Here is a 142241-nt window from a genome sequence, read left to right as displayed (position 1 = left end):
CTGAAAAGTGTGTTGAGGACTAGGAAACTCAGATCTCAGGTCAGACAGCCAGAACACTGGAGTAACTGCTTCAGGTTTCCTTTGTGCAAGTTATGGCACATTTTTTTCAGCAATGCATTTTCTTGACTAGGTTAAAGTCAAGTTAACAGTCAGACACCTGCTGTGTTCCCCAGACCTGTATGGCCAGAGCCCCGGCCCCGCTGGAGCCGAGGATGGCTCCACTTTTACTGATGTCAATGATGATGGAGTTAATGGAGGCAGCTGTACATTCAAGTCCAGCCTAGCGGGGTTTCAGGTCCCCTGAGTATGAATTCAGAGCATCCATTCATTCAACAAATACTCTGTGCCAGGTACTGGGTACATAGCAATGGACCACCCAGACAAAATCATAGAGATGTCATTCCAGTCAGTGAAGAGACAGAGAACAAGATGGCTACAAATTCACATATGAACACACATGAGTGCATGCATGTACGCATGCACACACACACACACACACACACACACACACACACACACACACACACTAGTTTGCTAGTGATTGACACTCAGTAGACAAGTTAATAAGAGGGCAGGAGGAAGTGTTGAAATCTGAGAGTGGCAGAGACAATACTGACTAAAGTCAGTGAGGAGGCAGTGTGGAAATATCTGGATGCAGGACAGAAGCAGCAGTTGCAAAGATCCTGTGGCAGCCATGGGCCCAGGGCATTCAAGAAGCAGCAAGAAGACAAGATCAGAAGAGGGAGAAAGACAAGGACTTTTTGAAGCCTTGACTTTCACTCTGAGCAAGATGAGCCACTTGAAGGAGTGATGAGGAGACTGGGGAAATGGGAAAGGTAGGGGGAAGGGAAGAAGTGTTTGCAGAAGGTTGTCTGAGAAGCAGGCATGAGGAGACAACGCTAAACCCCTGGTGCTTGCATTTCTCTTATGGATGCACCTCCCGCTCTTCTGTATCTTCTCCTGGTCAAATAGACACCTCAGGGAGTCTAAGAAGACATCATTCCATCTGCCTATGGTGGCAACATACATTCCTGCCCAAGCAAGACCTGGCTATACCTAGAGTTGAACTCGGCCAGTGTCACAGTGGCCCTCACTGGCCTTGATCCAAATGTTGTGCGTGAGATACCAGGGAGGCTGTCACTCTATACCAGCCTCTTATTAGAACCTTTTCCAAGCTCCAGTCTGAGTAACCAGAGGCCAGCAATCCCTTCTCACCTATAAAGAAAGAGAGGACCTGAGATCAGCAAAGGTGTCCACTACTCACCTTCCTCACCAGAAGAGGAGGATGACCTGGCCCTTGGACAATGACCCACAGATGCTGAGCCCTCATATCCAGGACCAGCCATAGATCTAATGTCTCCCAGAACAAAAGGCAGAAAACCGGGACCCTCACTCACCAGGGTCAGCATATCTAACTGGCCAGAGCTAGACAAGAACTGCTGTAATGTGGATGAACCTCAAAGCCATCTCGCTGAGTAAAGAAGCCCAACACAAAAGTCACCTATTCCGTGATTCTGATTGCAGGCAATGTCCAGAACAGGAAGATGCATGGACCAACAGAGAACTGCTGCTGTGGCCTGGAATGAGACTGGAGGATAACTGCTTTTTGAGCACAGGCTTTTTCCAGGAGCTGAGAGAAATGCTTTGAAACTAGATGTAGCTGATGGTTGCTACTCTGCAATCCCAGGTCATAGAGAGAGACACGGTGCGTCGCTGAGAGCAGCCATGGTGCGTGCTTGGTCTGTACTCCCAGACACAAGGAGCGAGGCTGTGTCCTTTGGGCAATAAGAGGTCCTCGCCATAGATTCCAGTTGCAGAGACTGTGCCCTTCTAGAAGTCAACTCTCGAGGCCTGATTAAACTGCCCTCTCTAGACCACTGACCAGCACCCCCATGGAGCCACCGAGTGCCTCAGATGAAGGCTACAGTTTACCTGGCAGAAATGCTTAGGCCAGAGTCGGCTCCACTGCAGAGCAAGGATGAGGTAGCAGGAACACAGAAGGATCTATGAGCTTTCCTCTAAGATGAAAGACCAAAATAATGGTGACATTTTAGTCAAACAAGGGGACAGTCCCTGGAGATCCTAGGTGATTTCTATAGCCATCGAAACAACAGAGAGAAACTAGGTTTATTCTACAGACAATAGAATTAGGAAAAAATGAGTGGAAACTTAAAAGAAGAGGTTTTAGCCATTACCAAGGAAATATTCTAGGAATTTAAGACAATGTGAGCAGGAAGGCAGGTGTCCTTGTGGAAAACAGAGTTGGATGCTCTGTAGTGACGTAATGTCCAAAAGAGCCATGTTCTGCTGGTGAAACCTTGAGCTGGTGTCAGGCTACATGAACGAAGCCCAGGCCTGTATAGGCCATGGCACACAAGCTGAGTGGGCATGCCCAGGAATGCCATGGCTCAGGGTTTGCCACTTACAGCAGCTTTATATATAAAATAAAGCTTTACTGGCTTATACTAATACCAGAAATCCTTTGATGCACACGTTTGCCGGTTGAGTAGGGCTCAGCAGGGGTGCCTTGTCTCTGTTGCATGCAGTCTGGAGAATGTGGACTGGAAACATCTGGATACTCACTCTCTCATGTTACTGGGGCATGATGCTGCCTGTTGGCTTAGGCCCAAACTGGTGCATCTGCAGGTCATTTCTGTGCGACTTGCGCTTCCTTACCACATGACAGCAGTGTTCAAAGTCGGCTGGCATCTCTCCTGCCGAAAGTAATTCACTGAGGCAGTCTCGAGGAGCCAGCACACAAATGCCACCTCTATCCAGGGGAAGTGGCCGGGTTCCGGAAGCCAAAGTGAGACCGGAAATGGTTCTAAGGTCTTAGAAATATTTGGAAAGCACAGTGCGTCATCCAGAAGGAGAAAATCTGTCAGGGGCCAAAGTGCACATACACCTCACAAAGGCATATCTCTGAGAGGTCCATACTCCCAAGATGTCACTTTCTCCAATAGGACAGATTGTAGGGGCCAGAATCCCACTAAGGTCTTCTGTATCGAGGACCTCTTCTGTGCTGTGGAGAGTGGATGCTGATCTTCTAGCGATCCCTTGACATATGTTCTGCTTCTAACTTGGAAGAATGAGCCCTTTGCAGACATTGTAGACACATCCCACTACTTCCAAGCTTTTCCAAAATCGTGGGCTTTAGAGTTAGTCCAGCAGAGCTTAGAATCCAGTCCTGTTGTCTTTGGAAAAGCTGCCTGATGACTCCATGCCTCCATTTCCATAGCCTGCACATGTGGGTAATACAGAACCATATGCATGTATCGTGTCTTGCTTGCACAAAGCCCTAAGGAGGCCAAATATGGCCCCAAGGAATGGACTCAGCTAGGACTTGACAACAGCAAGTCTAGTACCAACTGAGCTTCAGACCCGAGACCTTGTAGCCAGCAGGGATGTGGAGACTAACAGGACTCAGTCAGTGAGGTCAAGGCCAGGACACTTGCCTGGTCCTGGAACAGCTGCTGTGTCTGGCTGCTGATTACGATGCAGCTCTGCAGAATTCAGCTCTTCCCATATAACTGAATTTCCTCCCAGGGCCAGTGAAGACATGGAGAGATTAAATGCCTGTCCCCAGATCACATAGCCAATCAGACTGCCCTCTGCACCCTTCGGAGACAGCAACACTTTACCAGAAGCTACTTCTACCAGCTGCTAGTGGCCCGGTAGCCGCCTGATCAATAATCACAGCTGAAACACCACTCTTTTCCCCCACATCCACCCTGGGCCACCCAAGGGAGAGGCCTTTGGGGGTTCCAGGAAGAATCCTGGAAGTTGGGGAGGGAGGGTCTCAGCCTTCGATATTTTTAACCAGATGTTTTTTGTTGTTGTGAGGAACTATATCATACATTATAGAATATTTTGCAACATCTTGGTCTTAAGTTTTTAACTTAAGATGCCAGTTAAAAACACACCTTCCTCCCCACTGATAGTTGCCCAGTATTTCTTAGAGAGCAAAATCAGCAGCAGCTGAGACCACCATGCTGGGGTGTGTATGTGTGTGTGTGTGTGTGTGTGTGTGTGTGTAGATGCACATATATGCACCTGTGCATGGAAGTGAAGCAAAGAAGTGTGCCCCTCCCACCCACCCCCCAGTGAGAATTCACTCCACACACTCAGGAAAAATGAGGAAAAAAGCTCTTTAATAATAGTGATGATGATGATGATGATGATGATGATGATGATAATGAGATGATGATGATGATGATGATAAATGCCTGATGAAGAACCAGCAGCAAAAGAATTTTTTACTGTCTTATCCAGACAGATTACTGGCTTATACTTTTCACATACGCTGTCATTCTTAAATCTCTTTCAGATCTCACCTAGAACAGTTTAAGGTCAGACTGTAAGTCTGGCCACTCAGGCAGATGGGAGATTTACACAACAAAGATATCACCAGAGCTGTCCCTAAGCACACCAGGATTGTGCTTTTCAGACAGTTCTTACCCAGAATCCTCTTGCCCACCTGGTAGAACTATGCTTTTCTTAAAAATCCCGGGGGCTTTATGGCAAGCTTAGCAATGGTGGTCACCCTGCACTGCCCCCTTGGTTGAATTTTATACCAACTTTATACCAAAAGAAATTTATGCCAAAAAAAAAATCACAAAGATAACCAAAATATATCACCATCTGATACCCACCGTGTTCCCTTCTGCATGGTTCCTCCTACAGGCCGCACAGGGCTGGCCTTCATCTCTGACCTGTTCAATGGGTAGAGCTATTATTTTCAGCACTAGTGATGGGCATTTACAAGATGGTATATTGGTGTCAATGTGAAGTATTTGAGGGGTCACTTAAGTCCAGCTGAAAATGTTCTCTTGGGAACTGAGGTAAAATAGCATGCTGATATCTCATACACTCTGAGGACACACAGCTCTGAATTAGGGCAGAGATGAGACTGCCTTCACTGTCCAATCACCTCTCCTGCCTCCTGGTATAAATTTATCTGTTTATTATGGGAGGTCCATGGTGTTATAACTGAAAGAGGTGCAACATTAAGGGATTTTATTTATGTGCTTATCTATCTATCTATTTATCTATCTATCTATCTATCTATCTATCTATCTACTTATCTATTTATTTTTGAGACAGTCTTATTATACAGTCCAGGCCAGCCTTGAACTCACAGCCCTTCCCCTGCCTCAGACATGAGTGCTGGGATGATGAAAGAGGACCCCCACATCTAGCTGTCACTGTTGTTTTGAGATAGGGCTCTCCCTATGTAGCCCAAGGTAGCCTCGAATTTATGACCTCCCAGCGTTCTCTTCTCAAGTTTTAGAACTGCAGATGTATGTCGCCATGTCCAGTTAGAAAGGGTATGGTCCATGTGAAACTCTCAGATCTCTCTCTCTCTCTCTCTCTCTCTCTCTCTCTCTCTCTCTCTCTCTCTCTCTCTCTCTCTCTCGCTGCATTGGAGGCCACTTTATCTGTCAGCCATCAAGAGGGCAATGGAAAGGGTTTCCAAATCCATCTAACCCCTGACCTTCCCATTCCAGCAATACCATAACTACTGGCATATGTGTTCTACTGGGAGTTAGGGGATTTCAGGGCTAGGATCAGGCATCCAGGACAGAGCTGTCCAATAGCAGCCCCAGAGAGCATTAGCGTGCTGTGTACCTGCACAGTGCAATATTGTAGCCAGCAGCTATGGCTAGGGAGTATTGAAATGGGGGTCAGGGGACCAGTGGATTTCATCTTCTTCAATTTTAACTAACTGGTATTTAAATATTCACGTGTAGCTTGTGATGGCCTTATTGGGGAGCTCATCATTATGGGTAAGGTCACAGGCACTTGGTCTAGGTTGCCTAGGTCTGAATCACAGCTGTTCTCCCACTTACTCTGAATGTTTGACAACACCAGGCCTCAGTTTCCATAAGCTATGAAATGGCCGTACTCTTAGCGCTGAGCTCTTTGGGAGGATTACATGACTTGTTGCGTGCACTGTGCTCACCGCAGTTGAAGAGATCTCTGCTGCTGGGCGGGGTTTTCCCACTTCTCCCTCTTCATTCATTCTGCTCTCTTCTCTGCCCCGACCTGCTCTAGGAGATTGGCCTTGATAAGCCCGGTCAGTGGATCTGTCTCTCAGGTTTCCAGTTGGGTGTTGCCCATGAGAGGTACAGACAGAACACAGACGGCTGGAGGGGAGAGAAGTCAGGCTACATCTCCTCTGCTCTCCTCCGTACCTGGCAGTCATACTATCCCTCTCCCTTGCCTCTTAAGTTTCAGCTCCATCTTCTCGCTGCCTGGTCTAGAGTTGAGAGGGATTGGCTCCTGGCACGTTAGTCATGGCTTCTTGTCCCCCTGCTCCCCTGGGTTGGACAGTACCTTTCCTGGGCCTCCTCCGTGGCTCCACCTTCTGGTGCTTTCCCACCAGCCACTCACAGGGAGTTACTGATACATTGTTGGCATCCCACCATCTGCATCCATGACTTGATACATTGTTGGCATCCCACCATCTGCATCCATGACTTGATACATTGTTGGCATCCTACCATCCGCATCCGCGCCAGTATCCAAATGAGAACTGCTACCTGCACTGGCTGTTGCTTCCTGATGTCTCAAGTCTTATCGACTGGACCTAGCTGGTTGACTCAGGGCTTGTAGGAATGGGAAGATGATTGGCAATGGGGATAAACCTGTCTCTTCCACAAGAATCCCTGCCCTCTGGAAACAAGCTCATTCACTTCCTTAGCAAGCCTGCACCAGAGAACTCCTTTGCTATGCCTTGCACCATCACACTAAACCCTGAATCCACCTTTCCTGCTCCAGCAGGAGCAGCACTCCCCGCCCCCACCCACCTACCCCTGCTGACCCTGGAGTCAGCTAGGGATTGACTGTCTCTCCCTAGGAAATGAACACCAGCTGTGTCTCTGCCAATATTAGGTCTCCCTGGTGAAAATGATGGCCAAGATCAACGGCTTGTCGCTGGGTGCTTGGGATGGAGGCAAGGGTGGATTTAAAGATAATTAAGTGAAAGCCAGAAGAGACGATTTGGGTCATAGAGTGAACGATCTTCTGTGTCAGCAAATATTTGCTCTGCAAAGTGCTTTTGTGAGGGTTTGTACTTGCAAGTGGCAAAGGAGTCAATGTTGGTAGATTTAAGGAGAAAGTAATTAATTCAAACTGTATTTAGTGGGTCCCCTAATGACCACAAACACTGGGGAGCCAGTTTCCGAACACAGAAAGCAAACGGGGAAGCTAAGCTAAATTGCACAATGATCTTGCCAGTACACCCAGGGGTCCCCAATCATTCTGCTCAGTGGTCTGCAGATGTCACTGTGACTGAACCCTCATCTCCTCTGCTTCTCATCACCAGCTCCTGATTCAAAATCCCAGCTGTGTGAGCCATGTGGCTGACACTGTACCACATTACTGATTTCTCTGTGCCAGGGAAATAGAAAAGCAGTACCTAGATCTCTGGACCTTTGGGCATCTCTGGATAATGGACAACGTTTCCATGAAGATGCAGGATGGGGCCAGTAAGATGGTCTTGCAGGAAAGGCAGTTGTCACCACTGAGTTCTGACAACCTGAGCTCAAGCCCTAGGACCCACATGGCGGATGGAGAGCACTAACTCCCTCAAGTTGTCCTCTGGGCTCCACCCATGAACCATGGCACTCATCCTCATCATCCTCATCCTCATCCTCATCCTCATCCTCATCCTCATCCTCATCCTCATCCTCATACACACACACACACACACACACACACACACACACACACACACACACACACACACACTGCTGGTTTTTGTCAACTTGGCACAAAGTAGGGAACCTCAGTTGAGGAATTACCTCCACCAGATGGGCCAATGGGCATACCTGTGGAGCATTTTCTTGATTGCCAATTGACAAAGGAGGGCTCACCCCAGGGCAGGTGGTCCTAGGTTTTACAAGAAAGTAGCTTAATGTGATCCTGGAAGTAAGCCAGTAAGCAGCTCTCCTTCCCCATCACTTTCTACCTCCAGGTTCCTACCCTGACCGCCCTCAGTGATGGTTTATGACCTGAAGTTGTAAGAGGATCCTTTGCTCCCCAAGTTGATTTTGGTCAGTGTTTTATCCCAGTTACAGAAATCAAACTAGGGCACACACACATACAAAAAAAATAAGTAAGTATAATTTTAAAAATTGTTTTAAGTTGCATGACAAAGCTCCCAAGCATACCAATAGGAAACAAAATCAGCATTCTGCAGAGAAAGTTGTACATCCATGTTTATTGTGGCATTATCTACAATAGCCAAGGGATGGAATCAGCCTCTGTGTTCATCAACAGGTGAAGGAATAAGGGAAAATGTAATATATATGTACACACACACACACACACACACACACACACACACACACACACACACAAGCTTTGTTCAGCTCTAAAGAACAAAATCATGTAATTTGCAGAAAAGTGTGTATAACTGGAGACCATCACATTATTAAAATAACCCAGGAAGACAAAAATCACGTATTCCCCCTTACATATGGAATCCAGATTTTTAAAAAGAGAGACATGAAACCACAACAGGTTCTAATTTTCACAGGGAGGGGAAGTCCAGTGGGATTTGGATGGGGACTAGGGAAGGTAATGGGGGCGGAGTGGAAAAGATCAGAGTATATTGCCTACATGTGAGAAAACGATATAATGATTTCTGTTCTTTTTACACAAATATTTTTACAGGGAAAAAAAAACACAGTCCTAGAGGCCACTGAGAATGACCCTCCCCACGATGGTCACTTCGGGCCAGGTAACACTAGGCAGGTAACTCTGCCACTCCTTAGGATTGAAATCGCCATGTAAAAAGTGAAGGTGTCTGTGCTCTGTGGAAGTCCATTAAGAAGAAGCTACTTCCTCCTGGTCAAAAACTAGAATCTAAGTTCTATCTTGGGCCCTGGATGAACAGTTGGCATTCTAAGCTACCCAGAATATTACCGTTATTTCCTCCTTTATTTTAACTCTTTTTTTTTTGTTTTGTTTTGTTTGAGATAGGGTTTCTCTGTGTAGCTTTGCGCCTTTCCTGGAACTCACTCTGTAGACCAGGCTGGCCTCGAACTCACAGAGATCCGCCTGCCTCTGCCTCCCGAGTGCTGGGGTTAAAGGTGTGTGCCACCACCGCCCGGCTATTTTAACTCTTTATTTAGTTCAAGACCAGCCTGGTCTACAGAGTGAGATCCAGGAAAGGCGCAAAGCTACACAGAGAAACCCTGTCTCGAAAAACAAAAAACAAAAAACAAAAAAAAAAAGTTAATCCAACTTGTCAATCTCTCTGCTCCATGCCCCAGGAAAGCTAGTTCACCTGAAGATGGGCTAAGAAGAAAGGACCATTATCCGATGACTGAGCTAGTGTACACATCGTTGCAGAAGCCCCTTCCCTGAGGCAGACACTCGCAGTGTTCCCATGAGGTAGCACGGCAAGGACTGTCCATTTTTATGTCCAGTAAGTCTTCAGTGCTAATGTTTGTGCACATGAGAGTCAATTGGGGTCATGAAGTAAAACCACACCACTTCAAAAGGTTGGTTTCATAGGTTCTTACAGCGCTGGGAATATCCATGAATCCATGTCTCCACATTATAGATACCTAAGCAGACCCCAGCACCCCACACAGGGTACCCCAATGGCATCAAGATGCTGTAACCTATGCCAAGGAGGTGAGACAAGACTTGAAGGAAGTGAGGCAGAGGGAAAGGGAATGAGGTGAGAAAACTCACACGGTGAGACCTAGAATGGGCAGTAAACAGAGGAGCCAAAGAAATGGATTGACAAGAAACCAAAACAGCCAGGCAGTGGTGGTGCATGCCTTTAATCCCAGCACTCAGGAGGCAGAGCCAGGCGAATCTCTGTGAGTTCAAGGCCAGCCTGGGCTACAGAGCAAGATCCAGGACAGACACCAAAACTACACAGAGAAACCCTGTCTTGAAAAACAAACCAAAAAAAAAAAAAAAAGAAAAGAAAAGAAAGAAAGAAAGAAAGAAAGAAAGAAAGAAAGAAAGAAAGAAAGAGAAAAACACACTGGAAACAGGTGAGTACGGGAGGTAGACAAGATCTTCTCCATCATTCCAAAGGAATTCAATTTGATTCCTTGAGTCAATATTTTCCAAACAGATGACTCACTAGCAGACAGTGAAATCAATTTAGTGGATTCTGGCAGGCAGTTCTCAAACGTGATTTAGACTAGAAATGCAGGTAAGTATTGATTCATGTAAGTTTTGCTTCCTTTATGTAAATAATTGCATTAGAAAAGTCAACTGCAATCTTTGAAAAGAGTTTTACAGTAGGTTAAAGTCACAGGAAGTTGAGAGCCGTGTCACAGGCAGCACAGAGCTGTCTGAAGCTTTTCAAGACTCATTTGTACAAGGGTATGATGGAATTTGTGACATACAATCCTCACTCTTCTGCTGACTGTGGTAAAATATTTTAATTTGTTTATGTTGCATTTGTTTATCTCTGTGAAGTTGTGTTACTGTGCCTGGGTAAAACACCTGATGGTTTAATAAAGAACTGGCCAAAAGCAAGGCAAGAGAAAGGATAGGTGGGGCTGGCAGGCAGAGAGAATATATAGAGGGAGAAATTTGGAAAGGGAGATCTAAAGGAGCCAGAGAAGGGGAGGATATCAGGGGCCAGCCACCCAGCTACACAACCAGCAAGCCACAGAGTAAGAGTAAGATTTATAGAAGTAAGAGAATGGGGAAAGCCCAGAGGCAAAAGGTAGATGGAATAATTTAAGATAAGGAAAGCTGGCTAGAAACTAAGCCAAGCTAAGGCTGGGCATTCATAATTAAGAATAAGCCTCTGAGTGTGATTTATTGGGGAGCTGGGTAGCAGGCCCCCCAAAAAGAGTAATAAAACAACAACAATAACTGACTAGGTAGACAGTCCAAGGGGCACAAAGTGGTTGGCTGAACTCCACTGATGCACGTATTAATAGAGAGGGGTGGGGAGCTAGAAACCAAATGTATAAAAGGGGTACAACTTCACTGAAGACTCAGAGGAAAAGGACAAAGAGGAAAAGACTCTGTTCCCAATGTGGCCAGGAGGGTGAAGTTTCTTGACCTGAGCTGGGTCCTGGAAGACATGTGTATTCGCCTGTGGAGGAAATGGAGCTGGTAGAAGTAAGAGCAGACATGGTACCCAAGAACATCTCCAGGGCTCTGTCCATTGGACATATACACCTGCCCTAAGCCAAGTTCATCCGGTACTATCCACCAGGATGGATCCTTGAGCAGAGAGACCCAGGACCAACCAACCCTGTCTAGTGGCCCTGGAAAGTTGTGTCCCTTGTCTGGGACCCAAGAGCTGGTTCTTAGAACCCCAACAGATCTGTGAGTCTCCCTTGGTCTTTCCTCACAAATCCTTTTGATTAATTTCCATTTCCTTACTCCCACAAAGCAAAAGTCATTTTCTCAGCATCCAAGCACACCCAACTGATAAATAGCACTCACCCTGTTGGCCTCATAAAGCTCATGTGGTGTGATTCATGAGGTAGTTATCAAACTGCTTTGCAAACTATTAAGCACTGGACAGGTGTGAATAATAGGAGCTTGGCAACAGCACCACCCTCACCCTGAGGCCCTTAAGCTATTCGTCCATGTTCTTCTTATTAAATACAGGACCTGGTGCTAAAGGCAGCTGCCTGCGGAACAGTGCACCATAACCTATGATCCCCAAAAACATGACGAGGGAGCATGTGAAAAGACTTAGGCAGAGTGGTGGGGTTTATATTGAGTTCCCCTGGAAGACAGAAGGATGCTGACCATGCTGAGGGACTGGCATGAGCCATGTCCCAGAAGCAGCTGCTATACTGGGCTACATGGTCACCACAAACAGCCTAGCATGTTTAATGGATTGTAGAAAAGAAATGGGGATGACTGAGGCCTTTCCTTGGTGACTAGGGTCTCAACCACCGGGGGCGGGGTATGTGAAAATCCAGGCACAGACTTGAATGATGGAGAGCTGACAGATATGGATCTAGGGGACTTCCAGGCTGCCCAGCTAGAGCAAGAGGAAGGGGACTTGAAGTTCACACATGAGCACCAAGTGTCCTCTCTCAAAGCCCTTCTGGCCTCTAACAAGACTGAGGGGTAGGTCATTCCTGCATGTTCCCATCCTCCTGTACTTCTCCAGGGAACTCATCCCTCTCCTGCCTTTCTCCCCAAACCCTATCAAATCGGAAAGGGTAAGGAAATATCTTGCTGCCTTTGTTCTTCATATAGTGACCAGAACTCATTTGGGTCTCTGTAAATGCCAAAAGAATGAACGATCCTTCCTCCTTCCAATCAGTCCATTGGCCCTTCCTTTCCCCTACTGGTAGACCAGACTCAGATGCTCTGTACCCTCTCTGCCATACTCCTGAGCCCAGTTCCTCCCTGGGCTCTGTATAGGGCATGTGTTTACCCTAGAGATAACCTAGAGATTACTGTAGAGCCTAGAGCTGGTCAAAGGGAGCTGGGCACGATTTGGCCAGGAACTAGACAGCAGTGGAAAATTCCAGCCTGGCACCAAACCTGCTTGGCCACAGTGCCCAGCTGGCACATGCAGGAAGCTACTGAGATGGGGAGAGAAGAAAACCTACCCTTTCCTTTCAAGGGGTCTGTGTCTTCTCACCCTAGCCCGGCCCAGCTGACCCCTTTGAAAACTAAAGAGAAGACCCTGAACTTTGCCTGTAGAGCCCTACATAGTAACCACTTCAGACCTCAAAAACCAGATGGTCTCCGTCATAGCCACTCAGCTCTGTCCCTTGTAACAGAAATGTAATGGATAAAACACGTCAGTACACGGGCTGTGTGTTCCAACTAACTCAATTAGGCTCCAAGGTTGTGTACTTTAGAATGTAGTTAGTAGACCTGCCTAGTCTCTGGGCACTGTCCACCCTAAGCCCAACTTCCACCTAAGATCTACAGCAATGGTTCTCAACCACAGTGGTTTTGCCACCCCCATAGGAGACATTTGGCAATGTCTGGGGATTTTTCTAGTCATCACACGTCATGGACGGCTATTACTGGCATCTGGCAGGTAGAGTCTGTTACTGAAGGTTTTATGGTACAAGTCTGGTCTGTGGCAGTCTTAACAAGATAGGTTCATTCACTCATCCTCGATATATACCAATTGAAGAGCCAAGTAACAGTAAATGGGAGGGAGGGAGATTGGTTTGATGTGGTTACATTGGGAAGAAGAGTCAACAAAGAGGCCCAGTGCCGCCGGTGCTGATGGGAGGCGACCCGGTGCCGCCAGTGCTGCCGGGAGGCTTGCATTTGAATGGAGCTGTGCGTAGCTAAGCAGTCCTAGTCAAGGTGTGTCCCTGCCCATCACTGACCCTTCACTGTCTGAATCTCAGCCTGTCCTGCAACGTCGTCTGAGAAGTTGTCAGAACTATGAAACTGCTTCTTGGAGACAAGTTCCTCCTGGCTGGACCAGGCTTTAACCTTTCCCTTTTCCTAGCATGAGATTCCTGGAGACAGTACTGTTTCTCGGCATCCATCACCCCACTTGTCAGGAGAGCCAGAGAGGCACTGTGTCTCTCTTTAGACTATCATCTCTCCTCTTAAAAGGCCAGTGAAGTTATGAGACAACCCCTAATGTACAGGACTGTCCTCATAACAAGCCCGTACCATGCCCGGGTGTCAGTAGTCTAACTTGAACAGGTTTGCTTCAGAGTGACATGCCGGCATCAGCATCCCCTGGGCAGTTATCAGAATTGATAATTACCCACCACTCCCACCATGAATCAGAGCTCTGTTCTGCCCAGCAACCTTCATTTTAACAAGCCTTCCTTCTGATTGATTGTGGTACTCACTATAGCTAGAAAAGTACTGGTAAAAGCAGGTCCAGAGGGTTGAGGGGATGGAGCCATGAAGAACAGGCTGGAACAAACCAGTTACCAGCTTTGAGCTTCAGGGGCTCTGACCATAGTGAGAGAGCAAAGAGTCCTAGAAATGGCTGTTCAGATGGGAGAAAGCGCTAGACAAGGACATGGAGAGCCCAATAAGGAAGATTAAAATGCTCCTCTCTTACATGACTCTGAGGCATACTTCTAGTGGTTATTCAGAGAACCTTCAAGGATTTACACGTGACAATATCCAGGTTCAGAGAAGCCATGCGCCTGCATCCTGGAGTCTTCTGGGAGAAAGACCTGGAAGCAGGCATGAAACCCAGCAGAGCTTTGTGTAGCTGTCATGGAACTCTAGTGACATTTTGGCCTTGAACTTAGGGAGCTGAGAGAGGAAGGGACAAGAGGATCTTGATTTCCATCTATCCAGGCCTGAGCCTGTACAAGGATGAGCCCCTCTCTTAAATAAGACAAACCGGACCATGCATTCACTCCCTCCCGTGCCCTGTCCTCTCTCTGCAGCCTGGACTTGGGCACAGGGCACCTCTCGGTAAGGATTCTTGCTGTGGCATGTGCAGTCCTAGGTGAGGACACTAGGGATGGCTAAGAGAGTTTGAGAGTTTTCAGATCATTTCCGCTGGGCCTTAAGAGGTTTCTAGGATCATGACTGTGCTGAGAACGGGGTGATATGCTTTGCATCCTTCCACAGTTGAGGCACAGGGTGTAGAGTTGACACTGAGAGCCACTGATAGGCTACCACATCAGAAGAGGGGCTCGGATAGTTCAGAAGTGGAGCCACCGTATGCACATACAGTATCAGAAAGCTGCCAGGAAGAGGGACTGTGAAAGTGGGAGAAGCGTCTCCAGATGAAAAGAAGGAAGGAGACACGGGGCAGTCTTCGTTCTCGGCTCTCCCTGGCAGTGATTGGGCTGACTGCTGCCTCCACTTAACGGATGAGGAAACTGAAGCTCAGACTGATTAGGTAACTTCTGCAAAGGCCTACAGCAAAGTTTCGATTCCGAATCATCTGAAACAAGGGGACCCATGCCCCTTGCGGAAGCACGGAAGCATCTAGAAATCAGGAGAGACCTCAGAGATGTCTTTCATCTGCAGGAGAAAAGCAGCCAGAGAGCCATTCCTAGCAGTGACCACCGTGTCTCCAGCAGCCCTGCATTTGGTGGCCTCTCTGACCTTCTCCTTTCTCCATTATTGTTTCTCTTTGAGATTATCCGACTGAGAAAAACCATTGCCCCAGGTTGCAGAGGTGTATAGCCCCTGGAGGTGGGGCTTTCTTTACAAGTCTTTGCTTTTGGAAGGCTGTAGCCAGAAATCAGACAACCCCACCCCTCCCGACTCCTCCCTGCCCACCCGTGTTCCTTCTCCAGACTAGAAAATACTCCTCCCTTAAGCATTCGTCCTCTGTAAACAAAACTCCCGGCCGGTCCTGCTTTCTCAAGACTGTTATTGTCATGACTCCATCAAAATGTGTTTGCTGGCTGATTAATACAGAGGGCTTATCCCCAGTCACAGTTTTCCCAAGGATCCCCTTCACATCCCACTGCTCTGCCCTACCAGGAAGCAAGTACCCACTACCAGAAAGAAGTCCCCCTCCCACTGCCTGAATGATGATGGCATCCTGTCTTGGGACTCATTTAACAAGAAAAGAAACAAGGCTGTATTGGATTAACAAGGAACAAGGCTGTATTGGATTAACAAGGAACAAGGCTGTATTGGATTAACAAGGAACAAGGCTGTATTGGATTAACAAGGAACAAGGCTGTATTGGATTAACAAGGAACAAAGCTGTATCGGATGCAGGTTGCCTGAATATCCTTTGCTTTCTGGGTGGGAGGAAATTGCCTCAGCAGATGCTGGTTTTCTTAATGGGTAGCTTTTTGCTCAAAGGAGAATTAAATGCCAAGTGTGTGCAGTCCATTGCTCAGGCAGTCCCAACCTGGCCAGCCATTCGGGGGAAGAAAAAAAAAATCACACATTCTTAGACAGAGTGATTGGTACAATTGCTGGGGACAGAGAGGGTCTGAAAATAGTGCTGGTCCATGTCCTGAGCAAGTTCTTTCTAGTTTTGTTTTGTTTTTCCCTAAGAAGACTCATACACCTTCCCCCAGCCCTGCCCAGCCCCACCCAGCCCCACCTAGCCCCACCTCAGGAGGTCAGCCTGCAAGTGTTAGGAAGAGACCGCACATTCAGACTGGCCTGAGTGAGTCCATCAGCCCCAAGTTTAAGTGCAGTTCTGACTCCAAACCTTGGTACTGGGACCTATAACTGTGAGCAGAGACCATTTGTAGCCAGCCAGAGAGCAGGGGGCACAGAAGGAAAACAAATCCTCAGTTCGCCAAAGCCTCCTTTGCCTTCAGCAGCGGAAATACATACTTCTCCTGTGTAGATGGGACAATTAAAGATGCTAAATGCTTCCCACACATGGGCACGTGATACAGGCCCTGCCTCTTGTATCCCAGCCTACATAGAAGGTGGCCTTGTAATTTCCTATGCAATTTCTTAAAGAACCACAAGCTTCCCTTTGAGTGTGTGGTTTTCACAGTCAGGCTAAAAAGACTCTTTGGAGTCAAGGCCTATCTTTTAAAATCCTCCCAGGAGGTGGCAGGGACGGAAGAGCTAGCAAGATGGCTCACTGGTCAAGAACACATTCTTCCAGAGGGCCTGAGTTAGTTCTTAGCTCCATAATGGTGCTTCACAACTACCTGTAACTCCAGCACCAGGGCAAGCCAATGCTTCAGGTCTTCATGGGCACCTGTACTCACACGGACATACCCACACACAATTCAGATACGTACACGTAATTAAAAATAAAATAAATCCTTTTAAAAATGCATAAATAAATAAAATTAAACCCTCACTGTTGCACACAAGCTTCAGCCATCTCAGTATTTTTAGAAACGCACACACTACACACACACACACACACACACACACACACACACACACAGTGGCCTAATAAACACAGAACCAATGCACAGAATTTATCTGCTGAATGAGTGATTGGGTAAATGAATAAATGAATTAATTGAGTCTACATGGACCTTGTGTTGGAAAGGAGATCTAGGACAAACCCTCCCTGGGTCCTTTCTCAGGGTTGCTGTCCTGAGTTCAGACTGATGTTCTGTGAGAGGCATAAAGGCCAGGGTGACCAGGGGGCAAGAATGGGGCCAGGATCCTGATCATGAGTGCAAACACTTTCTACAAAGCCCGCAAAGAGCAGGGCACAACTCTTTGTTTCCTCTGCTCTTTGTCTACGGTTTGTTCTCCCTGGGGTTGCTCTGGGCCTGTGCTGTTGCTAGGCAACCCTGAGCATTACCAGGAGGAGTGCAGTCTGAACATACTTCCGCTCCCTGCTGCTGAGAACACCTGGAAGGATGATGACGGGGACAAGATGCACCTCACCTGGGTGGTCTCTTATACTAACGAGGGGTTCCTTCTGCTCCCTGTCAAGCAGATGACCTTAGATGCCCAGCTTCTCCAGGAAAGAAACGGCGGTGCTCCGTCTTTCCCAGATTAAGATGGGGGAGCAGTGGGTAAGAGTTAGGAAGACAGGGGAGATGGTGACATATTGAGAGGTTTTGGTTTGGGGTTTGTATGTGTGTGTGTTCCATACTGTGTTCTCCCGAAGGAGGTTGGGGAATACTTTCTGTCTTCTTCCAAACCACTGACACCAGCGCTTCTAAACTGGAGCTGACTTTGACTCCCTCATTTTCCGGGGACATCTGAAGATGGTTTTGATTAGCATGAGTTGGGGACAGGGGTTCTTACTGACATTTGATGACTAGAGATACTGTCTAACCAACCTACCACATGCAGAACAACAACAATAACAACAGCAACAAAAAGCAAAGAGTTACCTAGCCCAAATGTCATCAATGCTGAGACACCTGGTCTGAGAGTGACCAAGGCTTACCAGCATCATAGAGCTACATCAGAGTAGAGTACTCTCAAACATCCATCGCTAAGTCTCTCTGAAGACATAACACACACTTATCACCACAGTAGATCCAAGACAGGGATAGGAAGAAATAAGAGAGAACAATCATTGAGCACCTACTATGTACCACATGTCCTACTAGAATGGATACACTGCAGTCATTCACTACTAAAGAACAGATAATAAAACTGCCCTGGGTCCCTCTACACTCCCCCTTTTCCTTTGCCATCAAAGGAAGGTATGAACTGGTGAAACAGCAGAAATTCAAGAATCTGGAAACCTGCTCCTATTAGGTAAGGTAAGAAAAATTCAACCTCAGCCAGCATGACGGCTTTTGTTGTGTTCACACAAAAATCCATGGAGGGAGGAAGATAACAGGGCTAGGGGAAAAGGGCGTAGTCTCAGGCCCTGGTGTTCATCTGTCCACAAGTCTAACTAACCCCCCCCCACCCCTCTTCCACCCACTCCCCCACCCCTCCCAACCCTACCAGTCTGGCTGCCAATCAAGATCCTCCAGCCAAGCTCATCAGTGAGCCTTCAGGGAATGTACTAGGATGGGTTCCCCATTGCTCTTGAGCTCCATAGGCACTAATGGCCACCTCCTCCACCTGGGCTGAGTAAAGAGGGACAGAGAGAAAGTACTCACTCAAAACTAAGACCTCCAAGAACCCATCAGACTTAAGGAAAAGGAATCCAGTCTGGCTCTTCCTCATCACAAGGTTCTATATCCCAGATAAAACATGGATGTGGTCTCCAGGGCATTGGGAAAAGTCTATTTTCATTCCTGAGTGCAAACCTTATTATAGCTGAGAGGTGAAGCTACTCAGTGCCTTGACCACATGTTTTTCTGATGTCAGCACTAAGGACGTATACAGCACACATAGATGTCTTTTGTTCTTTTCCCATTGTGTATGGTGTGTGCGTGTGCATATATGCTTGTATGTGGGCACACATGTGCATTGGGTGTGCATGCATGTGGATGCCAGAGGTTGATAAGATGAATCATCTTTAATCACTCTTCTACCTTATTCAATGAGACTGGAAACCTCAATCCAAACCAAAGCCACCTACACAGTTTGCTCTGGGGAATCCCCGTCTCTACCTTCTGAGGTTGGATTAACAATCAAGCCACTAAACATTTACATGGTGTGCTGGCTAGTTTTATGTCAAGTTTATACAAGCTAGAGTCATCAGAGAGGAGGGAACCTCAATTGAGAAAATGTCTCCATAAGATTAGGCCATAGACAAGTCTGTAGGGCATTTTCTTAATTAGTGATTGATGGGGAAGGCCTCTGTCCATTGTGGGTCAGGCTACCCCTGGGCTGGTGGTCCTTGGTACTCCAAGAAAGCAGGCTGAACAAGCCAGGAGGAGCAAGCTAATAAGCAGCACCCCTCCATGGCCTCTGCATCAGCTTCTGCCTCCAGGTTCCTGCCCTGCCCTGTTTGAAGTCCTGTCCTTACTTCCTTCAATGATGAACAGTAATGTAGAAGCATTAGCCAAATAAACTCTCTCCTCTTCAGCTTGCTTTGGTTATGGTATTTCATCACAGCAATAGTAACGCTAACTAAGACACATGGGTTCTGGAGATCCAAGTACAGTAAGTAATGACTTAACCATTGAACTGTTTGCCCAGCCCACAAATAAATGTCTTCCTACATCACCGTGACACCAAGGATGAGTGCTTCCAATTCTCACAACCTAAGGCATGGGCTTTAATATTCTCTTTTTGCAAATCAGGAAGCCCAGACTTAAACATTTAGAGGGATTTGCTAAAGGCCACAGTGGCAGGTTGACATCCTAGGGAGGCAAACATGAGCAAAGTGTGTGGTGTGGAGCTGTTAGGTGAAGAAAAGGGAAGCCACAGTGTACTTGAAATGAAGAGCTCCATCAGTGCTGTGGGGGCCGCTCCAAGATGGAAAGAAGGAACCATGTTTTTATAACCTGACTCTGCTTCATCACTGTCATGGGCTGCCCCTTATGGGAGACGTGACCTCAGGCTAGGCACTTTAAGGCTGACTGCTGAGAGCCACCTGTGATTCTACAAGGCAAATAACTTCTGCATCCCTGGAGAGGAATTGAGGCACAGGCTGTAGCATTTGGCAGTCACTCACTAATGAAGAACAGAGCTGGAAATGCTCTCCCCACACCGCCACTCCAGTGCTTCAGCATAGCCCTTCCCTCCGTCATCAAGCCTCAACCTTCATGCTGATTGGAAGAAGTGATCCCATGATTGGGGTTCCAAGACATCCAGGGTAACCTAGCAAACAGCAAGGGTAAGGAAGGAATGGGGGAAAAAAAGGCCCCACCATAGTGTACAGGCTTGCCCTGCAAGGCCTGCAAGAGAACAGAACTCACCCCTCATCATAGGGTGGGCCACCCTTCCCTTTACACCTCAACCTAGTAGTCTAACTTGACTTCACTTCATCCTCTGCCCAACTAGTCCCAACCCAGAGCCTAGAAGTCATATCACAGATGCATCTTTCCTTTACAGCCAATCGCTGAAATCCTCGAGAGATGAGCAGGATCTTCAAGAGTTACCCCTCAGGGACTTAGCTGTTCCTTCCCAGAATCCTTAGCTAACCAGGAGATAGATAATTCATAGGGGCCTAATCCACCCAGGCCTGGTGGCACTTTGTCTCTGAGCCTTGGCACTCCAGTCACACTTTCTCTTGCACTTAGTGGGGCAGCCACATTTGCTGCAGGTCAGCTTCTGAAGGTGATAGGCTCTAGAGCCACAGCGTAGCACAATGTGTGTGTGTGTGTTTGTCCTCTCAGCCCTGAGACGAGAGAAGATCCCCTGAAGAGAGACACTTGTGTCCTCCCCATAGCAATCAGACTATTGGAACAATGCCCCCCCCCCCAAAAAAAAGGTGCACTGTCCCCAGGAAGTTCATGCTGGAGGAAGAAAAAAGCTAAAGCCCTGGTTCCAACAGGGGAGGGGGCAATGTCTTCTGAGAAAAGATGCCACACAGTCCTGGCAGCTCATCAGACCACTTGCAGGAGAGACTGGAGCCAAGGAAATGATGAGTCAGTGATGGGCCAAGGGACCACACCTTGACCAGGATTGCTAGTGACACATTCTTGCTCCCACAAAAAACTAAACTTCAGGTCAGTACTCCCAAAGTGAGTTTGAGGGGGAGGGTCACTGGACGTCTTTACTGGTTCCTCTTTCCAGTGTGGCCACATTGAATAAATCTCCTTTCTCTGCTTTTTACTGCTTCCTGTTTACTTGGTATATTGAGGCTGGGTGGCCAAACGTTGCTTATTGAGATTGCCAAGGCCCAGCACTCAAGCTCAAAACTGCAGTAACATCAGGAACCCCTGTATTATGTGTAGCACATGTGACTATCATAGTTAAATCTGTAACTGCTTGTTCAGTGTCTTTCTTGCTGGAATACGAGCTCCATGATAGAGGGACCAGAGCTGTCTTAGTGACCAGTGTATCCCCCAGAAGGAAACAGGTAGCCAAGAGTGCATTCTGTGTGGCTGTCCTGGTCAGCTTTTGTCAATTTAACACAAGCTAGAGTTATCTGGGAAGAGGAACCTTAGTTGAGAAAGTCCCTCTGTCAGATTGACCTATAGGCAAGGCTGTGGGGCATATTCTTGATTAACGATTGGTGTGAGCAGGTCCAGCCCACTGTGAGTGATGTCATCACCTCTGGGAAGTTGGTCCTGGGTTGTATAACAAAGCAGGCTGGGAAAGCTATGGGAGCAAGCAAGTAAGTTCCTGCCTCCAGGTTCCTGCCCTGCTTGAGTTCCTGCCTTGGCTTTCCTCACTGATGGATTATGATCAGAATGTGTAAGCCAAATATACCCTTTTCTCCCCAAGTTGCTTTGGCCAGTGCTTTATCACAGCAACAGAAAGCAAACTAAGCCAGTGTGCTAACCCTCCAACCCTCTTATCTCTTGGTCACAATTATCTGAATTTGTAGAATAATACCAGCAGTCCCAAGGGCACTCCAGATTTAATGAGTCTCTTGGAGTCACCCCCGCCAACACACACACACACACACAAACACACACACACACACACACACACACACACACACACACACACACACACACACACACCTAGTCCAGTGCAGAGGCAATAATCAATGGTAGTGTGATGGCTGTGCTTCCTAAGTCTCCAGAACACCTGCCCTGACAGAGGGAACTTGGGAGTTTTGAGCTTCTGCCAAGATGAAAGGAGGGCAGGGACCCAAGACAGTTCTGGCCTGTGCCCCAGGCACTGGGGAGGAAAGGAGCTCAAATCACATTAGCATGGTACTCAGCTGCTGAATTAGAGGTTGCAGCCTGCTCAGCGGCTCTTCTTAATAGGGACATTAATGTTCATTCTGAGCAATTACTGTATTTGCAACGGTTTCTTAATGTTTGGCTTCTGGAGCCTCAGAGCAAAGGGCTTTGTGTTTCCAGTAACCTGCTCGCCACTAAGCTGGAGAAACGAGCTTCAGAAATGCTCTGCCCTGCTGGATCTGGGGAAAGTTAAGTACCTGGCAGACTCTTCACCTGGCTTCCCTGACCCCCTCGCACCCTATGGCCTTTCAAGAGAGTGTAGGCAGAGGCAGGTGGGTCTCCCAGTATTAAAAGAACCTCAGGAGCCTTCTCCACAGCTGCTTCCTGCATAGTCATACAAGGGCCCAGAGATAATGCCTGCTAAGTGCTCCTAACAGCATCCAATCCTCTCTAGCATCCCACTATGGTGCTTATCATTTTTATTTTAATAGCATTTTCCCTCTTGATCATTAAAGTAATTAAGGTTCATTGCAAAAATGGAGTGCAGTGTAGAATTGAGCAGATCATTTTACCTCTACACCCACAGGTCACAGCCCCCCAACACCATACATGAAGATACGTAAACACCAGTATTAAAAACACAGAGGGCAGTGTTTCAACAGCCTTATGATGGTAGGGTGGCCGTGGTACATTGCCATTGTATTTATAGCTCTTTTCCCAGTGAGATGTAGCCTCAAGATCAGGGTATACAACCAAGCTCACTACTGATCTGGGCCAAGGCACCTGGCACAGAGCGGCACCTGGCACAAAGCACTTACCCATTACCTGTTGGCTGGCTGGCTGCTGTCTCAGAATTCCTTGAGTTGTGAGTGACGTAACTGGGTGCCCAGTGAAAACTGGCTAACAAATGGTGATCTCTAAAAATCTTAGGGGATCAGAAATAGTTCTGATGGCAAGTGAAACTGACCCAACTCCCTAATCCAGCGCTCGCTCTCTCTCTCTCTCTCTCTCTCTCTCTCTCTCTCTCTCTCTCTCTCTCTCTCTCTCTCTCTCACACACACACACACACACACACACACACACACACACACACACACACACACACACCTTATCTACTGTTAAGAGCCATCCTTAGGCTCCTCTAGGTAGAAGAGATGTCTTTCTCACATGCCATATAGTTAAGAAAGGGGAGCCAGCCCTCTCTCACTAGCTAAATTAATCCATCCCTGCATCCAAAGTTGGAATGTCTAGAACTTGGGGTGGTGCCAGCTTGGATCTGGAATGTCCTCTAAAGGTCCTGTTAAAGGTCCCCCTAGTTGGGTAGTGCTGGGAGGTGATGAAACTTTGAGTGGTGGGACCTAATGAGAGGTCTTTTTTTTTTTTTTTTTTTGGTTTTTTCCAAAAAGGCTTTGCGCCTTTCCTGGGACTCACTTGGTAGCCCGGGCTGGCCTCAAACTCACAGAGATCCGCCTGGCTCTGCCTCCCGAGTGCTGGGATTAAAGGCATGCGCCACCACCGCCCGGCTAATGAGAGGTCTTGAAACTAGGGATGTGGCCTTGAAGAAGATGGCAGGACCCCAACTTTCTATCTCTCTTTTTTTGTTCCTGGCCACTAGGATGAAGGCTTTGCTACCCCCATGTACTCATCTATGGTGTGCTGTCACAGGAACAATCAGTCATGGACTGAAAAAAAAAAAACCCATGAGCCTAAATCCCCCTTCTCTCTTTAAAGTGCACTGTCTGTCATTTACCACAGCAATGGAAAGCTGCCTCCCACAGGTGGGCCTGTCACCACCAAGCCTAAAGACAGAATGGAGAATGAGAAGGGAAATCCACACCCGCTAGAAACAAATGATGGGAAAATGAATGGATCATAGGCAGGTGGATGAAATAACCCACTGCTGAGGAGACTAGAACAGCTCTATGCCCTGTGTCTGGAACTTGGTTGTGATGCTCATGTTATATATTGAGGACAGCAGAAGATTCAGGGAGAAGCTGGATGGGAAGGAGGGAGGAAGAGAGAGAGAGAGAGAGAGAGAGAGAGAGAGAGAGAGAGAGAGAGAGAGAGAGAGAGAGGGAGGGAGGAAGAAAGAGAGAGGAGGAGGGAGGGAAAGAAGACAGAGATCAGTCAGGCACAGGAGAACAAGCAGAAGATAACCTGTGAAGTAGCTGGGGGACATTGGCAATGGGCCATCACAACGAAAGTCTAGCAGGTCCTGCCTAGAGAGCCTGGAAGCCTTCAGCGACACTCTCCTGAGTCCAGGCCTAAGGAAGCACACCACACTGGTGCTGTATTCAAGAACCTGGCCTGGTCTTCTGAGATGTGTGTCCATCTCTCCGCCTGTGGTATTCCTACCTAACCACCCCCATCCCACCCTGGAATTTGGTAATCTGGACCAAAGGAGAGAAGGAGGCGGGGCTTCTGCACTACAAATTTCTGGGGGAACTCCATTCACTCTGTGATCTGGTGTCCCCTCAGCTGACACATTTCAGCTGTAACTCACAAGGGACCTGACTCCCTCTATACATCCCAGTTGCTCCTTGTGGGTTGGACCAGGCTGGTGATAAAATGATCTCTGGCCCAGAAAGGCTAGAAGCTATAGAAAGAAAAGGGGAAGGAAGGAAGGAAGGAAGGGAGGGAGGGAGGGAGGGAGGGAGGGAGGGAGGGAGAAACCTTACTCTGCCCCCAGCTCACCAACTGGATGCAAAAGCAAACTGCAGAGAGACTACATCTGTCTGTTATGGGCTTAAAACTCTCACTGAAGTGTGGGGTATTGCTAGGATTCTCTTCTTCAATTTCTCTCTCTCTCTCTCTCTCTCTCTCTCTCTCTCTCTCTCTCTCTCTCTCTCTCTCTCTCTCCTTACCTCCCTCTCCCACTCCCTCCTTTCTTTCCTCTCTACCTCCCTCTCCCTTCCTCTCTCTCCTTTTCCTCCTGCCCCCCTCTGAATTCCCATCTCTATCCCTCTCTTTTCCTATCTTTATCCCCCCTCCTCTCTCCCTTTCCTTTTATCATCTTCTGCTTCCTCTGTGTCTCTTTCCCTTTTCTCCCTCTCCTTCCTCTCCCTTCTTTACTGTCTTCCCACCCCGTTCCTCTTCCCTCTTCTTTTCTCTCTTTCTCTGTTCCCTTTTTCTGTGTCTCCCCTGTTTTCTTTCTCTTTTTACCCCCTCCTTACCCCTCTCCCTCTGTAGATCTCTGCCTCATCTCCTCCCCCTCCCCACCTCCAGCTTTCATGTCTCCATTTCTTCAGCATTTCTTAGCTTCCTGTCTGTCTTCCTTCATCCCATCATGTATTTAAATTTTACCAAATGCAGTCACTCTAGTATCAGCCAAGTACACACCGGAAGCTGTATTACTTCCAGAAGTACAATCTCCCTCTGATAAGGGAATCCTGCTTCTTTCTATCGACCACAGCATCTTAAGAATACACTTACACCGAATGTAATTTGATTTTTTTTTTAAAGGAGCATAAAGCACGTGTCCACCGGAGATGAAAGGCCCCACTTCCTGCCAGTGGTACACAGGGCCGCATCTGTTTGTCTGCAGCAACAAGAGGAACCAGCATCTCAGCAGAACTGACTTCAAAGCATGCCCGGTAGACAGCGCTAACAAATGTCTTTCAATAGCCTTTGCTGAACTCCGAAGCGCTGCCTGGAAACCAGCAGAAGCTGTGTGCTGGGCATGCAATCTCTGACTAGGGGAACCTTCAGGGTCTTTTAAAAGAAACTCGTCCTAGGCAGTGACAGGGGGCATCAAAGAGGTTTTGGTTAGGAGAACAGAACTTAGTAGTTCCCAGACCATGGGACACTTCAGCTTCCAAATCCGAAGGTAACCTGTAAATAAACTGCCTAGGGATTGCTTTTTCTTCTAAGATCAAGCCTTGAGTCAGGACTCCAGTGGCCTCTCCAATGCCGCCCATTTTCTCCTCAAATGAATGTGAGCATGGCTCCTGTCATCAGCTGTCCGGGGCATTTCCCAGCCCCTGCACAGAGCTGGGCAGAGCCTTCTCCCTCGTTCACCTGCCCTCCAACCCTTTACAAGAATGAATTTACATCAAGCAACAGGGGCCCCAGAAAGAAAATGATGACAAAGTCAGGAGACAGAGTGTACCTTCCTGGAGTCAGGGAGATGTCCTTCCTTTGAGGCACAATTTGACCAGAAACCTAAGGAAGTGAGACTCAGCCAGGCTCACACCGAAAAGAAGTCAGGGCTAGGGAAATGGCTCATTGTTGAAGTGTGTGCTTAGCATGCTCCACACCCTGGTCTTGATCCTCAGCCCCACCCAAACAAAATAGCAATCAATCAATCAATTATAGTTTAATCAGAGGGCATGGGGTAGGAAAGGCCTTGCGGGGTGTGGAGGCACATACCTTTAAGCTTTAATCCTAGAATTCAGGAAGCAGAGGCAAGGGAATCTGTGTGAGTCTGAGGCCAGTCTGGTCTACACCATTGAGTTTCCAGCCAACCACAGTTACAGGATTAGATCATCTCAAAAGCAAAGCAAAACAAAACAACCCAAACCATTAGAAGTTTTGGGCCCCACAGAAATCCTCAGGATGTGAGGGAGCTTTGTTTTCTAGTCTAATAAGCACTGGGGCTTGAACCTAGGGTCCTGTGCATGCTGGGCAATGAACTGAAACACCAGTCCTCCTCCTCCTCCTCCTCCTCTTTCCCTTTCTCTTTCTCCGATGTAGCATGAATCTTAGAGAGTCTTATTAATTAAATCAAACCCAAGGCCAGTTATTGGGGTCAATGCTGGTAGATCAGAGAGACAGAACAAGCCACAACTATCTTACCTTGCCAGTTCCTCAGCTGGTCCTGTTTCTTCAGACTGGAAGCCTCTGAGTCCTCATCCAGAATGAATCTCAGCTGAACTGTGTTGCTCCAAAGCCTGAAAGCTTAACCAGCCAAATGCTTAACCAGGCCAAATGCTTAACCAGCCAAATGCCTAACCAGGCCAAATGCCTCTAGTTTCTGGTCCTCAACGCCTTATAAACCTTTCTACTTTCTACCACCACTCCCTGGGATTAAAGGCTGCTTTCTGGGATTAAAGGCATGTGTCATGCCTGGCTGTTTCCAATGCGGCCTTGAACTCACAGAGATCCAGAGGGATTTCTGTCTCTGGAATGCTAGGATTAAAGGCGTGTGCTAACATCTTCTAGCCTAAGTATCTTGTGGCTTTTCTGTTCTCTGACCCCAGATAAGTTTATTAAGGTACACAATATTTTGGGGAACACAATACCACCACATTTCCTCTCTTTTTATCTAAAATTTAAAAAGGCTTATAACTAATACAAGGAAACTATCCAATAAGTATATACAATATACACAGCCAAAAATTACATTAATGATGTCTAGTCCATTAACCTTTGACAGATTCAGATAAAAACTCCATTATATATATTAACAATGTCCAGTCCAGTAACATCTGATAAACTCAGACCAAAAAATTTTCATTACTTATCTTATTTAAAACAAGTAGCTCGCCGGGCGGTGGTGGCGCACGCCTTTAATCCCAGCACTCGGGAGGCAGAGCCAGGCGGATCTCTGTGAGTTCGAGGCCAGCCTGGTCTCCAAAGCGAGTTCCAGGAAAGGCGCAAAGCTACACAGAGAAACCCTGTCTCGAAAAAAACCAAAAAAAAAAAAAAAAACAAGTAGCTCCTTTTTAAAAGTAGATTCCATAATCTCCCTTTTTATCTTATCATAACCATATTCTCTTTTCTTTTCATAATATATTCAGTAGTCTACCTTTTGTCATTTTTATATCTTCCCCCTTTTTCTTCAGTGTAGATTCAGTGATCTACCTATTTATCCTATTATTTCTTTATCTTTTTTCTCAGAGTAGATTCAATGATCTATTTCATATCTTATTCTCTTTTTCCTTTTGCTTTCTCGGGGTGAAGATATCTTTAGGGAATCTTGAAAAGAAAATTTTTGGGTTAATTGTCAAGTCCTGTATCATTTGTCCAGTCTCTGCATAAAAGGAAAGTTCAGGGCTTGTCACAAGTCCTTGCTCGAGTAGTCTGTCAGGCTGGATCATCTCAGCTAGTCATCTCAAAATTGTCCTGACCAGTTTGTAGTCCAAAGTCGATTTTTCCATGGTGTTAATCGGCTTAATGGCTTTACCATAGTCCATGTAGAATCATCTTTGTGGAGTCCCATCTTCTTTTTGAAGATTTTAAAGTTGCTGTTCGGCGTGGTCATGGTTCACTGCAGACTTTTTTTTTTCCTCCTCTGTGGTTTGGAGCAATCACAGTCTGATGTCTGTCTGTCTCTCGGAACCATGAACATTCTTCCCTAGAAGAGAATATTGTCACAGCAATTTCTCCCCACCATTTGTCTTGCCAAACTTTTCCAAACTGACCTTTGCTGATGCTTTCTTGTAACACGATGGTCCTGGCAATTCTTCTCTGAACAAGCAGTAGTAAACCCTTTGTCCCAGGTAGCAGCATCACCACAGTCACCAACACGATGAGAAGTAGCTGGCAACGTGGAGTAGTAGCCACTGCTTCCATGGTCCCACCACTGTTTGTGGCTCAGTCCGGGCCGAAGCTTCTCCCAAGCCTCCTAGGCCGGCCTCAAACTCGGAATTCTCCTGCCTCTGTCTCCTTCAGCAAATCCTACCGGCGCGCGCCACCACAACCGGCTGAGTGTAGATCGGGCCTGAGCTGGGGCTCACAAGCACCTTTTTCATGAATTCGTACCACGAACGTTGGGCGCCCTTTCTCTTTCTTCTCCTTCTCCTTCTCCTTCTCCTTCTTCTTCTTTTTAGAGGGGGCAGGTCACTTTAAAAAATTTTTTTTGCCACAGGGTCTCACTAAATTGCTCATGCTGGCCTTGAATCCAGGCCTGTCTTAAACTTGAGATCCACTTGCCTCTGTCTCCCCAGGGGCTGGGATCACTGCCCTGCATCACCAGGCCTGGCTAGGAGATGGGTTTTTTTGTTATGAAACTATTAAAGAGCTTTGAGATGAAGAGAGTCATGAGTTGTTTCAGTTTTTTTTTTTTTACCTTTATTTACTTATTTACTAGGGGGATGGCATGGATTGTATGTGAGGTCAAAGGACAAATTGCGGTAGTCTGGTCCCTCCCTCCTCCATGTGGGTCCTGGGGATCACACTCAGGTTGTCAGGTTTGGCAGCAAGTGCTTTTACACACTGAACCTTTTTTCTTTTTTTTTTCTGACCTCATGTGAGTTTTGTTGTTGTTGTTTGTTTTTGTTTGGAACAATTGTGGCCACTGTGGGGGGGGGGGGTGAGGGTGAAATTAGAATCTCACAAGAGTGGAAGCTAGGAGACTAATTAGATGGGAAGTGACTACTGTAGCCTAGGCCGGAAGGGCTGGAGGGTCTGATTAGGCTATCGACCCTGAGGGTAGAGAGGAGATACCCAAGTGGGAATATATTTTTGAAGCAACAAGATGTATTAGGTTCAGAAGAGAAAACTAGGTCAGGAATTTGGGCCTGAGCATCTGGTGAAGATGGCGGGTACCGGTTACAAACTGAGGAGGACTTGGCGGGGAAGCCAGTGCCTGGTAGAGAGAGGGCTGGAGAATCTGACTTTGGATATATTAAAGTAAAAATTACATGGGAGGAGGGGCGAGGAGTGTGGGGAGAAGGCAGAAGATGCACTAGGGTGGCCCGGTGGGAGGTGGGAACCAGGGGGAGGTGGGAACCAGGGGGAGGTGGGAACCTGGGGGAGGTGGGAACCTGAGGGAGGTGGGAACCGAGGGGAGGTGGGAACGGGGGTGGGGGGGATGGGAACGGGGGTGGGGGGCGGGGAGGTTTGAACCAAAGGAGTATTCGGCAAAGCAGGCTGTGACTCAAGAGAAAGCCAGTCCCTGTGATCAAGGAAAGCACACGTGGTATCCCTCCGTATCCATGAGGGATGGCTCTGGGTCCCACCACAGACACCTAGGTCCTTGGATGTGTAAGTTCCTTACATAAAATGTCATAGAAAAAATAATAAAATTTTTAAGTTAAAAAATGTTGACAGGATTAGGGAGATGACTCTGTGGGTAACCTGCTTGCTGTACAAGCACCAGAGGCTAAGCTCAGATTCCCAGCCCTATGTAAAGGCCAGGCATGGTGGCACACGCCTGTCACCCCAGTGCTGAAAGGGAAGAGACAAGAGGAGCCTGGAACTTGCCCTTTTGGCTAGAGTAGCTGGCCAGTGAGTTCCCAATGAGAGACCCTGTCTCAAGAAATAGAGTGGGGATAGATAGAGGAAGACCCCTTCCATCAACCTGTAAGCCTCTGCATGCAGAAGCACAGGTAAGCATACCCCCACTATGTGTATGTGTGCACACATATACAAATAACAAATAAAAACAATAAAAGGCATAGTGTTCGCATGAATATACACAAGTCCTCCTGTGTGCCTTAAAAATCTTACTGATCACTCTGGTACAACATAAAATCCACTGTATCATTTAGGTCGTAAACAAGTCTGAACGTGATCAAGACAGATGCAATTTTTCCAGATATTTTTATATACGCTTGGTTCATTCAACCACTGCAGAAGCTGAGGATGGAGGCTGAGTATATTACAAGGTAGAGGGCCTGTGTCCAAGGCCATTGATACTTAGAACCATGGGAGCCTGAGGCAAACCTTGGATCTGACAACTCTGCCAGCCAAACACCTCTGTCTCCATTTTAACTGATAGTGCCAGGGCCACACACCTATGAGTGTTGGGAGAATGATTAGATTGTAGCTGTCTGAGGCACCATCTCCCATCAAACCACCACACCTCAGTCGTGGAGGCACGCCATTCACCCAGCCACTGAGCGTATAAGCTTATAGCTACTATCAAGTAGGAAATATCAGCCTGCAGTCCTCGAAAGAGCACCATCCGGCTCAAAACAGGAGTTGGCATTTCTCTCACCGACTTTACTTCTGATGTTATGAGACTTGGAATCATAACCATGTCAGGTCCAGGCACTCATCGTTAATCAGCCGATTTAAAAAGCCAAATTAAAAGTGGAAAGCAAAAAGGAAGGTTTATTCAATGTGGCCACAGTGGGGAGAAGGACAAAGGGACCCAGTGAAGCCCCTCCAGTCAATCTTAGGGGTTCAGAAGTAAGAGCAAAGTTTAAACAGAGACCTAAAGATATGCACATCTAAGCAGTTCCAGTCAAGGTGTGGCCCACCATTGACCCATCCGTATCTGGGTTTTAGTCTCACCCTGTAAAGTGGCCTGCCAAGTTCTTAGAAATGTATGAAATCCCTTTTAGGAAGACACACTCCCTTTCTGAATGGTCTGGTGTCCTTTACTCTCAGGCCATGAGATTCCTGGGGAAATTCCCATTTATTTGTGGGTCCATTGTTTCAACCACTTAATAGTCAACTGAGAGACACATTTCTCTTTAGAATATCTGTTCCGGGCAGGTCACATTACACTATCACTTGGTAGATTTTGACGTCTATATAGAGAAACAAGTTTGGAGAGCCAATTTCACTAACCAGGAACACCAAGGAGCAGGCAGCTGCCTTCCCTTGCAGGACTCCTCTATGCTGAAGAGGACCCACCCTCTACCTCCTCCCCCAAATCCTGCCAAGACTCCTGACCTCTGCCCCACCCCCACCGCTCAGCATCCTCTCAGCCCATCATCCCCCTCCACCCTCAGCAATCTCCTTAACGGCTTTCACTCCCCAGAGTTTTAGTCACCCATGATGAGCAGCATTCTGGAAAGATTAATATGCCTTCTGACCAAATTCATGTAGTTCTCAGCACAGTGTATTGTTGTGCATGCTGTATTTTATTATTAGTTGTTATTCTCTGTGCCAATTTATAACTCAGACTCGATCACAGATGTGTATGTAGAGAGAAAGCATGGAGTACATATAGATAGGGTTTGGAACTATTCATGGTGTCAGGCATCTGCTGAGCGACTTGGGACACACTCCCTGTGATAAGGGGAGCCACTGTAATATAAAGAACAAGTGGCCTGAATTCCCAGCACTTGAAAGAAGAAGTGGAACCGCTGGGATAGAGGGCAAGTTCTAGGCTAGCCTGGGCTACATAGGGAACCACTGAATCGGAAATAAATAAAACAAAACAACTGAAAAAAAAAAAAGAGTCACCTTCTACCTACATATCTCTGTGTTGTCTTAGGATGACAGTGAATTTTAGCTACTTTTGAAACACTTCTTTCAGTTGACTGTGCTGCTTTTTTTTTCAAGATTTTATTATGAAAATGTACAAAAACAGGGCAAAGTTGGAGAGCACTGTGCGGGGAGCCACTCTCCATCCAACGCCTCTAGTTTATAGGGACAGCTGACTCTGCCTTGTCCCACAGCTATCCATCCATTCCTCCATCTGCCACCATCCATCCATCTTTTCTTTAAGCCACTGTACAGTTCACCCCTAAACACTCCAGTTACGTATCTCATTAACCCCGGTCCAGTATTTGCTCAAAGGTATCATTTTGGTGACACAGTTTGCAAACAGAGAAATTAGCAACTCTGACGTGTGCAGACACTAACGTGTTGACAATACACACACACAGATAACGACTGCTCCTTGAAGATACTCAGCCTTATAGTCACTGGCATGTGAAAAAGCTCCCTCAGGAGCTCTCCGAGTCAGTCCCCACCCATCCCAGAGGAACTGCTGATGCGATGCAGGCTTTGCCTGGTAAGGACCATCTCATAAACAGCCTCCCCTCTGTGTTTCCCTCCTTCCCAGCATGGCTCCCTACCAAGGATGCTAGGGGGTTCTTTTCCTTTTATTTATATTAATAATCCATTATGTGACTATATCGCAGTATGACTGTACTCCTCCTGACCGCAACAGTTATATAATGAAGAAAATTATTATTCGTTAGCAAATTTCCTCTTAATGGTTCTGCTGAAGGTCGGAGAGACAGCTCAGCTGGAAAAAGCTCTTGCTCTGCAAACCTGACACCTGAGTTTGATTCCCAGAACTCACAGAGGAAGAAAGGAACTAATGCCTGAAATTTGTCCTCCGACCTCTACCTGTGTGCTGTGGCATTCTCAAACACACATGTAATAATAAGTAATGTTTGAGTTGAAAAATAATTCTGTTAGAATTCTCTCATCATCCTAAACAAGCAGGAGACTGGCAAGATAGCTGAGCAGGGAAAAGCACTTGCCTCCAAGCCTGAGGACCTGAGTTCAATCCCAGGCCCCACAAGGTGGAAACAGAAAACTGACACTCAAAAGTTATCCTCTGACCTCCATGTATGCATGCACATACCCACACCCACATGCATGTACACACACTCATACACATGCACACACAAGTGCAAATAAAAAATAACAAAATATAAAGCTAGCACATCCATCACCTGGGAATAAAACATGTAAAAGCTGCTGTGCAGCAACTGAGATGTAGGGCATGAGGGCAGGCCTGGGCTATTGTCTGTTAGTATGATGCCTTAGTTTGCTCCAGTATTTTGCTCTGGTCTTGGTAATTTATATGTAACCAAGCCTTCTATTCTTTGTCACAAAGAGTGTTTTTTCTAGGTAACTGTTTTGGTGAGTGCCAAGAACTCACTTTGACTTCATGTACACTGTAGATGTGTATCAGAATGGTTCCTTAATTCTGCGGCTCATTCCTGCCACAATAGCTAACGAGCACCAGCTATGTTCTAAGTGTGCTTTAGCCTGGGCAAGCAGCAGGAAGAATATATATATATATATGATAGATGCAGATATTGTCCTCATAGGGCTTGCAGTCTGGTGAGCTACACAAACACCAAGCAACTGATGGTTTCATTGCCAGTGTGATCGATACTACCAGAGCAAAAAGCAGATGCTGAGGGCGTGACTGGGTTGTTCCAGGAGACTGAGTGCCAACAGGATTGAGAGTTAAATCGGCAAAGGGAAGGAACCATGCAGAGCCCATGTCGGCAGCAAAGAGAGCTGCATAATCAGAGGCCCGTGTAACCAAAGGTCTAGGAGCATGTGTATGTGAAACGGTAGGGAAGAGAGCTCATCAGGCAGCAAGCTCAGCCTGCCAGCTCCAGCTTCGCAGGGTTTCACAGACTGTTCAAACCATAGGTCCTTGACCGTGGAGTTTGCCATGGGAGCATTCGGTGAGGTTGTCTCTTCTGAGTGAGCACTCTAAATCTCTGGCGCCCAGAGCAGTGCCCGGCATCAATCTGAAGAAGGAGCAAAGCGAGGAAGGAAGAAAGGATGAAGAAGGCGGAGAAGGAGGGAGGGGTGGTTTTAGGCAGAAGTTTTGAGATGTGTGTCTTGTGGAGAACACTGGTTGCAATGTGGGTGGGTGGGAGCAAGCTCAGAACATGGGATCTTCTTGGGCTTGGCTGCCCTCACGGGTACTGCATGGGGTGGGGCGGCTTAAACAACAGACAGTTACTGTCTTGTGTTGCTGGAAGCCGGAGGTTCTCAATGCCATCAGGGTTGATGGCTAGAGAGTGCTTCCCTCCTGGGTTGTAGACAGCCTCCTGCTCACAGTTCCTCCCGTGGCTTTCTCTAGGCACTCTCAGGAGGGGAGGGAGATGTGTAGATATTTATACTGAATCCTCTTACCATAAAAACACCAGTCCTATCAGGTTAGGGGCCCGCTCTAGTGACCTCACTTAACTATCTCCTTAAAAGCCCTGTCTCCACATAGTCAACATATGGGGGAACTCCGTCCCCAGTAGGAGAGAAACCATCCAGGAGGTCACTGGGGCTCAGAGAGCACATCAGCAGCTTGTTTGGGGTGTAGCAGTAAAGACGGGGTGACACTGCAAATAGGTCTACCAGGATCACAGGGGGGCTGCCTGAGGAGGGACGTGGAAGGAAGAGACTGATGGGTTTCTACAGTTAACATGCTGGGCGGTAGCTCCCCAAAGATATGTCCAGGACTCGAGAAGTCTGTGCACATGACCTTATTTGAAGAAAGAAAATTGAAAATGTAATTAACTTGGTAATCAGAGATGAGATCAGTCTGGATTATCCAGGTGGGTCTTAAATCCCATTAGTCTCCCTGTAGACAGAGAGGAGAGGACAGCAGGATGGCTCAGTGAGTAAAGGTGCTTGCTGCTGCCTGATGTGACCTGAGTGTAATCCCTGAGGCCACCACTGCCAGGTAGTGGAGAGAGCTGACTCCAGCAAGCGGTCCTCTGACTTCCACATGCTCACCTTAGCATGTACACACACACACACACACACACACACACACACACACACACACACACCACTTTAAGAAAGATGAAGACAGAGAGAAGGTCCCTACACAGAGAAGACTAAGCAAAGACAGAGTCTACAGGAGAGAGCTGGCCAGAAGGAGCCTCCAAAACCTGGAAAGAACAAGAGGTTTCCCCTAAGCGTTTTCGGGAGAATGTGGTCCTGCTGACATCTTCAGTTTGGACTTCCAGACTCTGGAACTATGAGACAATCATTTCTCTCCTTTCATGGTAATTTGCTAAGGTACCCTTACACCACTAACAGAAAGAGCAACCGTGTATGTGATCATGGCTACGTCATCGGTGAAGAGAAGGGGTACTGAAGAAGCTCGGGTCTTCTAGTTTAGATTTACAAATGCGGACTCTGAGGTGGTGTTAAGATGCCCAAAGCTACTTTGGTCTTTCATAAAGACTCAGCAACTGACAGCTATTACCATTATTGTTTGCTAAGGGATCATGTCTTATAAATTGATCAGGTTTTCCTGGAATCTCAGGCTGGCAGATAGGTTTAAGTTCTGCCAATAGCACAGGAACGCTTAGCTCGCGGCAACTCTGCTTGAACGTAAAAGGTCCTGGTACAAAATCCTATTTGTATTTCTTCACCTCGGGCCGATTTCAAATTCATATGCACTCTGAAAGTCTACATCAGATTTCTCCTGGAAGGTCCAAGGGAAGGTCCAACCCTCCCCACCTCCCCGCTCCCCAGGACTCGGTTCGCAGAGGAAGTCCGCCATCTTGTGGACACTCACGGGTCTAACAGCCTAACTCTTAAGCTCCAAAATGAAGATGAGTAGAGATTGGTTTTAATCGCCTACCACTCCCCCCCCCCCCCCCCACACACACACACACGCTCCTTTATCTTGTTAAAAAGGACAAGACCATGGATGGAAAATCCTCCTAGTCTTCAAAACATCTAAGAGGTGATCAATGAGACCACACCTACAGATGACCCCTTAAGCCTTCCCAGGTCATGGAGACAGGGAAAGCAGTGTTTCCTGAAAATCTTTACTATGTGTCTCAAAACCCTGTAGGACAGTGGTTCTCAACCTGTGGGTTGGGACCCCTTCAGGGTTGAACGACCCTTTCACAGGAGTAGCCTAGGACCATCAGAAGACACAGATATTTACATTATGGTTCATAACAGTAGCAAAATTACAGTTATGAAGCAGCAGTGGAAATAGTTTTTATGGTTGGGGGTCACCACAGCATGAGGAACTGGGTGAAGGGGTCACAGCATCAGGAAGTTTGAGAACCACCGCTCCAGAGAAACCCCTTATTTCAGGAATGTCATCTGCTGCGTCCCACAGGTCGAGAAACCCTGGTCTAAAGAATGAAACAGAAGGGAAAACCCTTCTGAGCAGTTTAAAGAAATTTAGTTACAAGGAAAGGGGGACAGTCAAGGACCCAAGTGCAGGATCTGAGGTGACAAAGACTCTTTAGAATAAAAAATGATGAGGCAGATGGTTGTGTAAATGAACCCAGAGAGGAGCTGTTGGAGCGGTAGCTTACACAACAGAAAAAGGCTGAAGTGGTAAACACTTTAATGCCTTTCGTTCTAAGAAGTGCATGAGCAAATGCGTGTTGGAAATGTTGGTTTTGCTGGTGGGAGAGAAATGTAAATATGTATAATACGTAAATACTTTTTACGGTAAGAGGGCATGATGAGAAAGGAGGCTAGCTGCTGAAAAGCTGTGTGTAGTCACTCACTTCAGAAATTGTCACAATGTTTTCCTGGCTCTGAACGTATAGGAGCTTTGGAAAGAAGCACATAAATACTAACCCGATAGGCCAGGCCTAGTGGTGCATGCCTTTAATCCCAGCACTGGAAAAAGGCAGTTCAAGGCCAGTCTGTTTTACATAGTGAGTTCCAGGACAGCCAGGAGTATGTAGAGAGACCCTGTCTCAAAAAACAAAAGAAAAACATTTAAGAAAGAGAGAGAGAGAGAGAGAGAGAGAGAGAGAGAGAGAGAGAGAGAGAGAGAGAGAGAGAGATGCAGTTAGGTTCTCTCTCTCTCTCTCTCACACACACCCACACCCACACCCACACACACACACACACACACACTCACACACACACACACACACACACACTTCTTTTTTCCTTTCCTTTCTTTCTATTCTTTACTTCCATTTCAGGTTTATGCTTGTTTTGTTTTTTTCTCATTTGCTTTTTTAGTATGAGAAAGCACAGCCTTAGACTAGGGGAAACAGGCTTTGGAGCTACACCTCTCTACAAGAGTTCAAACCCGATTTTCTTCCATCCCTCCACCATCTGGAAGACCTTAGCAAGTCACTTAGACCCACTAGGAGTCACTTTCCCATCAGTCAAATGGGGACAGCGTCAACCCTGCCTCCAGGGCACCCCAAAGAAAAAAGACAACACAGCAAGGCCGATGTCACACTCCTCCACTAGTGGGCATCGCGAGACCGTCCTAGGACTGAGGATGGAGGGGAGGCTCGCCCCCGCCGTCTGAATCCTGGCCCCGCTAGCTCGGCCCCTGCCTGCTGCGCCCCGCCCTTCCTTCCGGGTCCTGCCCCGCTAGCCCCGCCCCCGCCCGCTGAGCCCCGCCCCTCCTTCTGGGTCCTGCCCCACCAGCCGGGCCTCGCCCTCTGGCCACGCCTCTCTGGCCACTGGCCGGGCCCTCCAGCTTCCAGGCCATGGCGACTGCAGCGGCTCCCTGGGCTCCCGGCTTGTGGCGGGCCTGCAACGCGCTCATGGCAGCCTTCTTCGGCCTGGCCGCCGTAGTGCAGGTCAGGCGGACTGAGAAGGGCGGGTATCGGGACCGCGGAGACGCCCGAGCAGCCAGTTCGCAGGGTGGAGCAGAATTGGGGTTTACATTTCCCGAACCTGCTGAGCCCTCTCAATCAGAACACGGATAAGTTTGTGTGATTAAGCAACATTCTGAGAGCCTGACCTGGCGGCCCCGCGTGCACGGGCACGCAGCTGATCACTCAGAAAATGGACCCAGAACCGCAGCTCTGGCACTTACCGAACCTTCAGCTCCCGTGAGACTGAATGGCTTTCTGTGCCTGGGAGGAAGGGGAAAACAGAACTGACACCATCTTTACCCTTCCCAGACCGCTTCCCACCCATCCTCAGGATAACCCCACTCGTTTCTTGAGATCTAGGGTCTTAAAACACCCGTGTGGTTCATAGGAAATCCCAAGCAGTTCTTTTCAAAGGATGTGTGGCTGTGTATTAGAGTTACCTGTTGTATTCAACTGGGAGTCCCTTCAGCCGTCCTGATGTGCAAACAGCTAGACAGTTCAAAGGTATTCAGTAGTACCCTTAGCTCACTGCAGCGCCTGGCAATGAATAGTAAACATAAAGTCAGACCAGGCATAGGACATGTCAGGTCTAATGTCAGCTAACATCTTAATGTTTTGACCATTCTAGGTGAACGATCCAGATGCAGAGTTCTGGGTGGTGAGTATGAGCTACTATATCCCTTCATTTGACACAACTGTACATCTGATCCCAGTGGCATTTGCCTAAAACCTGAAAAATCAACACTTTTGTGAGCTTGTTTTCCTAATTTTTCTCCTTGAAGGGAGAAATCACTGTGATAATATAACTTGCTGGAGGGTGTGAATTCGGGACTTTCTGGAGACATGGAAGTCTTTCCACAGAAAGAGCCTATCCCAGTAACTCTTTTCCCCTTGACAGTCATGTCACCAGTCATGACAATTCGAGTTCCTGTCATTTATTAAGGACCTACAACTTGCTAGTCACTTGACATGCATTATGCTGACCTTTATGACGGCCATCACAAGGATGTGCATTGGTTATATCCAGCCATGTGTTTTGTTTTGTTTTTGTTTTTAACCTCAGACCACAAAAGACAGTCTTGGAGGGAAACTGTATAATATCACTGAAGAAGGAACTCATTCTTGGGTTTGAGGACAGTGTTCACAAATGACAACACCAGGAATTACAGAGCAAAGTTCTAGTATGGTTTTGGTGTTTGCCCAGTAGAACCATAGTATGAAACTGCTTGTTATCCAGAGTCTCTAGTCCCCAAATCAAATGACCTTCTTTTCAGCACTTTGGTCCATAGCCTGAATTCCAACTGTATTTCTCTTCGGGAAGCTTCATGTTGCATCTCCAAAAGACTACAGCAAATAGCCATCTGTGCCACCATGCTATTCCTTAAAACATGCCCAAGATCCCACCCAAGCCCTTTCCTTCCCAAGCCCACTCCTCCTGTTGACCCGGCCATTTCTGTTCTCAGCACAACTACCCAGGCAGCTTTACTCAAAACCTATCATCTTTAACATCACTGCCTTGAGATGCCATCAGAAGTAAAAGTGAAAAGGAATTCAACAAAACCCATTCTAGGTATAGTTATGTGCACAGTGCCTGAGCATTCCACCACACTTGTATACGGATAATGGAAAACAGGTCACACGCTCTGATGGGTGGCCTCTCTCACTCCCGTTCAGTCCTCCATCACTTCTCACAAACAGCCTTATAAACTCTTGTGTCTGCCTCCTGTCTCCTGGAAGGCTACCTGTATGCCACTGTCTGTGTCTAAATATTGTGATTCCCCAAGCTAAGTTAGAGATCCTCTTTTTAGTCTTTAGGCTTATCATAGCATGGCCCCACCCACATTTCCAGCATGGCCTTTGAAGTCTAATCCAGAAACATTGGCTACAGTGCCTCGCCCCTACAGTGCTGCTGTCTGCCCAGGCTTCTGGAACAGTCTCAGATGCTGTCTCATCCCCCAAAAATGGTTACTCTGCCTCTCCCAGAGGATCTGACCATCTTTCCTTTGAACCCTTATTATAGCAACAGTGCGTTTGGCTTGTATTCTGTGCAGCCAGCTTCCAGGAGGAAAAGGACACATTCTCCCTCTTCTTAGGAGCCTTTACAAAAGCTTCCTCATAAAAATCCTCCCGAGTAAAGTGCAGAATGGATGGATGCACAGATAAACAATACTATGTTACTTTCTAGGCTCTGGGGACTAGGATCTCACCCAGCTCATTTCCACAGTCCCTGCTTCACCTTGTTCATGGAGGCCATTTGCATAGGATGCTCACAGAGGCAAATAGTGGAATGTGGATTATAACAAGGGGTTAGAAAAATACAGAACACATCACTTGGGAAACTCAAAGGGTCGCTTGGTGGTCAGTAGTGACACAGAGGGCCTGAGCTTTCTCTTCTCAGCCATCCTCATGTTCTCAGAACAGCTGCTGCGGCTCCAGCCCTCGAATCCCCAGAGAAGTGTATCTAACATAAGAAGAATCAAAGCAGGAACAAGACAGGTTTTCCTCCTGTGTTTTCTTCCCTTAAGTTGCCGAGAAAATGTTTGCTGAGAAGCCCCTTGAGCGGGTGCTGTTTGGTTTACACAGATCAGCATCCCACGTTGTTGGGGTCCCAACCTGATTCCGAAGCAACCATGCTATGTATGTCATCAACTTGGAACCTGGAACACCTTCCATTATATTTCTGGACATGGACCATTTCCTGCAGTCAAAGAGGTTGAAAAAACAGTTTTGCAGTGAACAAGAATTAGAAATGAGTCCAGGGTACATTTTTTTTTTTTTTTGAGCTGAGGATCGAACTCAGGGCCTTGCGCTTGCTAGGCAAGCGTTCTACCACTGAGCTAAATCCCCAACCCCATCCAGGGTACATTATGACACCATTGAATTAAATTCTGTTAATTTATGTGAGTGCTATGATACCTTTAGTTTTTCCATAGTTAAAAAAAAAAAATCAACAAAGGACTGGCAAGATGGCTCAGTGGGTAGAATTGCCCGTCCCAAGGCCTGACAAACTGATTTTGGCCCTGGTGACCTACATGAAAGTAGAATGAGAGAACCAACCCCACAAAGTTGTCCTCTGACCACCAGACACATACACTGCACACACATAGATACATACATACATACACATACAGGCACACACTCATTCACTCATAAGATAATAAACTAATTAAATTTATTAAATCCCAACAGTAACAGAAAAGAACATAAGTGCATTGCACTGGGTTCATATTTTTGCTGAGCATTGTTTTAGCTTGTATACTAGAAACAATTCTTTTCAGTCTCTCTGTCCCCAGTTTTTTTCATCTTCTTCTATTATAGTTAGGGGAAAGCATTTTAATAAGGATTATTACATCACAGTTGCTCTGAGAGACTTACTTAGTTTAAAGGATAAATTTGTTCCTATGTGTATAATATACTGTAACAAGGCTGTGTAATCTGTTAAGTCAGATATCTAGGCATTTGAATGCACATTTTAAAAATCTATGCCGGACATTTCTCACAGAGCACAATTAAATATTGTATGATGTATGCTTGCTTATTGTCTTCTGTCTCTAATTCTCTCTATCTCTGTCTGTCTCACTCCTGGGTAGCCGAGTCACAGTTTTCCATTTGGAATGGGACTGATCCCTGACTTCTCCAGTGTGTTCTTAGAAGAGCAGCAGTGGCCCCTCCAGGGACTTGTCAGAATGCTGAGACCTACTGTCGACCTCCCCAATCAGCACCTGCATTTAAATAAGACCCCAGGTGATCCTTACATGCTAAAGACTTGGAAGTGTAGGGCTATCCCCAAGGAGTGTGACTGCCCAACTGTCAGGGACAACCTGACATACAGATACCAATTCTCTGACATTCCAGTCACCAACTAGAATGGAACAGGAAGGACAGATTCAAATGCCAGCTCTGTGATCTAAATGCATGCTCTGCTCAAGGTGAAAACGGTCACTTAAAACAGACAGCTCTGATAACTTCCGAAGAGACTAAAGGTTCCTGTTCTAAACACTGCAATTGTGAAGTGGCTTTCTCTCTTGGAAAGTCTCCAGGTTTTATGAACCTATTCTCTCTTCTTGCCTTCAACTGCACACACACACACACACACACACACACACACACACACACACACACACACTCATGCTTTGCAGCCAGAGTTTGTTATGATGAGGCTTGGGAATGGGACTTCTTCAGGGCCAATCTTCCAACTCCCTTTCCAAAAGGAAGAGCCTGGTCTCAGTACTGGGCACATCAGGCCCACACATTATTTGGATGCTTTCCTGTGACCTCACTTGCAGAGGTGGAATACTGAATCACATCACTTGCAGGAATCATGTGGTCCATGGGGTCCAGCCCAGCAGGGCCATCTGGCCATTCCCAGCTGGTCTGAGACAGGGTTTCTCTGTGTAGCTTTGGCACCTTTCCTGGAACTCACTCTGTAGCCCAGGCTGGCCTTGAACTCACAGAGATCTGTCTGCCTCTGCCTCCAGAGTGCTGGGATTAAAGGCATGCGCCACCACCGCCCACATTCCCACTCTGTTTTTAAGAGAATGTTGTTTTATGCAAGCAAGGAAGGTCACTGGGTGTGGAAGTTGCTTGGGAGAGACTGGGAGGCCAGCATTGACTAAAAAATCTGCTCATACCTACAGCTTGGGGATGCAAAGCATTTCCTGGAAGCGCTGACCAAGGGAGGTAAAAATTACAACCTGATGTGGTGATGAGGTCACAGTAGAGTAGCAGAAGTTATCACATCCTCAGTGACTACTAAAGCAGGAAAATTGTACAGCGTGGGGACCACCGATCACACTTTTATTTGCTAGATCCTCTGAATGTAGCACATGTTGATCGTACTCCCATTTTCAGTGCTGGGAATGAGGACACTCTATTACTGGGCTGAACTCCCAGGTTTGGGCACACTTCCTAACCCTCCCATGTCCTTTTTGCTAACAGGTGGTGTACACGATCCCTGCAGTACTTACCCTGCTTGTTGGGGTTAATCCTCTCGTCACAGGTATGAACAGTGGATTCTCCGTGGAGGTTCAGTGAATCAGAGTTCTTAGAATGGTGAGAATCTACCTGGCCAACTCCCAAGAGAAAACCAGGATTCCAGGCATTTCCTCTCCTTTCTCATAATGAGGGGCTCCTTTTCACCTAGACTATCCTAGGAAGACTTCCCAAGGTCTTGGCGTACTGGCCATTATCAACAGAGACTCAAGACTTCTTGGGCTGATCGTTTTTATGAGATTTAGCTCAGAAGGGAGATGGGTTTGGTCACTGCACTCCAGCTAGTGTCAAATGGGCATCAATCACAGAGATAATCTTGTCTTCTCAAACTCAGGGGCAACCATTGCTACTTACGTATTTTTTTTCTTTCTAATCCAGATCAACTCCTTTACACATTCTTAGAACAACACCACTCCTGTTGACTACTTTCTTATTCGGGATTTATTCAAAGTCTATGTATACAAACTGCCGCTTGTGTATAGAAAGTGCTTATCATGTCTGTAACACACCACTACGTTTTTCATTGGTATATGTTGCTCCTTCCAATCTCTGTAAGTACATAATACTTACAGCAACAGCAACGTATGGCATGCTTTTATGTGTCTCCCTATTAGGTGCAAGCTCCTTACAAGCAAGACCATGCTTTATGCCTCCTTACATAAGCTTACATGTACTATTCCACTAGGCTAAGCAACAGAAAGTCTGAGGCCAGGTGCTGGTGATGGGCAAGTGGTGTGGGAAGTGTGGCTCTCCCAAGAAAGTGAGTGAATTCCCATAAAGCAAGTAAAAGAGAACACTTGCTTCTGGATTCAACCTGATTCAACAGCTGCAGGATATGCACTTGTAGGCAATTTCATCTGGAAGAGTGTGTCTACGATACATGTGCTGTTCTGTGTGCTGTGGGCTGGAGGCTTGGCATACCACTTCTTGCTTCATGCACAGCAGAACATCCTAAACGAGGAAGAAGGCAGGTGAGCAGTGACTTTTGCTCTTTGGAGGGGTGGGGCAGACCTGAGTAATCCTTTACAACAGCAACTCACCTGTGCACAATGATGATTTAACTCCCCTAAATGTATCAAGAGGAGCAGAGGCAGTAACAAAGACATTATAGGATGAAGAAAGTGTGGAAATGGGGGAGCCAGGATTCAAACCCAGGATCGCCTCTTGGATTCCACTATCACAGTTCTCATAGCTATTACCAATTCCACAACTAGTAAGGGCATAGTACAGTAACATTCCAGTCTGATAAGCTGGTGACATCCTGAGTCACTCTTAGGTCAAAGTCTTATGTGTAAGTGCAACCAGCCACCTCAGGAATCATTACTTTGAGTCAACCTCTACCAGCTTTGTTTGGTGTATCACATATTACCTCCCTTGGTCAGAACCATATATTCTGATCTTCCTTTGTTTGGATCCCAGCCTTACTAAGAGACCTTTACTTTCTTTCTTCCCTGCTGCTGGTCTGCTGACAGCATGCTCCAGAGACTTGTATGTTTGGTGTCACTGACAGGGTGTGGTTTGCTCTGGACCCTAGCCTATATGTTTTGGGTCACTATCTGGACACTCCTTGGGGGAGGGGGTGAGAAGGCATGGTGTCAATGACACAGACACAGGGAGTCAGGTGAGAAGCAAGCAGTGGACTCGTTTATTGTGGATATGGGGCAAACCTATATACCCCCTCCCAATTTCCCATTGGCAGCTGAAGATTCTCTTAGCTGTGTTTTCTCTTTCTCATGGCCCCTAGCATTCTGATGGTTGTGGGTCACCAATCACCAAGTGCAGCAGCAGACTTCAAGTTGGCTCAGTGGGAAGTAGCCAGCACACATGCCTATGCACACTACCTGGAACAGGGCAGCTTAGGTTTTATCAGGCTAGCTGGCTGCCCTCCTCCTATACCTATGTAAACTGGAGAGAAGGCCAGGCTGGGTCTGCAGATGGTGATATACACTAAATGGGTTAGCTTGAAGCCTAAGATTCAGGGTGGACTTGAAGTGGGGCCTCCAGTGTCAGTGACAATTTGCTTATTCTTCAGCCAGTGTAAGAGGCACACATATCTGACACACAACTCCATGAGTACATTCCCCTCAACACTATTAGTCTGATTAATATTACAAGCTCTTATTCTCCCTGCAATCTCCCCCAGCTCTCTCAGTGTGTGTTTAGATTTTTTTATTGGTTCAAGCTCCTGCAAAGCACTGACACCTTTTAAAAACATGAAACCAATGACAGATGAGCCCCCTGGCTGTCTTTGGGGCTGTACCACTCCTAGTGGCATGCAGGGGGAGAGCGGCAGCCACTTCATAATGGGAAACATGGTGTCTTCCAGGGAGCTGTCTGGCCTGGTGATCATCACAGCATGGATGGCACTGTGTCACAGTTCAGCAAAGTAAGTTCCACTCATCAGTTAAAAATCAAGGGCTCCGGGGCTGGAGAGACATCTCAGTAGTGAAGAGCACTGGCTGCTTTTCCAGAGGACCTGAGTTCAATTTCCAGCATCCACAGATTGGCTCATAGCTGGCTATCTGTGAGCTCTAGTCCCAGGGGAGTTAATGCCCTCTTCTGGCCTCCACAGGTACCAGGCATACAAGTGGTGCACAGATTACATGTAGGCAAAACACTCAACACATAATTTTTTTTTGCCCAAATGTATTTGAAAGTAAATGTCCTAATGTCCAAATATACATGGTTTCTATGTCAATTACACTATGTTCAGAGAATATGCTTTGTAGGATATAAGTTCTTTGAAATATGTAGGGAGTATTTTATGCCTGAGCTTATAGTATTTTTGAAATAATGTGTAAGTGAAAAGAAAGTGGATTCTGCCAGGTGTGTGTGTGTGTGTGTGTGTGTGTGTGTGTGTGTGTGTGTGCACATGCATGAGCACACACACATATCTGTTTGTAACAGGGTCTCATGTAGCCTAGGCTGGCCCCAAACTCACTATGTAGCAGAGGATGACCTTGAACTCTTGATCTTCCTGTTTTATCTCTTAAATACTGGGATTATAGGCATGTGCCACTACATCCTGGCTGGTAAGACACTTGTTAATGGCCAAATGTTCAGTTCATCAAGAAGATATAGCCATTCTAAATGTGTATGTCCCCAATAACATTGCCTCCAAATAGATATAATAATTGTTGCCAGTTAAAAACAAAAATTCACAATTATTTTGTGAGATATTAACACACTTCTCCTGTTCATTAATACAAACAAAAGGCAGCGTGGATTCATACGATATTACTTACACAATAAGACACTAGACCTCATGAACACTCTAGGACATGTGATTAGGGATTAAAGAATCTGGTGCTGGGAGAAGATGGTTTGGCTGATAAAGCACTTGCAGGGAAAGCCTGAGGACCTGAGTTCAGGTTCCCAGCACCAAGTAGATCTGTGCACTCATGTAACCCCAGTACTTAAGTGACTGGAGACTGATGGGTTCTAGGTGCTTGTTGGCCAGCCCATCTAGCCAATCTGTGAGCTCTGGGTTCTGTGAGAGGCCCTGCCTTCAAAAAAGGTGGACCTGAGGCTGGTGAGATGCCTCAGCAGTTAGGAGCACCTGCTGTTCTTGAAGAAGACCTGAGTTCAGTTTCCAGCACCTACATGGTATCTCACAACAGTCTATAGTTCTAGTCCTGGGGGATCCAATGCCCTTTTGGCCTCCAGGGGTACCAGGTAGGTACACATGTGGTGCTCTTACATACATGCAGGCAAACACTTATACACACAAAATAAAAATAAATCTTAAAACAACTGTAGACAGTGATAAGACAGTCAATGTCAACCTCTGGCCTACACACACACACCTGGCAGAATCCACTTTCTTTTCCCTTGCACATGATTTCAAAAACACTATAGGCTCAGACATAAAATACTCCCTACATATTTCAAAGAACTTATATCCTACAAAGTATATTCTCTGAACATAGTATAATTAACATAGAGACCATTAACAACAATAAAGTTAGACAATTGCTGTATATTTGGAAATTAGGAAATTTGCTTTCAAGTACATTTGGGCCAAGAAAGAAAGCACAGTAGAAATCAGAAACATCTGAAACTGAAAGGGGTAATGCTAACATGTATGAAATGTGGCTTAAAACCACGCTCAGACATCAATTCTGAACTTCAGCATGTATTTGATATGAGGGGTGAAGAGGCCGGGATGAATGAGCTAGGCTTCACGCTGAGAAGAACATCAAATTAACCCCCCAATAAGAAAATAAGCATTAGTAAACCAAATAAATGAAAAATTGACATACAAACATAAGAGAAACATAAGGCCAAATATGGATTCTCTAAAATTATCACATTAATAAGCCCTGGTAAGACCTAAAATTAAAAAATATATACATATAAGAGCAAGATCCTGAGGAGGCATAAATAAAAGAGACATTAGGCATAAACAAGAACACACAGCACAACTAATGGATTAAGTCCTTGGATAGCACTGCAAACAACTTTGTGCACTGTACTTAAAATCCTAGACTAAGTCAACAAGTTCATCAAACAGTCAGTTGACTTAGAGTTATCGTCAACGCTGGAAGGCATTTTAGTGAATTCCTATTCTGGACTTGATATATAAAATGTATTCATTTATTGTTGAAGTGCTGGAGACTAAATATAGGGCTTGTATATGCTAAGGCATTTGTTCAACCAGTGAGCTATATCCCCAGATTTCTTTACTTTTTGAGGCAAGATCTCAGTTGCCCAGTCTGGCCTTGAACTCACTTTCTACCAGGCTGGTCATGTATCTTCAATCCTCCTGCCTCAGGCTCCTGAGTAGTTGGGATTACAGGCCTGCATCACCAGATCTGTGGCCACCCTCTGGAGCATGGTCAACCTGCCAGGGACCACACCCTTAAAGAAAGCTGGCTCTCCCTCACTCCCGGTTTGTTGTGGGGTAGGGGACCAAGAGTCCCTCCTCACTCAGCTGGATCTTCCTAACTTCTTGGAAGTTTAGTTCATCACTTTTCAGTCTTTTTGGTAAGTAGGACTTCAATTTTTTCTAAATTTTTCCTAAAATACAACTCTAGACATAGATGGCATGGTTGAAGAAATCAAACAGGAAGGAAGAACCGTGCTGACCATTAGCAAATACCTCTGGAACAGGAAGGAAGGACTGTGCTGACCATTAGCAAATACCTCTGGAACAGGAAGGAAGGACTGTTTTCCAACTCACATGGTGAGGGCAGGACAACTCTATAACAAAATTTACCAAAACATTAAAAAAATAAAATTATAGTAACTTCACTCATAAGCACAAATGGCAAAACCTTTAAGGATTTTATTGTTATGAAAAAAAAAACTGTAAAAATCACTTAAAATTACCAAACAACAAACATTTCTAGAGAAAGCAATAGTAACAAGACCTTGGGAAAAGTTGAGCAGGGTGGTACATCTTCTTATCCCAACACTCAGGGGGTGAGGCGGGAGGATTGCTACAAGTTCAAGGCCAGCCTGAGCTACGTAACAAATGTAAGGCCAGCAAGGGCTACACAGCAAAACCCTGCCTCAAACATGGGAGGGAAAGATTTCTTATGAGGGGGCAAAAAAATAGGGAAAGATCAATTGTAGTATAATCTAATTAATCAATACTCCTCAGAACAGTGTTTGGAAAAGGCAATTGCAACATCTATCAAGATTAAGTATATAAAGATTTTATGCAAAATATTAAGTTCAATAAAGGGAAACTATTAAGATGCAATGTTTTACCAATTCAAACTGCATGCATATTTCCAAAGTGATTTGTTTTCTTGGACTTCCTAATCCTTTTTATTTTTCTAGGAATCCAGTTGGTGGAAGAACGCACTTGGCTATTGCCATTGTGATCACTCTTTTCCCACTCATTTCATGGGTCTATGTATACATAAACAAGGAGATGCGCTCCTCCTGGCCAACTCACTGCAAGACAGTCATTTAGATGAATTCAATGTTTAAATTAGTATTTTAATATTTTATGCACACTAATGTATAAATAAGCCAGGAAAGAGGACAGTTTCCTGGTTTACTTCAAGAAATCTGAGTGAATATTAGAGATGATTTAAGATCTTGAGAATTTAACAAGGTACCTACAGCATGCTGGAAGATTGAACAGGATAGATAAGAAGTGGGGTCTGATTCTTCAGAGGCCTCTTCTTGGACAGCAGGGGAACAAGCACTGAGCAGAAATCTGAGTTTGAATTCAGCTTTCGCACTATGTAACGGAGGCTGAACCATAATGTCCTGGTGGATATTTCCTTCTAATAAAGTAGGATATCAGAGCTCCTTGGTCACCGCAACCAAACTGATGTGAAGGCACTCTGAGACAAAACAGGATTACAAAGGGTTGTATGTGATTGGAGTGAGAGAGAGGCAGAGGTTGGGTAATATGCTGACACAGAGGTAACTCAAGACTGCAATTCCAAACTAATCCCAGTATACTTACCTGGTTCAGTGACATGAACCAAGGAAAGCTCTAGAACAGGTGAGCCAAATGATAGATAGGCTTGTCTTGCAATGAAAGTAGAAAAACAGTAGAAATTAAAGAAAGTATAGAAAAGAGGAATTTGGAATATAGAAAAGACGAATAGGGAATATTAATAATAATTTCTTACACTCAGTGAAAAATAAGATGGAAATCTATACATTTGTTTAATGAATATTGATATGACCACACTGAGAGCACTAGAGGGCAACACCATCCAACAGAACATCCAACATGTTGTTATGGAGCACTTGACTTGTGGGCAGGGTAACCAAAGAAGTAAATTCTTAACTTTTGTACTTTCAGAAGCAGATGCTCAATTGCCAGAAAAAGTTAAATGTGCTGGGAATGACACGTGTGTGTGTGATCTACAGGTGAAGTATTTGTAAGAGTTTAGTGTCAGGTGAATGCACTTCTGAACAAAACACAATAGAGTTTAGAGACATAAACACAGAATGTGTTTTATACTGATTGTATACTGAAAAAATATTTTGAAATAAATTAGGCTAAATAAAATATATTGTATTTACTTTTTAAAGTGTGACTGCTTGAGAGTGTTAGATTATTTAATTAGCTCACATGGCCTGTCAGGTATCTGGATGGGAAGTTTATCTAGGCTGGAATGAAACTCTGTAACCAGATGACTGGTTTGGATGAGAATGGCCCCCACATGCCTGAATGGTCCCCAAGTGATAGCACTGTTTGGGTAGGCTAGAATGTGTGGCCTTGCTGGAGGGAGTAGTCACTGGGAATGAGATTTGAGGTTTCAAAAGACTCAGGCCATTCCCAGTGTCTCTCCCTGCCTCCTCCTTTCATCACAAGATATAAGCTCTCAGCTGTTCCTGCCACCGTGCCTTCGTTCGCCATCACGGACTCTAACCATCTCAAAGTTTTCAACCTGTGGGCTGCAACCCCTTTGGGCGTCGAAGGACCCTTTCACAGGGGTCACCTGAAACCATCTGCATGTCAGATATTTATATTTCATAACAGTTGCAAAATTAGTTATGAAGCAGCAACGAAAATAATTTTATGGCTGGTGGTGACCACACCATGAGGAACTGTATTAAAAGGTCGCAGCATTAGGAAGGTTGAGAACCACTGCTCTGGAACAGCAAGTCCCAAATTAAACGCTTTCTTTGATGAGTTGCCTTGGTCATGGTGTTTTGTCTCAGAAATAGAAAAGTAAGGTAAGATGTCATTCAGGAGACTTAAGAAATGCTTAAGTAGAATTAGTACCTATCATGCCAAAAGAGTGGGAATGAGTCTGATATTCTATTCTATACCCTATAATGCAGCAGTACTCTGTAAATACTAAAGGGATATTTATTTTTGATATCAAGGAAAAATAAAATTTATATTAAAGCAAGTACAGTGCAGTTGGAGTCAATAAAATATATGTCAAAGATTTTGAGTTTCCCAGTGTCCCTTTAGCCTACATGCTCTTTATAACTTTCATATCTTCTTTAGAACTAGTTGTAATAAACCCAATCCATTTGGAAATTCAACATAGGCACTATTGATCCTCCAAATAGGCTTGATTTCTGTGTAAATGACTCATATGTTCAAAACATATATTAGTTCCCTCTATCAGACTAGTATGGCTGTAAATATACATAGTACCTTTTGCACCCTCAGAGAAGCATGGAAGACACTAACTTTTTGTCTGTACTTGTCTTTGGCCCTTACCAATGGAATAATTTTTATTTATTTTTTTAGGCAGGGTCTACATAGTTCAGGCTAGCCAACATGCCAGGCTAAACTCTCTCTTCTTTCAGCACTTATGGTTTTATTTCAGTATAAAAAAGATGTACATGTGAACTGTCAATTCATTTTCTTTGCTGTGCAGCCCAATGTTGGGTTTGGTGACTTTGCTGGCCAGCTATGGCTGCTCTCTGCATGAGGATCTGTGGTTCTTGGACGCAAGACTAAATGATCTCAGCACAGTGAGACTTGCTGTTTGTCAGGGGCACTTCCAGACCAGGGACTTCCCAAAGTCACTAGGCAGTGCTGTTTTCTTGTCCTTCCCATAATCAATACTGAGCATCAGGCTTTGGCCTGGAATCTTCTCCGCACCTCAATATTGCTGGATTTCTGCTAGTTATACTTAGTTTTGGCCTACTGGTCTGATGGTACAGAATGAACTCCTTGGCCTTCACCAGAAGGAAAAGGGCAGCCATGACACTGAGATGGCAGACACTGGCACATGCAGTGCTCTGGAGGGGTGAAGACCACACTCTATTTTTCTATTGGATTTAAGAATCAATAGCAGATTTAACACTGCAGTTCTCAGAATGTCTTCTCCCGTTTCCTATGCCTGCCCATCAGTTTGCTCTCTAGACACACATCCACAGCTCAGAAACCAAGAGTTCCTCTTATGCTTCAACTCTTCACCCCTCGCTCATTGATCTTCCCCACTCATCTAGACCATTCTTCTTTTCTTTTTTTAAAAGATTGATTTATTATGTATACAATGTTCTGCCTGCATGTATCCCTGAAGGCCAGAAGAGGGTACCAAATCTCATTACAGATGGTTGTGAGCTACCATGTGCTTGTTGGGAATTGAACTCAGGACCTTTGGAAGAGCAGCCAGTGCTCTTAACCTCTGAGCCATCTCTCCAGCCCTCCTCTTCTTTTTTCATGTCATCCTAAATCTCTTCAAATGAAATTCAAGTTTCTCTTCCACACTCTTTGTCCTTTTATATGTGGTGGGCAATTTCTCACATTTGTACTTGTGTTTTGTCCCTTTCCATCCTGGTGACATCAGGGTACACAGGAACACATGACAGTCGTGCCATGGCCAGCTGGGTAGTCACAATCCCTGTTACCTTACACTGTGAGATGAATTTTGCACATGAGATCAAGAGTCCTGACATGGACAGGTGCTTGGACTATCCAGAGGGCCAAGCAAATGCCCACATGCATCTTGAGAGGCTGCAAGAGACAAGAAAGAGGATTCTGTCCAGAGTTTCCCACTGGACTGTGGCCACACCCACTTTGTTTTCAGCCTGGTGAAATGATTTCACAATCCTGACCTTTAGAACAAGCAGAGAACAAACACATGTAGGGAGTGGCCACATACTCAAGAATTCACTGGAGCAGTCACAGGAAATGAACATGCCTGTTTTCTGGTAGGCACTTCACAGGTACTTATGGTGACCAGTATTTCAGTCTTTCAGCCCTGACTCAAACTCTACTCTTCAATGGTCTGTTTGCTGTTGAGACTCTCTGCAGATAAGCCTTGACACAAACAGCAGTGGGGTTAAATGGGCTCCATGTGTCTAGAGAGGAAATCAAAAATAAATCATGTTCTACACCATGGCCCCCCAGAGTACTAGGCATTTCAGACAGACCAGACGAGCCAGCACCCAGCACTTGGTCCTGGTGTCACTTGGCACGTCCCTGCAGGCCCTTCTGAGATGGAAGGAAGCACCACGTTTTCACCTGACTTAATCTCTCAGTTTTTCTTCACAGACCAGGCATGGCACCTTTATCTAAGTACAGGTGCTCTGAACCAAAATGGGGGAAGCCTGCTCACACGTCGGTAAGCAGGACAGACTTGCCTGGGCTTCCATGTATTAAGCTCTAGAGTTAACACAAGAGCACATTCTCCTTATAAAAGAAGAAGAAATTCAAATTAGGATAAATACAGTCCCTTACTAGACTACATGCCCACGAGTCTCCTTCCTGGTTTACTTTACTTTCCAGCTGCCAGTACTTGGATATATTATCCAAAAATAGCACTTCTGAATTTTATCTTCGCTTACACATACTGAAGCCACAAAGCCACTTTGTATACAAGCAGAATACTTAACAACGGGATTGAGAATTCAACTTTTTTCCCCCCCCAAGACAGGGTTTCTCTGTGTAATAGCCCTGGCTGTCCTGGAACTCACTTTGTAGACCAGGCTGGCCTCGAACTCAGAGATTTGCCTGTCTCTGCCTCCCAAGTGCTGAGATTAAAGGCAGGAGCCACCACGCCCAGTGAGAATTCAACTTATATATGCAATGGAGTAAAACACAAAACAATATCATTCTTTTTCTACAAAGACAGACAAGATAATGAGACTAAAAACACAAAGCTTGTTCCCTTTTGTAATTCATAATTCTGTCTGGAACTCTGCCTCTCCCTTTCAGTATCATTTTGTCAGGGTAGACATGAACTGTGCCGAAGGCCTGGCTATCCGGAGCTGTTTCAATAACTCCTTCAAGGTTGACATGATGTATACCAAAAGGATCCTCAGAGTAGCCACCATCATGTGTGTGACCAGCAAGGAAACACACCACACACTCGTGAGACCATATGACTGACAGGGCATCCATGTAGTTCCAAGCCAAGCACACGCTGTCAGAGGCCTCTGGGTAAATGGGAAGATGGCCTGTTAAAGAAAAATTAGGAGCCAATGAAATCATTTTCCATCAATAAAAGACTGAAAGCTACTATTCAGGAAAACCAAACTTAAGTATAATGCTTCTTCATCCACATGAAGACCAAGGTGACAATGTGCTCTGTAATTTTAGCACTTGGGAAGCTGCAGGAGGATTATGAGTTCAAAGTCAGACTGAGCTACTGAGCGGGCAATCTATAGCCTCATCTCTGGCACACAGAACGGACAGACAAGCAGCTGGTTCAGATATAAGGTGGAAGACATATTGATATAGGAAAATGATGTCCGAGGTCTTCAGAATCCCAAGGACATTCTGTGCCGGGCATCTATAAAGGCAGCCAGAAGTCAGCCAGATTCTGCACTGAAATCTAATCTCACTGATTTCCATAAATAAGAATGTTACATATAACGAATGATGTAGCTAAAAAACAGCTTAGGAGCTGCCCAGGGGTTTTGTTATATATATATATAAAAAAAAATGTCACTGAACAGAAACAGTTCAGAAGACTTTAAAGAACCTCTGGAGATCAAGGCTGCCAGATCCAATTTGCAGCTGAGAAAACTGATTAAAGCTGGGAAAGTTGACCTGGGGCCCAGAGGAAATCCACAGGCACAAGGGACTTCCAATCTGCAGAGCCAACACATTGGTTAGTCCGAGAGCATGCATCAGGCCAGAGTTTCACTCTGAAGGGAGGGAACACAGCTCACCAATCCCGGCTTCTTCCCAGTCACTTAGCTTTGTTCTGCTCCTGTTCATGTGTATTCTTACATTTAAACAAGTTCCGTTTTCTACCTACCTGTTTATAAGCAAGTGAGAAAGGGAGTGGGTAAGAGATGCCTAAAGCAGGAGGAAATATATGTTTGTGTCCTTCCCTTCTTCCTCCCTGACCCGAGCAGCTATAATAAGGCTAAGAGAGGCTAAAAGGACAGTCAAATGGCAGCAGTCATGCTCCTGTTCCATCCACTTTACAGACCGAAACACATTTATATTATCAACCACCTGAACAGCCTATCCTTTTCAAAGGATTTTCATTAATGATTTCACGTGTTACAAAGCTGAGAAAATTGTAGTTGACAGGTCTTGTTTGTCAACGCTTACAATGTTCATACCACCAAGAGGCAGCCGGCATCCCACCATCATGTGCATGCAGGCACACCTTCTAAATTGCCTACTGTCTCAGATGGCAGTGTCTCCCAAAACTGGTTCTAAATGAAAATAACAGGGAACTAATGCCTCTGCAACTGTGGTATTAACAGAGAACTTCAAGAGCGTGCCTGTCACATCTCATACTAATTCTGCTTCAGCTGGGTAACAGTTACCCAATGGTGGTGATTTCACTGCCAGCCAAGGCTCCTAAGGCTAAGACTTGGTGGGGCCTGAAAAGAATTCCTCAGTTAAAATTAGTACATAATTTGATCCCAGTTGGAAAAGGTCCACTTTGAAACCTACAAGGGAAACTCAGAGACACTAGCAGATGGCAAAATGTTTTTGTTATTTTACAATTCTTTTCCGATTCCTTCTTAAATGTTAAGACTTACGTTATATTTCAGTGAAAACTATTAAGTAGGACTGGAGGGATGGCTCAGCAGTTTAGAGCACTGGCTGCTCTTCCAGAGGACCTGGATTCAATGTCCAGCACCCACATGTCAGCTCACAACTGTCTGTAATTCCAGAAGAGATATGACACCCTCTTCTGGCCTTCTTGGGTACTGCAAACACACGGTACACAAAGATACATCCAGGCATACATTCATACATTAAATAAAATTATTTTAAAATCTCAAAAAAAAAATGCAGTTAAAGTATCTGTTTTACAGAAAGAGGATATCAAAATACAAATATTACTATTCTTTCATGGATAACTTCCCAATTTCTAAAATGTCAGTGTAACCAAAGAAACAATTTACATACTTACTCACAATCACCACCTTTTCCTGGTTCAGGTCTGAGAATGTAAGAACTTCATTCAACCAGTTCAGCTGTTCTTGGCTGAATCCTCCATTAAACTGGACATACTGGGGCTCAGAAAGTCCTGAATGAATTCAGCAAATTAGACCCGTGGCATGTCATTTTCTCCCGCATTTGGACATTCAAATTTAACTAACATAAAGAACATGCTCTTTAGGGATATCTGATCACCATCTTAAGAATGTAGAGCAATATATAAACACAGCGATGTGATTTCTAGTCTTGGTCTTCTCTGCTTACTACACTGGCTTCCCACTACACTGAAAATAGAACCCCCTTATTATGTCCTCTGAGCCCTACTACACAGCCTTATACCTGTCACCTTCACCCCAGTGACGCCTGTGCTACTTAATAATGCCAAAGTCTTATGCAACTTAGTGCCCTTGCACTTGTGTCTCCCTGTGCCTGCCAGCTCTCCACCCCACTCTGAGTGTTAATCCAGTCATCTAGACAACAGCTTAAATACTTGAGTCCATGGAACATCTATTCACCTAATCTAAAACAGCATCCCTAGTTCTTCACTGTAACACACTCTGTTTTTTCAGCACAGTTATCACTGAGAAGATAATCTTGCTTTTGTTTCATCTCTGAAATGTTCAATAAGGCTCATGTGTTGAAGACTTGGTCACCAACTGAGGTGTTAGCATCTTTTAGAGGTAGGAGCTAGTGAGGGAAGTCAAGTCACAAGGGAGACTACAAGCTCAGGCCCCCTTTCCCGACTTTGCTTCCTGGCTATGAGTAAGCAGCTTGCTCTAGTATGTATTCCCTGTCATAACATGCTGCTTCATCACAGGCCCAAATGCAACCAGGCCAAGGGACTACGAACTAAACCACCTCCCCCGCACCCTCCACCCAAAACCATAAGCCAAGAGACCTTTCTCCTCGCAAGTTGATTATTTTAGGAACTGATCAGTGATGGAAAGGTAACAAATATATTTATTATCTGCTCTACCTACCTACTGCTGTGGTTCTCTCCATATATATGTGCAGTGATTATGATGGGTACTCAATCTGTTAAATGTCTGAAGTTTAAATTACTTATAACCAATTTATGTGACATCAAGCGTGTAAGAATCCTGACCCTAAACAACAGTGACAATAAATTTTACCTTAATCATCCATCTTCCTGCTGAATAAAAGGTAGCTGAAGAATTTAAAGACAATGTATTAGATTCTCAGCTCAAAGCAATAATTCACCTTGGGGACTATTTAACTCCACATTTGGGTTGTGCTCCCTCAGCATCTTCATACACTGCTCATATTTTGAAGAAGATTGATCTATGCCCAAGACACTCAGGTCATAAGCATCAAGTAAAACGAACCGGAATTTAGGAAATGGTACAAAGTGATAAGCATAATAGTTCTCTGATGGCGTGGTCTCAGGATGCTGTACAATTCGGTCTTCTAGAAACTTGCTATTAAGTTTTGAGTTTGCTAAGAAGTCTCTATTGAAGTTATAGAATTCATGGTTTCCCCATGTGTGGTGAACTGGGGCTTTAAGCATTTTGAATGTTTGCAAGACAAGTTCTAGAGACTTTTCTGATACTTTATACTGTGCGTTGTAGCCATCGATGATGTCTCCAAGCTGGAGGACACAACAGGGCGTGCTGCGTTCTTTATTCCAGTCTTCAATGGCACCCTGTAAGTGAACAAGACTGTGCCGGTAATACCTCCGCCTGCTTCTTTGATAATTGAATCCATCTTCTAAATCAGCATACTGAATATCTGCTATAACTCCAAAGGAAAAAAGTGGCTCTGAACCATCAGCCAGGGCATCGGGGTCCAGCTGATCAGCCATTACCTCCAAGCAGGCTTCTAAATAAGCTAACGAGAGGGAAAAGATACCCAAGTTAAAATACTGCAGCTTTCCAATGGGTAGAAGAAAATGACAAAACGGGTAATTGACTAGACAGCAAGACAGAAGGACAAGTGTGTGGGCTCTAGAGGTCAATGTCTTAGCTCTAAAATGCTTCAGTTCTCATCCATAAAAAAGGTGATAAACTCTGTCACTCAGAAGACTAACAATTTCCAAAAGGGTACTATCACATTAACCATCAGTAATTCCAACTACAACAGCCAAATTGAAATCTGGAATCATTTCTCACTTTCCACCCATTTAAAACATGATGATATTGTTGTAGAATATTATTTTAAGGTGTATTACTTTTGTTTATGTTGCATTTGTTTAACTCTGTGAAGCTGTGTTACCGTGCCTGTCTAAAACACCTGCCTGGTCTAATAAAGAACTGAATGGCTAATAGCAAGGTAGGAGAAAGGATGGGGGGGCTGGCAGGCAGAGAGAATAAATAGAAGGAGAAATCTGGGAGGAGAAAGAAGAAAGAAGTAGCCAGAGAAGGAGGAGGACTCCAGGGTCCAGCCCCCCAGCTACACAGCAAGCCATGGAGTAAGATTTACAGAAGTAAGAGAACGGAAAGGCCCAGAGGCAAAAGGTAGATGGGATAATTTAAGTTAAAGAAAACTGGCAAGAAACAAGCCAAGTTAAGGTTGGGCATTCATAAGTAATAATAAGACCCTGTGTATGATTTATTTCGGAGATGGGTGGTGGGCCCCCCAAAAAGTGAAAAACAAACAACATGATAGTACACCCTCTCCTGAGTCAAACAATTACACCAGAACCTCACCCGTCACACTGTACCATCACACTCACACTCATCCACTCTACTTTCCATAGCAGACCTCCACTCTGGGGTACTCAAGCAGACCCAGTCTTTTCTCTTTGTTGATGAGCAGCCTGCAGAAATCAGTCTGTTCCTTTTTTGTATCTGAAGTATTAAGGAAAGACAGGATATGAAAAGAGGAGATAGTTTAATGAGGAATGTCCCTGGAGGCTCAGGAATTTGGTGTCCCAACCCCAGTTGGAGGCATTATGGGGAAGTGCAGCCTTGCTGGAATAAGTAAGCCACTGAGGGTGGACTTTTAGAGTTTAAAGCCCTTCCCCACTTCCAGTTAACTCTCTGGTTCATGTTGCTATTAAACATGTGATCTCTTAGCTTTCTGCTGGCCCACCATGCCTGCCTGCTACTACATACTCAAAGGGTGGGGGAAAGGGGTGTTAGAGATAGGGTCTCTATGTAGCCCTGGCTATCCTGGAACTCCTTGTGTAGATCAGGCTGGCCTAGAACTCATACAGATCTGTCTGCCTTTGTCTTCTGGGACTAAAGGCATGTGCTACCTCACCCAGATACAAAAGATTCTTATACCTCTGAACTATAAGCCAAAATAAATTCTTCCTTAAGATATTTTTTGACAATTTTTTTTAAAAAATCACAACAGAAAAGTAACTAATACCACGAAGAATAATTTTAAATTTAAAAAAGCCAGTGCAGGGGCTGGAGAGATACCCAGTGGTTTATAGAACGTCTTCCAGGGTACCAGAATTCCTAGCACCCATGTCAGAAAGCTCACACTACCTGTAACTCCAGCTACAAGGGATCCAATATCTTCTTCTGATCTCCCAGGGCTCTCATATATATGTGTGCATAATCACACAGAAATAAATAAATAAAAATACAAACACTATGACATCAATGTCAGCATTGTCCTTTCCATGAGCAGTAGGTGTTGTAGAATATTATTTTAAGATGTGTTACATTTCTTTATGCTGTGGAACATTTAATGACGCAAAGATGTGTTGCATTCTTTTATGTTGTATTTGTTTAACTCTGTGAAGCTGTGTTACTTTGCCTGTCTAAAATAGCTGATCGTCTAATAAAGAGCTGAATAGCCAACAGCAAGGCAGGAGAAAGGATAGGAGGGGCTGGCAGGCAGAGAGAATAAATAGAAGGAGAAGGGGAATGAGAAAAGGAGGAGGAGGACATCAGGGGCCAGCCACCCAGCTACACAGTAAGCCATGGAGTAAGAAATAATGAAAGGTATATAGAAATAGAGAAAGGTAAAAGGTAGATGGGCTGATTTAAGTTAAGAAAAGCTGGCAAGAAACAAGCCAAGCTAAGGCTAAGTATTAATAAGTAATAATAAGCCTCTGTGTGTTTGGGAGCTGGGTGGCAGGCCCCTAAAGGAGTAAAGAGTAAAAAAACAACTAACTACAAGCAGGTCATGCTTCAACAGCTGAATTCTAATTTGAACTAGTTTTCCTAATCTTAGAATCAACCCCTGTCCTTGAACCAGAACAGAAAACAAATCTTTTCATTCCACACATAATCTCTATTAAACTTGGGAGAAGAATCTCATTAGGTTATTTATAAACAGAATTTGTAACTCTAAAAGAAGCAAGAATACTAAGGATTATGACAAACATAAAAGGCCGAGGTGTTAAATTATCAACTCTTCTTATTATGGGGGGAAAAATCCCCACTGGAGTTCTATGTGAACTGATTAAAATCTTCTAAAAACTCCTCTGACTTTCTATAACCCTTCTGACTCCTGCTGTCTAGCTCCAGAGCTCTAATCCCAGTTCGAGTGTACTCCTAGCAGAGGCTCCAGCTCCATACTCAGCACAGGTGTCAGACCTCAGCTGGACGTGAGGATGAGGGGCTCTCCTCATTCTGAAGCCATTGTCACCGGATGGCTCACTCGGTAAAGGTGCTTGCTACCTGCCAAGACTAATGAACTGAGTTCAATTCCTAAGACCCACATGGTGTGTAGAATGAACCCCAGTCGCCAAGTTGTCCTTTGACCTTCCAACGTGTACTGTGGCACACATGTAACCACAAACATATGTCCACAAAAATATTTTCTTTCTTCTTTAATTTTTTAAAGAGTGTCTTTGTTAGAGCATTTTTAAAATTTGTTCTCTTCTCCCATAGTCTCCACTTGAAAACCCTACTAGACATCAAGTCTAAATATGTGTGATGGGGCAATAGTTTCTTAACCCTCCTGTAAGCTAAAGACACTCTTACTGGAAAGCTGGAAAACTCAAATAAAATTGCAAGAGACTTGAATTTCATCTAACTTAGCTGAAAATCTCTGATCTAATTAGTTTTAGGTATTTGTGATTCCAAGTACAGCTGAATAGGATTACAGCAAAGGCCATGCAGCAACAAGTCTGTCCCATGAACATCATGCCCAAAGCTCAAGACAAAACTGACCCGAGAATGCCCTTCTGGCTGTGCCAGATGAAGCCATTTGTTGTGATATTTAAACTCGTAAACTTGAGATGACAGTAAGTTCTGTGGATCTCTTAAAGAAGATTTAGTCCCAATTGTAGTAGAACATTCTTTGGACACTGCAAATATATATTACGCTCATTGTTAATAAAAAAGCTGATTGGCTGATGGCTAGGCAGGATTTTGTGGGCAGAGAGAATGCTGGGAAGAAGGGTGGAGTCAGAAGAGTTGTCAAATAGACAGAAAGGAAGCAGGACATGGAGGAGAGGTAAAAGACACAACGAGCCTTGGGGCTGCATATAGATTAATAGAAATGGGTTAATTTAAGTTGTAAGAACTAGTTAGTAATAAGCCTGAGCTATCAGTTGAGCATTTATAATTAATACCTCTCTGAGCAGTTATTTGGGAAGTAGCTGGTGAAACAGAGCTGATCTTGGAAAACTCAGCCTATACCCAAAGATCTGATCTTCTCTCCAGGAAGCAGATGTTATTTTTGCTCACTTAACTGTCATTTCCTGTTGTTTGTGTAACTACATCCCCATTTCCTTTCATGCCAATTTCCCTTCAGCGGTCGTATTTTGTGACCTCCCAGTTTGGGCTGACCACCTAGGGGTAGGTGCGCACCCCAAGCTGGGTCAATGAACTTCAGCTTAGTAACATCTGCCAGGAGCTTGAGCACAGCTGTTGCAGTCACTTTCACTAAGCTGAAAACTACAAATGAAAGGACTAAGGTAACACTGTCTTGTCCTGACTCCATTTTGTATCTGTTTAGGCACTCTTCAACCCAACCCCCCTCAACAGACACATCTATCTTGGCAACACATTTGGGGTTTCCCATGGCCCTGACCATGGCCCAGATGTATTGACTCTTCAGCCCAACCCCCTCAACAGGCACATCTATCTTGGCAACATATTTGGGATTTTCCATGACCCTGACCATGGTCCAGATGTATTTACCAAAATAATTAATGTTTATACAAACTAAAGATATGCTTCAATAACTGATAAAGGTATAAATCAAAATTAATTGTCATGCTGTGACTGAAACAACTATTATGTTTTGCTGGCACGGATGTTGCAAGGTTACCTTGACCCTTATCTAAGATTGATGTACTTGTGGTCAGTGTGGTCTTTTGTCTTTAAAAATGCTGTCGCTGGGCGGTGGTGGCGCACACCTTTAATCCCAGCACTCAGGAGGCAGAGCCAGGTGGATCTCTGTGAGTTTGAGGCCAGCCTGGTCTCCAAAGCAAGTTCCAGGAAAGGCACAAAGCTACACAGAGAAACCCTGTCTCAAAAAACCAAATAAAATAAAATAAAATAAAATAAAATAAAAATGCTGTAATTCCGGGGCTTTGTGTCCTTGAGGTGCTAACCCACTCTTGGTCAAGGCCAAAAGTAAAGGACTCCAATTTGGCCTTCTATGCGTGGTGGTCTGTAACTTTCTCATTCATACTATAACACAACTTGAGTTTTGGGGGAAATTAGCAGACAAAATCTAACATAGAAGGGAGCAAATCTGAACGAGGAAAGAAAGAGTCCTAGAAACTACTGAATACCTGAACCCACTGGTCCCTGCTAGAACTACCTTTGTCACTCACTGTACCACTGTCACTTAACAGGTTCCCCTGACGCCAAAGGGCAAGCCTAATTACTTCCTGTCAGCTACCTGTCACTTTCTACTTTACACTGTCAGTATGGAGAAACAAGGGACTAGGTTAAGGTTTGACAACTTTCCAAAGAAAAGTGGGGGACAACCACATAAGGAGCGCACACTTCCGGTCTGTTCTGGGTAGAAATCAAAACTGCATACATATGGCCTTTAAAACGAATGTCAAGGCTGGGCGCCATGGTACATGCCTGCAATCCCTGGATTCTGGAGGCCAAGGCAGGAGGATCATGATTTCAAGGCCAGCCTTGGGCAAAATATACCTGAGCTCATTACAAAAATTAAGGTCAATGAAAGGGGGGGCAATATATAGTGCTATTAACTAAATCATCTTGAATAAACAGAAAACATAAAATTAGGCTGGTTATACTGGACACAAGGGATCCTTGGTCTCAATGATAAGAGAAGTTAATTAGGGGGTGAGAGATGGGAGGGTGTCCAGGCAAAAGATTTAACTGAAAGGAAAAAGGATGGAGGACCAAGCCAACATACAAAACAAGCATTTTACTGGGCTGCTTGAGAGGTGCTGGGTCTGGCAATTCTTCCTACTCATGATGTACTGGGCCTGAAACTTAGGATTCAGGAAATACTTAACAGAGAGAGCTCATCTTCCCTTTTGCTCTGCCTCGATGTGTAATGTAAGCAGAGCAAGAGATTACTTCCGCTCATCTTCTACAGACCCACCTCCTCTCACCAGCTACCCTGAGTTCTAAGGGCATTTCTAAGAGCAGCCTCTCTCCTCAACTAATGTGAGCTGACTGGCAGAAAAACAGAGCCTCCGAAGAGACAAAGCAGGTGCCAATTCCCAGCAAGTCTTGGGTCAGCTCTGACTTTCAAAGAAAAAGACTGCCCACGGGGGATAATTACATCATCTCAGTGTAACTACTTATACCTCTTAAAAGCCTCCACACCTAACTGTCTGCCCTCTCACCCCTCATATAAGTCAATTTCCTTCTACCAATTTCTGTCTCCTGGTTTTACTAGTAGATCTGAAGCCAACAGAAACTTCAGATTTCAGTGACAATGATGATGGAATTTGCAATATGCCTTCAGAGATCTTTTTCTTGTATAAGATCAATGGCCATTTCATCTCTAGAGACATCATAGTATCACCTAGCACCTGCTAGTGTTTTTTAACTTGTGACTTGTGGGAAGAAGAGATTAAGGAGGTATGCGGGGGGGGGGGGGGGGGGGGGGGGGGGGGGGGGGGGGGGGGGGGGGGGGATCATGGTCCACACACCACTAACACGATCAAGACTACTTTCGCTGGGTAACTAGTAATGAGTGAAGGCCTGAGAACCTGTCTCTTATCCTCATGAGGATCTCTGCAACACCTCACTGTGACCTGTTAGGGAAAAATAAGAGTCCCAGGGAAGGACCAGGCTATATTCAGGGACAGACAGTTAGGAACACAATGAGTAACGGTGGGCAAAGAGATCCAAGCATGCAGAGAAATTACTCTTTGCTAGTTCTGGGCTGTGCTTTATGGTTCGGGGAAATAGATGCAGGGGGGCTTGAGAGACTGGCCCTTGTGGACAGAGACCAGAAACTCAAATCCATCTCCCGTGGGGAAATGGAGACTAAGCAGTCAACTGACAGGAATACCCGTCTCCACAAAATACCCCCCACATACACTCAGAGAAAAGTATTTCACAATGTTAGTTCAATAAGAGGAAGTGCGAGGCAGGGCATGCTTGTGATTAGGCACAAGAGTCTGGACCTATGATGAGGCAGGCATGTTAACAGTGTCAGGAAGTTCGAAAACTTCCAGTTTAGCCCATCCCACTTAAAGCAGCCTAAAGTCACATAATTTAAGTAGTCTCATCAACTAATGATAAAATAAGCATCAAATTGTACTATGTATTTCCTGTCTCTCTCAAGAGAAGTTCCTAAACTGTAAACAAACCCATTGACACCTTGGTTGTTTCTTTTAACAATAAAAGTTCCAGATTTACACTACACAACATGCTACCTTTGCCAAGGCTCTATGGAGTCTGGCTTAGAGGTATTACCAGTGACTCAACAGTTGGTTAAATTAAAATACGGTATCTTATCCAATAGATAAAGACACTTTGGTAAACAAATAAATTGGAGAGTATAGGCAGAAGTAAAATTCCTGGCTAATAGAATTTAATGGATGGGTTGAAATCAACATCAAACACAACGTTAATTTGTATGTGAGTTTGATCACATACCCTACAACTGAGTATAGAGCTGAGACTTCACCCTGGGCAAAAACATGTGGATACAGAAGGGGATTCCAAACCTTTCACTGAGTCATCTTCAGGAAGAAAAAATGAGTTCTGACTGACAATGACCCCACATGCTGAGGAGAAACTGAAGAACTCTACTAGCTACTCTCTTAAGAAGCCCATTCCCATGCTCTGTGGCTCTCCTTCTTCTAAGCACCTCTTTCCTGTTAGCTCTCATGCTTAAATCTCTAAAATCTCGTAATACAGCTCCAAATATGCATCGTTCTGATTCATCCCGAAACTCCTCTGCAGCCGAGAACCCTAGCTTCACCAGAGCAGGTACTCTGAAGAGAGGGCCTGAGACTGCCACAGGAAGCAGCAGTAGCTGAGCTTCCTGCTCCTGCCTCATTGAGGCTGCCGTCTTTCCTGGCAGCCACAAAGGGACAGTCCCTAATGTACTGTTGCTTCAAGAGCACCCCACGCTAAGATCTCTTGTACCTGCAAACCATGAGAAGACCTGAAAACTCTTTTCAGACAAGAGAGAAAAGTCCTTACCTTCTTAAAAACAAAGCTAAGCCTCGTTTTAAAGACCTATCAGTAACTGGAACCTTACTGACTTTCTGTTGTGTCTTCTTCACTGTTTTTCTTTTAGGTGCTGTAGGTATAATACATACTCAATGGCTACAACCTTACATCATTGCCTTTTTTAAAAAAAAAAAGCTACTTAATCATTAAAATCTTTCTTGGGGACTGGAGAGACGGCTCAGTAGTTAAGTGTGTTTGCTGCTCGTTCCTGAGAGACAAGAGTTCAGACCCCAGCATCCATACTGGATGGCTCACGACTAGCTGCAACTCTGCCTCAAAGGATCCAAAGCCCTCTTCTGGTATCTAAGGGCACCGCACATACAGGCACATCCATGTAAAATAAATCTTAAAAAAAAAAAAAAAAAAAAAAAAATCCACAGGCTGGTGCAATTGCTCAAAACTCAAGAGGGCAGACTGTTCTTGCAGAGGATCGGAGTTCAGTTCCCAGCACCCACGTCAGGTGGCTCACAACCACCTGTAGCTCAAACTCCAGGGGACCTGTCACTTCTGGCCTCCTTGGGCACCTGCACTCATGTGTACACACATGATTTGAAATCTTATTTAAAAATAAACCAGCAATTCTTCTTAGAGTTGTTCTTTGTATTTTTCCATACTCTCAGTATATAATCAGGTGTATACTTCTTTCAATCCTAAACCCAAAGTTCAGATAAGGACAGTCGCACTGATGTCCCCTGACAGTCTGTCAATAGCACAAGGAGAACCTGTGCCACCATTAAAGTGCTGGGTATATACACCTGACAACCGGGATCTGTATCCTCAGTCCTCCAAGATTTACACACCACAATTAAATCACTGTAGAGTTCTGTGGTAAATTTTAATGATTCATTAACATCACAGGTCTCAGCTACCATGTGATTAAAAGGCCTGGTTACTTTGGTACTAATCTTAGGACCAGGTGGAACAATCTATTGTATGCTTTATTGTTTTATGTGGTTTGCTGTGGTAAGTAATGGCATCCTCTCACCTACATTCCCATGGAATGATGATCTTGTGATCTCCATGTTCAGATTCTCTCACATCCCATATTGATCCAGCTTGACAGTTAATGGCTGGATAGGCAGGGTATATATCCCTGTTCAGCAAATAAATTATAGGAAACATATCTACAACCACCATCAACACTTAAAATTAAGGGATCAAAGTCTCAGAGGGGAAGTGAGTTAGGAGACATGAAAAGGAATCTGGATGGAGTCTCTTGCCAGCTGAGAGTCAAGCTTTTCCCACAATTAATAATGTTTGCTGTGAAGTTGCCTACAAAGAAAAGGTATTCCCTTTACATAGAGATTTCAAATAAGAATGTTAAAACAGCAATGAACTATGCTTAAAGCCTAAGCACATATCACCTTGGAGTATGGTCCTGCTCCTTTCCCAGATATAAAGCTACAGGTTTCTGGAAATTTTATAAACAAGACTATAAACTTTATTTGCACTAAACATGTCCCAAGGCCCCTGTGTAATCCTATCTAGTGCACTCCAGGAGCCAGTCTATAATCTCATTTCCCAGAAAAATGAAAATAAAAGGAAAAAGCTGTTTGACAATCTCTTGAGATATACCTTCAGAAGCCATCCAAATCATATAATGACAATTAAGTGTGACTCTCCTGAGAGGCCCACATCATGCTTTTGGGTGTATACTCTCTTCCTTTCTATTAACCCCTGTTCTTAAAATGTGTGTTAAAATCTCTTCATAAATTCAACAATGCTTTATTTAAAAAAAAAATTCTACTTACTTTGAGCATAAATTTCAGAGTTTCCAAATCAATTTGAGAGGAAACAAACACCATTAAACTACAACAGTAATTACTGTGTTAGAGAGTAACACAATAGGTCAGACGGTCCAAACACTGAGAAAACAGTATCATGCTCCAGTGCAACAATCACTGAAGCAATGCTGGGATCCCCTTGTGTGTGTGTGGGGTGGGGGGAGGGATGGATGGGATGGATTGCTTTTCTTAAAGGGTACGGGGTGTTTTACAAACTGACACACCACCACAGAGGCAGGGTGGGGAGGGCGGGGTAAAGGTTGCTGACACTGAGACATAAGCAAGAGCAGGTAACAAGCTGGGGATCATTTGCCCAGCAGGTGCACAGCAAATAAGCAAATGAACAGAATACGAGTTTAAAATTCTCAAGGAACAAAAAATAAGTGTATGGCTGTAGTCAACTAACCAAGCAGTCCCAGACGAGGTAACTTGTTTGTTTTTGCTCTTTATTCTTTGCTCTTTGGAGGCCCACCATCCAGCTCCCAAATAAATCACACACACAGGGCTTATTCTTACTTATAAATGCCTGACCTTAGCTTAGCTTGTTTCTTGCCAGTTTTTCTTAACTTAAATATTCCTTCTACTTTTTGCCTCTGGGCTTTTTCCTTTTCTTACTTCTGTAATTTTATTTTCACTCTTACTCCGTGGCTGGCTGTGTAGCTGGGGGGCTGGCCCCTGATGTCTTCCTCCTTCTCTGGCTACTTCCACTCTTGCCAGATTTCTTCTTCTATACATTCTCTGCCTGCCAGCCCCGCCTATCCTTTCTCCTGCCTTGCTATTGGCTGTTCAGCTCTTATTAAACCATCAGGTACTTTAGCCATGAAAAGTAACACAGCTTCACAGAGTTAAACAAATGCAACATAAACAAAAGTAATAACCTTAAAACAATATTCTACAACAGAAACCTTCAACAAACTTTAAAATCAGGGGTGGGTGGCTGTGAGACTTTTTTTTTTTTTTTTTTAAAGAAACGAGCCACTGGAGACTAAATGAAGGATGGGTATGACGCAGCATACACTTTTGCAGTGCCTTGCTCTCAGGCGGCTTGTAGTTAGAAGCGCCGGCACTTTGGTCTTAAGTCTTCTTCTCACCCTAGAGACTCAAAAGTCATATTAGTATTTTTTCTAGGTCGTGGATTATTTCAAACGTCATGCGACGACTTCTATTTTAGGGTCCGAGACCTCGCAGCTCTACCTGGACGGTTTTTAGATTGTGCAGGAGGAGGGGATCCCCAGTCTCCTGCAACTGGAAGGAGCGAACCCCGCTAGCCAACCCGGGGCCACCTAGTCCCATCGTCCTACCCGCCGCGATGTTCGTTTGTTCCAGCCGCCGCCAGGCCCAGCCCAGAACCCCAAGGCGGGGACCTACAGCCCGCACCACCCGTTTCCATCCCGGAGAACCACCTACCGCTTGCAGCCGCACAACCCTGGACTCCTTGACAACCCGCGGGTAAACCGCACCACCACCGAGACCTGAGGCTAGAGCGGCCTCGCCCGGCTTCCGGCGGAAGCGGAAGCTCCTGCGGAAATGGAGGGGCGGCCCCAAAGCGGCCCGGTCTCCTAAACTCATGGCGGCATTGGTGCGGGCGCCTTGTTCGGGGATGCGGCCGCAGTGTCGCCAGCTCTGGCTTCTGTTCTCCCACGGCCATGGGCTTTGGGGTACGGCAGGGATTCCGCGGCCGGGAGAGGCGCGTTGCTGCCTGGGGATCCGAGTCTTCAGCTCCGTGCCGCCACCGCCGGGAGCCAACGGACCCGAGCCCAAGGGCGGCCAAGCCGGGTCGCGCCGCTCGAAGCCCGGGGTGAGTGGAGCCTTTGGGGCTTGGCTCTCTCTGCAGCCTGGTATCTCCACATCCCGCTAGGTCACAACCTCAGGAACTTCCTGGAGTGCCCTGAAAGGGTTATGGAGTCACTTCCTTGCTTCCTGGTCAGCCTGTAGCCCTAGCCTTGACAGAACTATTTCCTGGTCAGCCCGTAGTCCCAGCCTCAATAGAACTTGAGAACCTACTCCCTCTCCGCGGAGTTACCCAACTCGGGCTTTTGCTCCAGAAAAAAAATAATAATAATAAATTCTGGGTCTTAAAAATCTCAACTTTATCATGATTCGAAAGTCAGGGCACTTTTATAATCTCACTGAATCCCCCAGTTCAGTGTATAAGTTGAAATTGAAACAAAAATGTGGACCTCTGTTGCGTTTGGGTATCCCCTACCCCTTCTTTCTTTTCTCCCTTCCTCCCCTGTTCCTTTTTATCTTCCTCTGGTTCTAGTTCGGTCTCACATTCAGAGCCTCCACCTTGCTTGTGTTAGTTTGGGGAGCGGGGGAAATCTTAGGCACAAGTAGCAAACAGTTTACGTCTTAAAGAGTACAGTATTAGCATAAGCCAGTGATCAATTACAGGCTTTGTGCTGTTTGTTGAGAGCAGGCCTATTATATCTCAGGTTGGCCTAGAACTTGATATGTAACCGAGAATGACTTTGAGCTTGATCCTCCTGCCTTCCCCTCCCAGAGTGCTAAGATTACATACAGGTGTGCTTCGCCACACCCGGTTTTATGCAGTGCTTGGCATGGAACCCAGGGGTTTGGGACATGCCAAGCAAGCACTCTACCAATTGAGCCCCATCTTCAACCTTTAATTTGTTTTTAAATGAACTTGGGTAACTTTCCCCTGGAAACGAGTGCTTTTGTAGTAGATATAACTGTATTCACAGAAACTTTCAGGATTTATCCCACAGTAACCTGAAACATTCAATGTATGTAACAATGGTTTGTGTGTATATACTTGCTATGAAAACATGTAATAAATACAGCATGCTTAAATGTTTGTGTCTTACTTGTTTTATTGTTGAAATCTCTGCCCCAGTAGCCTGTGTCTTGGAAGTCTTTAGCATTGACTTTTGCCATTGGAGGATCTTTATTGGCTGGAATGAAGTACTTCAAGAACGAAAAGATAGAAAGTAAGTGGTTACTCTGTGACCATCTTTTTTGTTTTTAAACTTTTTTACTTATTTATTTTTAACTGTGTGTATGTGAGTGCAGGTGCATGAATGTCCTGGTGGGAGCCAGAAGACCCCTTTGAGGAGTTGGTTCTAGTGTATTCTTTCCTTACGTGGTGGGTTCCTGGAATTGAGCCTCAGTCCTCAGGCTTTTAGAGCCAGCACTTTTATCTACTGAGCGGTTGGCCTGCCCGGTTTTTAAACTTTTTCTTTAAAAATAATTTTACATTTACTAGTTTAGAAGAGTTGTGAAGATGGCAAAGTCTCCATATACCTTTCATCCAACCCCTCTCTCAGTGTTGACATCTTAGAAGGTCATGGCACAACTAAGAAATTAAAATTGATGTAATTAACTGGATTACAGCATTTAATTGGGTTTTGCACATTTTCTCAGTGTCTTTAACTTTTCAGGGATGGAATCCAAAATGACTCAGCTTAATAGTTTTAAAAGACAGCTGTAAATATGTTGAATGTGGGCTGTTAGGAGTCCCGAGGGTGGGAACAAAGATGACTAAGATGTCCAACTGGTTGTCTCTTTAGTTTCTGAAGATTGTAAGGTTCTTAGGCTTTCCCTGACTTACATGACCTTGACAACTTTCAGAATTGTTCGTCAGTCTCTACTGGTCTCATCTTTCCTGGTGATTCAGTTCAGGCCTTGCAGCCTTTGACAGGGTTCTCACAGAAGTGATACTACACCAGTCATTGCATCCATCAAGTACATTATGATTTCTCCTTGTCTTGTCATTGATGTTGGATCATCTAAGACAATATTAGCCTTGTATAAATTATGTGTTTTATGATACGTGTCTGTGTGTGCTATTCTCATCACTCTGAATTTATTCATTTATTTTTGTCAGTATAGACTAATTATTTGCTACATATTCAGTGGGTTGTGAGCTATTCTCTTTCTTTTAATACTCAAAGTAACTCATAGAGCTTATGCTTAGTTGTTTTGTTTGGTTGTTGGTTTTCATTGTCAACTTGACACAACCTGGAATCACTTGGGAAGAGTCCATAAGGGGTCATCTAGATCAGGTTGGCCTGTAGACATACATGACCTTGGGGATTGTCTTGCCCTAATTGACTTGGAAACACCCAGTCTGAAAGTGGAAGGTAGCCCCATTTCCTGGTTTGGGGCCCTGTACTTTATAAGAATAGAGGAAGCTAGCTAAATACTATGCATACATAGTTTATTTCTCTCTCGTCTGGGCTGGGTGTGATATGACTAGCTGCTGCAAGCTCCTCACACTAGGACTTTCCCACTATTTCCAGGAATTGTTAGATAAAATAAACCCTTTCTCATCTGAGTTTCTTATTTGTTTGGTTTTTTGTTTTGTTTTTGAGACAGGGTCTCACTATGTAGCTCTGGCTGTCCTGGAACTTGCTTTATAGACCAGGCTGGCCTCAAACTCACAGAGATCCGCCTGCCTCTGCCTCCTGGGTGCTGGAATTAAAAGTGGGTTCCACCACTGCCTGGCCCTGAGTTTCTTTTTGACAAGATGTTTTATCCCAGCATCAGAAATGAAACAGGAACAGAGCTTGTTGTTCACACAGGATCCTGTTTTCAGGAGTCTTTGGGTTTTACCTTCTGTCACTGGCTCTTCTTGTACTTAATTTTTTCAGCTTACTTCAGCATTTCTCAACTTTCCTTTAGTTGGAGAATGCCTATGTAGTGAAACCATAAACTCACTTCAGTGCCTGATTGTCTTCATATTACAGAGATCATTCCAGTTTTCCATCCATAGTTCTGGTGTCCTTCCCATTAGTAACACTCTTATCCCTGTTTGTTTGGTTTGTTTATTTAATTAATCTCCTGTATAAAACTAAGGTCCCATCACCACTGCCTTTCCCATGAAGCTGTCTCTAGCACACCCAGCCTCTAAGCTCCTTCACCCCCACTCTGAACAGTTTAGGACTGGCTTGTTCTAGGAGAACACATTTTACCACTTCATTGCGGTGCTTGCCATGTGTTAACAGCATTTAATTTTCTTATTTTATGCTTATTTTTCTGAAAACATTTTTGTTAGTGTCTTGAAAACTGATATTTCTTGTGTATTTTATACCTCCTACTCCGCCTACATACTGTTACTAGTATTATGCTAACTCTGTCAGATATTTCAGTGACTTTTTTGTTTGGTACATCTCTTTAAGAGCTGGAGCAGCAACGACACCGCACCATTGGAAAGCCTTTACTAGGGGGACCATTTTCCCTCACCACTCATGATGGAGAGCCCAAAACTGACAAGGACTACCTGGGCCACTGGGTATTGATTTATTTTGGCTTCACGCATTGCCCTGATATCTGTCCAGAAGAACTAGACAAAATGATTCAAGTTGTAGATGAAATAGGTAAGAAAGCAGTTGCTAACTGCACTATTTAACGGTACTGTTTCTCACTGTGTTAGACAGGATGTTGTCATTATTTGGCCTGTAAGAACATAAAGTTTCCATGTTCAACTTGATGCTTTGATTGCAGGACCCTACTCTATACCGAAGGAGTCGTGTTTGGGTGCCAAATGTTAGATCACTTAGAAATGTCAGCATGCCTCTATCTCCTATTACTGAAGCATTCTCATTGTGTTTCCCTGGTGATGTTGATGGTTGGATTAGGAAATCTGGAGTGATAAGTGATATTTTATTAGTGTGAATTAAAAGGAATTAGAAGGATTCGTACCTCTTTAAATTGTTTTGGTATATTCATTCTTTATTGATAGCTTACCTTGTCCTTGAGATAGGGTAGGAAAAACTACAGGAGTTGGATTGCATTAGGAAATAAGATGGCTACGAGAAGTGATCTGGGGTAACAGCATTTATGTATCAGGAGAGGTGCTTGATGGGATGTCTGGCTCCACCACAGACAGAAACTATTCCTCTACTCCAGATAGTCTCATCTGTCCTCTGTTCTCCTGACTTTTTGCTATAGCAACACTTTCTCCGAGTGTTGTGTCTTTTCCCTATGATGACTATTGACTAATTGGAACTTTTTTTCAGACAGTATTCCATCCCTGCCAAATTTAACTCCACTTTTCATCACCATTGACCCAGAAAGGGACACACAAGAAGCCATCTCAACTTACGTGAAAGGTGTGTTTTACTGATAATTGCACATACTTACTTAACAGTTTGCAGTAGCAAAGCAAAATAGACAGCTGGTATTATTAACAGTTTTCAGGTAAATAAAAGGTCAGAGTTACAGCTTGCTTTAGTTGACACATGAGAAGCAGTTTTGCCCATCCTTGGTGCTGTGCTCTTCTGTCACAGGAAGGGTTGGAGCTTGAACTTCAGGTATACCTGAGTTAAGTGGGGATGAGAGTGCATTGCTCCTAGCTTTGTGTTTCACTGTTCTTTTGTTAAAATGTAGAGACGTGCCTCAGGAGTGTGTTCAGTGGGAGATTGTGTGAATATATATATTTATTTATTTAGACTGGGTTTAATTATACCTTTGACTGCCCTGGAAATCACCATAGACTAGGCTACCTTGAACTCATGGAAACCCACCTGCCTCTGCCTCTGGAGTGCTGGGATTAAAAGTGTGTGCCACCATTCCCTGCTTAATTCAATTGTTTGAAGAGGCTCCCAAGATTACATAAATTCTAAAAAACATAATAGTACGTACATTCTATGCCTGATTTACCCATAGCCATGAGTTTTGGTTTTGTATGAATTTTCTTATTGGCTGTCTTTTGTTGTTGTTCTTAATTTATTTTCCCACTAGGCATGGTGGTGCACACCTTTAATTTCAGCACTGGGGAGCTAAGAGTTAGAGGCTGGCCTTGTGTACACAGTTCTAAGATAGCCAGAACTACATAGAGAGGCCCTGTCTCAAAATTCTCAAAAAAAGAAAAAAAGTTTTTTTCATACAGTCTGTTTTGATTATATTCTCCCCCCAACTACAAGGTCTTGCCTACCCATTCAACTTCATGTTCTTCCTCCCACCTCAAAAAAATAAATTTAAAAAAATCAAAATAGACCAAAAAAGAAAAAAAGAAAAAAAAACCCAAGAAGACAAAAATGCCCAAACAAAAGTTCACAAAAAGAACATGGAGTCCATTTTGTGTTGGCCGACGACGACTCCTCAGCATGGGGCCTCTTGAACTAAGTTTCTTCTCATATGATGCATTGAAAAACCTGAGGTACTTCAGGAATCCTCAGCTGCATATGGTTATAGCTAAATTAACATAATTAAGTAACTAGAATATATTTCTCCCAGATCTTTATCATATTATAATCATTAAAAGATCCAACATATATCATGGGAGAATTTTCATTTCTTCTCTGAGTTTATTTTTCTTTAAATCATGCAGAAATGTTTGAAGACTCAGGAACAAAGTGGCACCAAAGCTGCTTCATAGTGTTTTTTATTTATTGGGGTTTTTATTTGTGCATGTTTTCTGTTATTTTGGTTTTATTATAAGTAAAGATGGTTATGTTTCTTGTCTTTCATTTTCACTGTGTTCTCGTTTTTATATTTAGAATTTTCTCCCAAATTGGTTGGTTTGACTGGGACAAAAGAAGACATTGATAGAGTGGCCAGAGCATACAGGGTCTATTACAGCCCTGGCCCTAAGGATGAAGACGAGGACTACATAGTAAGTGACCTGGCCTCGGGTCCCGGGTTCTCAAACTTTACATGCCTGACTGGCTTCTGAGATAAAGGAAAACCTGAGAGGCTGAAGAGATGGCTCAGCGATTAAAAGCACTTGTTGCTCTTCCAGAGAACCTGGTTTCAGTTCCCAGCACCCACACTGAGGCTCACAGTTGAATGTAAATCTAGTTCCAGGGGATCCAATGTCCTCTTCTGGATTCCACAGCACTAGGCACACACATTGAACACATACATACATGTAGGCAAGTACTCAAATACATAAACCAAAAATCTCTTTTAAAAAGAAAACTGAGGGTATTATAAATTTCTCAAGAATTTAGGGTAACTTGAAAATCACATATTTTTGAGAGGTGGGTGTTCATTTCCTAGTTTATATTCATCTCATAGTTTGTCTGACTCCCTAGTTGCATACAATTACAAAAGCAAATACTCAGGTACCATGTTGGATTCGGAGGAGCACCACATTGAATCCATGCTACTACAGTTTTAGTTCATCAGCATTGTGCTGGTTCTCCCTGTGTCCCTGATGAAGTAGAGGAAAAAATGCTCCTTTTAGAAGTAGTTGTAAGCCTCGGGGAATCAATTATTTCATTGAAAAGTAAGAGAAAAAATAAGAGTCTTCAAATAACAGATTATCTACAGGTTTTAGTGGCTCTGACAGTTCCCTTCAACTTGGGGTTCAGTAATGAGAGATGGGACATCTGCCCAGTTTACCTTTGTGGGTCCTTCATTAAGGATCTGTTTCCTTGTTAGTGTTGTCTGTGAAGTCCTGAGCAACTAAACCCACTTCTGATTTGTGTTTCGTGGTGTGCAAAGGGCTGACTTTTCTTCTCAACCAGGTTCTTATTTCCCAGCACAGAGTTGACATGCTGCTATAGTATTGTTAACAGATTATTTTTTTCAGTTGTCATACTGTGGGTTTTCTATAATGTTAGTTGAGTGAAGTGATTATCATAAATTTTCATTTTATCTGCAAAATGTCTGAATCACTGATTTACCAGTTTCCTGAGGCTGTCCTTATAGTGATGTTTGTCTCTACTGCCCACTGTAGTTTGTAGTTTGTATCTCTCTCTCTCTCTCTCTCTCTCTCTCTCTCTCTCTCTCTCTCTCTCTGTGTGTGTGTGTGTGTGTGTGTGTGTGTGTGTGTGTGTGTGTGTGTGTGTGTATTTACACGTGCTGACTAGGATGGCTGATAAACGAGCTCCCAGAATCTGCCTGTCTCCGCTCCCCTGTACTGCACATGCAGGCATCTGTGGCCATGCTCAGCTTCTACCTGGATGCAGGTGATTTGAACTCTTGCTTTCACCCTGAGCACCAGCACTGGCCCACTAGACCAGTCCTTCAGCCCCTCGCTGGCACTTTTGAGCCTGTAGCCTGTTGTTTATTGCTGTGTATTTACTAAATCAGCCAACAGGGGGAGACACTTTCAGCTTCTTAGAGTTTTTCGTTAGTGTGACTCCTTATGTCTTGAGGCAAAATATGTTAGGATTAAGGACCAGTACGGGGCAGTGCTTAGAGGTAAACCTTGAGATGTAATGGGATGCTATTTTCACAATCTCAGACAATGGTGATAAAAGTAGAATCTTTACACAGTGAATATAAATTGAGCATACTAAACAGAATTAACCACAAAGCTAAATTTGTACATTATTATATATGTACTTATTATACACATAATACGACTTTATTATATATATATATATATATATATATATATATATATATATATATAAATGTTAGTTAGAAAATAGTTCAGGAAGAATATAAGTGGCTTTTTACATTTAAGCTAAGACAAATTCATAACAAGATTATTTAGTGGTATATCTTTTTAAAAACCTGTCAGTTTAGCTGTGATTGGAAAGTTTGAAAATCTTTTGTTAGAATTGGAAAAATAAGAAATGGGTTGTTGGAGTGAACTTCAGACACCAGGTGTTTCCATGCACTGTTGTTAGGAATGAATCTGGTAAGCCCTCTTCAGAGGGTCCTGTGGAAGTATGTGAAACTGCTGTTACCGACACGGGTGCTACTTGGAAATTAGCTCACAGGTGACTCTTACAGCACTGTTGGTAACGATTGAGACCTGAAACCCAAGCAGTCATGTGTGAAGAGTTACTTCTTTATCTGTCCTGATGGAGAACAGCGCTTTCTGGGTTGCCTGACAAGAGACTGTCATGAAGTGTCAGTTGTGTGACGGTGGTAGATGGAGCTGGGTACAGACATAGTAAATGAAGAGAATTTCTCTGAGAATACAGCAGTAACTAGTGACAGTGGTTCCCTGCTAGAAGAACCGAAGGACGTTGGGAGTCCAGAGTGGAAGATTAGTGTGCATGCACTACTTTTTTAGGCAGTTAAAATGTGTACTAAAAGCCATGAGTTACCAGCTCTGCAGCTGAATTGGAAGTCGTGGTGACATAGTGGTAAGAAAAGGATGTGGACTTTGAAATAGAGGATGCCTGTCTCCGGTTGAAATGACAAGTGACGGGTGGGGAGATGGCTCAGTGGGGAACAATGCCTGTTGTACAAACACAAGAACCTGAGTTCACATCCCTAGCAACCACATAAAAAGCCAGGCTTGGCCATGCGCTCCTGAGACTCCAGCACTATTAGGGGTGGTAACCTAGCTCTGGGTTTACTGAGAGACCTTGTTTCCAGGGAATCCAGCTGAGGGTGACAAAGGAGGCCACCCAACATCATCTTCTGACCTCTGGGGGGGGGGGGGGGGCGCGGCGGGAGTGCATACTCACACACACACAAGGAAGAAAGGGTGTGTAGTTGTTTGTTTTGTTTTTCTATACTACAAACTACCAAAATTTGACAAATTCTCTATCAGAGCAAGTGTTGATTTGCCCCAACAATAATGGAAAAGTGACCACTGACAAGTTTGACAAGAATAGAAGAATGTATTTTACTGTATACTAGTTGCTAATTTATATTAACCCACAAAAATAAGTCCAGCATACTTCAGTTCTGGTCTTTTAAGAAGGAAAGTGAAGCCGGGCGGTGGTGGCGCACGCCTTTAATCCCAGCACTCGGGAGGCAGAGGCAGGCGGATCTCTGTGAGTTCGAGGCCAGCCTGGTCTCCAAAGCGAGTACCAGGAAAGGCGCAAAGCTACACAGAGAAACCCTGTCTCGAAAAACCAAAAAAAAAAAAACAAAAAAAAAAAAAAAAAAAAAAAAAGAAGGAAAGTGAATAGAGAAAAAGGTAAAGTGTATGTGGAGGAGGGCGGTGGATATTATATGTGTATATGAAATTGTCAAAAAATTCTCTAAAGGAAATGGTGAAGGAAAAAGGGGTATAAGCTGCAGAGGCTTGAGGGGAGAACCAGAGTCTTAATACTGAGTCAAATGTGAGGAGAGATTCCTGGTCCTGCCTGGTTCCTGCAGTCAGTTCTCCACATGAAGTCACCAGCTGTCTGAGCTCTTGGTGGCATTCTTTCCTGATGGAGGCAAGTGGCTCTTTCCATTTGCTATCTCCTTATGAATGTGTGTGTATAAAAAGCCAATAGCCTCACGGCCAGATAATGTGGGCTGGGGTATATTCTGGGGAGTTTCCAGTTGGTGTGTGTGATGGCATTCCTATCTTCTCCTGTCTTGCCAAACAAGCCTGCAGCAAAGTCCAAGGACTTAGGATGCCAGGTCTACTCTTAACTATTGTGGAAATGAATATCTAAAAAGAGTGATGACCAGCCGATACTTAAACTGGAACTGAGACACTTTCAGAGCATAGTCAAGGAAATTGAAGAGCCTCCTAGAGAGCAGCATTTGTGGCCAGTAGGGTTTCCAAGCAGTCTGCTTCAGATAAGAAGGTCAGACTAGCAAATGCAAATTTCCCAAGGGAGAAAAACATCTTCAGTTTTTGTTTGAATCACTAGTATCTGGACTAAATCACTTAGGATTTGTAAATTACATGCTTCAGCTAGTGGTTGGTTTTTTGGCTTCTCATAAAGCATGGCAAGCAGAGTTTAAGCAGTTCTTCCTTAAATATGAGGATGCACACCAGGCACTCGCTGAGTTCTGAACTACTCAAAGTAGTTCTTACCACTGCTCTGACTCCCATGTGATAGCTCTGTATGAATGCAGAAGGGGTCAGATGAGATACACCCAGTAAGAAGTACAAGGTGTTTCATAACAGCGCTGCTGTTCCACAGCGTAGCGTATTTATGAAGGCTGATAGATAGAAGGTGAATGTACTGGTGAGTATATGAAGAATTGTACCAAAGGATCCTAAGCTGACCCACAGCAACAACCATGGCAGATTTCAGGAACCTAAGGTTTCAGATGACCCCTGACTGGGAGTGTGTTGCAGTCGACAGGCCCATTCGGTAGATAGTGTCTCCCTGAGAGGATGCTGCAGTGGTTATTTAAGCACTGATGTTAATTTAATGTCTCTTACCTGCAGCATATTTCTCTTCAGTAACATAAGTTTGGTAATCCTTTTTCACATATGCTTCTCCCCCTCTTTACAGGTTGATCATACAATAATAATGTACTTGATTGGACCTGATGGAGAGTTCCTCGATTACTTTGGCCAAAACAAGAAGGCAGCAGAAATAGCTGGTTCAATTGCTGCACATATGAGATCACACATGAAGAAGAGGTAGCCAGAGTTGTGTCACCAGACACAGGATTGTCTTGTTGAAGAGGAAGGAGGCTTTGTCTCCCCAAGGAGCCTCTATATAATGTAATGTACAGCATGGCCTTCATACCCTGAGATCATTTTTCTACATGAGATGTTGCCCTGGGCTCAGCCAACCCAGTCTGCCACGTAGCTACTACCATGAGTCCAAAGGGCCAGGGTAAGCAGAGCTGGTGGAGAACAGGCCTCCCAGAGCCATCAGAGGGAGGCACATGAGCACCTTTCCATAGGAATGGCACTTGGAGCAGCACCAATGCCCCGACAGCGTCTGGGACCTTGCTCAGGCAAATTGTGGGGCCGGATTCAACAGCAGAGTGTCATTTCCATAGTGCTCTTGCTTTTTCAACTTGTGTGCTTGTTTGCTGATAGTCAAGACAGGCATCTGCGTTTGTCTTTATACTTGAGGGTAGAGGTCAGTCTTTGTAGAAAAGGAGTGTCACTGTCAGGCTTGCATTCCGTTCCCTCAGCACGTGCTGCTTGGATGACTGGAGGAGAAAGCGTATTGTTCCAACCTAACTGTTAATTCAGTTCCTGATTTTTTATTTTTTTAATAGCTAAATGGTTTGGCTGGTTTTCAGTGATCGACCAAATGGAAATGAAGATATTAATTATGACTGATAAAGGTTTTGTTTTTCATGTACCAGATTACACAGTATATAAAATAAAGATGTAATCAGTTTAGCAACTTGGACAAGTATGACTTCGATTCTGTGAAGAGTGGATGCCTAGGGCATTGTGGTCAGGACAGAGGCCACAGACTGAAATGGGTGGGTAGATAGATGCTTGTTAAAATGCAGGCCTGGAGCTCACCTCTCTTGTCTGGGTGACATGCAGAGACCTGGGTTTCCCCGGGGACAGGTGACTGACATATGATGATGGGAGTCCACAGGTGGATCTGGTGTCTCACGGAGAAACGTTAAGTATAACCGGCCTTTGGAGGAGTTGTCAGCAGCTGTTCCAGAAAATGCTGCTGTGGCCTGGGCATGGTGCCATACACCTTTAGTCCCAGCACTCGGGCAGAGGCAGGTGGTTCTCTGAGTTTGGGGCCAGCCAGGCTACCTAGTAAGCCCCTCTCAAAAAAAAAGAAAAGAAAGAAAATACTGGTTGAATAATAGATCTTGGCTTTGTTTCTGAATTAAACTGCCCTAATACCTGGGTTTGGCTGTTGTTTTTTTTTTTTTTTTTTTTTTTTTTTTTTTGGTTTTTCGAGACAGGGTTTCTCTGTAGCTTTGTGCCTTTCCTGGATCTCGCTCTGTAGACCAGGCTGGCCTCGAACTCACAGAGATCCACCTGGCTCTGCCTCCTGAGTGCTGGGATCAAAGGCGTGTGCCACCACCGCCGGGCCCACCTTTTCAACTTGAACCTTTCCAGTAAATCCAAAAATGCTACAAATAAAGCATGAGTCCAAAGGGCCAGGGTAAGCAGGGCTGGTTAGCTTTTATATGCATATAATGCAGGCTTATCTTCTGGCATTTAATTTCTCAGTATATACATTAAGCTTAATGAGTACTTAGGTCACTGTGGAAGAACACCCTGTATATGTTACAGGCCAAGTCATGTCATTCACAAAAATATGGCCACATCCCAGAATCAGTCACTTCAGAAGGTGACTGTATTTGGACATTAAGTCTTTAAGGAAGTAATGTTAGGATCCTAGTCTCACTCTCCTGGGTCTAACGTCTTACATCATCGGGGGGCACCGGAACTGCTACCTCCTCGTGGTCACGCAGTCTCCGCCTTAAAAAGTTTAAAAAGCGGAACACAGACCCCCACCCTCTTTTCCGCCTACCTACCAGTGCCGTTTCATCCTTTCAGGTAATTTAGTTGAAATGAGGCCATTTGGTTAGGCCCTCCCTAAAGCAGTATTATTGGCATCCTTAATAGTGTAGGAGATCAGGACACAGGAAAACAGGTGGGAACACAGGTGTCCATCCACTAGCCTGTGTAGAAGGAAACAACTCCTAACACCTCCATTGTAGACTGCCAATCTCCAATTTAAGAAAATAGATGTCTCCTGTTTAAACCACTCAGTCAGCTGTAGCAAACCAGTACAAGTACAGTCCATTCCTTGATAAGCAGCTGGAAGATTTAGTTCCCCTCCCAAGTACTTGGTTTGGAATGCTTTTCTTGGGAACTTCCTAAAGTCTGATCTTAAAACAAGAAAGGTACTGAGCATCAGAAATAGCAAACATTTTAGTACAGAACACTTGTATGGCCGAGTGTGTGGCATGCTTGCTCATTCTCAGCTGTTGCAGGTTAGCCCTTCTGTGATGCCCCAGAAAGGAAAACTTGCAAGTTGTTATCCCTCCTGTGATGCTCCAGAAAGAAGAGCTTTTACAGAAACTTTTCATTTGCTCTTCATCCAGTGTCAAGTTTACAGACTTAGAGCTTAGCAGGATAGATGCAGAGAACGGGACCTCAGAGATGATCTCCCTTTGTGTGTGTGTGTGTGTGTGTGTGTGTGTGTGTGTGTGTACACGTACGTACATACGTACATACATACACATTCTTGTGGATGCACGTGTGTTTGGAAGCCAGAAGTCAACCTTGGGTGCCATCAGCTGTCCACCATGTTTTCAGAGAAGGTCTCTCATTGGCCTAGAATTCCCCTAGCAGGCTGGCTAGGCAAGAAGCCCACTAGAGATCTTCCTGTTTCTGCCTCCCAGTGCTGGGGTTACAAGCATGTGCTGCCAAACCTGGGTTTTAGGGTTTTGTTTTGTTTTTTTAAATACATCAGTTCTGGTAACACAGGGACCCGGGAAGCTAGCTGGTTTCTAAGCATTTCTGAGATTATAAAGGATGATAGTTCTCTGAGAGATTTGTTACTAGCTTTGTTTTGTTGGGGTATTTTGTTTGTTTGTTTGTTTGTTTGTTTGTTTATAGACAAAGTTTCTCTGTAGCCCTGACTGCTGTCCTGGAACTCTTATCTGTAGACCAGACTGGCCTCAAACTCACAGAGATCCTCCTGTCTCTGCCTTCTGAGTGCTGGGATTAAAGGTGTGCACCACTGTACCCTATGTACCCCTAGGCTGGTGTTGAACTTGGCAGTTCTCTTCAATGTAATTCATCAGTACAATAAATAGTTGGAACAGCTGCTGGCTTTGACAATTGCTCCGTCAGGTTGCGACCATTCCTATCAAGCATTTCTGGCTCTAGGTATGAAGTGTCACTTCCACTATGAGATAAGAAAGAGTTCATACACTCTCTTTCCCAAGATTTCCTGGGGCCTAGCTTCTGTCCTGGTATAGTTGATTTAATCCTCTGTCTCAGTCTATACACATAGCTTTCTTCAAAGGCTTTGAGAGTGGGGTCCTCGTGAGCAGGTTTCCTTCTCCAATTGCAGGAGAGTTAACAGGGGTGAGCTTTGCTCAGAGGCTGACACATGTAGGTATTCTGTAAATACCTACATGCATGTACTACATGGCAGTCACTGTCCTCGGCGTTAGGGATTTAGGAGTGAGCAAACTCTCTGGGAACTTATTTTTACAGGTAGACTCTAAGTAGATCACCACACTGAGTGCTGTCATAATAATTAGAAACTCAGAGAAGGTAAGAGTGAAGAAAGATGGGGAAGATGGATGTGTATGGAAGGAGGGATGATTTGAATGTGGTTGGTCCCTCTGAAGCCCTTGTTGGAATTTAATCCTCTAAAATAGTAATGTGGGACTTTAAGAGATGAAGGATTAGGTTTCTGCCCCCTTGGATGGAACAACCTACTCATGAGATAAATGAATTATTGGTAAATGTTTAATGGACTATTTAAGAATAAATGCAACAGAAGCCAGTTTGCTTTGGACTCTTGCATGAACCTTGCTTTACCATTCAGTGTCCTGCACAGCCTCAGGACTACCAGTAAGAAGGCCATCACCAGATGCAACCCCCCCAAATCCTGAACCCAAACTGTTAGCTGAAAAACCTCTTATTGTTAATAACTTAATGTGTGATATTTTTATTTTCTATCAAAAATACACAAAAGTCAGAGGTTTCCTTCTCGTGGTAACTACTGGGGAAAATGAGAGTGAGCCTTGTATCTAGGAGAACCTTCTTAGCAGAAGCCATAGCAAGCCTATGGTGCCAACACCAGGGCTCACTCCACATGTGAGGACCAGGGACCTAGTGAGCCATGCAGACCTGCAGGAATGAGGCCAGGGAATAGCAGAGAGCCTGGACTGTAAAGCGTGGGTTCAAGTAAGGGACTTTGATTCTGTTGTAAGGGTGAGATGTGGGGTAGGGGAAGCCCTAGAAGGACAGAGCCAGAGCCTGACCTGACCATCTCAAGGGACCCTCGGAAATCACTGCCTTGACCTAGGAGTCAAGGACATGAATATCACCCTTGTAAGGATACATAAAAAGTGACTCGGGCTTGGGGAGTTAGCTCAGTGGTAGAAGGCCCTGGGTTCAGTCCTCAGCTCCAGAAAAAAAAAAAAAAAAGTGACTCAATCTGTTCCCTGTGTTGTATTTCATTAGAACATTTATGTCACCTTTAAATTGACTTTTTAATTGTGGAAATTTTTGATCATACTCAAAGAATAGAATAATCTAGTGAACTTCATGCATCCATCACCAAAGTTCAGTTCTTGGCAGCAGAGGGACTAATTGTGTTCTGTATACACCTCCTCCTGCTCAACCAGAGCACAGTCCTAGTATATATCTGTGAAAGCGTCAAGCAACATATTCTCGTTTGTCATGCCCAAAACACTTTTTGAGGTTTAGGGGCATAGGGAGATTGTTTATGTTAGTTTCCTGTCATGACATAATAACCGGGGGCAGGAGGACTTAGAAAAAGAAAATTTTATTTTGGCAATGTAAGGTTTTACAAGTTTGAAGTCCACGGTGGCTTGACTCTGTTTTTTCAGGGGATAGAGTGAACATCATGACAGGGTATGCATGGTTCAATCCAGCTGCTCACCTCAACGTGACCAGGCAGCTAAGAAGCAGAGACCAAGGCTCTGATGTCATCTTTGTCATAGTTTATCAATTTGACACACCTGGGAAGAGGGCCCCTCAACTGAAGAGTTACCTCCATCAGCTTGACTTAAGTGCATATCTGTGTGCTATTTTCTTAATTGGTAATTGATGTAGAAGGGCCCAGCCCACTGTGGGTGATACATCCCTGGGCTGGTAGGCCTGGGTTGTATTAAAATAACTAACTGAGCAAGCCAGTAAATAAGCAGCATTCCTCCATGGTTTCTGCTTCAGTTCCTACCTCTAGAACAGTGGTTTTCTGCCTTCCTAATGCTGTGACCCTTTAATACCATTCCTCATGTTGTGGGGACCCCCAACCATAAGAGTATTTTGTTGCTACTCCGTAACTGTAATTTTGCTACTGTTAGGAATCATAATGTAAGTATCTAATAGGCGACCCCTGTTAAAAGGTAGTTCAACACCCTCCCTCCCAAAGGTGTTGTAACCCGCAGGTTGAGAATGGCTGCTGTAAGCTCTTGCCTTCTTTTCCTTTGATGATGATGATTGTAACCTGTATGACATAAAAACCCTTCCCTCCCCAAGTTGCTTTTCCTTAGAGTGTTTCTTCATAGCAATGGAGAAGCAAATACATCCTTCAAGGGTGGTACCATATCCCAGAGGTACTGAGGCTGGCGACAAAGCATTTAATACATGGGCCCTTGGAAGACATTTAAGATTCAATGACCACTTAATGTCATCCAGTATCCAGTTAATGATAACTCAGGGTTGTACTTCGGTCCTCTGATTCTCAGAAGCCATGAACCTCCATATCATATTGTAGTTGTGTATGTATTGCACTGAGGTCAAGGAGGATGCAAGTATAATAGTGTGCAGGATGTACCAGAACAAAAACAGCAACCTACTTGTTAGCATTTTCATTTATAAAACCAGGATCATGTTAGGATGACATCAGATGCCAGGAGCACAAGCCAGAATGGTGCTCAGCTCCAGCAGGGCTTGGAATGGTTGGTTGTAGTTGAAGCAGACACAAGGCCTCTTCCAGAGTGATGGAAGTGTTCTGTGGCTTAAACTGTGTGATGGCTTACATATCTAGAAGTTTAAGATTTATCCATGGCGCTCTACAATCTGTACCTTCAAAAAACAGAGGAAGAATTCCCGTGAATGGCCTTGAAAGAATGCATGTCTGGGACATGAGGAAGGTTTCAACTCTCAGCAACTTGCTCTAGCTTAGCAGAATAGCATTGACTAATGCAAAGGCAGGCTACCCCAGGTGAGAGAGGGACAAAGAGACTACACAGAAAGCAGACCTCATCACAGTTGAACAAACCCAGAGAGAGGGAAATGGTCAGACAGGGCTGGGGGCCCATAGGCAGGGTCTTCCCATTCCCATTTCATGGCACAGAAAATGGACTCCAGAGCTCTCCCACTCCACCCTATACAGGAGGACAGCATCTAAAGCTGGCATGGCACTGAGAGGCAGTGGGTTTGCTCAGAGGCCTTTGGGGAGCCTCAGGGAAGAATGTGGGGAAGGGTGCTGAAGAGAACAGCAGCTGGTCAGTGTTCCACTCCCATGATCCTTTTTATGGAATGAGCCGGAGATGCTACCCTTACAGTCCAGCCATCTGAAGTATTCCTGGGTGGGTCTGCAGTTGGCAGCCCATTATCCATTTTCCATCCAAGGATGATACAAAGGTAAGAGCCCAGGCTGAGTGAGAAAGGCAGCCTTACCCTTGCATCTGCTGGGCACTGAGATCTTGTGATGGCCTTGAAGCCTGATAATTGCCATCACAGTATCAGGTTCGTCATTGTGGTGGTGTAGGAAGGAAAGACTTGGGTCCCTCTGAGTTTTTTGAAAAGCTAATAAAACTTTGGTGGATATTGCAAATCCAAACTGTAACACAGTATCAGTTTATTATTTTATAGATGGAATGTACATACTTTTGCATTGTCTTACATATGTTCACTCTTTCTGTCTATAAAAATTTAAATGTATAGACAGCCTAATGTTTTTCTCCCATATTGTGCTGTGATCCTGACTTTGAGAGCCAAGGCTCTGGAGTTCTTAAGCATCTAGTCTTAGATCCAATCTACACAATGCTTTTGGTTCCCCCCCTTCTTGCTCCTTCTCTAGAGCTTCTGGGTGAGTCTTTTTTCTTATAACCATAAAACCCAGAAATGCAGCTATGACATGACAGCAAAGGCAGAGTGCATAAAGTAGATCACCACTAGATTTGATCAAAAACACATAAATAATTACTAACCCCAAGAGATAAGAAGTTTTTAAGGGTCTATAGAGAAATTGCATATGAGTAACTTCAGAAAAAGCCAGGCAAAGGACATAAATAATAGTTCCCAAAAGAGGAATAAGAGATAAATGATAGATGAAAAGTGTGGCATTACTAGTGATCAATAATGAAAGTTAAAACAGTGGAATTTTGTTTCAGGTTCATGAGACACTAAAAAGTATGATACCCATTAATAATGACTCCTACATGGAACTGGTAGAGAAACCATGGCAACCATTCTGGATAGTGAGTTCACAGCAGATAATAAACCTGCTTTACTTTGTCCACAGAAATAACTGGAGTGAGTGCAAACATCTGCTTCCTGCAACATTTTCGTATTAAGTGATGTAAATTGGTGTGGAATGCAGAACTACCTATGTGCTGAACTACAGCAGATAAACAGTGGTACATTCATAAATGGAAAACCATAGGATCATTAAAATGGAGCTGTAGGGTTGTGAGTATAACTCAGTTATAGAGTTGCCTAGTATATGTGAGGCCCTGGTTTTGATCCCCAGGACCAGATAATAACTACATTTAAGTAAGTTTAAAAGAGGAGCTGTTGATTGATATTTAAGGGTATGAGAAGATATTCAGTGCATAATTTGACTAGGTAAGCCACAGAAGTTTGATCTCTTTTTTTTTTTTGCATAAACACAAAAATTACACACCAAAATGTTAACAGTTGTTCAAAATGGAAGTACATTCATGATTTTTTTTATTATTTTTGATGATCTGTTTTCTTAGCCTTTTCAAATGAATATACATTTTGTTTATAAGAATGATAATATTATATAAAAAATGAGTCATTGGGGCTGAAGAAATGGCTGCATGGGTGGGAACACTTACTGTAATGAATTCAAAGCCCCAGGGCCCACATAAAACAAAGCCAGGCATGAGGACAGCTGGGGCTTGCTGTGTGCCAGCCTTAATCTAGATTCAGGGAAAGACTTTGTCTCAAGAGAATAAGGCAGAAAGAGACAGCAGGACATCAGTGTCTTCCACTCGTCTTTACATCTGTACATGGGGGATATGCATCTGCACACACGTGCAAAATGAAAAGATGCATTTTTTAATTAAAAAAATCATTTTTTATATTTTATGTATGAGTGCTCTGCATGTTTACCTGCATGCCAGAAGAGGGCATCAGATCCTGTTATGGATGGTTGCAAACCACCGTATGGTTGCTGGGAATTGAACTCAGGACCTCTAGAAGAGCAGCCAGTGCTCTTAACCACTGAGCCATGTCTGCAGCCTGTTGGTTATGCCGTGGCGCTGCCCCTCGTGGCTGGTCGCCGCCCACGGCGGCCATGCCGGCGGAGGAGCATGCTGATTAAAAGAATCATAGCCATGGTTACCTTTTTAGAACTTTATGGGGGGGCACAGAGAGAGAGAGAGAGAGAGAGAGGTGGGGGGGAGGGAGAGAGGGGGACTGACGGGGGGAAGGAGCGGAAAGGAGAGGGGACAGAGAGCCCACAGAGGGCCCACCCGCTTTTTAGGCTGGGAAGCCAGCGAAGGCTGATGACGTAATTAAGGACGTAAATAAGGACCAAATCCTTACACAGCCCAGTGCAATTTTTTATAAAAGAGTTGTTATTAGGAAAAGTGGTCAAGGTTAAGGAAGAGAAATAGTTTATCTCTGTGTTGATTTCAATCACATTTTGTCGCTTCCAACATTATGGTGCTAAGAGGGATTATGATGTTAAGAGCAGGATCAGATATTATGTGCTGTGATCCACTAGTAATGTCTGCAGGGGTTGTAGGAAGCAGTAGTAGCCATCTTGATCTAATTCCCACCGGCCATGAAAGTGAGGTGCTAGGTTTACTGTTGCCCTGTGTGCTTGGTTGCTTTTGACTGGAGAAAGGCATAGCACGACTTGGGCTTTTTATGCACAGTCTCATGCAAACCCCAGGGAGAAATGCCTCTAGTGATAGGCTGTCAAGTCACCCCAGAGAATGTCACATATTATGACAGACCACCCTTTGCCTCAACACACATACAGACTTGTGTCTCTCTTGTAAGGATAATGCAATTTTCCCAAGTTCCTGCCCTGAGAAAATTCCTCCCAGAGTCCTGGGAAAGACACAACATATGGTGAGGGGTACCTGAGGGAAAAGAATCTACTTACACTATGTTCTTTTGTCTGTTAACTTTATTCCTTTATGACAAAACTCTATCTATACAGCTTTAGTTCTGTCCTGAGTCTCAGTTTCTCTTTGTACCTACTTTTCCTGTCCCCTCATAGCCCTGGTAATAACTAAGTCCTTATGCTTTTGGTCTCATCTTCGTCCTCTGTTCCTTCATCCTTCATCTATCCTTCCTGGCTCCTTACCCCTGGCCCTGATAAACTCTACCAGAGATCTGCTTTACCCTCTACAGAATCTCTCTGTCTTCCTCTCCTCTCTCTGGCCATGCAATTCTATGTCTGCCTCTGGAATTCCCTTCAGTCCATACTGCACCTGGTTATGCAAAAAGCCCTATTGTCCTCAGTCAATCTCTCTGCCATGCCCCTAGGTTTGAAGGAAGGGGATGGTCTGAGCTTCATTTGCACAAGAAGCAAAGCTATACATGGACAGCCTGCTTGTCTCCTAGGCTCAGCAGGGGAGTTAGTTACCTAGGGGTTAAGCAGAACTGTTTGCCAAATGGTCTGGGAGTATTTGGGTATGCAAGAATTTCATAGCAGAAGACAGCTGAAATATTAAGGCTGTATAACACCAAATATTTTATGATAAATGGCTTCCCATTTGATGGCCCCTTGGCTGGTCAAAGTATAGCTTTAATACGCAGCTGATATATTCTATAATATAGTCTTGCAGCCCGCAAGACTCTTGTACCTTAAGTGACAGTCAGAAGGTACTAGATATGAGGATTTATGATTATTTAGTTTCTCTCCCCCCATCTTTTTTATTTTATGTAGAAAGAAACTAAGCTCAAGACATTTAGCAAGTTTAAACTTTACAGGGGAAATCTGTTTCTTCCATAATTCAAGAATATTCTATCAGTGTTGAGGCACTGAGGTAGCTACATGCTCAGAGCAAGGACCAGCACCTCCCACAGCCCCATCCATCCCCTGTGCTAGAAACACGCCCTGCTGAGTCATAGCTTCCCCACCAATTAAGTGGGGATATGGCCACCTGCTCTGCCTATTCCCTGGGATTGTGGCAAGGCTCAAAAAAGATCAGAGACAAATGAGGAAAGCATTGGCAACACACACAAGATTACTAAAACCTTTGACATATGAAAGTTCCTAAAATAGAAAAAAAAAAAATACGTGAGAAAGGACAAGGGGTATGAAGATGAGAACTGTGAGTGGCCAGAAAGACGTCCAACTTCACAGGGAAGCCACAGCCATGACACCTCAACAATACAGTTGCCCAAACGAAACCTGAACAATGACAGTGAACATGCTGACTCGGAAGGGGGACATCTCACAGTGTCCCACCCCTAGACAGAGAATTACAGGCAACTAATGAGTGACATTGAAAGTGGGAGAATTAGTCTCTCCCAGAGCTGAGCCCCTTAGTTGGCTATTGAATGCAAAGTGGCTAGCCTTGGAAACATATGCACACAAGCAACACCAAATGGACTTAGTGGGTTGTGTATATGTACTTATATATGTAACAATAATGAAGAAAAAGACGCCATCAGTTTGAGATAGAGGTAGACGTGGGAGGGGTTGATGGAGGAAAGGAAAGTGGGGAAAGTGATATCATTGGATTTTAATTAAAATTTAAACTTTTAAATAATAAAATCTTGAAAAAAGAAAAGATGCAAATAAAATTTGAGAGATTTTGCCACTTCACAGAGACCTAGTTGCTGCCAGATTTTTTTTCGGTGTGGTTGGATAATCTTGGATTCTGTCTTTTCCTCCTCATACCCCTCAATCCTGCTCTGAACTCCGGCTGGGAGACCCCTTAGGTTCCATCTTGGGAGAATGGAAGAAAGAATCTGTCTCCAGTTGGCTCCTGTGTATGATGGCCTCTGCCAGGTAGCCTGTCTCTACCGACTGACACTTTCTACTGACATCCGTGCCCTGGGGCCCCCAGATTCTTGGAACTACTGTGTAAATCCCTGCCCCCACCCTGTGCTCATGCTTACACCAGACAGAGGGAACCAGGAAGTGAATGTGACAGATGTTAATTATAAATTGTGTAATTCAATACTTTTGTGATCTGTGCAAAGGAAAATGGAATTGGGCATAGTTCCGGGAGGCCTTCCTACCCCTGGCCCATCAGTGCCACTGTTGCCCATGTGTCTCTTGACACAAATGCAAAACTGAAGTCCATCACTACTTTCTGTTAGAAACCCTGGTGCATAGTTGCCTCTTATTAAAGATGGGGGTGGTGGTGCGGGGGCCAGGGCAACCTTAATGCAGGAGAGGAGCTTGGTCCTGCCTCAACTTGATGTGCCATGCTGTGTTGATTCCCATGGGAGGCCTGCCCCTTTCTGATTGGAGATAAAGGAGCAGATAGGGGTGGGGTTAGGAGTGAGGTGGGGGAGGGAGAGGGAGGAGAGGAGGGAGGGGAAACTGGATGGTACATAAAATAAATGAAAAAAATTAATTAAAAGAAGTTGGGGGCCAGGGGAAGAGATATCACCTTCTCTTCTCCTTCTCCTTCTCCTCCTCCTCATTCTCCTTCTTCTTCTTTTTGAGTTCTATTCTCCCTGACACTAGGAAGTGCAAATTCCCTTCCGTTGGTATCTCAGTATCCCAAGCCTGCATGCAGACCTAGCCTAGCCTGGATCTAAGGCATTTTCTTACAACTCTAAGACAGACTCACATTAGATCCATCCCCAACCAAAACTATTGTCACACTCAACCTGTCTGGTCACTTGAGGTAGACTCAAAAACGACATTGCCTTTTTCTCTGGCAGCAAATGGCACTGGGGTCTATAGGCTGCCATTTGTCCCTTGCTGTGACCATTTTTTTGCCATATTACCTGTCACTTTGCCCACAACCTTCCCAGTTGCTATGCACCCATTTTCATATTCTCAATAGCATCAAATACCAACTGTGATCATTTCCTATGATCTGATACTATAATAGGTACCTTTTGAGAACATTCCCCCAAAGACTCATGTTCTAAAAACTTGGTCCCTGGTGGAGTTATGTTAGGAGATAATTAAACCTTTAAGAGATAGGGCTTAGTGGAAGATAAATAGATTTGAGGGATTAATGTAGTGCTTACAAGTCCCCACTCAGTTCCCATAAGGATAAATTATAAAAGAAAAGCCTGGCTTGTGTGAAATCGTTTCTAACACAGCCTGGCATTACAGCCAAAAGAACCACTTAGCAAACATCCCAATTTCTTTAATTCTTTTTTATGTTTTGTTGAGGCAGCAGCTCACTGTATAGCCAAGACTGACTTTAAATGTAAGATCCTTGGCCTCCCAAGTGCCGGGGTTATAGGCCATTCTACCATGCCCAGGTATTTAACCTTATTTTTGAATGTATAAAACAGGTACAATTCCTATTACCCACACATATACATTTATAAAGCACACAAAAGACGTCATTCCCATTGCTCTCTGTAGGTAGCTGTTGACATTAATTTCTGGGTTAGCTTTCTGTGGTTGTTTGAATGAGAATGGCCCCCATAGACCCATATGTTTGAGTATTTGGTCCCCAGACGATAAAACTATTTGGGAAGGATTAAGAAGTGTGACCTTGTGGGAGGAAGTAGTCACTGGGGTCGGGCTTTAAGGTTTTGAAAGGCTCAGGTCATTCCCAGTGTCTAAACTGCCTCCAACTTTCAGGTCAACAGATGTGAGCTCCCAACTGTTCCTGCCACCAAGCCTTTGCTCTGCCATCATGGATTCTGATCCTCTAAAGCCATAAGCCTCAAATTAAATGCTTTCTTTTATAAGTTGCATAGGACATGGCATTTTATTACAGCAATACTAAAATAACTAAAATACCTTCTTTTGGGGTAAAAAGGAGCAAGTAGAAATAGATACTTTGTTTCTCCTTTCTTGCACCAAAATCTGCACTTTTATGCACTGTTCTGGACTTCTCTCTTTTTTACTTTTTCATTGCCGAGAAATTGTGGAGATTAATTCACATCAGCTCATAGAGATATTTCTAATTCCATTATGGAACCATCATAAATTATGGCACAAATCATCTAATCAGTTGTGTATTAATGAGCATTTGTGCTGCTTCCAATCTTTTATTGTGGAAATGGTGTCCCAGTAAGCAGCCTGGCCACTCTGGAGTCATGGCTCAGCAGTCAAGAGCCCTGACTGCTCTTCCAGAGGAAGTTCAGTTCCCAGACCCACATGTCAGCTAACCATCATCTGTAACTCCAGTTCCAGGGGATCTGAAGTCCTTTTCTGGCCTCTGGGAACTGCACAGATGTGGTATGCAGACATATTCAGGCAAAACACACACATACACACACACACACACACACACACACACACACACACACACACACACACACACACACACACACATATATATATATAATAAAAGTAAAAAAAATCTCAAAACAAACAAACAAAAATAAAAAACCCCAAATATACAAGTAGCTTATGCTGAGTTAGTTAGTTAGTTTGCTTTGTATTTGTGGAGATGTATCTTTGGAATAGTTCCAAAGTGATTTTTCTGGGCCAACAGGATACCACATACCTACTTTTATTTCTTTGGCTGGTTTAATATTTTCCCAGATTCTCCTCCATACTGTTTTTCACCAACCAGAAACCTGTGTCTATTCTCTGCTTGCCAACAAATTAAATTGGTAGTGTTCAGATTTTCTTTTGTCTAATTGGGCATGATTTAATATGACTTTCTTTTTTTAAGAAGATAAACATTTTTCATGTTTAAAGGCCACATGCATGTATATATATCTTTTGTATAAATCCTTCTGTTTGTTGACTTACCATTTGCTTCTAGTTAAAAGGGTTTTTGTCTCTTTTTTCTTAATTTCTAAGAACTATCTATATATTAAGGACACAGTGTCTGCTACATCATCTGTCATCTTGTTCATGATTGATTACTATGCACCTGAATTCATACCCCCAGTAATATCAAATACCATTGCCTATGATCTAAATATGCCTTTATGAGGTATATTAAAATATTTTATTATATTTTGCCATTTGTTGTTTGATTGTGCCAATTTTGTTTGCCATAGATCTTTGAAAATTGTCATGATGATAAATTCAACATATTTTTTTTGCTTCCCTCACCCTGCAGGGGGAGCATTTGAGGTCATAGGATCCCTAGACCTTTCAATCATACCCCCAGCCCCACCCAGGTAAACCTGAGCATAGGGGTCCCCAAGCTCTACCTCCTCCTTCTTCTTTTTCAGGAACCCTCTCTAGGGGATTTGCTGCCTCAACCCACACTGGGTCAGAACTGGGGGAGGGTGTTCCAGCCCTAACCCTGGACCTGTCTTTTGGAGTAAAATGTATGGTTGTTTTTTTGGTTTTGTTTTTGTTTCTTTTAGGATGTTTTGAGACAATCTCTTTACATAGCCCTGACTATTCTAGAACTCACTATGTAGACCAGGCTGGCCTAGAACTCACAGAGATCTGCTTGCCTCTGCCTCCTGAGTGTTAGGATTAAAGATGTGAACCACCATGCTTGGCCTTGCTCTCAACACCCAAGGTAACTGTTAACACATGCAGGAGGGAAGGGGCTGAGTTAGAGACAGAATCTAAGGATTTATTGGGGTCTTCCATGGGAGGTCACATGAGCAGATGATTTAAAAAGAAGTAGCTTTCCCCCTAGATTTTTATCTGGGTCCCCCCACCTTCTCTCCTCACCATCATGAGATTGCCTGAGCCCTAAGGACCCTGCAGACTGGACGAAGGCATATGGGAAATCACGTTTCCAGTCTCTACCCAAGGTCTGGCTCTTAAACCTCAACATTTGGCTCCTGCCCCAGATGACTGGAGGGGAGGGAGAAGTGGGAGAGAGGGGAGAAGGTAGTAGCTTGAGCTAGCCCCAGGAACCCAGGGAAGGTCTTAGCACGGATTGAGTTTGCCTCCTTCCCTGCTCTGATTCAGGACAGACAGGTGAGGCACTGAGACTGCTCCCCAGGACACTACAGTAGCCCTGTCAGAACACATGTATCCTGAATCTTTCTGCTCGGAATGTCGAGACAGCAGGCAGGGATCATAAAAGAATCACCCAGGTTTCCCTTAGTGCTTGTTTCTGTCTTTACATTTGGACCTGACACATAGTTCATTCTGATGTGTGGTGTGAGGTCCGCTTCTGGACTGTTCTCTTTTTCCGGATGGCCGTAGGGTGTCCGAGCACTGCTTATTAGAGTCCATCCTGGTCCTGAGATGCTTCTGTCTTCACTCTCAGCTTTCCACAGACATCTCCAGAGGTCGGTCTAGATTTTCTTTCATGTCCCTTTGTCTGTGTTCATGCCCAGTATGACTCTATTGTGTGTGGACTGTGGCATGTTTTGTTTGCTTCATTTTTATTTTTGCTATTTATTGATTATTTACAGAATCTCACTGTGTTGACCTGATGGCTTGGAACTCACGACTCAGTAGGAAGAACAGGTTGGCCTCAGACTCAGAGACAGGGATCCTACCTCTGCCTCTTGAGTGCTGGGATTAAAGGTGCTGCCACACCGGGCTGTGGATTGTGTTCTAGTCATTGCAATGGCATCCTGTGACTTCTCTCTCCTTTGTTTTGTTGTTGTTGTTGTTGTTTATCATTCATGTCTGAAATTTGGGATTGACTTTCAAGCTCCAGGGGAAAAGAGTTGGAATTTTCTTGGAATCTTGTCATATTAGCCTGGAGATGGCTGGTATTTATGGTGTGGAGTCATTCCCTCCTGTAGCAACACTTGTACATAGGTTTTTGCACACACCAAAACACACATCAGTTTTTCTTTAAGTTTTTGGGTTTTTTTGGCCCCTATACCCATTGCTGTGGGTCTCCTGTCGTCAAACTGCTCATTCAGACTTTGTCCTCTCAACTTCTTGGGTGCTTCTAAGATCTGAGCAGATGGAAAGATTTCTCTAAGTGAAACCTATGTTATCCTCCAAATTAAAGGCTGCCTTAGTTAGGATTGCTATAGCTGTGATGAAACACCATGACCAAGGCAACTGATAAGAAAAAGCATGAATTTGGGGCTTGTTTATAGTTTCAGAAGGTGAGTCCGTGATCATCATGGTGGGAAGCAGGCAGCAGGCAGGCGTGTATGGTGCTGGGTCAGTAGCTGAGAGCTTACATCCTGATCCACAGGCAGGAGGCAGAGCGAGAGTGAGAGACTGGCTGTGGGGTAGGCTTTTGAAACCTCAAAGTCCACCCCCAGTGACACACCTCCTCCAACAAGGCCACACCTTCTAATCCTTCTCAAATAGTGCCACTACCTGGGGACTGAGCATTCTAACATATGAGCCAACGGGGGCCATTTTCATTCAAAGCACCACCAGAGGTATGATTGAAACCTTAACTGCCCCCTTCTCCACTGACTATCTTTCTTCCCGAGTCCTGCTGTCACAGTGCCATTTGTTTTCCATCGTGGCATTGGTAACCTGGTGACACCTTTGATCTCTTTCCTCCATGCCTGCCTATTGCCAATGGGCTGCCATCTTCTCCCTTCTGTACGGCACTGCCTGTACCTTTTATTGTTACTGCCGAATCTCCTGGCAGGGCCTTACCTCTATGCAAGCAGCTTTTCTTAGAATCTCTTTTCTCCTGTCCTGGGAGAGCATTCTCATCCACTTCCATCAGGGCACTGCACGCTCCCAACCACACGAGCCCCATCAATCTTTTCAGTCCAGCAGACTTGTGATGGTAGCTGTCATCTCCTCTGAGCCCGCTGAATGTCACAGACCCAACAAACGCCTTCCCCTCCAGTCTTGTCCTTCTATTTTACCGGTGTGTGTGACATCATAGCCTTATGGGGGTCACTTTTCAGCACCAGCTCTGTCTCTGACAGATTAAGAGTTGACATTTTCTAGAAGCTTCTCCTGATCCGTTTTGCAGGTAGTCCAGCTTGTGTCATGATCTCCGAATCACCTGTCTCCGCTCTCTTCCCACTGAGTTAATGAGGTATTTTATAGCCTGGCTTTGACATTCTAATTCCAAGCTGGTTGCTTGCTGGCTGCATACCCCAAGCTGGTATCTTTTCCTTCCCTGTGTTCCAGCTTCCTTTGCAATCCTCAACAGGCATGCCAGTACCTCCCGCATAGTATTTATATAATTTGGCTTGCCAAATCTTCAGAGCAGTGCCCCAAAGAGACTGAAAGTGCCAGTCGGTTTTACTCTTGCATTCATAGTTAGTACTTAGAATAAGTTATATGATGGAAGGCAGATGAACTTTTATTACATTGGCAGAATAGGGAGACTTTAAAAACTATGTTTTGGATGTATTAATTTTTGGAATAGGGCAGTAGAAAAGTTGTAAAAAGGCAAATCATGCCGGGCGGTGGTGGCGCACGCCTTTAATCCCAGCACTCGGGAGGCAGAGGCCGGCGGATCTCTGTGAGTTCGAGGCCAGCCTGGGCTACCAAGTGAGTCCCAGGAAAAGCGCAAAGCTACACAGAGAAACCCTGTCTCGAAAAACCAAAAAAAAAAAAAGGCAAATCATATCCCTCCTCCATCTCTTCAGCCATGTGCTTCTCCTTCCAAAGGAAGGGAGAATTCCGAGGCTTCAGTAGCTGTTTATTGCCGAGTGATGATTTCCCCCGGACTACAGCTCTCTAGGGTCTGCTTATTTCTCATTCCCTGAAAGTTTCCTCTTTCTTGTCTTTTTTGGCCTTGCTCTTCCCCTCAATAGAACACATTCCCCCAAACATCCTCTTCATTAATTCTATCCCTACCACTCACATATGCATGCGGGATAGGTTCTAAGACCCTAGGGGGTGCCTGAAGCCACAGGAGGTGCCTAACCTGACAGGAAGTACACTTTCCACTATCTGTACACATCTGTGATCAGTGGAACCCATAACCTGGTACAAGCAGACATCAACAGCAGTACAAATAAAGTCAGTTTATTACACTAAACGGTAATAATGAATTGTGTGCATGTGGTCTCCGTCTTCTGAAAATCCAGACAAGATCAGGTGTGATGGTACAGGCCTCAATCACAGGAGGCAGAGGCAGTAGGGGTGGCTCGGTGCAAAGCAGTTCTCCTTACATAGAGAGGTCCTGTTTTAAAAGGAAAAAGATCCCAGCCGAACACTATAGTAAAACTTTCAGACAGCGGTCCCCCTAGAGTAACAGGAAGCATGGGGAATAATGGGGTCAGGGGAGCTTCTGTACCTACCCTGCTCCAGGTCTGAGTGTGCTTCTTCACCAAATAACCTTTCACTGCCTTCTTGGTACCTGTTTTGTCCAGCTAGAAGTCGCTGCTATCACACTTGAGTTCATAGTCACAAGTGCCTTTTGATGCCACTCACCATCTTGTCTGACACAATTAGGGTTAATATCTTATCCTCTTCCCACCCCAAGAGACAGAGACCTCCTTGAAGACAGAGACACTTCTCTCCATAGGTCCTCCACCTTGCACTCTTTGGTTCTATGCCATGTATGTAAAACATGCTCAGTGTATGTTTCCATCACTCAAAGATGCAATCAAAAATCAGATGGAAGAGTGTTCTATAAAACCGAAGAGGTATAGCCACAAAGTACCCCAAAGAAGATTCATTTCTAATGTCAGGGAGAAGAGATCTACAATGGGGTGAATTTATGGGCTGTGAGAGTGGAAAATATGGACTAAAAGAAATGATACAGGAATTATCGTTCATTTTATTAGGTGGAAATTGCCCTTATCTTTAGGAGATGATAATAAAAAGTGAAGGTTCCCATCTGCTGCTACTTATTTGCAGATACACAGCAAAATGAGAGAAAGGGAGAAAAAGAAGATGAAGAGAAGAAGGGAAAGGGGAGGAGGAAAAAGAGGAGAAAGAGAAAGAAGAGGAGGAGAGAGAGGAAGAGGGAGAGGAGTGGGTAGGCAGAGGAGGAAAATGGGCAGAAGAACAGAGCAAACTGGCCAAGCATCCACTGTGTGGCCCTTGCCCATGCGAAATCATTTGTGATGCCTCGAACTTACCTGTACACTGAAAAATGTTTCAATAATAGCAACAAAACAAAACAGAGAAAGCATATACTGTCAACTTGAACTGAAGGAAGAGCTTTGGCCTCTCTTTGCTTGAATTCCTTCCTGGCTCAGGGCCTCTACCTTTCACCTCAGAACCAGGGAATGGTTTTGGACTAGAATAATGAAGTTCCTCATTTCCAGTGACACCTAATCCCCCTCACAGTGGGACGTGGAGAAGGCACTTGATCCAGGAGCCATGTGCTCACTGAAGCTGACTTCATGCTCTGGCACACAGTGGTCCCGGGAATGCTGCTGCATGGCCCGGAGCCCCAGCATCCACTGTGGGTTCAGACATCAAACAGGAGGCAGAAAGCCAGGGAGGAAGCAGCTAGGCATCCCAGGGCCGGTGGCGAGCACCTGACCTCCTGAGCCTGCCTGCATTCCTGAGACACACTTCATTTTTTCCCAGCTTCTAAGGGATAAATGAAGCCCTGGGCTCCGGCTGTGGGGATTAGCTCTGCCTGTGTGACGGCTCAAAGAACAAGGGTTTCTCTGTTCCCAAGAGATGGCTAATAATATACTATATGTCATCTGTCCCCTGTTTATCAGAGGAAGAATTCCATGCCAAGAGAGTGTCCAGTTTGCCCCAGAAAGCTGCCTCTTCTGGTGGCAAAAATATTCTTATCTCTAAGACTTTCTCTTTATATAGACACCTTAAAATATATTGTCTGATATCATTCCCTCTCTGCAGCTCAGTAAACACATATTCAGAATAATCCACTCAAGCTTACCACTTAGAAAGGCAGTCATCTCATACCGTAATGCATTCAAGCAGAGAAGACAGCTTACATCTGACAAACATTGGTGTGCCAAATACTCGAATGGCCTACGGGATGCACCTAATAGTCCGTGAGATGCGCATATCACTCTCATTTCACAGGTGAGAGAACAGGTCCCGGAAGCACAGTGTCCTATCCTATGGTTTGGGTGCGGGTGACTGGGGTATGCCTAATTGTCAGCTCCATGTTCTTCTGTAGTAAGCCATGCCCACCACCTGAGAATTTCTGCCTCTTGGTTCCTTCCACACACTCTTTTTTTTTTTTAAAGATTTATTTATTTATTATGTACACAGAAGAGGGCGCCAGATCTCATTACAGATGGTTGTGAGCCACCATGTGGGTGCTGGGAATTGAACTCAGGATCTCTGGAAGAACAGTCGGTGCTCTTAACCTCTGAGCTATCTCTCCAGCCCTCCTTCCACACACTCTTTAAGCTGCTTTCTGGGCCATGGTGACTGTTGTCATCCACGTTCCTCACAACTTCTGGAGAAGCAGCCTGATGCTGCTCTCTTCACGGCCCCTGGAACCTCCCCCTCTCTCCTGCCTCCGATTCCTTACGTGTAAGGAAGGGTGCTTAGCAAGTGACTTCGTGGATCTCTCAGTGGGGCATGTTTGACTCCGTCATGCTTCCTGCTAGGCTCAGGATCTACTTGACGGCGTCAAATGAGTCTGAGGGCAAGAAGAAAGGATAACTGACTTTAGAAAAGCAGTCAGTGGAAGCAGCCTGTGCAGAGTACTTCTCTTCTGAGTTCTGGAGATGTGACTGGCTCCAGTTATGTAGGTAACTGATGGCTATACAGGGCAAGTCCCTCCCAACGGGGACTGCAGATGATGAGGAAGAACCTGGAGGCACCTATCTCTCCTCCCGTGTCGACCAATGTCTGAGATGTAGCCCCAGCCTCCTGTATTGTCTTTGGGAGCCTGCTAACTAACATCTGTTCCCTAAGTGATGCCTTACTGTCCCATGTCTGTCTTACCCGTCTCTTCCCAGGACCTGGACAAGAGATAGCATGGAAGCTTGGGACAGTGTGTCACTGGGCAGGAAATTCAGAGCCAGGAGCCCATGCTCTTTCAGATAATGGATGGACACTTCAAGAATGACGCTTCAAGAATGACGCTCCAGTTTGGACATTTCAGTCCAAACTGGAGCTAGAGGAGCAATGAGAAGATGTGACTCCACAGTGGCCTGGGAGGCAGCACAAGGGGTTATTAGTGAGCCTCAGCATGCTCTCCAGTCACTTCCCTTGCCTGGCCTCACTGAACATATAAATGTGTGCTGCTCTGATCTGAAATTGCCCTAAAACTTGGAAACAAATCTCTGAGGTCTCTGTGACTCATTGTCCATAATGTGACTTAGGTTAGGGAAAGTCTATCTTCTGATTCCAGTGTATCATCTTGAAGCATCCTAGATAGGGAAGAGCATACAGAGGGTGTTTAATAAATGCTCCTCATGAAAACTTTTGCATTGTTTTCTCCCTTCCTCAACTGGCTTCCATTTCTGAGCTGCGTGTGGGTAGGCTGGGAGGGGACGGTCCTCGTTCTCAAGTGGGATATATTGGCACGCAGTTCTCTATTAAGTAAACTGCGGAGTGCCCATTCAGCCACACACCCCAAAGAGTGGGTTAAGAAAGGAACAGCAGAATGGAAATGGAAAAAAAAAATTAAAATATACCTTAATTCTCTTCTTCATTTTCCAGTCCTGATTTAGAAATGACTACATCTGTTAGACAATACCCACCCTCCCTTTCTCTGCAGGCCACCACCATTCCCCTCACCCCCCATCCCGGCTGGCAGCTGGTCTTTCCTAATTGGTAATATGTCTTGATAACCACAGGCCCTAAGCAGCTGTCACTGTGAATTTGGGCTGGTGGCATAGCTCCCTGTCATTAACTTGCTTGTTGGTCCTACTGGTGCTTAAGAAAGGATTAAGTTAATAATGATAGTGATGGGACAGAAAGCAAAGAGAGGAAAGAGAGGGAAAAGGAGAGAAAAAACACCCTCTAATTCCATGGCACAGGTTTTACAGTTGAACTACCCTGACACAACCTTGAGTCGGGATGAGTCTGGCTCATAATCCCAAGCAGATTTCAACAGGTTCAATCCTTTTTTTTTTTTTTATTCATTGTCTCATGGGATAATATTTCTAAGTAAATAGCACAACGGAGTATCCCCTGTTCCCAAGTGGTAGCAGCTCCCACTGATTTCCAGGGTGGGAAGGCCTGCAGGATGGAGTCAGGCGGGGCTTCTAAAGCAAAGACTATCCCGTTGTATCAGGTGAAGAAACACCACCCCTGAGTCCAGAGCAAGGCATCTCAAATTCCCAGCGTTCTACCGTTGGAAAGATGGTTTCGGACCCTGCTCATGTCTATATATACTTTTCCCTTGGCAATGACAAAAAAAATACGTGTGGAAGGGGCCAGTCCTCAGCTTGTGGTGTCACTCATTCTCTTTCCAAATATAGAGAAAGAATGAGCCCGGGGGGTTAGTGGTGGCCTATAAAAGCCCAGGGGGGTGGCTGCTCCTCTGTGGCTCACTCTGTCGTGCTCAGAGGTAAGTGGCAGTACTTTCCTTGTACCTCTTTTGACCTTTGCTGCTTCCACACCAGGTTCAGCCACTGCTCTGGGCTGTGGCCCTGCCTGGCTTTGTCACATAAGGTGGCCCTCATTTCTCTTCTCAAGGTGTTCTCAAAGAACATGTGTGGAGTGAGATGTGAGGCTCAGTCCCCAGCTGCCTGCTGCCTCGAGCAGGTCATCATCACTGGGGTCCTACTCTCTCCTCTCACTCTCTCTTTCTTCTGCTTGGGAAGGAACCTGTTGGACACATGTGGGCCTGTCCGCCATGGCTTGACGGTCTCCTGCTGCCTCTCTGATCCACGGAGTGGGCAGAGGACTCTGCGCTTCCTATCTGGACTCTATACCTGTTGGGTGTTTAGTTGCCTCAAGACCACATGCTGGGGTCACCAAGTTTAAATTAGCCAATCTCAGCATTGTCTCTGATCACAGACAATGAGGAGGCCTGACCTCACCTGGTAACAGAAGCTTTTATTGGCAGGGCCTCAGTCCATGTAGAATCCTTGTCCTATTCATGTTGGATGATCTTGCAGTTTGAAGAAACTGTCAGAGTGGGCTGGGAGAGCCAGCCTGCCAGGGAGTTGGCAGCTCTACCTAGCTAGAGGCCATGACCTGTCTGCTCCTCCAGCTTGTCTCAGGGTTAAAGGCTCTTTATAACGGTCTAGGCCTTTGTGTGTGTAAATTGAGTCTCATCAAGATCTGGTTCAACACAGAAGCAGACATCACGCATCTCTAAACTTTTCTGTGTGCATGCTGTTGCAGACATCACAACTCTCAAAGTTTCTCTGTGTGCGTGCTGTTGCAGGTCCTGTAGCTCCACAGCTGCTGCTGTTTTCTGCTGTCCTGTGAGTGTGACTCAGGTGAGAATCAGGCCCCATCCCTGGGCTTCAGGAAGTCTTCGGGTAAACCCAGATCACCCAGCGCTCTCTCAGACTAGGCTTCAGGGAGGGAGAGAAAGGTCTTTCCTCCCCAGGGCTGCAGCCGGAGGATCCCATCTATTTTTTGTGGGTTTCTTTGTTTGTTTGCTTGCTTGATTTTTTTTTTTTTAAAGAAAGGATCTCATTATGTAGCCCTGATGGTTCAGAACTCACTAGGTAGACCAGGATGATTTCAAACTCACAGAAATCCACCTGCCTCTGCCTCCTGAGTGCTGGGGTTAAAGGCGTGCACCACCATGCTTGGCCTTTATTCTATTCTGAGTGCGAGAGGAAGAAGCCATCTCAACTCAGAACACTTCAAAACTGCCCCTTCCATTTGCTGTTCAGCATGCTCTCTTTGAGGGATGTCTTATCTATCTATCTATCTATCTATCTATCTATCTATCTATCTATCATCTATCTATTTACTTTTCATGGTATTTATTTTTGAATGTTCTGTCGTCGGCCATATGCACATCTCAGAAGAGGAAAATGAAGTGTCAGGAGTGGGATTTCAAAAGCCCAGATTGAAGGAACTGAGACACTTGGATTAAACAGACTCTATCTAAGCCCACAGCACACAGTAGCAACTCAACAAATATGAGCTGATTACATTTTCCCAGTGCTGACTCCTTGTGTGGAGCCAGCCCCACCAGGCATGGAACAGCCCAGGTCTCCTTGACCCAGTCTGAAAAGCTTCCATGGACAGCTCGGGGGCAGGCTGATCTACTAGGGTGGGTGGGAGGCTGCCTGCTGCCTGGCCAGGAGCAACTGCTCTGACTGCTGGGTTTGTTCTGCAGCTGACGCCATGAGTAGCGACTCTGAGATGGAAGTGTTCGGCATAGCTGCACCTTTCCTCCGCAAGTCGGAAAAGGAGAGGATTGAAGCCCAGAACCAGCCCTTTGATGCCAAAACCTATTGCTTTGTGGTTGACTCAAAGGAAGAATATGTCAAGGGGAAAATTAAGAGTAGCCAGGATGGGAAGGTCACCGTGGAGACGGAAGACAACAGGGTAAGGTGTTTGCTCTTTTTCTTCCTCAGCACTGACCCAGCTCCTCACATTGCTTTGCATAAACATCACCTCCCTCCTTCACCTGCTTGCAGAGCCAGAGCCTGGGTCTGGAATTCAGCATCTGAACCAGTGTGAGGTATCCAGACACTGGGAGAAAGCTGAATGCCCTGGCCTCTGTAGCCAGATGGGAGATGGGCCCTGCAGTGGCTGATTTATTTTGGGTGTCTTTTGTCACTGTTTGCATTGTCCTAGGCCAGAGAACCAGCTTTGTTGTCTCAAGGGCTGAGTACTTCTGGAACACCCACTGTTTGTAGGTTCCCCCAGTTCTGTCAATGGTCATCTAACCAAGGAAGGTCAGGGACCCTAGAAGACCACAAGGTCAACGTCAAGGACCAGGCTCTCTGTATCTGGAATGGGAAGGGCAATTGAGCCCACTATATGCTGTGAGAGGAAGGGAGGAAGTTGAGACTTGAGAAAATCCTGAATCTGGAAATGCTACAAGGAAGAAAACCAAAGAGCCGTGGGTATGGCTCAATGGTAGAACACTGACCCAGCACGTGCAGGGTCCTGGATTCAATCACCATGGTGTGATGGAGGCAGAAGCAGAGTCAGGACAAAGAAGATGCAAGAGATGAAGGAAATGACGTCATTCAGTGGAGCAGGGAGGAAAGGGGCAGTATAAGTATGGAAGCTCCTGGAAGGAACCTCCACATATTCCAGGTAAAGAAGCTGAGAATGGGCTTCCAGAGCAGGATGGAAGGCAGAAACTAGACTCAATGTAGGATTATCACTGGGTCTTGGGAGAATATGCCTATGAGGGCACAGGAGAGCCCACAGCCCAGGGTGACTTAAGGGAAGCAGGGAAGAAGGCAGCTTTCTGGCCCATACTGCTCAGGGATTGGCTATTTCCAGAGTCACTCCAAAGAGAAAGGTGGGCAGGAGCTGACAGGTCCATCACAGGCCGTCCACAGAGGAAAGCCCCTGGGCTTGGTGATGAAAGTCTCCCTCTCAAGGAAGAGATCTAGGGATGCTGTAGAAAGAGAAGGGTGGGTCAGCAGCTCTTCTGCAAGAGCAGGGAAAGTGGTGAAGGAAGACAGATTGGGGGGGGGTCCTCAAAACTGGACAGCTGCTTCTACAGGGCGGCGAAGTTGGCAGCCCCTGTGGGTACCACACCAGGGACACAGTGTCTCTTCTCTCATTCCCTGTTGTCCCTGGTCAGGCCTGCTGCAGACATGCCCTTTTCTCTGAGCAGGTAGGAGAATTACAGAGACAGCCAACATCACAGTCAAACACCTTCCTTTGGCTCCCGTTCTGTGTCACAGGCCTCCACTTAGTCCTCAGAGGTCCTCTATCATCGTTTTCTCACTGTCCCCCAACCCCGGGCCCATCAGATAGGAAAATCAAAAGTCCTGAGTGGTGGGAACAGAACCCATGCTGTACCACCACCACCACATGCCGTGCCAACCTTGTTTTCCCTCCCTGCCACCCAGGCCTTTCTTCTGCTCGCCCGCTTTGCAGTCTCTCCCCAGGGTGCCAGGCACCCACAGCTGTCCAACAGCTGGGGGACGTTAGATGAACCTCACGACTCTTCCCTTTCAGACCCTGGTGGTTAAACCGGAGGACGTGTATGCCATGAACCCCCCCAAGTTCGACAAGATCGAGGACATGGCCATGCTCACTCACCTGAACGAGCCCGCCGTGCTGTACAACCTCAAGGACCGCTACACGTCCTGGATGATCTACGTCAGTGGCTACTCGCCCGCCCGCTCGCGGGCTTTCCTGTGGCATCAGATATGGGGGGGGGAGGGCGAGGCGGGGGGAGCCTGCAGAGGGAGGGGAGTCTTCCTTGAAAGAGAGGAGATGGAATAGGGAAGAGAATGACGAAGAGACAGATGGAAAAGCAGGAGCTGGATGGGAGAGGAGGAGGGAAGGTGGGGAGGAGGGAAGGTGGGGAGGAGGGAAGGTGGGGAGGAGGGAAGGTGGGGAGGAGGGAAGGTGGGGAGGAGGGAAGGTGGGGAGGAGGGAAGGTGGGGAGGAGGGAAGTTAGAGAGGAGGAGCCAAAGAACAAGAAAGCTGAGGTCACGGTGGGGTCGGCATGGGACTAGCTGTGGGAGGACTGGTTGCTTTCCTCTTTGAATTTCAGTTGCTTCATCCATAAATAGAAATCATCTCTTCTTTATGAGTTATCAAAAGAAGCCTGGGGTAATAATAAAGGCTATATATATATGTATATATAATGCATACATATGTATATACGCCTATATTATGTATATGATATATACATATATATATATGTATGTATGTATGTATGTATTTTTTTCCTCTCATAGACCTACTCGGGCCTCTTCTGCGTCACTGTCAACCCCTACAAGTGGCTGCCGGTGTACAACCCTGAGGTGGTGGCGGCCTACCGAGGCAAAAAGCGCCAGGAGGCCCCGCCCCACATCTTCTCCATCTCTGACAACGCCTACCAGTTCATGCTGACGGGTGTGTTTTCCAGGAGAAAGTATGGGGATGGGGAGTGGGAACTAGACAGACTCAGGGTCACTCTGGGGCGAGACTCTGGAGAAGGAGGGGCAAGAAGGAAAGAGGTCCTGGGGGCCAGGGTGAGGAGTTTGCATTCTGTGTAGGTATTGGTTAGACCCTAGGAAATGAATACCCTTATCAGAAACAAAGACGGACCATCTTAGATGGTTCAACCTCCGAGGATGAGAGGCCTCAGTTCTCATCAAGGGCTTAACTTCTTTGAGTCTCCTTATCAGGACAGAAGCTCTTTAGACCCCCACCTATGACTAAGCAGACAAACCAAAAACTAAATAAGTAAATAAATAAAGGGAAAAGGACCAGAGCAGCTGCAGCCTACTGCTTGCGTTTTGGATACAACCTCTTTGGACATAGCCATCAGCTCTGTTTCCTTCCCCTTTGACAGATCGTGAAAACCAGTCGATCCTGATCACGTGAGTATCCCTGCTTGCAGAGGTTTGGCAGCTGGGGCCAAGGGTGCCATTCCTTCAGCTCTGTTCATTAGGCAGAGCTTGGAGCAAAGCCCATGGTGGAAAGACAGGTCGGGGATGGGTGAAAAAGCCTCAGAAAACTGGGATTGCCCATGCTTGGAACAACTAAGGCAGTAGCCTGGGCCCTCTTCCCCTCTGTGTGTCAGAAGTGTTGAAGACCACCGGGCGACACCTTGGGGTTTATGAACAGGACTAATTTCTTTGTCCTTCCGTCCTTCTAAACAGTGGAGAATCCGGGGCCGGGAAGACTGTGAACACCAAGCGGGTCATCCAGTACTTTGCAACAATTGCAGCCACTGGTGACCTCGCCAAGAAGAAGGACTCCAAAATGAAGGTGGGGAAGGGAGCAAAGAAAAGAGAGTGGGCTAGGGTGCAAGAACCTGGGGGACAGCGAGTGGTTGACCACGGGTCCCGATCCTGTGATTTCTTAGCAGATGAGATGCCAATACTTTATAAGAGGTCTGGGGGTAAGTCAGAGAGCTTGTTCCTTCAGGGTGGCCTCACAGATAGCAGCCTGAGAGCGCTGTGAGGAATGCATATCCCCTGATTCCAGTCTGCAAGGCTGTGAGAGAAGGAACAGCAATCTCATTAACTGGAGGACCAAGTTAAAGTGTGTCCACTCAAGAGATCCGACAGTTGACAAGTCCAAGGGCAATGCAGAAGTGTTTCGAGGAGGGCACACTGCTGCTGACGTGGTTGGGCTTTCAGTTGCCAAGTCAGGAGGGAAAGCCTGGCGTTGCTGGAGCAGCCAGGAAGCCAGGCAGGCAGGACAAACAGGGCAGGGGACGATTGTTTTTTAACCCCCATTCTGTGGCTTACAAAACACATTTTCCCTTCCTCTCTGGTTCTCTTGCTTAGGGGACGCTGGAAGATCAAATCATCAGCGCCAACCCCCTGCTGGAGGCCTTTGGCAACGCCAAGACCGTGAGGAACGATAACTCCTCCCGCTTTGTGAGTCTGCCCTTGAGTGTGATGGGCTCTTCGGCCTGCGGGACAGTCAGGGTGCCTGAGCTTGGGGAACTTACAGATCCATGGGAAGAGACAGAGAAAGAAGCAAATACATAGGCCACATGTATGTGAGTTTCCGAAAAACTGAGAAACTGGGGACCAGGTCCCCAACACACAGGGCTGGCTGGTAAGGGCTTTCTGGGGGTTGGGCACATGAGCCAAAAGCTGCTGGGTAAGGAAGGGGATGAGGGGAAGAGTAGCTACATGTTCCCTGAGGTGGGCATGGTGTGTGGAACATTCCTACAGAGGAGTCACGTGGACGTGGCAAGTGGGGAGAGAGAGGGAGAAGAGACCTGTCGCTAACAAGAGCATTAGCCATAAGAAAGCCTTCAGGTATTACCTTAAGCACAATAGGAAGGATTCTGTAAGCAGGACGTGACATGGTTTGTCACCCCGGTTAGTTCCTTAATGAGATATGGGGAGTGCAAGAAGAGGCAGACACACCAAAGAAGGGGGAGGGAGAGGAGGGAAGACACACTTCGGTTCAGACTACCGAGGGAGAGGCTCCTATGGGCAGTGCTCAGGCATCTGCTTCCCAGCCATGGAAGGATCTCGTCTCCCTCCCTCTCCGCAGGGCAAATTCATCCGCATCCATTTCGGCACCACTGGGAAGCTGGCCTCTGCAGACATTGAAACTTGTAAGTGTGCTCATTGGGACAAGTGTGTTCTCACAGCCAGCCATGGGGGAGTGGGGGGAGGGGAGGACAGCGTGGCCCACAGGCCTTTGCTTCTGTTCCAGATCTGTTGGAAAAATCCAGAGTCACCTTCCAGCTGAAGGCTGAGAGGAGCTACCACATCTTCTACCAGATTCTTTCCAACAAGAAGCCTGAGCTGATTGGTGAGGTCACAGGGGTGGGTGGGTAGGGGTGATGGTGGTGGTGGTGGTGGTGGTGGTGGTGGTGGTGGTGGTGGTGGTGGTTGGTGGTGGTGGTGGTGATGGTGGTGGTGGTGGTGATGGTGGTGGTAGTCGTGGTAGTGGTGGGGTGGTGGGATGGTGGGGTGGTGGGGTGGTGGGGTGGTGGATGTAGAGGGGAGGAAGTTGTCTTCGGGCTTTTGGATTATTAGACCCAAGAGAGTTACTTGCACCTATAGGTGACTCTACAGCCAATGGAGATTTCTATCAGCCACGGGATATGGCTTTTTAGGCAGAACTGTACCATTTAAAAAAATTATGCAGTATTCATATGAGTATGTGTGTGGACGTGCATGGGTGTCTATGGGTGTACACGCACATTTGTGCATATGCAGGCCTAGGGCTGATTCTGGGTGTCCACTCAACCTTAATATTAAGACAAAGTCCCTCACCGAGGCTGGAGCTACTCTAGCTAGCCAGCATGCTGCTAGGACCCCTGCCTCTGCCTCCTCAGCGTTGGGGTTACAGGCAGACCCCAACATCCACCTAACTTTCATATCAGTTTTGGGGATTCGAACTCCAGTCCTTATGCATACATAGCCAGCACTTTACCTGCTGAGCCATCTCCCCAGCCTGACTGTACCAACTTGAAAAAGCTGTTATGATGTGCTGTAATAGGGCAAAATCATTCTCGGTACCCTAGAGGTCTTTGAACAGTTAAGTGCTTAATGGTCCTTGAGCGCCCTCTTGTGTTCCAACACAGGAACCACCTCAGCCACATAAGGCCAGTAGCATAAACCAGGTCACAGCCCGGCTAGGGCCGCTCTGCCTCTAGAGTTGTAGCTCATAGAGGCCTCTGTGCTCACTATCTTTACTTTCTGTCTGTACCAGCTAAGCCTTCTGGGCTCCAGCCTGCAAACAGGCTTCCGGTTTCCAGCTAACTTTAGAAAAGGCTATCTGAAGCAGTCTATGCTTTCCCCAGCCTGGACTCCTGTCCTGGCACACACTCATCCAGTTTTCCTTATTCACTGTCCCCAACCTACGCTAGCATGCAACGCTCATTTGCAAAGCAAAAAGACAGAAATGTCTTTTCTAGGTTTCTCCCCTTTCATGGCCTGGGGGACTGCAAAGTTGCCCCTTGATTACGTTTTCTGTCACGACCTGAGCAATGTGAAGCTGTCTGGGCTCTAGAGAGTTCTTTTGCGTTTAACTTTGACCTCAGTCGCAGGTCAGGGTTCAGGGGCTCCATTCCACCTGTTGGATTTTTCACTCCACGTGTGTGAATTCCTCAAACGCTCATCGTTTCAGAGTTGCTGCTGATTACAACCAACCCTTATGACTACCCGTTCATCAGCCAGGGTGAAATCCTGGTGGCCAGCATTGACGATGCCGAGGAACTGTTGGCTACAGATGTAAGAAGGACCATAGCAAGGTGGGAGGGCCTCTCCGCAGTGAGGGGGATGGACAGACGAGCTGTTCTTTCCATTGCAGAGTGCCATTGACATCCTGGGCTTCACCCCAGAGGAGAAATCTGGACTGTATAAACTGACCGGGGCTGTGATGCATTATGGGAACATGAAGTTCAAGCAGAAGCAGCGAGAAGAGCAGGCTGAGCCGGATGGCACCGAAGGTACATTGTCACCACAGCAGGCTACAGAGCCTGAGCAGAGGGGTCATTCCCCTGGGGCCATCCAGAGCCTCTTTGGAAAATGATTAATTCCCCCCTCCCCCCCCCCCCCCGAAGGTGAAGGAGGTTTTTCTGGGACTGTAACAAGATAAGAAACCATCACCACAAGCTTTAAAAAAACTTATTAGTTTTGTGTGTATATGTGTGTGTGTGTGTGTGGGTACATACATGCATCCTATATATAGCTCATGTGTGGAGGTCAGTGCACAACTTTCAGAAGTCGGTTCTCTCCTTCCACAAGGAGAGATCAAACTCAGTTGTCAGGAGTGGTGTCCCGTGCCTCTACCTGCTAAGCCGTCTCCAGCCCCTCCACCCATTTCTGCTGAATTCCTAGAAAGGTCTTATTCCAGATGCAATGTGAAATGGCCAGGGCTTTCTGGAACCAAATCCCGCTGCTTCATGAAGACTCCTACACTCTCCAAGTGATGGTATCACTGGTCCCACATAGATATTTCAGGGATGGGGAATCTGAAGATGTCAAGATGAAACATCTCAGTGGCTTTCCTCCTTCCTTCTTGAACATGGTCTTCTCTTTCTGACCAGTGGCCGACAAGACAGCCTACTTGATGGGCCTGAACTCTTCAGACCTCCTCAAAGCCTTGTGCTTTCCCAGAGTGAAAGTCGGGAACGAGTATGTTACGAAGGGCCAAACTGTGGACCAGGTAAGGGGCTGCCTGGAGGCCAGGAGGGAGGGCCCTGGGGCCCTGACGGTCACTGCCTTCTTACTAGTTTGCTGGCCTTTCCTTCAACAGGTTCATCATGCGGTGAATGCACTCTCCAAGTCTGTTTATGAAAAGCTCTTCCTGTGGATGGTCACTCGGATAAACCAGCAACTAGATACGAAGCTCCCAAGACAACACTTCATTGGGGTTTTGGACATTGCGGGTTTTGAAATTTTTGAGGTTGGTTGTTATTTGTGTCTTCTCATATCTTTGTGTAGGAAGTTTTCATAACCCTAAAGCGGGGGCACCGAGGTGGTTTCCTTGTAGGAAGGATAGAAAGAGTGAGTCGGGTAGGAGAGAAATAGCCTATCAGGACAGTTTGCATTGTTTTCAGACAGCGGAAGAGGCTGGGGAGATGGTTTAGGCAGTAAGGTGCCTGCTTTGGAAGTAGGGAGACCTGAGTGTGATGCCTAGGATGCATGCATTAAAAAAAAAAAAAAGCTGGGCATGGTGGTGTGTCTCAGCAGACACAAGCAGACCCCTGGGGCTCACTGGTCATTCAGCCTACCCTACTCGAAATTTCCAGGCCAATAAGAGATCTTGTCTCAAAAAAAAAAAAAAATTGGGTGGATGTTGCTTGGAGAATGACACCCAAAGTTGTCTTCCAGCCTCTACAGGCACACACACATACACACATTCATGTGAGCCCACATATATTTGTGCACATGTGAATACACATACACACACACATGCACACATGCACACATGCATGCAGATACACACAGGGCTGTAGACTTCCTTCAAGTGGAATTTTAAAGGATATCACCAAATAGGTAAAATTAAGAAAAATCCAATGGAGAGCCAGAGAAGTGGAAATTCAATACAGTCCATCACGTACTAGTTGATAGAATTATCTGACAGGTTCTGAGTTGGAAGCAACTGTGTATTCAGTGTTTACCAGGCAGCGGCCATGAAGGCAGGCAGAAGGGTAGCTTGCAGTTTAGTTGAGAATAAACAGAAGCCTATAGGGCACACAGAAGCATAAACATAAGGTAAGTGCACCAGAGGTGCCCAGAGGCAGGAGGACCATCTAGGTGGAAGGCTCTATAGAGATGTGGTCAGAGCCGGGCCTCTTGGAATCATGATTGGCTCTGAAAACATAGATGAGCATGTGGGACCCCATCCACGAGAAGGAATGCTGACGGAGTTTCATTCTGAAAGAGGTCTAATTTTTCATGTGAATGTTATATTTTGATTTCAGTATAACAGCCTGGAGCAGCTGTGCATCAACTTCACCAACGAGAAACTGCAACAGTTTTTCAACCACCACATGTTCGTGCTGGAGCAGGAGGAGTACAAGAAGGAAGGCATTGAGTGGACGTTCATTGACTTCGGGATGGACCTGGCCGCCTGCATCGAGCTCATCGAGAAGGTATCCTACTCCGTCTGCTCTGAGCGCCCTTCCCATGTACTCCGCTGCTCATGGTTACTCAGATGCCTTTGTCTCACCTCCAATCCAGCCGATGGGCATCTTCTCCATCCTGGAAGAGGAGTGCATGTTCCCCAAGGCGACAGACACCTCCTTCAAGAACAAGCTGTATGACCAGCACCTGGGAAAATCCAACAACTTCCAGAAGCCTAAGGTGGTCAAAGGCAAGGCCGAGGCCCACTTCTCCCTGATTCACTACGCGGGCACCGTGGACTACAGCGTCTCAGGCTGGCTGGAGAAGAACAAGGACCCCCTGAATGAAACGGTAGTGGGGCTGTACCAGAAGTCCTCCAACAGACTCTTAGCGCATCTCTATGCCACCTTCGCTACAACAGATGGTAACTAACAGACCCCAGACACGGGGGTGGGCCTTTGTCCTCTCGTGATCATCTCCCTTTTCCCACAGCACCCCAAAGACTCGGTAGCTCTATTGACAGTGCCTGGCTCCTTTCGTGTCTTACAGCTGACAGTGGGAAGAAGAAAGTCGCTAAGAAAAAAGGCTCTTCCTTCCAAACGGTCTCTGCACTTTTCAGGGTAGGACATTTTTGAGTTAATCCGTCCACAGTTCACTGGAGTCATCGCAAAATGAGCAATGTCGAGATCCTAGACTTGATTTGTTCAAGGGTAGTAGTAATGTTGCCTGAGTCTGATGGCTGTCACTGAGTGAGGTCAACTGACAGCCTGGCCATATACAGATGAGGTCTAACACAGATGGGACCAAGATGAATTTCCATTTTGAACTATACCTAGCGGGGTGGCCAGCTACGGAAGGGAGTTCTCAGTTCTAATTACCTAGTTGCCTTCAGGACACCTGAAGTAGCCCTCCAGGCACCCGGTAGAGACAGACACATTTTCTGTGTTGATTTGGGGAACCACTTTGTGGTCGGTGACCATCTTGCAACCCAGGAGAAAGATGACTGAGGTGGGTCACATTTCCCTGTCCTTAGGACCAGAAGTGGTTCAGACTTCAGATTTTTTTTTTTTTATTAATCCATATATAAAATGAGATTTCTCAAGGATGGGACTAAACTTGAGAAACACAAAATCTAAACACAAAATCCATCTGTATTCCGTATATGTCTTATATAGGCAGGATGAAGGTAATTTTACAAGGTATCTGAAGCATACTGCTGTTGGGCCTCCATAGGGTGGAATGTTCCTTTTGCAGGTCATGCTGGTACTCAAAAAATTTCAGACTTACACAAAGAGACAAGGTTCAGGTTTTAGAGCATTTTAGATTTTCAAGCTAGGGGAATGTCCAAGTTGGGTCAGTTTTCTGTATGTCCAGCCTCGGGATTATTCAAGGACAGAGCTAATTTCACAATTCTTAGGTTGAAGGCACAGATTTTAGTTTTTACCACCAGCATGTATTTGTCTCTGTGGAGGTTTATAGTGGGCTGCCAAAGGAAACCTTTTTTCTTTTAGGAAAACCTGAACAAGCTGATGTCCAATCTCAGAACCACCCATCCCCACTTTGTGCGCTGTATAATACCCAATGAGACCAAGACCCCAGGTGAGACACCGGCCACCCCTCTGGTTGCTGCTGAGTGGGAGGACTTCCAAGTGACGCTCAGGTATCTGGTCTGTGTTCTCAGGGGCCATGGAGCACAGCCTGGTCCTGCATCAGCTCAGGTGTAACGGGGTCCTGGAAGGCATCCGCATCTGCCGGAAGGGGTTCCCCAACAGGATCCTGTATGGGGACTTTAAACAAAGGTACATTGTCAAAATCTTTGTTCGTCCTTTGACAAGGATAAGAACTGGAACCTGAGGAAAGGCATATCAGAGGAAAAGACCCATTTTAAAAGAGTTGTGGTTTGTCTTCTATGTGAAATAACCTACTGCTTGGTCAAAGTTCACATCCTTGTACCGTCCACATTTCTTTAGAACTTGTCAGATATATAACAGGGAAGGGAAAGAAAGCCCTGACCCAAGAGGCCCAAGGCCTACGTTCCAGACTACTGTCTAGAGATGTGAGCAGGTTTCTTTACTTCCTGGGAACTAGGCTTTCTGTTCTATAGGAAGAGAGGCCTGCGATCACCAGTTTTTGCCAACAGCCTGTGATCATTTCTGTGTCCACAATGGCAGATATCGAGTACTGAATGCCAGTGCCGTCCCAGAGGGCCAGTTCATTGACAGTAAGAAAGCTTGCGAGAAGCTCTTGGCTTCCATTGACATCGACCACACACAGTACAAATTTGGACACACGAAGGTAGCGCATCGATTCTGCCTCATGCTGTTAGCCTTTGTGTCCTCTTAACACAATGAGCCAGATGGCTCATTGTTCTTACCCATCCTCCCGAAGGTGTTCTTTAAGGCTGGCTTGCTTGGAACGCTGGAAGAGATGCGGGATGACCGCTTGGCCAAATTGATCACTCGGACTCAAGCTGTGTGCAGAGGGTTTCTCATGCGTGTGGAATTCCAGAAGATGATGCAAAGGAGGTTAGAGCAAGGTCTTTGTTTAAGCATGAGTTCTTTGGGAGAAGGGGGAAGAGAGAATCCCTTGTAGAAATGAGCAATAGTTTTTTTTTCCTTTCTTCTCAAATTACATTTTATTTATTTATTGCATTTGTGTGTGTGGACATGTATGCCAAGGCAAACTTGTAGAGTCAGAGGACAGCTTGAAGGAATCAGTTCTTGCCCCCACCATGTGGGGCCTAGGAATCAAAATCAGGTCATCAGGCTTAGTTAGCATCAGGCACCTTTACCTGCTGAGCCATCTTGCTGGACCATTCTTTGTTTGTAGGGAGTCCATCTTCTGCATCCAGTACAACATCCGCGCCTTCATGAACGTCAAGCACTGGCCCTGGATGAAGCTCTTCTTCAAGATCAAGCCCCTGCTGAAGAGCGCAGAGACTGAGAAGGAGATGGCCACCATGAAGGAAGAGTTCCAGAAAACCAAAGATGAACTCGCCAAGTCGGAGGCAAAGAGGAAGGAGCTGGAGGAAAAGCTGGTCACCCTGGTGCAAGAGAAGAATGACCTGCAGCTTCAAGTACAGGCTGTACGTCTTTAAGAATTTTGCTTTTTCATATTCCAGACTTGATTATGATTTTAGGAAAGCTAGGTTATTGAGGATGGGGCTTGGGTGGGTGCTGGGATTTGCTTGGAGTCAGAGAGGACTTCATATAGAATGGAAGACAGCAGTATCTCAATCCTTTTGTTCCTTAAAGGGAATTGTGATTTCTTTTTAAAGGAGAGTGAAAATTTGTTGGACGCCGAGGAACGGTGCGACCAGCTGATCAAAGCCAAATTCCAACTGGAGGCCAAAATCAAGGAGGTGACAGAGAGAGCTGAGGATGAGGAGGAGATCAACGCTGAGCTGACCGCCAAGAAGAGGAAGCTGGAGGATGAATGCTCAGAGCTGAAGAAAGACATCGACGACCTGGAGCTGACACTGGCCAAGGTTGAGAAGGAGAAGCATGCCACAGAGAACAAGGTTGTCACTCCCCTGCCGTTCCTCTCCAGCTCCATTCACTCATTTCAAACCAAGCTCTGTTTCCTCTTCTAATTGCTTGCGGCTTCTTCTAGGTAAAAAACCTTACTGAGGAACTGGCCGGGTTAGACGAAACCATTGCAAAGCTAACACGGGAGAAGAAGGCCCTCCAAGAGGCCCACCAGCAGACCCTGGATGACCTCCAGGCTGAAGAAGACAAGGTCAACTCTCTGAGCAAGCTCAAGAGCAAGCTGGAGCAGCAAGTGGATGATGTGAGCAGAGGGACTTAGTCTCGGGAGTGTGGAACCTTAGGGCGGAAGAGCCCTGGGCAGGGGCTGGGTGGTAGTGGGACCCTCCCCTTGGAAATCATTTAATCCTAAAGGGGCAAATGATGCCTTTTGCAGCTGGAGAGTTCCCTAGAACAAGAAAAGAAGCTACGTGTGGACCTGGAAAGGAACAAGAGGAAGCTGGAGGGAGATCTGAAGCTCGCCCAGGAGTCCATATTAGATCTGGAGAATGACAAGCAGCAGCTGGATGAGAGGCTCAAGAAGTATGTCCCCCAAACACGGCCTCCATCCCGTGAGTGGCTGGGGACGCCGTCCTCACGCGTTCTCTGTGTCCTGCCACAGGAAGGACTTTGAATACAGTCAGCTGCAGAGCAAAGTGGAGGACGAGCAGACATTGAGCCTCCAGCTTCAGAAGAAAATCAAAGAGTTACAGGTAGGAGGCCTTCCGCGCTTGCTTGACCTTGTTGGTCACGCAGAAGCATGGGTGGTGTCTGCTCAAAGCCATTGAGCTGGTGGGGTAGGACCGTGTGGCTGCCAGCCTCATGGGATCCAACTCTGCCAGGCTGACACGGCCGTGGTGACCATGATGACCATGTTCCCCAAACTTGCAATAAAATGCACGGAAGTGAATGGAGAAATTTCCAGGGTAGTGACTGTATTGGTGCAGGAAAGTTTCGTTTGGAGGAAAATTAGCAGCATTTATGTTTTTCAGGCGCACGGGGGCAGGGGGTGAGTAGGTGGGGGTGGGGGCATGGAGGCATCCATGAGCAGATTCATCTGGTGGGAATAAAACCTCATCTGCTCAATCATCATCATCATCATCACGGACTAATTTTGTTTATTAATGGGCTTCCGTGTGCTCATTCATCACATGCCTACAGTGTGCAGTAACTCAGCTCTTCTCTTAACCACTTAGCCTACCTTCCTAGCCTTCAGCAATTGCTGTGTCATATTCAGATTGACTTAAACAAATCCTTCACATGAAAATGTGCACTACGTGTTTTTCCATGTCTAGTGTCTTCCATTTTGCAGCAAATGGTAGGGCTTAATTTTTTTTTTTAAGTCGAGTAATATGCCACCATTTAAGGGAAGGACGTTTGCTTCATGCACTCGTGGGTTGATGGCACCTACATGGATACCATGTTAGCTGTTGTGAATGGTGAACTGGCTGCCCCCTACAGGCTCGCATCGAGGAGCTGGAGGAAGAGATAGAGGCAGAGAGAGCCACCCGGGCCAAGACAGAGAAGCAGCGCAGCGACTATGCCCGCGAGCTGGAGGAGCTGAGTGAGCGGCTGGAGGAGGCGGGAGGGGTCACCTCCACCCAGATCGAGTTGAATAAGAAGCGCGAGGCCGAGTTCTTGAAGCTGCGCCGGGACCTGGAGGAGGCCACCCTGCAGCACGAGGCCACGGTGGCCACCCTGCGGAAGAAGCACGCGGACAGCGCGGCCGAGCTGGCGGAGCAGATCGACAACCTGCAGCGCGTCAAGCAGAAGCTGGAGAAGGAGAAGAGCGAGTTCAAGCTGGAGATCGACGACCTCTCCAGCAGCGTGGAGAGCGTGTCCAAATCCAAGGTGAGAGGGGCCAGGTGGGCAGGTCCAGAGAGGACACCCGCAGTGGGTCAACCTAAGGCCGCCTGCAGACCTCCCTCCCACTTCCAATCCTCAGGCCAATCTGGAGAAGATATGCCGAACTCTGGAGGACCAGTTAAGTGAGGCCAGGGGCAAGAACGAGGAGACCCAGAGGAGCCTGAGTGAGCTGACCACGCAGAAGTCCCGGCTGCAGAGCGAGGCGGGTGAGCCAAAAGCCGGGATGCTTTGCGAACCAGAAGGCTTCCCTAGCAGGGGCACCACCTTTGAGGAGAGGGTGTTTTGTTTTGTTTCTGCTTTGCTTTATTTTGTTTTGTTTTAAAGACAGCATCCCACCCTGTAACCTCGACTGGCCTGGGACTCCCTATGGAGACTAAGCTGGCCTGGAACTTACAGAGATCTGCCAGCCTCCATCTCCGCAGCCCTGGTGTTTGGAACAGCCTCTTTCGTGGGTTGCTTCCTTTCTCCTGAAACATGTTTTTAGAAATCCCCCCGCCCTCCCCAGGTGTGGTGGTGCAGGCCTTTAACACCACAAGTCAAGTGGTTCTTTGCTGCAGTCACAGGCCAGTAGAGGAAGCAAAGAAACACGTTTTAGGAGACCCTTGGAACAGCCTGCTAGGATCATAAGCACCCTGCCCCCACTTCCCTTCTGACTCCTCTATACACTCCAGCTGTTCATATTCACCCAAGAGTCCAACTTCAACTTTCTAGAGGTGAAGCCCTAAGTGTTTTTCCTTAATGACACATCTGGAATCATCAACCACTGGGATAGGTGGAGAGGTGCCCTGGCGATGTTCAAATTCACGAAGGTTCTCTTAGGTTTTACTGGCAGGGGTCACTCTTGGCTTCCTGTAGTTTTCAGCAGTCTTTCATTAGGATGCCATTTCCTTTTCATGGACACACCTGTACTCTCTTAAGAAGAGGCCTCACCTCGTTACTTGTCCCCTACCCCAATGAGCACAATGTCTTACACATGGTGAGTGAGTGAATGAATGAATGAATGAATGAATGAGCTATTTCCTTCCTGACACAGGTGAGCTGAGTCGCCAACTGGAAGAAAAGGAAAGCATAGTATCTCAGCTTTCCAGGAGCAAGCAAGCCTTTACTCAACAGATAGAGGAGCTCAAGAGGCAGTTGGAGGAAGAGAGCAAGGTACCCTCGCTGAAGGATGCTTTCTTGGCCTCGTTTTCAAATGGCATCTGCAAAAATAAAAGCAAAACTGAAAAAAAAAAAAAAGCAACTTCTTTCAGCTGGGTGTGATAGCAGGACATACCTGGTTGGTGTGTCGTGCACAGTCCTAATCCACTGGGGTGTGTGTCCTTTGATTTTTTTTTTTCAGGCCAAGAACGCGCTGGCCCACGCCCTGCAATCCTCCCGCCACGACTGTGACCTGCTGCGGGAGCAGTATGAGGAGGAGCAGGAATCCAAGGCTGAGCTGCAGAGGGCGCTGTCCAAGGCCAACAGTGAGGTGGCCCAGTGGAGGACCAAATATGAGACGGACGCCATCCAGCGCACGGAGGAGCTGGAGGAGGCCAAGTAGGCGACTCTAACTAGAACCCTCAAGTGGTCTCATGGCTCAGCACATTGGCTTTAGAATGACTTGGGATGAACTTAAAGAACTTGTTTTATTACTAGACATTTCCCCATCCCGTGTGCATTGGCACAGTGCATTAAGACATCAACTTTGATCCTGGTTAGACCCGAGACAGGCCATTGATCACAGACTTTGAGTAAATGGGGGAGTCTCTTGGGGTTTATGTGCAGAGGCGCGTGAGCCACTCGGATTAAGGACTCCGGCTTGATGAGCAGTGATGCTTAAGAAAGTTGAAACTTAACAGTGTCTGCCTCCTTCTCATTTTCTTGCAGAAAAAAACTCGCTCAGCGTCTTCAGGATTCGGAGGAGCAGGTTGAGGCCGTGAATGCCAAGTGTGCTTCCTTGGAGAAGACCAAGCAGAGGCTACAAGGGGAGGTGGAGGATCTGATGGTGGATGTGGAAAGAGCCAACTCTCTGGCGGCTGCTCTGGACAAGAAGCAGAGGAACTTTGACAAGGTGTGAGGCAGCTCCATGTTGGCTGAACTCCTCAGCGTCGGGGTGTTGGGGGCTGAGGGAGGGAGAGGTCGGCTCCCTCCTCTGCCCTACTCCAGTACTGTCTTAGAAAGAGCCTTGAAGGTCACCAGGGTGTTGTTTCTCCATCTGTGATGTGGACCGGGATAGGATGGGGCAGAAGCCCCTTCAGGTGATGGTTAGTAGCAGTGAACCAATTTCCACAGTGCTTTTAAGGACAAGATCTTTTTCATCTGCTCACATTACCCATCTCTTTAGGTGGCTGGCATGAGACTCAGACTTGGGTTCCTCCCTGTGACCCACAAGTGTGATTTGAACCAATGTTTTAATGAAATACTTGGGAAGTTCAGGACCTTTTTTTTTTTTTTTTTTTTTTTTTTTTTTTTTTTTTTTTTTGTATTAGGAAAGGGATGATTATGTATAGCTAATTTCCTCCCTAAGAATTCATTTGCTTTTTGGATAGACAATAATCACTGATTGATTATCCCAAGTAAGGTAGCAGAATGAAACCTTAATTTGTTTAGTAATCTAGACAGGCAGACAGGTGGGAGCCCTAACTCTGAGAGCAGTCACCCCAGTGGTGATATTCTGTTAGGAGCTCGGCAGAGAGCTCACTAACAGAGCCTTCCATGGCGATGTTGCAGGTGCTAGCTGAGTGGAAGACCAAGTGTGAGGAGAGCCAAGCAGAGCTGGAGGCAGCTCTCAAGGAGTCCCGATCCTTGAGCACGGAGCTCTTCAAGCTGAAAAATGCCTACGAAGAAGCCTTGGATCAACTGGAAACCGTGAAAAGGGAGAATAAGAACTTAGAACGTAAGCATTGCAAACCGGTCTAGGATCATGGGAAGCCCTTCCTCTTACCTGTCCTGACCAGAGTGTGAGGGTTGGGTGAGACTCCATTACTCAGGCTCCTCCACATGGGTCCCCTGATGCACCTGGAGAAAGTGTTCACTGTTGACAAGCTGGTGTTTCAAGGCTCTCTCTACAGTGTCTTATCTCTGGGAAGCAGAGGTCTGTAGAGTTATAGAAGATTAGCAAAAGGCATTGAGTGGGTTCCCTGTGCAGAAGTGTCCAAATGCACTGGGAAATTTAATTTAATTGCAGAAGAGATAGCGGATCTCACTGAACAAATTGCGGAGAATGGTAAAAGCATCCACGAGCTAGAGAAATCCAGAAAGCAGATGGAGCTGGAAAAGGCTGATATCCAGATGGCACTGGAGGAAGCAGAGGTGAGCGTGAGTGGGGAGGCAAAAACCAGAACTGAGGAAATGGCATGGGCCTAGGGGAGAGATGGTCACACTTCGCCTTTGGGGAATCATGGTCCTAATGGTCGATCCTTCCCCATGACTGGAGGCCGAGTGAGATAGTGCCTCTGAGTTATCTTAAGTTTCTTGGAGAAAATCATTACATTAAAACAGTTCTACACCTGAAATTTTACAACCCCTTAGCTGAAGTTAAAACAGCTGTAAAGTGCTTCCTGCTTCTAATAAATAGGAGAGTGTAAACCTCTTTTGTGTCTGAGTGTATAATCATAAATGAATAATAATGAAATGTTTTACTTCTGCACTGAAGATAAGTCGGAGATTTCATTTAAAGGCAGTTTTGATTATTATGGGATTTGATTTAGGAATATCTCATTGGAGCTTTGCTGACCCAAGGTCATGTGGTCAGCTCTCCAGCAGCACAGGAACTGTTCCTTTTGGTTGTGTCTTTTAAAGGCAGCCCTTGAGCACGAAGAAGCCAAGATCCTCCGAATCCAGCTAGAACTGACCCAGGTGAAATCAGAGATTGATAGAAAGATTGCAGAGAAGGATGAGGAAATTGAGCAGCTGAAGAGGAACTACCAGAGGACCGTGGAGACCATGCAAGGTGCCCTGGACGCTGAAGTGCGCAGCAGGAATGAGGCCATCCGGCTCAAGAAAAAGATGGAGGGCGACCTCAATGAGATTGAGATCCAGCTGAGCCATGCCAACCGCCAGGCTGCAGAGACCCTCAAGCACCTCCGGAGTGTCCAGGGACAGCTGAAGGTGGAGGGAGCTCCCTGGGGTGGGGAGACTTTTCCAGATATGCAACGGCTAGGTGAGGCTTCTGGTCCTTGGCCCTCCACTTCAGACACTTTGTCTTCTGGCTAGGACACCCAGCTGCATCTGGATGACGCTCTCCGGGGCCAGGAGGACCTGAAGGAGCAGCTGGCGATCGTAGAGCGAAGAGCTAACCTGCTGCAGGCTGAGGTGGAGGAGCTGCGGGCCACGCTGGAGCAGACAGAGAGGGCCCGGAAGCTGGCAGAGCAGGAGCTGCTCGATTCCAATGAGAGGGTGCAGCTGCTGCACACCCAGGTGAGGACAGGATATGCATGGGGTACGAGGATCCACCCCAGACACGCCTGTATGACACTCCTTCCTCCTCCCCAGAACACCAGCCTCATCCACACCAAGAAGAAGTTGGAGACAGACCTCACACAGCTCCAGAGTGAGGTGGAGGATGCCTGCAGGGATGCAAGGAACGCAGAGGAGAAGGCCAAAAAGGCTATCACTGATGTGAGGCTCTTGCTCCCCACCCCCCACAATGTGGCCACTGAGATTGTGCCTCATTAAAGCCCTTCCTTTTCTTAACCCTAGACATGCCCACTACAAGTCTACCCTCTTAGGACACACATGGTATACATGCTGCCCCCAGACCATTCCCATCTCCCATCAAACTCACCTGTCCCCTCCTGTACTGTTAAAAGCTGGCAGAGGGGGAGAGGCAGGGTGGGAGTATACTGTTCTTCTGCCTCTAAAGAGGTGTGTCCTGCCGGGCGGTGGTGGCGCACGCCTTTAATCCCAGCACTCGGGAGGCAGAGCCAGGCGGATCTCTGTGAGTTCGAGGCCAGCCTGGGCTACCAAGTGAGTTCCAGGAAAAGGCGCAAAGCTACACAGAGAAACCCTGTCTCGAAAAACCAAAAAAAAAAAAAAAAAAAAAAAAAGAGGTGTGTCCTTTCATTTGGTGCCTGGAAATGAGACCCTCTGAGGCACTATCCCATCACATCTCTAACCTTCCTGGGTCTCCAGGCTTTGTTTCTGGTTCTATAGCGCCAATGGCGCCACCTGCTGCCTTCTCAGGGAACACCACCTCAGTGCTGTTACACTTTCACAGGGAAGTAAAGAAGGAATACCAATTCCCTACTCCTTGAGTACCTTCCTTGTGCAATTCTAGGTAGCAAGTTAATCTCCTCCAAGCCTCAGGAGCCTTTGAAACTGTGTGGTGGTGATAATAAAACAAAGACTCCCTGAGGTCTGGACAGGCTCCAAGGAGACCAGTTTCAGGACCCTGCTTCTCACCTAGTCCTCATAGAGTTTCTTTTCTATATCTTATATCCCAGGTGTAGCTTTTGTGCTGTTCCAAGGTGAGAAGTGTATTCACTCATGGTCTTACCCATTGTCCTTTCTGCAAGCATGCTTTCTGGTCATGCTTTTCTGGAATGCTGGTTTCCACAGCTGCAGGGTGAGCCTTCCCTAACACACTTGGCTTTTCAGGCCGCCATGATGGCGGAGGAGCTGAAGAAGGAGCAGGACACCAGCGCCCACCTGGAGCGGATGAAGAAGAACCTGGAGCAGACGGTGAAGGACCTGCAGCACCGTCTAGACGAGGCTGAGCAGCTGGCGCTGAAGGGCGGCAAGAAGCAGATCCAGAAACTGGAGACGCGGGTACTTACTTGCAGGGAGAACCCGGGTCAGGCCCAGCTTCCCAGCCTACTGCACTCAGGGAACAGCTCTAGAATAATGTCCCAAACATCTCCCCAGATCAGAGAGCTGGAGTTTGAGCTGGAAGGGGAACAGAAAAGGAACACGGAGTCTGTGAAGGGCTTGAGGAAGTATGAGCGTCGGGTCAAGGAACTCACGTACCAGGTAGGTGGAAAGAACACCTAATGTGAGTTTTCTCTCCAAGGTGCAAATGGCACAAAAAGTCTGGAATAGGATGGAACACTTGCACTCCCCCACCCCAGACTGGCTAGGCCGTGGTACAACATTGCCCTTCTCTAGTGACATCCCCACGTTCTCATTTGCAGAGTGAGGAGGACAGGAAGAATGTGCTGAGATTGCAGGATCTTGTGGATAAACTGCAAGTGAAAGTCAAGTCCTACAAGAGGCAGGCTGAGGAGGCTGTAAGTTAGATGTTTGTGTGACCCGGCCCGTTTCCCACAGGGAACCCTGAGAGAGGGGCATGCTGATTTCACCCACTGGGCTCTTTGCCTAATTTAGGATGAACAAGCCAATGTTCATCTCACCAAATTCCGGAAAGCCCAGCATGAGCTGGAGGAGGCCGAGGAACGTGCTGACATTGCAGAATCGCAAGTCAATAAACTGCGGGCTAAGACCCGGGACTTCACCTCTAGCCGGGTAAGCAGACCTGGGAATTAATTGCTCACAGAGATGCAGAGGTTTCTGAGCTAGAAGTTGCTGTAGGGAATCCTCAACTTCCAGCCGGAGAATCTCAAGCTCGGAGAAAAAACTTTGTTTATAGTCACTAACCTGGGTGGAATCCCTAACTAGTCACTAACTAGAATTCCCGTCTGTAGCTCACAATAAAAACAAAATAAAACAAACAAACAAACAAACAAAAAAACCTTCCAGAAAACAGATGAATCATAGTCCACTGAGATGTCTTTCAGCGCCCTCTGCTGGTATGAGCGAGGCTGTTCAGGAGCACCCTCTAGAGGTGGCTGTAGGTGTCTGCAATGACTGTGACTCAGGCCCCATTGCTGCTCCCAGAGGAGGTCTCTCTGCGGACCAGTTTCAGAGGCTGTGGAGCGATTTCACCTGGGCTGGCATACATCCTCCCAAGGACCCCCAAATTCTCTGCATCCCAGTGAAATATACAAACAAATCCTTAATGCTTGCGGGAAGAGGGGTTCGGGAAATGTCTCTGCTGCTTGGCTTGACTGAGAGCATCCACATTCTCTCCAGATGGTGGTCCACGAGAGTGAGGAGTAAGCGAGCCCTCCTGACACAGGGCAGAAGATATGCAGAATGTGTATTTTCACAGCTCCTGACAACAGACCTTAGTTTCCACGTGACTCTTTTCCACATGCAATAAAATTGGCCTTGTTTTCAAGTCGGGCTGTTTTGTCTTGTGCGTTTCCCTCTTCCCCACATGGAAATGATTCCTCTTTCGGCGAGTGTTTTTATGCTGAATACTGAAGTATCAGTAAGCAGATAGCTTGGTAGATTAAAATGGTAAATTTGTGTGTATGGGGGTGGGTGGGTTGGCTTTTGGTTTAAATTTGAGATTAAAAATTTTTAAACACTTCTAACTTAAGCGTTGCTTCAGTGTAGTTGGGAGAGAGAGAGAGAGCTTTACGAAACTCATCTATTAATATCCCGTAAGAGAAACACAAAGGTTGGGTTCAGGAACACCTTGTTTCAAATTGGGTAGGATTCCTCTCCTACACATTTACTAGGGAAATATATCTTGAATCTAGTAAATAACGGTTGGACTCCATACATGATATAAATAAACATCATAGTGTTTGGTCCTCTCACATACACAAGGCTCTGGGTTCAGTCCTCAGCCACTGTAAATGCGGTTTTTAAAAAATAAGGAAAGAAAACGACTTCAGTCTGCATCTCCCACTAAATCCCGTTATCTTGGGTGCAATCTGCCTTATTTTCAGAGCTGAACAAACAAACCACTCATACATCACCCAGGTGAACCTGACTTTTACCCAAAGAGGACAAATGTTGAGAAAATCAGAATAACCCTCATGCTGATCAACCAGCAGTGCAGAATGCTCTAACCAGAGACCAACTCAACAGGTAGATCGTCCTGAGCACACTCATCAGAAAGGGTTGCCAGGCCCCTTTCCTTACTGAGGGCTAGAAAACTCTGGGATGACCCAGTTTGACTCAGGTGGGAAGTAAAGGCCAGAGAGTTTTTAACAGTGCTCCAGACCAAGTCAGCACCTCTTGGAGTTTGCAGTTACGGAAGGCAGGAGGCCGCTATTCTGCCCGGGTTTGTCTTTTTGGTGATGCCCAGTCATTTCGTCTCTAGGAACATGTGGTTTTGATTTGCCTTCAGTACTTCATGGCGACACCAGGGCTGAGAAGGGCCATGCCTTCCAAGGCAACTGTTACTAAGGAGTCACTGCACTGAGAAAAGGTCTCTTCCACGGCCTGACCTGGGGTGGGGCCAGAAGAGCAGTGGTCACTCCCATCCTCTCAGAAGTTAGGAAGGGTGCTGCACACTGCCTTCCGTGGGAAGCAGCAGTGGAGACGGCAAAGGAGGCCTTGTTCCCAGGGAGTCTAGGTAGTGAGCGCAGAAGAAATGAGAGACCTGGGCTATCACAGTTTTCACATAAAGTAGGAGTCCTTAATGAATTGCTACCAGACAGAGGAAAAGATAAGGCTGCCAGACATCCTCTGCCACCCCAAACAAGGGCATGGGCACTGTTGCTTGCAAAGATTCCCAATCAACAGTCTACACCGGGTCTAGATGGGATTACTACCAATTCAGGGAATTCAGGGATAGAAGATGTAACCAATAAATCCATATTATAGGGAGCTCATCTGAACAAATAATAGGGTTTAAAAAATAAATGTAGTGCATGCAAAAATACAGAATAGTAAGGAGACCTATACATTAGGTGAGATTTAACAGGCCTATAAGCCAATTATACTGTAAGGATTTTTAAAAATTTAATATTATGGTCTATTAAAAAATTATTGAGTGTGTATGTGTGCACACGTACACACACAGATGCATGTGTCTATGTGTACTAAAACATGTGTGGAGGTCAGAAGACAACTTGTGGGAGTCAGTTCTCCTCCACTATGTGGGCCTTGGGGATTGAACTCAGGCCACCAAGCTTGGCGGCAAGTGCCTTTACCTACTGAGTCATCTTGCTGGTCCAAGAAGTTGTTGCGACTGGATTTGTATGAGCGTGTGTTTAAGCATAGAGGCGCACCCTTGATAGTAACTATTCCCCTTCCTCCTTAGGGGAGAGTCTGCCACTGTGATCCTGTTTCGGAACCAGTCCTTGCTTTTTACAAGTCCATGCTATGACATTTATAGATGAGAAAGGAAGGGAACATGAGCAAGGTTTGCCTGAAGTCAACGAGCTGACAGAACTGACGGATTCACCAAAGAAGCTCCTGATGTGTCAGATGCAGGATGGACACACACACACACACACACACACACACACACACACACACACACACCCCTGATCGTCTCTGAGGCTGTGGGATCTGTCTTGCCCACTCACCAGTGAAATGTGGCATTTCACACAAAAGCACATTTTGTTTCTGGAAGCCACCCTGGTGCTAGGCAGTGATTTTGTGAAGGATATAGGTAGGGGAAAAAAAACATTTTTCTGAGAGTTACAATTATCGTGAATTTTTTTTCAGTTTCCTTATTCCACAGAGTAAGGGATGCCCTCAGTTATAGATGACGTCAGCCCTGTTAGTGAACAGAGGAAAAAAGAGAGCAGAAGTCTCCTTCCAAATGAGGAGCAGCCATGCCACACAAGCCTGAGAGGGGCAGCTCGCTCTGGCAAGGGAGACCAGGATGAAGTCAGCCACTATTACTGAACTCTTACAGTGTGTACGCAGGCACTTTCTCACATCATCCTGTGAAGAGGCACCGGTGACGAGATGGGCCTTGTTATACTTGCTGACTTCACAAGAAGAGAAGACACATGGTGACCAGGTTCAAAATGGCAGAGCTGAGGCTGTCTTTAGATTCCAAGGCCGCTTTTGCCCTGCAAAAGTGCTCCTAGAGGAGCAGCAGCCATATCCTCAGGGGGACCAACCCAAGGAGGAGGGGGCTGATGAAACCAGAAATGGGCTTGTTTCTTTCTGATGCTGTTTCTGTTCACTACTCCAGGCACTACACAGTGAGCCTTCTGTAGCTCAGCAGTGCGCTGCACCCCGTCCTTGAACTCTCCCTCACACAGACCATTGGGTCATTCACTGGAACATGATGGCCATTAGCCCATTTGTGACACTTGCTGCTTTTGCATGAACCCCGGATCACGACAAGGAAGAGGCTGGGGGCGTCTCCCCCGCCAGCTTTTTTTTTCTTGGGTGGAGTCCCATTGTCTCTAAATTTTAAGGACTGTTTCTAATTGCTTTCCATTTCTCGAACAACCCCACTTTTCTATTATTTTTTTCTGGTAGCTGGGTAAAGAATTGATTTATTTTTTTTCCCCTGTAATCCTCATATGATCCAGAAACTTCTGACTTGCTGAGTTCTTTATTGAGTCTCAAATCTCCGAGCGGTAGATTTCTTCTATTTTTATTACCGTTTGTATTTTTTTTTAATTATAAAAGAACTATCTGTTCAAGAATAGGATTTTTAGAAGGCATGTCAAGTGTAAAGGGACTGCCAGCTGGGATGGATGGCAGACTTCTCTATTTGGAGTGGCCACAAGCTTGATTTATGATCGGCAGATGTCCCCCTCTTAAGGAACCAAGGGACTAGTTTCTAATAGAAGTAACATGTCCTTATGTGGGGAGATGGGGCCGCTTGCAGTCACCGGCAGCTGGTGAGGGTAGCTTTTCATTTCTCCACGCCTGGGTCACTCCAACAGCTGAGTCTTAATAAAGCAAATGGACCTCAGACTATGGGGGGAGCAAGCCTCCCAGAACACCAAGGCTTATTTGCACCCCTCCCTCTAATCCCGCTGCTAAAAACAGTTGCAGCCCAGAGAGGCTCCCAGAGCGCTTGTTGGATCTGAGCGGAGATCTGGTTACCCCAGCTATGCTGAGACATTCCAGAGGCTCTTGTGTCCTCTGCTGCAGGCCACGGGGGCCAGAAGCCCAGGATGGCACTGACTATTTTTATTCAAGATGGTTGTGCTATCTACGACAAGAAGCCCCCTCTTAAGGGCATGTTCTCACAACTGAGACAAGGTCCTCTTGGGGGAAGCTTGCTGGAGGTTTAGGTGAGAAAGTGACAGACACCCTAGGGCTCCCTCCACAGAGGATCCTGACACCCAACTTGCTAAGAGAAGATCCAACTTACATGAAGAAAATGGAGCACCACCATTTCCTAGGGCTTCCCAGTGAGCATATGGCACATAATCCTGTGGTACAAAGACAAATAAAAATACAGAACCTTGAACTCCAGGGACAGTAAACAGAAACTAAGTACCCAAGTAAAGATAAGAAGAAATGAACAGCCCCCCCCCAAAAAAAACCCCAACAACCCTTCATGCAGCGGATAATTAAGGGAACTGACAGGTGACAGAGCTCTACAAAGACCAAAAGAAAGGCTTTAGCCACACGCGAGGTGCTTTGTACACAGCAGGTACACCATGTCAAAGAGAACGGTGGGGAGAATATGCTGTCCTTTGGGAAGATCTGTTCTCTCTACTCCTATTTCCTGCCTCTCTCTTCCGACTCCCACATCAGCAAGGAAGAGAGAATACAACTCAGAAGCGTCTCTTTACCAATTTTGAGGCAGTCTTAACCCTGAACTCCATTCTCTTGGCTTCTCAAACAACAGGCCCCTGAAGCCAGGCTCAAGTATCGGAAAGGAGGCCTGGAGGGTGAGGTGCTGTCCCCTGAGAACCCCAGATGAGGCCAGCCCAATAAGCGTTGCTGCTAGGTGTTTTGGATCTGTGTTTTCACATGTCTCATCATTTACCAAGTGCCTTCTGTTACCCAGAACTGGGAAATAGGAGCAGAAATCCCTTGGACAGTGAGAAAGAAGAAGAGGAAGAGGAACCACGTCTTAAACTCTCAGAGAGGGGAGGGCAGGTGGATGGGAGGAGAGACATACATTTCCAAACATGGGTCAGCCTCTGGCCTGGGTGAGATGAGCATGTACAGCAGCTGCACCTATTCTGGGCCTGAGATCTCTGTCCGGGGCAACAGGTGTGAAGACCTAAGATATCTTGGCACATTCCCAGTGGCACAATTCAGTCTTCCAAAGACTCATTTTCAGCTGGAAAGATACAGGTCTCCCTTTTCTGTTTTCCCAGGGCCCACCAGCCTTGGGGATCCAGGGCTCATCGCACAGGTAGTGACTCGTGGTTTCGGGGACTCACACACGTTCATCCTCCTCTGAGCTGATGAGGATCGAAGTACATGTTAATCACAGTCTGTGCCCAGAAGCTCACAGGAGAGAGTCAAGTAAGAGCATAGACAGGGAGCAGAGGTGAGCTCAGCCGCCTTGTCATGCAGCCCCAGGTTTAACATCCCCGAACTAACAGGATCTTCCATGCGATATGTGGTCTGTAAGTTCACACTGACTAGATCTGACACTGTTATCATTGGTCAGCAGGAGCAAAAGCGCACAGCTCCATGTCTCCAAGACACTACAGAGTAGACACTAATCTTTCAGGGAAAATCAGCACATTGGCTGTGACCTCATCTTTGTGATCCGAGGGAGCCTTTGTTAGGGTGCTTTCCAGCCACCTACCTCCGTTGTGCTCATCTTAGGGAGGGGTCAGAGGGCAGTGCCAGCCCATCCGGAAACTGGAATAGGTACTCTCAACAGGAGACCTCGACTCCTGCAGGTCTCTTCTAGCCTGTCAGCAGAGCTGAGACTCCAAACCCTCACCCAGGCCTGAGTGCTTGGTGCTGAGCATGGCATTAACATCCTTCCTTCCTCCCTTCAGGTTCTGTCTTGGCTCGTAATCCTGAGTAATCTACTGCCTTTGCTCCATTGTCTGAAACATAGATAAGAAATGCACACAGGGTTTTTTTGTGGCTCTTGACATCTCTGTAAGAAAATATTAATAGTGGTTCTGTGGCTTAAGCCGTCCCAAGCTAGCTCTAGAGATTAAAATGACAGTGTGAATATGAATCATTACTCTACATGAAAAGAGCAATTTTGACAAGCTTCTTACTGCGTTTCATGACTTCCTTGAACTCACACTTTGGGTTTTAAAGGCTGGTGAAATGAGGAGCCGATGATTTCTTGTAATATGAAAGTAGGAGAGGGGGATACCGGGGATGAAAGGTTCAAGTAAGGATGGACTTGGGAGACAGAGGGAATGTGTGGGGTAATAAAAAACTTTAGGGTGGGATGGAGAGATGGCTCAGCGGTTAGGAGCACTGGCTGGTCTTCCAGAGGACCCAGGTTCAATTCCCAGCACCCACATGGCAGCTCACAACTGTCTGTAACTTCACTTCTGGAGGGATCTGATACTCTCACACAGACATACATGCAGGTGAATGCCAGTGCACATGAAATAAAAACTTAAAAACAAAACAAAACAAAAACTAGCTAAGGGTGTATGTAAAACCCTTGTGGAAATACACTACTTTGTGGCAAAAAAATCAATCAATCAATCAATCAATCAATCAAAAGAAGTTTGAACACAAACACCCTGCTTTCCCAAGAAAATATGGATTATTAAATTAAAATCTGTGCTAAGCGTGGCATACTTCTTTAGGCGTTATTGGTCAGGAAGGCCAGAGACATTCCCCAAACAACACAAGCTCTTGGTCTCCACCATGACTGTATGATAAGACCCTGTTGCTGAAGACACAATAAGCTCTGGTTGTGGGACATGGAGAACTCGAGCTGGACCTGACCGGAAAACGTCCTCCCTGCTAGATAGCTTCGACAGTCCAGAAGATGCTACGGAGGCCCTTGGGGGGAGAAAAGTTATTAGTAGTATTGTCCAGCATCGAACTTTGAATACTGTAATACTGATCTTCTGGGCAAGAGGTGTGTGCCCATTGGTGCAAGTGGCATGGAGGCTATGGGGCTAACCAGCCAGTTTCTGATTGGATTTGAGGCCTGGCACTCTACACTGGGTCAACGCCCATAGCTCAGGAGTTTACAGACTCTAGGGGGAAACCTACTGCTGATTGGACACAGTGTCAGACTGCTTTCTAAATATGTATGTTAGTGTTATTCTCCGCCTTGGCCAGAGAAACTTGCACTGGGGTGGGTCGCAGTTAACGTAGAGACTCGTAACTGACCGAAGTGCTGAGAGTGAATGGCTGTTGAGTGCTCAGCTCTAAATGGGGGCATCTATAATAACCCCAGTGCCCTGAGTCTCAGGGGACAGCATGGAAGAGGGCGTGTGAATGTAAGAGCTAGAGGATGGAGAGGAGTGTTGTGAAATGTTGGCTTCTGAACACGACCGGGTTGTTGTACTCATGAATTCACTGCAGCTGTAGCTACTCAAGCCAACAGGGTCATCAGTATTCCACCAGGCAGCACTAATCGTTAAAAAGAAAAATAAATAAATAAATAAATAAATAAATAAAGAAAGAAAGAAAGAAAGAAAGAAAGAAAGAAAGAAAGACAAGGAAAGGGCACGAAGGTGGGAAGGAGACAAGCTACACCCACAGCCTCTGCTTTAATCATTTTGCAACAAGGTCTCACTGAGTTGCCGAGGTTGGCCTTGAACTCATTGTTGCTGGCCCGGCCTTGACTTCTCCATCCTTCTGCCTCAGGTTTGGTAAATACAATACATCATAAACATGTATAAAATTGTCAACAAATAAATAAAAGCCAAATGGTGGTGGCACACACCTTTAATCCCAGCACTTGGGGAGGCAGAGGCAGGGGAAATCTCTGTGAGTTTGAGACCAGCGTGGTCTACAGAGCAAGTCCCAGGACAGCCAGAGCTACACAAAGAAATCATGTCTCAAAAAACAAAATAAATAAAATATTAAAAACAAAAACCACATGCTCTGGGATGCACACAGCTCACCAGCTGTTTGGTTCAGGAGCACACCATTCACGCCCATTGTAAATTGAAAACGCAGAAGCTGATCATGTGTTTAATTACCCAGTCTAGCAAATATCCCAGCTTGATTGCCTCGAACACCACAGGGCCAGTCATTTCCCTCACGGCTATGTGGCTCACCGGGAGCTACGGCTTGCTGCTGCCACTTGGCATGGAAAGGATCGTTGGTCATGTTGTCAGCCCAGGAAAGGATCGAAATCTCAAAGTCCAAGTGTGATTTCTACTTAATGCCTTTTGTTTTCCCACTAGGATAAATTGAGCCCCAGTAAATTGGGAAATACGTACAGTGTCCAAGGCAAATAATGTCACAGCTGAGTCCGTGTAGATCAACAGAGGCCTCCTCAGGCCTGTATGAAACCTGTATGACCTGCCACAATTCTACCAAAACACTCAGTGGCCTCTCTTACTGCTGGTCCAGTACTCTCAGAATGACACTCAACCTGGGTCCCACCTGTGGCTGAAGGCAGTGCCCGAATTTGCTTCTCCACAAACTTAGTTACTTTCCATTTGCTGAAATTCTAACACTGCTCAGGCTGTCTCCTCATACCTGCCCAGCCACCACTGGACAGTCCAATGTTTCTAGGAGCAGCCCCTGCCTTCACTCACGAGGATCAAACCTGGGGCCTCACACGTGCTAGACAGGTGCTTTACAGGTAGCGCCATCCCTTCCTTCTGTTTTACCTTTTATATTGTGACAGTTTGCCCAGGCTGGCCTTGAACTCACTCTAGCATACCAGGCCTTGACTCTTCCATCCTCCTGCCTCAGCCCCCACAGTAGCTGGGATTATAAGCCTGTGACACCAGGCCCAGCTTCTAGGGCACCTTTTTTTTTTTTCCCGAGACAGGGTTTCTCTGTGTAGCTTTGCGCCTTTCCTGGAACTCACTTGGTAGCCCAGGCTGGCCTCGAACTCACAGAGATCCGCCTGGCTCTGCCTCCCGAGTGCTGGGATTAAAGGCGTGCGCCACCACCGCCTGGCTCTAGGGCACCTTTTAAGTTGCCCCTATCACCTCGAGTAGTGCCCTACCTTCTGTCTTACTGATCCCTGCATTTCCAGTGCCCACCCAGATACCCTATGTTTTCAAAGACTCTCAGGACTTATTTTCTCAAATTTGTCCCATCTAGATGAAATGAAGATTATGGTTGTTAGAGACAAGGTCTCCATGATCTCTCTCACTTCACTGATGGGAAGGTAGGGGGCAAGAGCCTGCCTCAGGGTCACCCTACCTGTGTGTGTGTGGCAGTGGCTAAGGCTGCATCACAAGACTTTTCTACCTCGGAGACACCCTGCCTGCCTACTCCCTTACCTCCTTACCTGTCTGTCCACACAGTCTTCCATACTACCCATCTCAACCACCACTGTGTGAGTTCCTAAGCATCGCCTCCCATACCCAGGCCATGCTCTGAAGCCAGAGGCTCCTGAACTTCCTTCCACTGGGCTTGGAAGCCTCTTTTGTCCGCTTGATGCCAGATTCTCCCACTAGGTGGCACCACTGCTCTGCCAGGAGCACAGTTCCCATGGGGGCCACAGCAGAAGTGATAACATTCCTCAGGCGCCAAGGCCTGTAGGTGGCTCCTGCAAGATGTGGGCGGACAGTGGAAGGCTCCCCACCACCTCAGCCTGCATTTATTAGAAAATGCCAGGGCGGTGTTGTTGGGTGCTATAGTTGAGGTAAAAGGAAAAGCTGTCGACAGGGATCCTGTCCTAATTTTAAATTTCGTTCATCAGTTTTGAGTATTAAGTTTAATTTTTTTGACTCCCCTGGAGGCTATACCCAAGGAGAAAGCTTGGGGCCATGACAGTGGGCCTGTGCCTGATGTCTTGAGTTGCTATGGCAACAGATGCCCTGGTTGTGTACGTGGCCCTTTCTCTTTGTGAGGGCCCTGGGTCAGAGAGGATTTCAGGGCAGCCACCATTCTGGTCCACGGGGTCGTTGGGAAGAGTCGACCACTGGTGGTATCTAATGTCTCTCAGGATGTATGTCCACCTAGGAAGACCCTATCCTCCTTGTGACGCCGCCTCTGCTGTCCCCACTCCCTCCCTGCTGCCCCTTGCCACCTCCCTGCCGGGCCAGGTTCCCCCAAAGCCCTGAAACCCACAGTGCCCCCACCAGGATCCATGTTAAAGCTCTGGTTAGTGGAAGAGACAGGGTTTCTTGCTTTCTGGAACACTCCTTTGCCCTCCACACGGCTTCATTCTTTTCTTCAGGGAATGAAATGCCTTTCACCACTGCACAGGCTCCCTTAGGGCTCCTTCCTCTCTGTGTCTGAGAAGAACCTCCCTCGCTCTCTCTCCTGTCTGAAGTGTATTCTCCATCCTCCTCCGTAGGCCTCCTCTGCTCAGGATCCTCCTTTCTGTGGACCCAGGCTCCACTGCAGAGGTGGAGGAGAAAGGATGTCAAACGAGCCGTCCGCCGCCAAAGCCTTGACAGGAACCAAAGGGCCCAGTGTGCAAACTGTCACCCCCAGTCTCGGGGGAGAGCCAGCTGGGGAGCCTTGTGAAACACTGGTGTTCATGGTCAGGCACCATGGCATCCACTCTTACGCCCAGCTACCTGACAGGCTGAGGCAGGAGGATTGCTTGACCCCAGGATTTAGAGACCAGCAGAAGCGACACAGCAAGTGCCTGCTGCAGAAAGCAAGCAAGCAAACACATACGCAACAACAACAGATTGCTCAGGCCACACACAAGATCAACTAAGTCAGAGTCTCCGAGGCGCAGTCCCCCTTTGTTAGCAGTTTATAACACTCCCAAACTTCCACTTGAAAACAATTCCCAGCTGGTGGGTACCAGCACCGGGCTTAGGTTCCATTGAGCCTAAGCTGCCACCTACAGGCCAGAGCGGGTACTGCCTTCAGCTGCAGGGAAGGAGAGCAGGTTGACACTGTCGCGTTGGGGCTTTGGAGGATGGAGTTCTAGCCACCACCAACTCTCTTGTATAATCCTACAGTGACCCTCAGACCGAGCCTCTTCTCAAATGTTCCACCTCCGGAGGCCCGCTATATTCACCAGGCCACAAGAGCTCAAATGTACACTCGGCACAAAGCTGCCTTCCTGGCTCTTCCAGGCCCGCCACACGGCCGCTTCATCCCCGGAAACTGTGTCTTTTCAAGATTAGCAAGATTCCACGCCTGTGTCCCACTCCGTCCATCCTGCTGTCGTCTTCTCTGCATGCCAGGGTAACAGCACAGCTAGAATTTAGTCTCAAATTTCAAAAAAACGTGTAGAATAGTATTTGTTTATTTAAGCACATACTTTAAAACGGTATTTCTCTGTCCATTCTGCTCAGGGTTGGAGCGGGGTATGAAGTTACATCTTAACAGGTTGGTGGCACTGGGAAATGAACGTAATATCCATTTATTAAGAGTGGGCCATTTTCCATGTGCCTCTCTTTCTTCTTCTGTAACATGAATAACTACAGCACCCACCCTAGAGGATCAACGCTATGGTGCTGATAAAAGGCCCCACACAATATTGTCTGATACAAACAGCAGTTTCCAAGGGCTAACTGAACTGTCTGGTCCGATGACTGGACCAGACAGAAGAATGAAATACACGGACTTCTGTTCATTTTTACTTTCATCACACATGACTTGCTTCACACAGGTGAGTAAAATTGGTCCTGAAAGCCAAATACGAAGGACATCAGCTGAAAAATGGTGGTCAGAGGTGCCAATCCCAGCCTTTAAAACCAAGTTGCATTTTTGGATAGTGCCAGCAGCAGGGGGCAGTGTAGGGCCACAAATGAAGAGATGAGCTCATGGCCCGAGCCCAGTGGCTGAGGACTCTGTCTTGGATTTAACCACCTGGGTTTTCTTAAGCCTGGAGTATCTTGTCTGCTAGTTTGCCCAGGTCTGAGTCTGAATGCTCTTCTGTTGACTGCTTTTCTGGTTCCCATCTACCACTTGGGATCAATGTGACATCTTCAAAGTGAGCTCTGCTCTCACATCCCATGACTCGTCTTCCGTGTAACTGTGCTCTCTTCTTACCTGCAAGCATAGCAGATGGGTCATAAAGTACAGCACTTCTGCAGAGTCTCACCTGAAACCCCTCCTCCATGTCTCCACCAAACAGCCCACGTTCGATTTGGGAGATTTTGTCACTTGGGAGATGTTCACAGGCGCCTCCTGTGCACTGTTCTACACACCATCCTTTTGGTAGCCCAAGGCAGGCCCTATGAAAGGCTTGGTTTCTCTGACAGGGACTGAACTACTATGACCTCTAGAGATTCAGAATGACCCAAGCATTTAGCAAGAGTGAGGACAACCCTACGCCTCTCTGGAGAACATTTCCCAAATCTCAAATCCCCATTGCACAATTCATGCTCCCTTAGCGGAAACCCCCTCGCTGCCAAGCTGACTCAAACTTTGAAGCTTCTTTTAAGTACTGTGACAAGAACCCAGAACTGTGGTGATGCCCCCAATCCAGCTCTTCTGTCTTCAACCCATCCCAAGAGATAAGTAAAGCAATTACAGGGACTTACTTTCCAAGACTGTCAAGATATCAAACTTCCCCTCTCCCTAGCAGGCACTCAGATGATCCTGGACTTGGTAACAATGTGCCCCATTGACTTCAGGGCTGCCTGAACCACCCTACCTACAGGTTCTTATTTAAGAGCATTTTGATTATATGTGCACCTTAAGGAGAATAGGGGAAAGTGTTCTTGCAGGATTATGCAGCGTTGGAGACAGGGAGGTCGATAAGTATCCTTGACTTGAGTGCTACAGACTATTTTAAGAAATGGCAGAGGAAGGATATGAGGAATCAAAGGATTTGATGCCGATTAAATCAGAGAGATCACAACATCCTTGTAGGGGATGCATTGCTAAGATGGAATTGAGATGAGTGAATGACATAAGATACTCAAGACAGCAGGAGAAGAAGAGGGTACCTCGGTCTGTTTGATAACCCTAGAAGAGAAAAGCACCCAAGAAATCCATGGTGGAATTACACTGTGAGCCTCAGGCTTGATCTAGTTTACACCCTAACAGGACAAGCATGAAAAAGAAAGAAAGGAGAGAGAGAGAGAGAGAGAGAGAGAGAGAGAGAGAGAGAGAGAGAGAGAGAGAGAGAAAGGTGTGGGAGGGCAGGGGAGGAAACTATGGTTAAAACAAGAATTTAGGATCACAGGATGGCCTAGCAACAGATCCCTGACAATGAGATCTGGAAGCAGACAGTGCCCTGTCTAAATAGTTCTTGAGGTTACAGTGAACAGAACTAACTGCCTATCAATACCAAGGAGCTAAGGTAGCCAAGACAGGCAAGTACTATTGATTACACTGTTTAGGAACAAAAGACCACACAGTATATGATCCTACCCATGTAAACTATCCAGACCAGGCAAATCTACACAAACCAAAGTTTGATGAGTGGATGCCAGAAGGAGAGGGGAGGGGAGAATGGAAATTGCTGCTTAACAGGGGCTGATTTGTTTGAGGGTGTCGAAATGTTCTAAAATTAAACAGCAATTGTCGACTGCACATTTCTGTGAATATGCCGTTACTGAACTTTTAATAGGTGCACATTAAGGTATGTGAAATTCACCATAGTAAATGTGTAGAGAGAAGGCAGGAAAGTGTGTGATACAATTTACAAATACTCCACTAGAAATGACTCCACAACACCCAAGGATTATATTCATTTGCCTGGAGATTTCAGTGTGGGAAATTTTATCCTGAGGCAATGCCGTAAAGGGAGTGTTTCTAAGCCACCAATAGGAGTGAACGAAAAGCAAAGGGATTATAGAGAAAAAGAATAAGACACACCCCCAATTCAGTAGACTCAATGGCTTTTAGAGAAGGGACTCAGAAGGTCATGTGATCATGCAGAAACCATCTAAAACAGCACCAAAAGCTTGAAGACGAAAATAGTCTGGTTCATACCCCAGTTCATCAACCCACTCCCTGACTTAACCACTGTGTCCAGGTTTTGTTGTTGTTTTGTTTTGTTTTTTTGAGACAGGGTTTCTCTGTGTAGCCTCTGATGTCTTGTAACTAGCTCTATAGACCAGGCTGGCCTCAAACTCACAGAGATCCACCTGCCTCTGCCCCCACAAGTGCTGGGATTAACGGTGTGTGCCACTACCACCCAGTGATACCTTCTACTTCTTGTAGATCCCAATAGATTCCACATAGGAATGAGATCCTGTGAAAACTGGTTGTCTCAATCTAGTCTATTTCTCGTCACTAATGGCCCAAAGTTTTCTCAGCCTAGGCTTGCACAGTAGCTCTTCAATCACACTGCTGGAGGTGGAAGGATCACATTAGCTGTGGGAGATGGAAGCCTGCATTACCATGGGAAAGATGCATGCTGGCTGATGTCTAGGAAGATGCTGTTTCTGCACATGGTGGCTAAGTAGTGATGGAACTAACTGGAAAATCACTATTGGGTACCTTTCCGGGGGAGGGAGACATAACCACAAGGCTCCCATCAACTGTGAAGGGCTCCATCTCACTGGCAGTGGGCCGCTCTGCAGCAACAAGGGTCCTGTCTTGAAACACGGGGCACAGAAAGAGGAGGAGGACCGTCCAGGCGCCAAGTCCCCTTGAAGACTCCTCTCACTCCGCAGTATTTTTAGTCGTGGTAATTGTAGGTGGTGAGCAGAGCACCAGAGCCCTCAAAATAGGTGGCTCTCAAACACACAAGGTCAGCAGGTGCCATCTCCGTCAGCAAGGCCGCAAGAAGGAAGGGATTAGCTGTGCACAGGACAGCTTTCCAGAAGAGGCCGTCTTGGAGAGTGATCTGGGGTGACCTTACTCAGGAGATTAACGTGCTCCTCCCCTTGGGCCATTAGCAAGTGGCAAAGTATCTGACACTCGGGAGACTGTGTGTTGTGGTAACAGGGAGAGTAAACACGGGGGTATGGTGGTCGCTTGAGTGGCTATTGGGAAAGAGGAATTGGGAAGTGAAACACATCAGTGTATCTCCGGAGGTCCAACATGTTCTGTCGAATGACCTGGGCCTCTGATGTGGAAATGGCCAACAGAACATCAGATTTTGATAAAAATGGCCATGAAGGCCATCAAACTTACGTTCTGCGCTCCCTCGGGGATACAAGCTGGAATGGGCCCCAAGGCTGGTGTAGTAAAGGCTTGCTGTCCAGCACAATAGCCATTGGGAGGTAGGACAATCTTGAAAAGGTGGGACCCAGTAGGAAGATTTCCAGTCACTGGGGGTATGCCAGCCCCTTTCTCTTCCATTCACTTTTTTTTTTACACCCCAACAACATGGTGAGCTGTTTTGCTGTGCCACGAGCTCATGCCAAGATGTGCTGTCCCCCACCCCCATCAGAGGCCTGAAAGCAGTGGGTCTCCCCATTCCTGGACTAAAACCTTTAAACTGTGAACCCAAATAAGCTGCTTTTCTTTACTTCAGCTTGGCTGCCTTGGGTCTGTGCCGGTGAATGCTCCCAGTGACATTATGACCTTGTCTGCCAGGAAAAGAATGCTTTTGAACAGAGACTGGGTCTGCTTTTTGGACCCAGAAAACTCCCTTTATAAGTGAATAACAAGGTCTGGTAACAAAAATCAATTGCTTGTGAATTGGGTGACCATCGATGAAATTTTGACAACTTGATTAATCCTATGTGCCCTGATAAAACACATTCTAAAATAGCAATGTGGAACCCTTTCACCGAGTACTTCCTCTATAGCAAATGGCATGGGGGGAGCTGGCAAAACATAGTCTCTACTCCCAGGAAGCTTCCAAACCAGTGATGAGGCAGACCTGATCAGCAGGTAAATGCCAGTCTTATTCTGGCTGCACCTGAAAGGGCCACCCCTTCCACTGTCTTGTTTATAGTCTACGTGAACATGTCAGTCAATCCTCTTCCTGTGAGAAACCTCAGATTCCATCTGGACCAGTGGCTTTTAGTCCTGCCTGAACATTACAGTCATTGGAGGAATTTTGGAAGTGTGCCAAAACCTGGAGCGTGGACCCATTCCCTAGGGCTGTTCACTGAGCTGGTTGGAAGAAGACCAACCCCATGCATCAGTATTTTGTAAATTTGCCCAGGTGATTCAAAGGCAGGGCTCACAATGCCTGACCTAGCTCAACAGTTCTACTTTTTTTTTTTTTTTTTTTTTTTTTTTTTTCCGAGACAGGGTTTCTCTGTGTAGCTTTGCGCCTTTCCTGGAACTCACTCTGTAGCCCAGGCTGGCCTGGAACTCATGGAGATCCACCTGGCTCTGCCTTCCGAGTGCTGGTATTAAAGGTGTGTGCCACCACCACCTGGCCAACAGTTCTACTTTCTAGGAAGGTAAAGTAAGACCCACAGAATCAAAAAGACAACCCTAAAGTTAACGTTCATATCATCCAGTGACTTCTAGCAGTCTAAGCCAAGCTAGGCTTTGCTTTGGGCAACCACTGTCTCCTAAATCCCTTCTTTCACATGTAATCTTCATAATATTTTCTTACATGCACTGCTCTACATCCTTAACATGTCTTTAAAAATGACTCTCCACAATACTATTTAAGCTGTGTCCTCAGCAGTAAAACCCATGAAGTGCAAATTGAACTGTAACGGATTTAGTAGCAGACCGGTTTCCGTTAGCTGTCGGTCACCCGACAGGCTTGCATCACACCTGAAGGCACCCAGGGCTGAGGGTTCTTGGGAAGGTCTGGGGTAGGTGCTGTAGATGTCTGGTGAGTGTTGTTTGTAGGAGCGATGGGAGAAACTACAGAGGTCACAGGAACTGGGCAGGGGTTGATTCCCGGGGGGTCTGTGCTGGCTAACCTTATGTCAGCTTGACACAAACTAGAGTCATATGAAAGGAGGGCTCCTCAATTGAGAAAATGCCTCCATAAGATCCAACCGTAAGGCATTTTCTTAATTGGTGACTGATGGGGGAGGGCCCAGCCGATTGTGGGTGGTGCTATCCCTGGGCTGGTGGTCCTGGGTGTAGCAAGCTTTCTTGACAGGCTATCTTTGAACCACCAGCCCACAAATAATGAACCGGAGACTTATTATTAATTATGAAAGCTTGGCTTTAGCTTAGGCTTTTCCCCAGCTAGCTCTTACAACTTAATTGACCAATATTTTTTAATCTACATTCTGCCACATGGCTCGGTTACCTCTTCTTAGTACGGCACATCCAACTTGCTCCAAGTCTGCTGGCGAAATCACATGCCTAGATTGCTCCTCCCAGTTTCTCTCTCTGCCTAGAAGTACCGCCTATTCTTTCCTGCTTAGCTATTGACTATTTAGCTCTCTATTAAATCAATCAGAGGCACCTTAGGCAGAGACACATCTTTACAGTGTAAACAAATATTCCAAAACATCTGGGGGTCTATAAGAAGGCAGGCTGAGCAAGCTATGTGGAGCAAACCAGTAAGCAGCACCCATCCATGACCTCTGCATCAGCTCCTGCCTCCAGGTTCCTTCTCTGTTTGAGTTCCTGCCCTGACTTCCCTTGTTGATGAATTACAATATGGAAGTGTAAGCCCAAAGAAGCCTTTTCCTCCTCAAGTTGCTTTTTGGTCATGGTGTTTCATGGCAGCCATAGAAACCCTAACCAGGACAGTCTGTCAGGCCTTGGTGGCACCCACCTCAGGAGTGAGGAAGGGGGATGGATACAAGGACCAGGTGATTTAGTTCACCCCTTCTGGA

At 45.9% G+C, this 142241-nt stretch overlaps 4 protein-coding genes across 7 annotated transcripts; 3 read left to right on the top strand and 1 right to left on the bottom strand.

Annotated features, from left to right (window-relative positions):
• The first annotated feature begins 37771 nt into the window (after positions 1 to 37771).
• On the top strand, positions 37772 to 49424 carry Tmem220 (transmembrane protein 220). The gene is made up of 6 exons (XM_052756858.1): positions 37772 to 37921; positions 38568 to 38597; positions 42878 to 42938; positions 43779 to 43902; positions 45258 to 45317; positions 48719 to 49424. Exons 1-6 carry the CDS (start codon positions 37829 to 37831, stop codon positions 48852 to 48854), a joined length of 504 nt encoding a protein of 167 aa, XP_052612818.1. The 5' UTR covers positions 37772 to 37828; the 3' UTR covers positions 48855 to 49424.
• Positions 49425 to 51646: 2222 nt separating this feature from the next.
• Positions 51647 to 68542, bottom strand: Adprm (ADP-ribose/CDP-alcohol diphosphatase, manganese dependent). 2 transcript variants are annotated; one of them, XM_052756856.1, is made up of 5 exons: positions 68473 to 68542; positions 58394 to 58534; positions 56949 to 57575; positions 55699 to 55815; positions 51647 to 53773 (listed from the first exon to the last, which is right to left on the bottom strand). In XM_052756856.1, the coding sequence occupies exons 3-5, from the start codon at positions 57547 to 57549 to the stop codon at positions 53463 to 53465; spliced, it is 1029 nt and encodes a 342-aa protein (XP_052612816.1). In that variant the 5' UTR covers positions 57550 to 57575; positions 58394 to 58534; positions 68473 to 68542; the 3' UTR covers positions 51647 to 53462. The 2 variants fall into 2 exon arrangements, with proteins under 2 accessions (XP_052612816.1, XP_052612815.1); XM_052756855.1 differs by lacking the exons at positions 58394 to 58534; positions 68473 to 68542 and adding an exon at positions 68367 to 68454.
• A 47-nt stretch (positions 68543 to 68589) lies between these two features.
• On the top strand, positions 68590 to 79982 carry LOC128121830 (protein SCO1 homolog, mitochondrial). The gene is made up of 6 exons (XM_052756857.1): positions 68590 to 68863; positions 69926 to 70016; positions 72207 to 72404; positions 73047 to 73139; positions 74529 to 74644; positions 79128 to 79982. Exons 1-6 carry the CDS (start codon positions 68633 to 68635, stop codon positions 79260 to 79262), a joined length of 864 nt encoding a protein of 287 aa, XP_052612817.1. The 5' UTR covers positions 68590 to 68632; the 3' UTR covers positions 79263 to 79982.
• Positions 79983 to 87980: 7998 nt separating this feature from the next.
• On the top strand, positions 87981 to 125035 carry LOC128122210 (myosin-3). 3 transcript variants are annotated; one of them, XM_052757579.1, is made up of 41 exons: positions 87981 to 90497; positions 102739 to 102793; positions 103651 to 103862; positions 105462 to 105605; positions 106193 to 106349; positions 106792 to 106819; positions 107102 to 107210; positions 107735 to 107827; positions 108459 to 108522; positions 108624 to 108722; positions 110046 to 110149; positions 110229 to 110367; positions 110968 to 111086; positions 111177 to 111326; positions 112348 to 112518; positions 112607 to 112913; positions 113039 to 113109; positions 114001 to 114088; positions 114171 to 114288; positions 114661 to 114784; positions 114878 to 115014; positions 115319 to 115574; positions 115767 to 116009; positions 116102 to 116278; positions 116411 to 116556; positions 116636 to 116726; positions 117475 to 117864; positions 117959 to 118085; positions 118913 to 119031; positions 119219 to 119415; positions 119746 to 119929; positions 120589 to 120754; positions 121046 to 121170; positions 121660 to 121968; positions 122074 to 122277; positions 122353 to 122478; positions 123457 to 123627; positions 123724 to 123828; positions 123990 to 124085; positions 124183 to 124320; positions 124888 to 125035. In XM_052757579.1, exons 3-41 carry the CDS (start codon positions 103659 to 103661, stop codon positions 124912 to 124914), a joined length of 5823 nt encoding a protein of 1940 aa, XP_052613539.1. In that variant the 5' UTR covers positions 87981 to 90497; positions 102739 to 102793; positions 103651 to 103658; the 3' UTR covers positions 124915 to 125035. The 3 variants fall into 3 exon arrangements, with proteins under 3 accessions (XP_052613539.1, XP_052613537.1, XP_052613536.1); XM_052757577.1 differs by having other exon boundaries at positions 92268 to 102793; XM_052757576.1 differs by lacking the exon at positions 87981 to 90497 and having other exon boundaries at positions 91039 to 103862.
• Positions 125036 to 142241: the final 17206 nt, after the last annotated feature.

Source organism: Peromyscus californicus, unplaced genomic scaffold, assembly GCF_007827085.1.
Source record: "Peromyscus californicus insignis strain IS unplaced genomic scaffold, ASM782708v3 Scaffold_3__1_contigs__length_106647218, whole genome shotgun sequence".
Lineage (NCBI taxonomy): Eukaryota > Metazoa > Chordata > Mammalia > Rodentia > Cricetidae > Peromyscus > Peromyscus californicus.
This window is presented reverse-complemented; position numbering and strand designations above follow the sequence as displayed.

Coding starts and splice junctions, on each gene's coding strand:
- Tmem220 (XM_052756858.1), top strand. CDS start 37,829: ATGGCGACTGCAGCGGCTCCCTGGGCTCCCGGCTTGTGGCGGGCCTGC. Junction 37,922..38,567: donor GCCTGGCCGCCGTAGTGCAG/GTCAGGCGGACT, acceptor TGACCATTCTAG/GTGAACGATCCAGATGCAGA. Junction 43,903..45,257: donor CTAAACGAGGAAGAAGGCAG/GTGAGCAGTGAC, acceptor GGTGTCTTCCAG/GGAGCTGTCTGGCCTGGTGA.
- Adprm (XM_052756856.1), bottom strand. CDS start 57,549: ATGGCTGATCAGCTGGACCCCGATGCCCTGGCTGATGGTTCAGAGCCA. Junction 55,816..56,948: donor GGAGTTAAATAGTCCCCAAG/GTGAATTATTGC, acceptor GAATTCATTCAG/GACTTTCTGAGCCCCAGTAT. Junction 53,774..55,698: donor GGAAAAGGTGGTGATTGTGA/GTAAGTATGTAA, acceptor TTTCTTTAACAG/GCCATCTTCCCATTTACCCA.
- LOC128121830 (XM_052756857.1), top strand. CDS start 68,633: ATGGCGGCATTGGTGCGGGCGCCTTGTTCGGGGATGCGGCCGCAGTGT. Junction 72,405..73,046: donor TCAAGTTGTAGATGAAATAG/GTAAGAAAGCAG, acceptor ACTTTTTTTCAG/ACAGTATTCCATCCCTGCCA. Junction 74,645..79,127: donor ATGAAGACGAGGACTACATA/GTAAGTGACCTG, acceptor CCCTCTTTACAG/GTTGATCATACAATAATAAT.
- LOC128122210 (XM_052757579.1), top strand. CDS start 103,659: ATGAGTAGCGACTCTGAGATGGAAGTGTTCGGCATAGCTGCACCTTTC. Junction 112,519..112,606: donor GCATCGAGCTCATCGAGAAG/GTATCCTACTCC, acceptor CCTCCAATCCAG/CCGATGGGCATCTTCTCCAT. Junction 116,279..116,410: donor TGGAGCAGCAAGTGGATGAT/GTGAGCAGAGGG, acceptor TGCCTTTTGCAG/CTGGAGAGTTCCCTAGAACA.